This window comes from Stenella coeruleoalba (genome assembly GCF_951394435.1).
Source record: "Stenella coeruleoalba genome assembly, chromosome: 15".
Lineage (NCBI taxonomy): Eukaryota > Metazoa > Chordata > Mammalia > Artiodactyla > Delphinidae > Stenella > Stenella coeruleoalba.
This window is the reverse complement of record NC_137161.1, coordinates 10,754,628-10,896,506: the sequence shown is the minus strand read 5'-3', so window position 1 is coordinate 10,896,506 and position 141,879 is coordinate 10,754,628. Positions and strand designations below refer to the sequence as shown.

The window sequence follows — 141,879 nt, the reverse complement described above, 5'->3', positions numbered from 1 at the left end:
TTTCTAAATACAAACTTTTAATTTTGGAATTGTTTTAGATTTACAGGAAAGTTGCACAGATAGTACAGCATCACCCAGGTTCCTCTGATGCTAACATCTTATATAACCATGGTACCTTTGTCAAAACTAGAAATTAACATTGGTACATGTCTTTGTCCTCTCCAGCTGCATAACAAAACACCACAAACTAGGTGGTTTAAGCAACAGAAAGTTATTTTCTCAAAGTTTTGGAGGCTGGAAGTCCAAGACCAAGGTGCTGCTGCTGTTTCCCTGTGTTCTCACATGGCCTCTCCTTTGTGCAAGAGAGAGAGGGAGGGAAAAAGAGCTCTCTGGCATCTCTTCTTATGAGGACACTAAAGGCACGAATCTTATAGGATCAGGGCCACACCCTTATGACCTTATTTAACCCCAGTTATTTTCTTAGAGACCGCATCTCCAAATACAGGCACACTAGGGGTTAGAGCTTCAACATATGAATTTGGGAAAGGGGGAAGAAACAACTATTCAGTCTATAGCAGTACATTACTATTGACTGAACTTTAGACTTTATTTGGATTTCACCAGCTTTCCACTAATGTCTTCTTTCTGTTCCAGGATCTAGTCCAGGATACCACGTTGCATTTAATCCCCATTCACTTTTGCAGCTCCATTACATGCAACCAATTTAATATATTAAACAATCCCTTATTGCTGGACCTTTAGTTTGTATCAATTCTTTTGCCACTGCAGCTATGTGGTAATTAATAATTGTATTCATAAGTCATTTTGCACATGCTGAAATATAGTTGTAAGGTAAATACCTAGAAGAGGAATTACTGAGCAAAATGCACATGCATTTGTAATTTCAATAGAGTCTGCTGGTTTGTGTGTCAATTTGTATAATCCAGCCAACAAAGAGTGGGATTGCCCATAACCTTGCCAAACCTGTGAATTTTCACCACTCTGATGGTTGAAGAATGTATCTTATAATGAGGGAGGTCAAACATCTTTTCATATGATGATAATCTACTTGAATTAGCTTTTCTTTCAATTATTTTTGCATATACTTTGCTCATTTGATGTTTTCCTTATCATTTTCCAGAAGTCCTTTATAGTTGAAGATTACACCTTGACTTTGTATCAGCAAATATTTTTTCCCCTCTTCTCATATTGTTTTTCCTAACAAGGAACTTTATTGAGGTATAATTTATTCCAATACAATGTACTTTGAATGGACAGTTCAATGAATTTTGACAAATAGAATACATCCATATAACCACCACCACAATCAAGATATCGAACATTTCTTATATTATTTTGGAATATGCTTAGAGTAGTGTTTGCCGTGCAGAAACTTTTCATCTTTCTATAGTTGAAATTTTCTTTTATGGCTTCTGAATTTTGTATCAAAATAAGAAATGCTTTCACACTCTGAGGTTAAGTAATTATTCATTTTTGACTTCTAATATATTTGTGTCCATCAACTCAGGAATAAATAAACAAACTGTGGTCCGTCCATATAATGGAATATTTGGGGGCCACAAAAAGGAGTAAAGGTCTGATGTGTGCCACCACATGGATGGACCTTGAAGACTTCATGCTAAGTGAAAGAACTCAGATGCAAAAGGTCCCACAACATATGATTGCATTTATATGAAATGTCCAGAATAGATAAATTCATACAGACAGAAATTAGATTAGTGGTTGCCTGGGCCGGAAGTAGATGGGAGGTTTGGGGAGCAATGGCTAAGTAGTGTAGGGTTTCTTTCTTTCTTTCTTTTTTAGTGTTTCTTTTTTGGATGATAAAAATGTTCTAAAATGGACTATGGTGATGGATGCCCAACTCTGTGTATGTACTTTAGTCTATACCATTGACTGTATACTTTCAACAGGGGGACTGTATGGTATGTGAACTATATAGCTCAATAAAGTTGTTAAAAAATGATTCACAAACCCCATTCATTCAAAATATATGAACTGTGCCATGTGGACTTTGTGGCAGTTGGGGGGGTCACAGCAGTGAACAAGAGGGTGCAGTTCCTGACCTCATGGAGCTAACATCTAGTGGACCTGCTGTCACACTGTATCCTTGGAAAGAAGATACTTGAAAAAAGAAATTTCCGAGACCATCAGAAATTCTTCTGGCTTCTAATTCACAGTTCTTGAAGAATAGTGGTTTCAAGTGACTGGACAGACCAGCTGAATCAGAATCTGCATTTTACCAAAATCCCCAGGTGACGCGTCATTCACCTGGTACATTCAAGTTTAGGAACCAGTGATCTAGAGGTGAATTTTCAACCAAAGCAGAAACCCTGTCTATACTGTCCCTGTCTAGGAGGAGACGGCCCGACTCTGCTTGAATTGCCCCCGAGGTGGAGCCTCACCCCTCGGAGACCCCATCTGTTTATTCACATACAACTCACCTTCGGAAACTTCCCCCTTCACTTTAAGGTGAAGTCCGCTTCCCTTTAGTCATACCTGTGTACTTGTTTTATTTTGTTGTGTTAACAAATTCCCCCAAACTCAGAGGCTTAAAACGACACACGTTTGTTATCTCAATTTCTGTGGGTCAGGAGTCTCAGTACAGTTACCCGGCTCCATGGCTCAGGGTCTCTCTCACAAGGCTATAGTGAAGGTGCCGCTGGAGCTGTCTGAGGCTCGAGTCCACATCCAATGTCAAGCACATTCAGGTCGATTTTAGTTCCTGCATTTGTAGGTCTGAGGCCCTGGGCTCCTGGAGGCACCAGCTGTTCCTTGCTCCGCGGCCCCCAGAGGGGTGCACAACAGTGTGACTGCTTGCTTTCCTCCAGGCCAGCAGGGGTGCGCCTCCCTGACTCCTTCCAGCTCTGACCTCGAAAGCCTCTTTAAGGACTTGTCTGGTTAGGTCGGACTCACCCAAGATAATCTCCCTTTTGATTAACTCCAAGTCAACTAATCAGTAACTTCATCATGGGAATGATAACCCATCGTATCCTCTGGCTCCCCCCGTACTTGGGGATTATGTGATGTATGCCAGTGGGCTGGGATCTTAGAATTCCACACAACTCCAGGGGACGCCATGCACGCCGTTGTCTATGTGAGTGGTGTTCTGCACAGCTAGGCAGGTGGGGTTTCTCTGTTTTTTCATGTCCCTGGCTCAGTTGTCATTCTTCTCTCAGCAGCCCCACGGAATTCATCAACCCCTTCCTTGCGATCTTCCTTTAGATAATCCAAGCTTTCTCCTGGCAAAACAGCTCCTGATCCTTCAAACTGTCATTACATGTCGTAAGGTCACATGAGCATCACATGAACATAAAGTCAGTCATAAACTGACTTTATGTTCAGTTTGTCTCAACAGACATTTATCAAATGCATTCTTGGTGACCAAAACCTTGCCACCATCAGCTATATTATCTATCTGGCCATCTTCTTTGTCCTCCCTTGAAAACACTCCAGTTTGTCAATATTCCATTTATAATGTAGGATTTATTGAGCACTTACTGTATGCCAGCCAGTGTTTAAAGAAGTTTTTTGTAGATTGTCTCATTGAATCTTTTCAGCAATGCTGTGAAGTTGTATCATGCCATTTTACTGATGAGGAAACTCAGGCACAGAGAAGTTAAGTAATTCTGCCAAGGTCACACAGCTTTTAGGTGGATGGAACCCAGACAGTTTGACTCTAGAACCTGTGCTGTTAGTCACTGTGCATTGTTCCCTCCCAGAGGTACATTCTGTACCCAGCAGGAGCCCTCCAGGGGCCAGAAGACAGTCCACTTCTAGCTCTTTGTACTGCATTCTGTATTTTTTAGTTAATGCATCCTCATCCTCATTTGCTCTTTAGCAGCTGTGTTATTTCAATATCTTAAGTTAAACTCAAAATCAATTAAAAAATTCTCTGTGGTTGTCACATGAACTGCTGAAGACGAGGTTTCCCACATCCTCAATAATCCTCAAAAAAGTAAATACTTTTTTTTCTGCTAAATATCATTGTGTTTGCTGATGGCCATTGTTACAACCAGGGGCCCCTCTCAGCTTATTTGCTGCTGAGATGCCTGCAGGTTTCATATAGAGCAGGATCTCTTTTATGGAACACACCTACTGTGTACACAATGCCGTACCCTGTACTCCAAAGACACTTAAGGGCCTTTGAATCCTAGTGAATAGAGATACAGGTTCCTGAAGCAAGAAACAAATATATTCCAATGTCCCAAATAGTCTAATGAATACTGTTTTACCAGGGCACTTAACTACTTTCTAACATCTTCTGACGTATTCCGATCCATCTCAGTGTGATATAGATGAAAGAGCCATGGGCTTGAAACCCAACTCCATGCAGTTACATACATGGGCCTGGGCCACAGTTTCCTGAGCCTCAGTTTCCCCAACTGCGAAACAGAAAGTCAAGTCCATAATTCCTTTTTTTGAAATTTTGAAATCCAGGAAACTGAAAACCATTCGCTTTTTTCCCCATCGGGCCAGCAGAAATGCATTGACCAGCAGAACCTGAGCCGGACTGGCATGAGATTTATTTAAGACCCTTAATGAGCTCATATAAGGGGACTATTCATACATTCTACTGAGAAATACGAAGTCTGATAACAGGGTGCTGCCCCACTCGTCCTGGAGTTGTCACCTCGGGTGTCCTATGTGCTCCATGTTAACATTCTAAACCCAGGAGTTCTGATTCCGAAACATGTCTGGCCCCAGGGGGGTTGCATTAGGGGTGGTGGGCCTGTAACGCCCAGGACTGCCAGAGCCTGCAGGAGAATTTACAGAAGGCGCTAAGCTTCCGCCTGGGTCACCGAAGCCCGGCCACTTCACACCTTGCTGGGCAGGGTCTTTTCCCTCCAGCGTCTGTTTAAATGGAGGCAGAACAAACAGCCTGGGACCCACATTTCAGTAGCTGGAGGGGGAAGGAAATGCCTCTTTCCTCTAAACCCAGGATTCTCCCCTCACTTTCCAGGACCGGGGCAGCTCTAGCTGGAAAGCCAAACGTCGACATATAGGGAGCACTTTGAGTCTCGACGCTTGGCCTCTTGCCTCCAAAGCTACGAGCCCCTTTGTGCAGCTCTGTTGTGGAAAGAAAAGGCGCAGAGAAAAACGGATCAAATGCCTGAGGGGAATCAGAAGCTTTTCTTTTACAGGGAACGAAGGGGATGTGCTATCTCCTATTACCATAGAGAGATCATTTCAAAACTGTGATAGGAAAATGCTTTTAAAACCTGGGTTTTCACCATGCTTCTATCAAGAGGGGTGGTGTTCTAAATCATGTTGCTGGTGGCGAAACAGAGACACTAAGCAGGAAAGTGACTCCAAACTTTAGATGAATGTGTTTATTGAGGACTGACTTCTAGGTACAAAGGCAGCCACTGGACTCCTACAGCAAGCCCCCCAAAACGCCCGAGACGAGTGTTCTGTCCTCCAGGAAACTTCTGTCTGATGGTGGCCTTACTTTCAACTTAGCCGAAGGTAGAAAGTATCAGAAGGTAAGCTTAAAGGGCTCATCTCTTTGCGGGTCAGAAAAAGGGCCCTGGAAGAGCGACCTTGAAGGCTGCGTGGAAGACAGGGAGGGCAGTGGGCCCAGGGGCAGACGGAAACGCTGGACGTCCATGTGGAGCCCGGCAGACTTGGGGCATATTCAGGGGACCCTGGAAGCAACACCCAGACACTTTCACAGACCAAGAGGTCAGAGAGGGTGTGGGGAGACTGCAAACTGGGGCAGCTCCTAATTGCCGCAGGGCAGGCCCACGGTTTCCTGAGCTTCCCTTTCTTTTCGAGAGAAGCCACAGTTGAACGTGTGAACTGTAAAAGGTACCATTGAAAGATGCAGGTATTTAAGCACGACGTTGTGCAAATCTAACACACCTACAGATGCCTTCGTTTGGGCCGCGCGGTAACAAAACACCATAGCCTGCGTGGCTTACGAACAGCAGACATTCATTTCTCACAGATCGGGAGGTTGTAAGCCCAAGATCAGGGTGCCAGCAGGGTCAGGTTCTGGTGAAGGCCTGCGTCCGGATTGCAGGCGGCTGACTTCTCTGCGTGTCCTCACACGGTGGTAAGGGCAGGGGAGTTCTCCTGGGGTCTCTTAATTTTTTTTAATTTTTCTTTTATATGTATATATTTTTTATATTTATATTTTTCTTTTATATAAATATATATGTGTATATATATATTTTTTTCTGCAGAGCTCCTTTGTCTTCGAGTTAACCTTTGTGAAGGTGATGGGGGCACAGATCTTCCTGTGGACTAGACACCCCAGCCTGGTCTTCTTGGGTCACCTCTGTAAGAGCACTAATTCCATTCACAAGGCCCACCTTCTGAGACCATCACCTTGGGGTTAGGATTTCAATGTATGAACTTGGGGGAACACAAACCTTTGGTCTATAACGGCAGGCTGTGTGGCAGGGCCAGGACTCAGGTGAGGCAGGCGAGATGCCCAGGGCACACAAGGAAAGGAGACCCTCACTCCCTGGGGCCAATCCTGACCGGGAGACCCCCTTAACAGTTTGTACTCCAAGTGTCTCTCTTACCTCCTCCGGGCCCTGACTCTGCCCTGTGGGCTCCCATTTGCATCTTAGGGTTCAAAGAGAAAAGCAGTAGAAAGGGAGGCTTGGGGGGTGGAGGTGTTTGAACTTCACTTGGTGAGTACTGGGGAATTAAGAGCAGGAAGAGAGGTGGCTACAGGTGCTTTGGGAGGGCAGTGAAAAGGGGGGGCTGGCAGAGGGGCAGGGCAGCCACCAGCTTTCCCAGTGCCAGGCTTCCCTGCAACAGGCAGTGGTGTAGCGTGAGTAGCAGGTAAGGACTTGGGTTCTTCCCTTGACCGATTATAATCCCTGGCAAGTGACTTAACCTCTCCGTGTCTCAGTTTCCTCACTCTAAAAGGGGCATCAGCAGAGCCTCCCTGCCTCACAGGGTGCGGAGGAGATTCAAGGCGGGCGTCTCTGTGAAGAGTTTTGAACAGAGCCTGGCACTTAGTAAGCTTTCAGGACGTTCCCAATGAGACCAACGGGCCTTAGAAACGGCCCGCGGAGTTAAGCAGCTTTGGAGCTGCACAGATCAGAATCACCTGGGGCATCCTTTCAACCTCCCCAACCGAGGCCACGCCCCCGACCAATTAAATCCCAATCACTGGGGAGTGGTCTCGGCGTCAGTATTTTCTGGAAGTTTCCAAGGCGCAGCCGAGCTTGGGAACGATGCGCACCTAGAACCCTGTGTGCCTGAGGCCTGAGCTGGCAGAGGTGACCTTGAAAAGACACAGACAGGCAACCATTTTGTAGCTGGAGGTGAAGCCAGATGGGACGGGGGTGCGGGGGTGGAAGGATGTGTGGCCTCGGGGCCCAGCCGGGGGCCACTGCAGCTCCCGGGGGGGTCTTCGGGGCCAGGCGGCCACGGGCGCCCCGACCTCCGGCTGGGAGGGAGCCGGCTGCCTGGCCCCGCGGAGGACTCCCGAGCAGGAGGCCGCAGCAGCCGCTCTGAGCCCGTCTTGGGCGCCAGAGGGAGCTCGTGGGGACGCGCCACGGCTCCATCCCCACAGCTGGTTCAAACTGGTTTGGGCAGGGTGCGGCCCAGGCGGGCTGCATTCCAGGCCTCGGGCTTGCCGCCTGCCCCAGGGTCACCCCAAGCGCCTGTGAGCGGCCGGGGAGGCTGTTTAAAAATTCATCTTCTTTGTTTAAAATCATTAATTCGGGCTCCCACGGGGGTCCCTGGCTACAGCCAGCTGGACTAACCGGAGAGGGGCTCTTCTCAGCCTGCGGGGGGCTGCGTGCATCACAGTCCACGGCAGAGCTTTAAAAGCTGTTCCCAGCTCCCCTTCGCCCCAAAGACTGCGGTTCCGAAAGGTGGGGGTGGGCTTCCGGGCATCTGTGTTCTAAGCAAAATGTTTCTAAGGCATCATTACATTTAGAAAAAAAGACTAGAAACAAAATGACTCTTGGCTAGCCAGCGTGGCCCAGGGTATGAATCGCGGAGAGGCTGGTGAAGAGCGAAGATCTCTTTCCCAGACCCACATCTCCAGGGAAAGGGGGTCGGGGCAGCACTTTTAGCTGATATCCCAGGGTTTTGTTGGTTTTTGTTTTTTTCCCAGTGAGTCATATTGGGCATTTTAAAAGTTTAAATACTATAACAAACATCAACAGAAGAAATAAAACGTTACAAATATAATTGAAACCCCTCCTGTATCCCTCCCCCGTTTCCTCTCCCCCACCCCAGAGTAACCAGTTTCCTGAATGCGGTGTACATCACTCCCATGCCCGGCTTTACACTTTTACTCCATGTCTGTATCCATAAACAATATATAGTGCGGTTTCACATGTGTTAAAACCTTTATGTTAATGGCAGCGTGCCCTACAGAGCCTTCACGATTTGCCTTTTTTTCTTAGCATTATGTTTCTGAAATTCGTCCGTCAGGGGAAGTTTGCTGTGCTCAGGACTGTGGCTAATCTGAGGCCGGTTCTGGGCTTTTCCGAGGGAGGGCCCCAGTCAGCCGGTAAGGGTGAGGGTCGGAGCTGGGTTTCTGGGTGCGTGTGGGATACAGAAGGGCTCTGAGCATCAGACGCATCAGCATAGTAATGAATGGCCACGTGCGGGTTCAGTGAGTTCCTATTAAATCCTTTTCCTTAGCACCTGAGGCCCAAGTCTTTGCCAAGAATTTTCCAGAAAATTACTCTGGCCTGAAGGCCTGAATGTTTGGGCGGCGATGTCGAGAAATTAGCAGTGGGAAGCTGTGGAAGTGGGAACTGTACAGTGATGGATTACCCAAAAGACAGATCATGTGCTCACGCCCCCTACCTAAGGTTGTCAGATAAAATATAAATTAAGATTTAACAGGACGAGGGTGAGGGGAGTCCTGTATATTTATTTGCAGCCCTGAGCGCAGCCCGATTTTTAAAAACGAATTTAACATTTTAAAAGACATCATAGGAAAAATGAGACCGCTAGACTTCCCTATACCTCGTTACCTTTTTTAGAACTCTCCTCACTAGCATTGCTTTGGACCCCACCCTCTTCAGCCTCTAAGGGGTCTAGACTAGCCTCCTAGGGGTGCGGGGCTGTGTCCAATTTAGTGCGCTGTAGAATTCCCCGGGGAGCTTATTTTAAAAGCTGCCCCTGGGAGGAAGAGGATCGCTACGCCCGACTTCCCTAATTTTTCGGACTGTCCGCCTGGCGCAAACAAGATGCTGTCCTAGGAGAGGCCTTGTGGGCGGGGTGGTGACGGGGAGGGGTGGTCTTTAAATGAAAGGATCCTCTAAGATATCTGTTCTCTATCCTGAATGCACGCTGGAACCACCCGGGGAGCTTTACAAACAACTGATGCCCAAGCCCCACCCCCAGGGATTCCGGCTGAATCGGCCTGGGGTGAGGCCTGGCTTCCGGGCTTTTAGAAACTCCCCGGGGCATTCTAAAGTGCTGTGGGAGCTGGAACCTCTGCTCCACCGGATTCCAATGAAAAGGGGTGGTCTATACCGATGGTTCTCAAACTTGGCTCTATGTAAGAATCACCTGGCGAACATAAAAAGTACTGATGCCCAGGTTCCAACCCTAAAGGTTGTGTGTGGCCGTCAGACTTCGGAAGTTTTGAAGGAGCCCCAGGTGATTGCAATCTGAAAGCGAGTTTGAGAATCGTTTACCAGGTGGTGCGGGGGCCGGGCGTAGTGAGCGTCGCGCGCCACTGGGTGGCGCTGCCCGCTCGGCCCGGCGTTCCGGGAGGCGTGGGCCGCGGCCACTGGGTGCGCACCTGCCCCGCCTCCGCCAGGCGGGCCACGGGGCATGCAGCCGGTCGGGGGCGGGGCTCCGAGGCCAGGACGCGGCGTCGGGTTCCCGAGCAGCCGCCGCCAGCTGGACTCTGCCGCGCTCCTCATGCTGCTCGTGGACGCCGATCGGCCGGAGCCCGTGCGCAGCGGGGCGCGCGAGCTCGCGCTCTTCCTGACCCCCGAGCCCGGGGCCGAGGTAGGGGACGGGGTTGGAAGTGGGGTAGGCGGGTCTTGGGGTTGCGGGATCCAGGGCTTGCGCTCCCCCGGGGAGGAGTGGACGAATGGAGACCCCTTGCGCGATGGACCCGGACCCTCGGTTTCCCCGCAGCATTCTCTCGTACCTGGCGCTGGGGCTCCAGACCCGCGCTGGGGGTCCGAGGGGTCCCTCCTTTGCGGAGCGGTGGCTGTCTGGCGTCGCGCAGAGATGCGCGTCAGGTCGCGCCCGCCCTCTCCTCCAGCCCCGGTTCTCGGGGGCCCAGACTTGCTTCCCATCCCTACCTGAGACCGCCCCCACACCCCCAGCATCCTCCGGGATGCCAGACTGAGGCGCGCTCGGAGCTGCTGCCCTTTGCCAGCCTGGGCCCCGGGGGAGGCTGACTCCCGGTCCTGCCCCTGCCCGGGCGCTCGGCCTGCTCTGCTCTGAGCTGATGCTACATGCCGGGAGGAGGCGGGCAGGCTGCGTCTGTGCGAGGATGCTGCCGGCCTCGGTACGCTTCTGTTGCTAGGAGGGAAAATACCTCATCTCTGGCTGTACTTTCTATTTTAAAAGCACAGAACAAAAAGTAGATCTAAAACTAGCCTCTTTATCTTCCAGCTGAAGCCAGTATGTTGACAGTGCCATGAAAGTTATTTACCGAAGTTCACCAGGAGTTATGTAGGGCCAGAAAGTCAAGCCATTCTCTCTTTAAATCTCAGAAGCAGTACAGAAGTATTTAAAATAAAGGGTAAGCACCCTCTCCTTTTTCTCTCTCACCTCAATTCTAGTTCCCAGAGATAACCATCTTTCAGTTTGGTGTACATCATTCCAAACATATTAAAAATGCATTTACAAATGTAGGTATGCATATATACTAATAATTATACATAATTAGTTTTTACCCAAAAAACCCACGTGATACTAGAATAATGTTCTGTAACTTGCTTTTCTTTATTCAAAATAGCATGGACAAATGGAGAGTGACTTAATGGTAAGGTATAGGGCTTCTTTTCAGAGTGATGAAATAGTTCTGGAATTAGTGCTGATGGTTGCAAAACTTTGTGAATTCACTGAAAACCACAGAATCGTACACTTTAAAAGAGTAAATTTTATGGTATGTGAGTTATATCTCAATTTTAAAAAATAGTATGGACATATTTCCATGTCAGAATGTATCTATAAGAGCTCTCCAATTGAAATATAATTTGGGCCAAAGATGTGAGCCGTCCATGTAATTTTCTTTTTCTTTTTATTTTTTTGGCCACGCCACGTGGCATCTGGGGTCTTAGTTCCCCGACCAGGGATTGAACCCATGCCCCCTGCATTGGGAGCTTGGAGTCTTAACCACTGGACCGCCAGAGAAGTCCCCCATCCATGTAATTTTAAATGTTCTAGGAGCCATATAAAAAAGGGAAAAGAAACAGATGAAATTAGTTTCAATATATTTAATTCTTTCCAGTTTTATTGAGATTAATTGACATTAAACACTATAAGATTTAGATCTACAAGTTTCAATGTATTTAAAATAAGTGTCTCCAAAATATCCTTTCAGCATGTCATCAGCGTAAAAAAATTTAAGGAGATTTTTACATTCTTTGAAGTAAGTTTTCTTTTTTTATATAGTGATTCCTTCTTTTATATATATATAAATTTATTTATTTTTGGCTGCATTGGGTCTTTGTTGCTGCGTGCAGGCCTTTTCTAGTTATGGCGAGCGGGGGCTACTCTTCGCTGCTGTGCATGTGCGGGCTTGTCATCGCTGTGGCTTCTCTTGTTGCGGAGCACGGGCTCTAGGCACAGGGGCTTCAGTCGTTGTGGCATACGGGCTCAGTAGTTGTGGCTTGCGGGCTCTAGAGTGCAGGCTCAGTAGTTGTGGTGCACGGGCTTAGTTGCTCCGCAGCATGTGGGATCTTCCTGGACCAGGGCTCGAACCCGTGTCCCCTGTACTGGCAGGCGCATTCTTAACCACTGCACCACCAGGGAAGTCCTGAAGTAAGTTTTCAAAATCAGGCTTGGACGATTGAACTTACAGCACATCTCAGTGTGGACCAGCCACGTTTTAAGCACTTGATAGTCATGAGACGCTGGCGGCTTCTGCATCAGAGTGTGTAGGTCTTCATCATTCCTTGGCTTCTTCGTGTCCCACCATCTCAGAATAATTCCTCCTATTTTCTGAGCACATACTATGTGCCAGCAGCGTGCTGCACTCTGTCCATGGATTATGTCATTGCATCCTGGCAGTGACCCAGTGGCTAGGATGTTATGTCGACTTCATAACTGAAAACTGAGGCCCTCACCGAATAAGCAACATCCTATGAATGTCCTGTAATTTCTGAACCACACCCCCAGGGATGGGCATTTAGGTTGGGTACCTGCTTAAGGGTTTAAGTAACCTGAGCATTTTTCGTGTTCTTTCTCTCCCTTGCTCTCAGCAGCAAAGTGTCACTGTGTCCAGCGGCTCAACCCAGCCTCATCTTGTCTCGACTAGGGACAGCCTTCAGGAGAAGCTGCATGTATTAACTTCATTTGCTCACTCAGGGCTCTCTCTAACTCAGACGCAGGCTGGCTCACGCTCGTTTGTAATGGCCGTAATGAAGAGCCGAACTCCCTGTAGCTCCACGCAGCAATAAAGCCACTTAGAGCTCTTGCTGAAGTTTATTTACCCAAAGAAGCAAAAACTGCCAGGTTGGAGTCGCTTGCAGCCTCTACTTAAAGCTTAATTCATTAGCAGTCCCTCGTGCTGAAGCTGTTTGCAGATGGGCAAATGAACTGGAAAGGGAAAGTCTGGTTTGGGAACAGGTCTGGGCAGCCAGTGCCTCCTGTACCAGCCCCTGTCCTAGGGCCACTTTGGGCTTTTAAATGGAGCAGTAGGAGTCTCAGACCAGCCAGCTCCAGTCCTAGGGGTGTCCTGGGGTTCTTAGGGAAGTGGGCCTTCCTCGTTCAACACCTTGAACCCCTGCCGTGTGCGGGGAGTGAAACACACAAGGGCTCCCACTCTCATGGCCCGACTGTCAGACAGTAAACACAGAACATACAAAACCTCTAAATTGTGATGAATGCCATGGAGAACATGGGCATGGGTGATGTGATAGAGGGTGTCTTTGTGTCTGGGAGACATGGGGTGGGGAAGGCGTCTCCAAGAAAGCTTGAGACACGAGTGGTAACCCCTTAGGAATGGGCAGGGAAGAGGAAGCACAGAGGTCCAGGAGGGCGATTAGCAGAGGGACCCCACTTTGTCTGGGAGTGTTCAGGGAGGGCTTCCCTGAGGCAGCATCATTTTAGGCTGAGCTCTGAAGCATGAATAGAAGTTGACCAGGCTGAGAGGTAGGAGGAAAACATCCCAGGCAGAGGAAACAACTGGCAAAGATCCTGGGGTGGGATGAAGCAGGGTGATCACCAGGATAGAAGAGCAAGCAGCAGGGAGAAGGGGGAGCTGTGGGAGGCGGGGCTAGTGAGGGGGCAGAAACCGTGTTGGGACTTTGCACTGTCTCCCTGGATCGAGGAGCCGCTGAAGGGCAGCATGTTGAGATGAGTCGGCAGGTGAGCATTTTACTATTTCTAGTGCCTTTGGGTTTTTCTGTCCAACCAGCTTCTTGTGTTTTACTTTCTCTCTTTTTCTGGTTTGAACTTCCTCTTTTAGGGGAAGTTTCAGGCAGGATCTCCGGAAGCTGCTTCAAGATGGCAGGGAGAGAGAGAGAGAGAGAGAGAGAGAGAGAGATGTTTGCCTCTTGGGTGCCCTGTGACTTAGGAGGGAGGGGAGTTCAGGGCCCTCCCGAATGGCTGGCTCCTGATACCCACCCAAGGGTGAATTCCTGACCAGACTCTGAGAATTCCATTTGGTTCCTGTGCTGGAACACGGGACAGATTTGCCCACAGATGGGGTTAATGGCCTACATGGAAGGAAATAAAGGAAGCCAGCACTTTCTCACACCTAGGACTTTGCTTGAGTGGGCAAAGGATGATGGGGGAAAGCGCCTGTTAACCACATGTGGATTAGATAAGGGGTTGCAAACTGGTGGCCCAGAGGCTGAATCCAGTACTCTGATATGATGGGTTCAATTCACATAGGGGTTTTTAAATGGAGAATTTTCATGAAGAAAATCTGAGTTTCTTGTTTATTTAAAATATGGACAGTCTGGTAATCCTAGGTCCCTGTTTCCTAGTTGTGGTCTCCTGTTTGCCACAGTCCCCACTCCTCCTCATTGTCTCCCTCATACCGAAGTTGGTGTCAGTTACCATTTACCCTTGTGCTTGAACCTTTGAATTTTCTGTAGTCATTATAAGAGGAAAGGGAACTATTTCTCCAAACCGTGTGTCTGGACTGAAATGGGAAAACATAAATTAGCCAAAAATGCCCTTGAGTTTCAAGAAAAAATGTAGAAGAGACTGTTTCTTTGTGGAAGTAAAGAATATTTTATTGTGTCCAACCTGCAAACACCCTGTGCCTATGGGAACCCTGGCATGTGTCTTATTCTTATGACCTACTGGTCCCCTTTCGGGATTCAAATTTGGATGTTCAGATTAGAAGTCTGTGGGTGGGTGCCAGGGCACAGTCTACTCTGTCTAGAGATGTAGTTCTATATTAATTTATTCCTCAGATCTTTTTTTAAAAATAAGTTTATTTTATTTATTTATTTTTGGCTGTGTTGGGTCTTTGTTTCTGTGCGAGGGCTTTCTCTAGTTGCAGCAAGCAGGGGCCGCTCCTCATTGCGGTGTGCGGGCCTGTCACTGCTGCGGCCTCTCTCGTTGCGGAGCACAGGCTCCAGATGCGCAGGCTCAGCACTTGTGGCTCACGGGCTTAGTTGCTTCACGGCATGTGGGATCCCCCCAGATCAGGACTCGAACCTGCGTCCCCCGCATTGGCAGGCAGATTCTTTTTTTTTTTTTTTTTTTTTTTTGCGGTACGCGGGCCACTCACTGTTGTGGCCTCTCCCGTTGCGGAGCAGAGGCTCCGGACACACAGGCTCAGCGGCCATGGCTCACGGGCCCAGCCGCTCCGCGGCATGTGGGATCTTCCCGAACCGGGGCACGAACCCCTGTCCCCTGCATCGGCAGGAGGACTCTCAACCACTGCGCCACCAGGGAAGCCCCAGGTAGATTCTTAACCACTGTGCCACCGGAGAAGCCCCTTCAGATCTTTATGGAAGACCTGCTGTGTGCCAGGCACTGTGCCGGGCACCGGGGAGAGGCCAGTGAGACAGAGGCGATGCCTGCCCTCAAGGTGTGGCACTGCAGTCAGGAAGATGAGCCCACTAGGAGTTACCCAGCAGAGTAGCTAACGGTAATAAATGCCACGAGGGAGACACCTGAGGGGCTGTGATAGAGACACACAGGAAGATTGGAAGGAACCACCAGGCAAAGATCTGACATCATGTGTGTCGCTGGAGACAGGGAAAAATGAGGTCTCCAGAGGTGCCTGAGTGGGTGGACCTCAGTGATAAAGGGGAGAGGGGGCAGGGCCTGGGGTCAAGGGGAGGAGTCTGGATTCGATTCTGGGGTGTCATGGATAGAAGCTGTGAGCAGGGCCAAGCTGGGTGTGAGCAGGGGAAAGACGGGATCAGATTTGTGGACTTAGGGCTGCAGTGCTGGATCGCGTCGGAGGGGCTGGCGTGGCAGCAGGGGGACCACAGGTGTGGATGTCCCGGTGGACGTACACCGAGCTGGCCAGGCTCCCTGAATCAGAACCTTTGGGGGTGTGAGAGCCAAGGCCAAGGTGGGCGCTTGGAGAGGGGCAGCATTTCTCGGAAGAAAGTTCCTATATTTCTCCCCGCAGAACTGCCCAGCAGTGGAAGGACCTGTCCCTGGCTCTGAACAATCTCTTATCACAGGACAGCTGGGCTTTGGGGGAGGGTCACCTTGGAACCTTGGCTAGAAGTTCCCAGTCTGGCTGACTCTCAGCACGAACCGAGAAGCTTTGAAACAGGTTCCCAAAGACGGGAAGTGACCCTGGTGCCAACCAGCCCAGGCTGGTCGTGTAGCGATGCTCCCGCGCAGCGGACAGCTCGCGGCTGCAGCGAGTCAGCTCTGAACATGCCATTCCGGCACCGGGGAGAAAAGCAAGATGCACAGAGGTGTGTGCAGTGTAAATAAAAACTTTAAAGGCAAAAAACACCTATTTCATGCATCTATAAATAGGAGATCCAGTTAAATCGATCGCTGGGTGGGGTGTGGTAGGTGGAGCATAGCCAAGGTGAGAGCACTGGGGTAGGGCGTGGTCCCCAACCTTTGCCAAACATCTGCATCATCTGAGATCAACAACAAAAAGTGCTGATGCCCGGCTCCCACCCCCAGATACTCTGATTTCGTTGGTGTGGGTGCCACCTGGGCATTGGAACGCTGAAAACCCTCCAGCAAGGTTGTAAGCCTGGAGTGGCCCAGACTGATTAGTCTGTTGGACGGTCACCACGACTGCTAACTGTTGGAGGCACCCCAGGCCTGGGGATCTGGACTTGTAAGCGCCCCTCCGGAGATTTTGATGGCCAGCCTGCCGGGGGCTCACAGCTTCCGTCAGTGCTAGCGGGACTGGCCCCATGCCCAGGAATGCCTGCTTCCAGCCGCCGCAGGAGGACAGAAAACCCGTCGGTCCTGCCTGCTGCTGTGTCTACCGCACCAGCTACTGATGCCTCACGTATCAGTTGAAGAAGCATCCTTTACAGATGTGTGCCTCCCCCCAACCCGCTTGCTCCTGGTCAGGCTGAGTGGTGGGAGGACCAGCTCTGGAGCCACATGGCCTGGGTTCAGATCTCGGCTTTGCGCTCATGCTTCTCTCTGCCTTTTCCCCTCCAGTTGTGGGGTTGGATGAGATGATTCACGGGCAACACTTGGCTCAGGGTCAGGCCCACAGTAAGCGATCTGGTGCATTAGCTACAATTATTCACTTATTCATTCTATAGCTGTTTATGGAGCAGGTACCAGGTGCGGACCCCATGTCAGGAGCTGGAAAGCAAAAGTGCAGGAGAGGCCCGCCGCCCTCAGGGCTCTCAGAACAGGTGGGAGGGTAGACGTGACACACATTAATATTTCCACACAGTGTTTGCAAGAGGGCGATTTCAGCCCTTCGCTTGTGCAGAAGGTGGTGAATTTTCTCTCACTAGCACAACCTCGTGTAAGCCTGGAAGTCCAATGTTAACTTTCTGTATCTGTGTACGTGAGACCAACCATAGATTCCAGTTTTTGGTTTGCAAAGCATAGTTGCTGCATCCGCGGTCAGCATGAGCCCCCGGTTCTCTTAAGCTGTCTCGGGATCTGAATTGGTTCCTTGGTGCAAGTGTGATGGAAATTTGGCCTGTGGTTCTTTTAAGTGAATTGGAGTTGGTTTTAAAATAAGTTTGTTTTAAAAATAAAAAATATATGCACATGTTACAAAATCCAAAGGTCCCGGTGACCATGGAATGCTGAGTGAGGCCCTGCCTCTCCCGGTTCTCAGCCCCTGCTGCTCTACAGAGGCCGCTGCAGGCCATGCCTGTGTCCCCTGTCGTCCCCACCTGCCGCCTCCCCCTTCTGCATTGTGCTTTTTTCACTCACTATGTCTTAGACAGCTTTCCATATGAGTGCACAGAGAGCTGGCCAATTATTTTTTAGCTGCTAAACAGAATCTCATTGTCTGTCTGAATTATAATTTAGGTAACCATTCCTCTACTGATGGACATTTAGGTTACATGGATTCTTTAGCTGTTACAAAGTCTGTTGCGGGCTTCCCTGGTGGCGCAGTGGTTAATAATCCGCCTGCCAATGCAGGGGACATGGGTTCGAGTCCTGGTCTGGGAAGATCCCACATGCCACGGAGCAACTAAGCCCGTGCACCACAACTACTGAGCCTGCGCTCTAAAGCCCACGTGCCGCAACTACTGAGCCCACGTGCCGCAGCTACTGAGCCCACGTGCCACAACAACTGAAGCCCGCACACCTAGAGCCTGTGCTCCTCAACAAGAGAAGTCACCACAATGAGAAGCCCGTGCACCGCAACGAAGAATAGCCCCTGCTCACCACAACTAGAGAAAGCCCACCCACAGCAATGAAGACCCAACACAGCCAAAAATAAAAAAAACCAAAAAAAAAAAACCAAAACAAAGGCTGTTGCAATGAGTATCTCTGTACGTACATCATTTTGCATTTGTGCATATATGTCCGGAGGATACATACCTAGTGGGGGAATTACTGGGTCCAAGGATACATGCATATAAAATTTTGGTTGCTGTTGCCAAATTAACCTTCTTAAAAGTCAGGGTCAAGGCGAGAGTAGAGTAGTCAGCCCTTCTAGACATTCACACCTCAAGGTCGAGGGTCCCTCTGGGGGATGGGAACTCTTATTTGAGCTGCTGTAGGGGCCTGGGAGGAAGGAGTTCCCGTGTCCCCTCTTTGGGAAGTGGATCATCATCTAAAGGGCCAGGTCCTCTCAGTTTGCGATTCCAGCGCAAGGCCATTTGGAGAATCCCTTCGTTTGCTCTTTCCAGCCCTTCATTCTTGGCTTGCCCAGCTCCCAGGGTCTTTCTGCCATTGATCCTGCCCTTTCATCCTGTGCACAGAGATGAGGCTGCTTCCTCTGAAGACCTTTACTTTCCCTGTCATCTGAAGGGGCCACCATGAGCGCTTTTGGAGAAGAGGTGACATTACTAATTACATGCCCTGAATGTGGGCAGGCCTCACAGTCCTTGAGCCTGTTTCATTTTCACCCCCGTCGTGTACTCATGGACCCTGGCCCAGCCCGGCTGGAGGAAGCAGGAGCAAGGTCAGGCCATAGCGCCAGGTGTCAGGCAAAGCTACCACCACACCCGCCCCTGAACGGGCTGCATGTGGGTGTCCTCTGGCTGGCATGGTGATCTGCTTTTTAAAATGCTAAGTAGATGCCAACTTTTAAAAAGTGGGAGTTTTCACATAAAAATCCAAATGTCTGGCTTCTTGAAAAATGTTGCAGCAAAAGCTACAGGTCTTCAGTGGCCTTGTTCCTGGGCTGAGTGGACCTTGTGGTTTCTAGAAGGATTCTCCGGGGGCGGGAGAGAGAGAGGGAGGGGAAGGGGGAGGGAGAGAGAGAGAGTGTGTGTGTGTGTGTGTCTGTAAACAGCATTATTGTGATATAATTCACATGACATACAATCCACCCATTTAAATGTACAGTTGAATGGCTTTTGGTTTATTCACAGAGTTGCACAACGATCAACCACAATCAATTTTAGAACATTTTCATTACCCCCCAGAGAAACCCTGTCCCCCTGAGCTCTCCCTCCACCAAGAACCCCTAATCTACTTTCTGTCTCCAAAGATTTACCTGTTCTGGACATTTCATAGATGTTTGGGTTTGTGTGGTTTTTTGTTTGTCTGTTTTTGTTTTAATTTATTTTATTTATGTTTGGCTGCGTTGGGTCTTTGTTGCTGCACGCGGGCTTTCTCTAGTTGCGGCGAGTAGGGCTACTCTTCGTTGTGGCGCGTGTGCTTCTCATCGCAGTGGCTTCTCTTGTTGCGGAGCATGGGCTCTAGGCGCGCGGGCTTCAGTAGTTGTGGCTCGCAGGCTCAGTAGTTGTGGCTCACGGGCTCTAGAGTGCAGGCTCAGTAGTTGTGGCTCACGGGCTTAGTTGCTCCACGGCATATGGGATCTTCCAGGACCAGAGCTCTAATCCATGTCCCCTGCATTGGCAGGCGGATTCCCAACCACTGCGCCACCGGGGAAGCCCGATGTTTGCGTTTTAAAGACACCAATCGGTCAGAGGTTTGAAGGCTCTGTTCAGCCTACAGTCAGGTTTGTTTGGCCGTCAGAGTGTTTTTTAATTTTTTAGGTTAGTTTTGAACATTTTCGAATTGGAAGAGCTTTCATAAATATCTAGATCATCCTTTTGTCTTTTTTTTTTTAAGTGTTCTATTTTTTAAAATATTTATTTATTTATTTATTTTGGCTGTGCCAGGTCTTAGATGCGACACGCGGGATCTTTTAGTTGCGGCGTGCATGTGGGATCTGGTTCCCTGACCAGGAATCGAACCCATGCCCCCTGCAATGGAAGCGCAGAGTCCTAACCACTGGACCGCCAGGGAAGTTCCCAGCTGTCCTCTTTAGACGGGGCCTCCCATTTGCCACAGTCCCCACCCCTCCCTCTTGTCTCCCTGCATGGCGTCAGCTGCCATTTATGTATTTATTTATGGCTGCATTAGGTCTTAGTTACTGCACGCGGGCTTTCTCTAGTTTCGTCGAGCGGGGGCTACTCTTCGTTCCAGTGCGCGGGCTTCTCATTGTGATGGCTTCTCCTGTTGCAAGCACAGGCTCTAGGTGTGCAGGCTTCATTAGTTGTGGCATGCGAGCTCAGTAGTTGTGGCTTGTTGGCTCTAGAGCACAGCCTCAGTAGTTGTGGAGCACAAGCTTAGTTGCTCCGTGGCATGTGGGATCTTCCTGGACCAGGGCTTGAACCCGTGTCCCCTGCATTGGCAGGTGGATTCTTAACCACTGTGCCACCAGGGAAGCCCCAGCTGCCATTTATTATCCTGCTGGTGCTGCTGTGTTTCTCGGAGGAAAGTAAAACGTCTCTGTCAAAAGTGGGAAACTGAGATAAGCAATGTGAAGAAAACATTCTTAAGCGTGGCCCCCTTCCCTAGTATTCATTTCCTGCCTGGCTTCTGTCTTTTTGAGTTTGGAGACCCTGGTGGGGTCACAGCCATCTCCTGCAGGGGTAGAGCATCTCACCAAGAGTAACCTAGAGAAAGAACTTACTTGACCCTCCTCAGCTTCCATCTCCAAACACAGAGAGTCGGAGGATTCCCACCCCCCTTCACTTTCAAGTGGGGAAACCGAGGCACAGAGATGGTCAGAGGTATAGTTAAGACCACACAGCATGAATGCAAATGGGGACTAAGACGCCATTGCGGCTGCTGTTCTCAGGCTGCAGCTCTTCCAGGAGAGCACTTTTCTTCCTCCTTCCCGTGGCCCTTTTCTTTTCTCCTCCCTCCCTCCTTCCTTTCTTGCAACAAATATTCATTGAGCACTGTATTGGTTACCAATTGCCAGGTAACAAACCACTCCCAACCTTAGTGTTTAAAAACGACCCCCATTTTATAGTGCCTGATTTTGAGGTTGGTGGAGCTCCTCTGCGCCGTTCTGCTCCCGTGGTGTCGGCTGGGCTGCCTCATGAGGCTGCGTTCAGCTGGAGGGTTGGTGACAGTGGAAGGTCCAACATGGCCTCACTCATGTGTTGGGCAGTTGGTGCTCCAGCTGGGGCACCTCAGTTTTCCTGCACGACCTCTCATTCTCCAGGATCTTTTCCGCCCTGTGGCCTTTGCAGCAAACTTGCCTGCTGTTGTCTTCCAAGAGGGTGAATCAGAAGCTGCAAGGTCTCTAGACTCGGAAGTCACAGAGCGTTGCTTCCACCACATTTTACTGGTCAAAGCAAGTCACAGACTAGATTCGGGTGGAAAGGAATGATCCTACCTCTTCATGGGCAGAGTGGCAAGGTCATATTGCAAAAAGATACGTGGGATGGGAGAGAGTTGGACGGCCGTCTTAGGAAACACAGGTACCTACTATGTGCCAGGCATTATTCTAGGCCCTGGGAACACAAAGGTAAATAAAAGAAAAGAAAACCCTTGTTCATCAGGAGCTTTCATTCTGTTGGGGGAAGATGACAGGAAACAAGTAAAATATATAGTAAGTTATATGGTGATAAAGGCTAAAGAGAGAAATAAATTAGGGCAGGATGTGGCGTGGTAGGGAAGCTACAGGGTCAGGGAAGGCCTCACTAAGGAGAGTCATATGAGCAAAGGCTAGAAGGAAGTATGAGATGAGCTTTACCAGTGAAGGGAACAGCAGGTGCAAAGGCCCTGGGGTGAGGACATGGTTGGTGTGGTTGCTGGGGAGGCCTCCAGTAGGCATTTACTGATTGAGATGGAAGATGGGGGAGGACTTTTTTTTTTAATTAACATAATCCATATAACATAAAATTTACCATTTTAAAGTATAAAGTTAAGTGGTTTTTAGTATATTCTTGATGTTGTTCAGACATCACCACAACCTAATTCCAGAACATTTCCATCACCCAAAAAAGAAATCCCGTAACCATCAGCGGTTATTCCCTACTCCCCCTCCCCCCATTCCATGGGGGAGACAACTACCAAGACACTTTCTGTCTCTGTAGATTTGCCTCTTCTGGACATTTCACATAAAAGGAATCATGAAATTTGTGGCTTCTTTCACTTAGCATATATTTTCAAGGATTATCCATGGTGTAGCACGTATTAGGACTTCATTCTTTTTTATGGCCAAATGATATTCCATCACATGTACATGCCATATGTTGTTTGTCCATTCATCCGTTGATGGACATTGAGTTATTTCTACTTTTTTGGCTATTATGAATCATGTACAAGTTTTTTTGTACGAACCTCTGTTTTCAGTTCTTTTGGATACATTGCTGGGTCATGGGGTAGCTCTATGTTTAACCTTTTGAGATTGGTTTCCAGACCAGGCTGGTTTCCAAAGCAGCCGCTCAAGTTCACATTCCCACCCGCAGTGGATGAGGGTTCCAGTTGCTCCACGTCATCACCAGCTTTTGTCACTTGCCGTTTTTGTGATCGTAGCCATTCTAGTGGCTGTGACGTGGTACGGTGGAAGATTTTGAGCTGAGGAGGGCTTTGGTTTTAACAGAGTCTCTGAGGAGTAGATTGAAGGGGAGCAAAAGAGGAAGCAGGGGACCAGTGAGTAACAGGCTACTGCAGTGGCCCCAGCGAGGGAAGGCACTGCCTTGCGCCAGAGTGGTGGAGAGAAGCGGTTGGATCTGGGACATATTCTGAAGGCAGAACTGAGAGGGTTTGCATAAAGGTTGGATGGGGTTGGGGTGGGAAGGAAAGACGAGTCCAGGATCCTCCCATGTGTTTGGCCTGAGTACCTGGAAGATGAAGTTTCCCTTTGTGGAGATGGAGAAGACCACGGATGGTGGAGGATCATTTTGTGTTTCCTTGTGCCAGCTGCTGGTAGGCAGAGCCAGCCCCTTTTCGGCTTTTGACACGCCCAGCTGGGAAGCTGGGATTGGCACTTTGAGCAGATGTGGAAGACGGCGGTGAATACCATGATTCTCGCGTGTTAAAAAGATGCCTGCCTGCCGTCCCCACTGACCACGCCCTGAATGTCACTTAAAGCGAGCCACTTGCTTCCCTTCCCTCGGAGTGGGACAGTTTCTGCCCGGGGGTTGCAAAGGATGGGGAGGGCATTCATTTTGCTTATGGGCTGGTTAAAAAGGCATGTGGGCTGCAGCCTGCAGGACGCTTATTTCTGAGGCCACTTAGGGAATTACCGTGAGAGAAAATTGTCCCGTGAATGACCTGTGGGCACGGTGGGGTAGCTAATCCTTCTTGCTGGTTGGGAATGTCTTGGGACTTGTCCTTCCCTTAACTGACCAAGCAGTCAGCAAATGCTCTCTTTGCTCCCTCCCTGCTGCTTTGGGCCACCGCCCTAGGCACCAGGAGGAGGGGGTGGTGGGGAGACCATAGTTGACAGGCAGCAGTAAAGCGGGCACACTTTCCCCCTCCCCAGAGAGCACCTTGGTGGTGACAAACTTCTGAAGTCAGAGAGGTGAAATTTTCGCTTCAGCGTCTATTAGCTGTGTGACTTTGAACAAGTGACTTAAACTCTCTGATCCTCTGTTTCTCGATCCATAGAAAGGGGGAAATTATGGCACCTACAGTATAGAGTTCTCCTGAGAAGCAAATGAGATACTCCACATATGGTGATTAGCCCTTGTTTCTATTATGTAGTGAGAGAGATCCACAGAGCAACCGTTTATATGTGCCTGCTGTGTGCCTGCGCCCCGTTAAATGGCTTAGCCGTGTCTGTTATGTGAGGTTAACCTAAAATCCTGCCAGATGGATGCAGCACTTCCTGTCACAGATGAGCCTGCCCAGATGCTCAAGTTAAGCCCCCGGGCTAAGGTCATACAGCTGGCAAAAGAGAAAGATGGGGTTCGAACTCAGGACTGACTAACTTCCTTTGTGAACACGCTAGGAGAGGTCGAGAGGCTCTTCCTATGAGCAAAGAGCTGCAGTGTGTCTTGGGAAGGAGGCCGACCAGCCAGCTGGGGCGTGGTCCTTCATGTCCCTCTGGCAGGTTTAGTCTTCCCAGGTATCTTTGGACTGGGGCGTAGGTTGTCTGCACTGTGCTCCCTCATGCATCTGTGCCCGCTCCCGTCTCTCTCGCTTTCCTCTGCATCAGAAGGAACCACCAACCTTCCCCCTGCCACCTCAGTGGCCTCGCAGCTCCTTCTTTCTCCCTTAGTGCATTAAGGACACTTTTTTTTTTTTTACCATGCTTTTACTTTTTGGGGGGTGGGAGGGGGACTTCCTGTCCTCCCTCCACTGCAGTCCCCTTCCCCTGTCAAGCCTCCCCCAATCAGGCACAGAAATAGTCCCAGCTGTGAGATGAAGGTTGCAGAGTTTAAAATTGCAGCTCGGTACTATTTATACTCCAGCCGGAAAGATGTTTTTTTGTGCAACCGTTTATTTGGTTGTGGTATTGACAGCCCAGGCGGCAGGCGGCTCCTGCACTGTATAAACATTTCTCCGGGGACAAGTGGCCAGTAAGGGCAGCCTTCAGGTGAGGGGGGCAGGTGCCAGGCCTGCCCAGAAATGTCTGGGAACACCTCCCTGGAGCAGAACAATTCGGCCTGGTAAGCCAGAGAAAGCGGTTCACGTTCCAGCTGAACTTCCTTCCTAGATGCTGGTAATTAGAAAAAAAAATAACAGGTATTTTATAAATCATGAAAATAGTACATGCTCGAGGGGAAAAAGGGTTCAGACTAATTTTTACACAAGTGAGTAAAGCAGGGAGACCCTTCATGTTCTATTTTGGTTGGCCCATGGAGCGTTAAAAATTTTTTTTTGAATTTGTGCCACTACTTAAAAATTGGGACATTTCCCATAAAGTTAGAATTTCTGGCTTCTCTTGAAAATGGAAGGTTCTGGCAATGCTGGCCTTGTGTTTGCTGATGGCTGCTAGTGGCTGGCTGCTCCAGAAGTAGGCAGAGTGATTCTCGGATCACCCCAAGCCCCGGTGGCCCGCTTTGTGTTCATCTACCTTACCGCCTGGCCTTGATAACTTCTGAGGTTTGGACCTTTCACGTAACATAAAACATTCAGGGCTCCTGTGTCAGAGTGTCAGACCTCATTCCCCAGTTCCTACTCCCCAGGGCTAAGTAAGCACTATCGATAGGGTTTCCAGATAAACTACGGGACCCCCAGTCACATACGAATTTCAGATAAACAACAAATACTTTTTTAGTGTAAGTATATCCCCTAACTATTACAGTTTGGCAGTATCATCCGAGGCCTTTCTCTGTTGAAGCAGACACGTGTCACAAGGGTAGTTTTGTATTCTATCTCCTGCAGTTGACTTTGCTCCCTGTGGTCTGTCTGAAGAGGCATTTTTCAGTGTTGATAAGAGCAGGCTTTGAGGCTGGGGACTCAAACCTACAGGAGAGTCTGGGCCCCAGTGCTTGTTAGCTCTGTGACCTTGAGCAGGTTCCCTTACTTCTCTGAGCCTCAGTTTCCTCATCTAAACAATGGGGGTGATGAGGGTCGCTTTGTTATCTCCTGTTAGTATTTATTTATCTCGTCTCTTTTGAGAGATGCGTCGAGTGGATGGTCCACGGTGGCTTGAACCAGAGAGGTTAAACAGACGTGCCCACGGTTATCAAGACTGAGGCGGGCACATCCCGATTTCAAATGAGGCCAGGAGAGGTTCTGAAAAGGCAAAGTAGGTCTGGAGGGAACTGGGCAGATAATCCTAAGATTTAGTTTGCTTTAAAAAAGAAGAAAGACAATGAAGGGCGTTTGTCTCCCTGGAAACCACTTGCTAATCTCCAGGATCTTGTCTCTCTTCAGGCAGCGGAGGTGGAGGAGACCGTCGAGGGCTTGCTCCTCAGGCTGGAAGAGTTTTGCAGCCTGGCTGACATGGTGAGTGCCCGCCTGGGAGCCGTGGGTGCAGGCCCAGCCCAGACTTCAGAGCCTTCCTGGGCTTCCCTGGGGAGCCACCTCGGTGGCGTGGCGGCTTAGCCAGCGGGAGGCGTGGGCAGCGGCGTGGGGGCAGCTCACACCCTCTCCCTCTGTCCACACGAGGTTCCCTGAGGCGGCCATCTTGATAACGCCCTTCCCCGGAGATGCCTTCATTCCACCGAGGAGGCGGGAGTGGGCCACCAGGTGGCACTCTCGGGCCCGATGCGGGGAGCCGGTCGGCGGGGACGCTAAGACTATATTTAACTTTCCTTGCTCTGCACAGTTCGCCAGGCAGACGTGGAGACAGCCAGGAAATGGCTTCAGGCCTGGGAGGCCTAGGAGGAGCCTCCTGGCCGGGTCCTGGCCCTGGCGGGCTGCGGCATCGAGCGCCCTCCTCAGCACTTTGGTCCCTCCACTGTTGCCTCCCACCCTGCTTGGTGGGAGCGGCTCCTCCTGGCGGGGTGGGGAGGACCGTGGAAGATGGTGCCCTAGGCCAGGAAGGCAAGGTCCCACTCCTCCTTGTGTCTCCAGGATGGTTGCTGGACAGCTGTGGGGCCCTGAGGAGCGCTGATAGAATGTTCTGGAAGTTCCCAAGGTTATTAAAGGCACACCAGCAGCCAGGGTTCGTGGCTTCGGCCTGGAGGCCCAAAGGGTGGAGCTCCATTTGGGGACCAGGCCTGCCTCTCCCCCGGAGCACAGGAAGCCCAGCTGGGCCCAGCCGGGCAGATGTGTACCAAGCGTCTGGAGAGACGCTGGTGAGCGCCCCAGGGAGTAGCGTTTGTTGAACATCTACTTTGTGCCACACTCCGTACAGAGCGTGCTCCCTGTATCCTCCCATTCCACCTCAGAGCAACCTGCCACGATGGGTACGACTTTATCCCCATACGTTCAACAGACATCTGAGCGCCTGCCTGTGCCAGCCCCTGGGGACACTGCAGTGAACAAGACACAAACATTCCCACAAGGACCTATCTGTGTTTTTCTCTTGAGAGCCAATTTTTTAGTTCAGATGTGGGTCCAGGTGGGAGCTGGGTAACGAGACTGGCTTTGAACGCCCTGAATGGTCCTTTCTTCATCACCGAACATTGGGCACCTTCTCTGACTGGTCCCTTGGTGAGCCTGAGGATGCAAAGAGAGACAGATCTGTCTCCATCCACCCTCCCGTCCGCATCCATCCACCCTCCCCTCCTCCCATCCGCAACAGCCCCCGATCCCCCAAACCCGATCTGTGTCCCAGCCGCTGTCCTCCAGGGTTGAAGCACTGGCCTGGAGGTGTGTTCCAGGTGCAAAGCGAGGCTGCAGAGGTTTTGAAAAGGAAAAGAGGTTCTAGAAGGAACTGGGCACATAATCCCAAGACTCAGTTTGCTTTTTTTTAAAAAAACGAAGAGGTGTTAAATTCTGCCTGGGAAATCAGGAAGTCTTTGCAGAACAGGTGGTGATTAATTTGGGGTTTGAAAGAGGAACAGGAAGAATTCAATTGCTGGGGAGGCGGGCATTCAGGCAGAGGGACCGGCCCTTGGGGGTGGCATGCTGGGCACATAGGGGCAGTGTGGGCCCACACAGTGGGGCATTGGGAAGATGGTGGAGACGGCGATCCTGGGACAGTTTTGTTCTCAAATCCCAGTGCATCCTCCTCCCATGAAGGGAGATCCACCAACTACCCTCAAAGAGAACTTTGGGCAGAAGTCAGCTTGGATAGACAGTGAGGGGCCAGGCCTTACTTGCCTTAAAAACTTCAAGGCTTCCTGTTGTGGGAAGTCTGCGGAGGTGCAAGATTGTATGCAGCGTCGAGAAGATCCTCTCCAAACTCAAAGCCTAGAGATGCATTTATGCAAAGATTTTAAATACAGAGGTCACAAGATGACCCATGGGCCCAATCCTGTCTGCAGACATGTTGGATGTCTCTGGGAAAAAAAAGAAGGAGGAATGAGCTGCTGACATTTATAGAATGTCATGCAAAAAAATATGGATTCCCGGCTTCTCTTGGAAAAGCAAAGATCTGTCCTTCCCGCCACCCCCTGCCCCATGCGTGCTTGTTCTCACCTGGCAAGCATCAGCCAGAGCTGGACAGTGGCCACCCTTGTGGAGAGCACACGTGCTCTCCTGCTTGTCACCGTCCCCACTGCTCCCCATGGGAGCCTCCTTGACTCCCCGGCCACCTGCCAGGTGCATCCGTCCTGTGCTGTGTGCGTGTGTTTTATGGGAGAGAACATTTCTCTGTACTTCGGGCCCTACTGAAAGCAGGCAGGTATCCACCAGACCGAGAGAGTCCCGTGTTTTTAAGAAATGGAAGAGATTGCACTTCCCGGGAAGTGAAGACTATTTCAGTGTGTTTATATGCAAATGAGCATGTCTACATTAATAATAGAATGCGCCTGGTACGATGCTTTTGTGGCCCATGGAGGTGTTTTGTGTTCGCAGTCCCTACAGTGAGGCTCTGTGCTGATGCCGTTTCGATTATAGAAACCCTCTTGGCCCCCACAGCTGGTGCCTAGCTTACCTAGTGTGTCTGTGCCCAGGTGTCATGGGCTCCATGGTACAGAGAGAGAGCTGTCCAGCTATCAGCCCTGGCTTGGGACCTCCTTTTCTCTTTTGATCCAAGCCAGGGATGAGTGGGGACCTCTGGGAGGCAGGTGATGTCACACCATGGACCACTGTCCCCAGGGCCCTGCTTTGGCCTTTGGAAACACTGATCAAGTTAGAGGTCCCAGAACGGCCGGGCTCCCTGGTGCACAGTCCAGAGAGAAATGGTTTCTTTCTGATAAAATCAGGCTGTTAGGAGTGAGAGTCCACCTTCCTGTCTGATGTATTAAGTCCTCTGCCAGTCTGTCCCGGATCACTCTAAGTGACCAGCATTCACACCATGTGCTCATGACCTGTTCTAACCTTAGATATAACGCCTCTTGCCATCACTTCAAGCTCTGACTCTTCCCAGTGGGGCCTTGGGCACAGCATGTCACCTTTCTGTACCTTTATTTTCTCCTCTGTAAAATGGAGGTGGTGGCTTTGATTATCTACTGCAGCATCAAACTACCCCAACACTTAGTGGGGTGAAACAACCACCAGTTTATTATGTGGGCTGGGACGGGGCACAGAGTACAGCTCATCCGAGCTCCGTGGCACCTACCGGGCTGGGGACATCCAGGGGGGCTGCTTCCCTCACTTGTCTGATGTCTGGGCTGGGAGGGCTGGCTGGCTGGGGACCAGTTGGCATCACTCTCCTCCATGCGGCCTCTCCTCGTGGCCGTCTGGCCTCCCAGAGCCAGCGCTCCAACAGATGGGAAGTAGAAGCCTCTGGAGACTTAGGTATGGCAATTAGCACAGTGTCACTTCTGTCGTATCTTATTGGTCAGAGCAGCCACATGGCCCACCGGATCCAAGGGGAAAGGACATAGACCCCTCTGCAGAACTTGTGGCCATCGGTCATCCACTGCAAATGGTACCCATCTCCAAAGAGTGATCGCGAGGAAAAGACAAGGCAGGGATGTGCCTTTACATCCAGTAGAACGGCCAAAAGGAAAAAGACAGACATTAGCAAGTGTGGACGAGGATGCGGGACAGCTGAAACTCTCCTTCACTGGCTGGTGGAAACGCACAAAGGGACAGCCGTGTGGAGCAGACACTCGCACACAAATGTTCATAGCGGCTTTGTTCATCATGCCCCAAACTGCAGGCAACCCCGGTGTCTGTGGGCAGTGGAAATGGGTAAATAAACAGTTGTTTATTCATACGCTGGAACGCACAGCAGTGGAAAAGAACGACCTGCCGTACACGGCAACGTGGGTGATTCTCACGAATGTGCTGTTGAGGGACAGAAGCCAGACACACGAGTGCTTCCTGTGTGAGGCTCCACCATATGAAGTTCACACCCAGGCAAAACCAGTCCATGGGACGGAAGTCAGGTAGAGGTTAGCCTTGGGAGGGTGGTCGTGACGGGGAGGACGCCAGAAGGAGCTTTATGGGGTGAGGGGATGTTCCATGCATTGGTCTGGGTGGTGGTTCCACAGATGTGAACACATACCGATTCATCGAGCTGTCCGCTAAGGCCTGGGCTCTTCACCGTATGTCATTTACACTCAATCAAAAGTAATTGCTTAGCATGGTGCCTGCTGTGTGTTAAGTGACCCATAAATAGTAGCTACTGAGGTCATCATCGTCATCAATATTAAAGCACCAGAGGGCCGTGACGCAGACGAGTTTATCCACAGAGACTGGATTTGTGAGGCCTTTCAGCTCAGTGCCCTTGGGGCTTTGGGCAGCGTGTCTGGGCCCTCGGAAACCCTAGTAGCCTTGGGCCCACCTTCTGGCAGGGAGCGACTCTCCCATCTCTCACATAAATGGAGAACATTTCCTGTTGGCCTCTGCCCAGCAGTTGCATTTGGCGTTGGTGTGCGTTCTTGGGTCAAGTGCGTCTGGCTCTTCCTCCTGGGCCTTGCATCATCCTGGAGAGCCATGTTTGCTCTGTGATAACCCCCTGCATCCACTACCCAGGCTTCTGGGCTCCGGAGGCCAGCTCCGGGGAGCTGGGAGGACAGGCTGGGGAAGGGCCCGCCAGGCCCCCCCGGCCCATAGACCTGGCTGGAGTTTCATCCCATTAGAGGCTCAAGAAGCACTGCTTCTTCCCTGACATCTTTGTTCTTCTGAGAAGTTTGCATAAGCGTGAACGCGCATGCCTGTGATGTGATGACGTGAGGTGGGATGGGTGTGAGAAGAGAAATGTGTCCCTTTCCTTCCACTCCCCTGTAAGATGAACAGGGCATGGGGTGGCCACGGACGCCGTGCTGGGGAGACTGTAGGTAGTGGTGGAGACTCTGGTGAACCAAAGCGGGCTGTTGTCACCCAGCGCCCGCTGATTGTTGCCAGGTGGAACATGTGGCATGTCAGTGTGGCCGGGTCTTCTGATTTCTCACAAGAAGCCAGAGATCTGGGTTTCTAAGGGAAATATGCTTAATTTTAGATCTTGGCACCTCGCTTGGTGGTACTTTCGGTTTTTCAGGCTGGTTCTGCGTGAGCCTGATAGAACACGTCTGCAGACCTCTGGTGTTAGGAGGTGGCCTCAGACCCACCTGGATTAGCATCCTCCATCTCCCACTTTGTAGGTTTGCAACCTTGCCCAGCTCATTTAGTTTTTCTCAGTTTCATCACCTATAAATCAAGGTTGAAGAGAAAGCAATTCCTGTACCACAGGGTCTGTTCCCAGCACGTGATGAACGCTCCTGGGTGTTGGTACCCTGCCCGCCCCCAGCCCAAGTTAAATACCCTGGTTTTTGTCTCTCGGTTCCCAGCTCTTGGGGGAGCCAAGAGGAAGGTTTGGGGGTGTTTCAGACTCCAAGGACTACCCTCTACTTTCCCCCCAAGGACCTGCAGGCTGCCTTCTGGGCAGGCGTAGAGAGTTCGCTCTGCCCTGAGTCTCAGCCAGGGGAGGAGCCTCTGCAGAGAGGGGCCTTCCTCCTCGGCCCGCAGACCCTCTGGCCCTCCAGTTCCTGAGGATCTGAGGCGAGGCGGGCAGAGTTCCAGAATCTCATCTCCGCCGCGTTCCCTTCACCCCCGTGGGTTGCTGAGACGAGTCCCTCCTGATTCTCACTTGTGCTCCGCTGCTTGTTTCTTTAGAAATTAACAGAAAGAAAAGATCTGCCTTTGATTCCCTGTGCTCTGACCTTGTCATGAGTTTCTGTTCTTCATCGCATCATGGCAATTTCTCCCGAGTTTAGCCTTGTTGAGGGATGGGCTTCTCTCTAGAAATTTGGCCTGGGGGAAACAAGGGAGGATATCGAGCCCTTTTCCCTATCCCAGCTAACAACTGCAGGCGCCTGCAGGAGCCAGGCAGGATATGGAGGGAGTCAGGGGCTTGGGGCGAGGCGCTAGGGATGGGTGGCCACTGCAGAAACTGGGAGCGCGCGTGCCATTGGGAGGGAGCAGTTGCTACCCAGCCTAGCCTGCGGTGCCTGGGGAGACGGGCCCAGTGTCGCCAAAGCTGCTGACTTTTAAGAGAAGTTATAAATCCGCACTTAATCTGTTGAATATTTTAAAGCCATATCTATGTATTTTATTTTGGAATAATTTTAGATTTACAGAAAAATTGCAAAGAGTTCCCACACAGCCCTCATCTAGTTTCCCCCGCTGTTAACCTCACCTTCGTACCTTTGTCAAAACCAAGGAACCAGCACAGATCCTTGGCTACTCACTGAACGCCACACTTGGTTGTGATTCCCCAGCTTCCCGTTAATGTCCTCCTCCTGTTCCAGGATCCATCAGACACCACATTGCCTTAAATTGTCAGGTCTCCTTAGGCCCCTTTAGTCCGTGACAGTTTCATTCTTTCCTGACTTTCCATGACTTTGGCAGCTGTGAGGGATATTTGGTATTTTGTAGAAGGCCCCTCAGTTTGGGTTTGTCTGATGTTTTCTTGTGCTTAGACGGCGTTGTGAGCTTCTGGAGAGAATCCCCAGAGCTGAGGCGCCTTCTCATCACATCACATCAGGGGCACGTGACACCCACACGGCATCACTGGGCTGGTGGCCTGGCTCCACAGTAGCATCACCACATCCCCCTTTCTGCGACCCGTTCAGTGCCTTGTTCCTGTCACATTCGTGTGTATTTATCTTATAGTTGGGGATATCGTCCAATGTTACATTATTTTGTTGCTCAAATTGTCCCAGTTTGGGCCATGTGGCTCTTTCAGGTTGGCTTTTGTGTTCCTTTGACCTGCCCCATCCTTCTTTTCTTTTCTTTTCTTTTTTTTTTTTAACACTTTCTTACTTTCTGGCACTATGAGATGCTCCAGGCTTTTATATGTTCCCTGCCCCAACCCTAGAATCAGCCATTTCTCCTCAGAGCCCCACTTGAGTTTTAAAGTTGGAAATTAAGTCAAATTTAAACACGAAAACACTTTGTGGGCCAAATGAGCCACATATGTGGGCCACATGCAGACATGGACGATCTTGTATAATCCCTAAAGCATCCTTTCGAGAGAAGCACTAGTCTGATCCCCACTTTACAGATGAGGAAACCGAGGCACAGAGAGGTCAGGGCAGAGACTGAGGCCAGACAGCCTGGTGCCAGATGCCACCCTCTTGGGGCTGCTTTTTGGCCCCAGGGGGTCAGGGCATGGGAAAGGAGTGTGCCTCAGGACAGTGGGCTTGGAGCCAGGTGCCCAGGGAGATGGCAGTGCCCTGACCAGAGGAGGGGGACCAGGAAGGAAGGGTTTGGTTTTAGACATGCAGGTGATGGAATGGCTACCCAGGGCAAGGAGGGAAGTGTCATCCTGAACAGTGATGGGAGCGGAATGGCAGGAGAACCAGAGGTCTCATATACTTAGGCAGAAAGAGGAGGGAAAATGGGTATAGTTTTCAAAAACATTTTTAAAATTAAAATTTTTTGCTGAGTTGTCACCTTGTATTAGTTAGCTATTGCCGCATAACAAATTCCCCCCCCACCCCACCATACTTAGTGACTTAAGCAATGATCTTGATTATGTGCTAGTGTCTGTGGGTCAGGACTCTGGTACAGCCTAGCTGGGTCCTGTAGGTCAGGGTCTCTCACAGGCTGCCATCGAGATGTTGGCCAGGACTGTTGTCACCTCAGGGCTCGACTGCGGCAGGATTGCCTCCAGGCAAAGTCAGTGTTTCTGGGCAGGATCCAGCTCCTCACGATCATTGAACTGAGGCCCTCAGTTCCTCACTGGCCCTTGGCCAGAGGCGGGCTGCTCCATCACGGCAACTTGCTTCTTCACAGCTGGCAGGAGAGGACAAGTGAGAAGGAAGAGGGGGTGGGGGGAAGCATGCATGAACCAGGCGGTGGGAGAGACCGCCAGCAAGATGGAGTGACAGTCTTCTAGTCTCAGGAGGGCCATGTCTCACGTTGGCTGACTCCCCTTCTTTAGGAGCCAGTCTCTAGATCCAGGCAATGGTCTCGGGGAGGGGATCACACAAAAACATGAACACCAGGAGGTGGGGCTTGTTGAGGACCGTGTCAGAAGCTTCCCGCACACGCCATGCCAAACAGCCTGCTAAACGTTCTATCCTCACTACATTCCAAGGAAGCAAGGACTGTCTTGATTGCTTCCCTGTCCAGACAAGCAAAGGAGGGCTCAGAGAGGTGCAGTGACTTGCCCGAGGTCACACAGCTCATGGTGGGTAGAGCTGAATTCAAACTCCAGTCTGAATCCTAGTAGCCCACTGGAGTTTCTCTGACTGTCCCCGGACCACCACTCCAGCACAGCCTTGGAGCTTGGCAGAAAACAGATTGCCCGCCACCCCCACGCAAGCTAGACCAGACTTGGAGGAGCCTTCAAGTCAGCATTAACAGGCTTCCCTCCAGGGGATCCACATGCTCCCTAGAATCTGAGAGTGGTATGTATTCTGCCTCTCTGTGTGGTCAGGACATGGTAACATGGAAATGGAATCTCTCTGTCTCTCATACACACACACACACTTAAGGGTTAGGCTTGGCACTTTTGGCTCTGCAGGAAAACGGAGGCTTAAGTGTCCGATCTCAGTGATCAAGGGAAAGATGTGGCTTCCCAAAGTTCTCAGTCGCTTTTGGGGTCCTTCCAAGCAGAAGAATCTTGGAATTAAATGAGATGCATGATGCGCAGGAAATGCTTAGCACAGTGGCTCCGTGTAGGAAGCAGCATGATGACGAGACTCGTCATTAATGTTAATGATTATTGTTAACTCTTCTCATTGACATTATTAGTTCCAGTGTAACAAAAACTTGATTTACCTCGACTTCAGTTTAGAGAAGAGATTTTGATTCTTTCCATTTGGTCCAGTTCACTGGTTTACAGTATAAAGGTATTTAGTTTGGAGCTGGTGGTGTTGGGTGTTTGGTCAGGGGGAACAATTAATTTGCAGTTCAGTAAATAATACCTGGTTGGGTCTGGGTGCCGAGAGGCAGTGAGGTTGGTCCCCACCCGGGACTATGGGTCATTCCTGGGCCTGTCCCTGGGCAGGATGGCATTCGGTGTCTCGGCCATCAGCGAGGTCTCTGAAGAGCCTGGCCGCCCCCAGGGCAGCAGGAGGACGCGGGGCTGGGCCAGAGAGCCTGATGAGCTGTCTTGTTCCCTGCAGATCAGGAGCGATACCTCACAGATCTTGGAGGAAAACATCCCCCTCCTTAAGGCCAAGGTGATGGAAATGCGTGGCATCTACGCCAAAGTGGACCAGCTAGAGGTGAGTCCAGGATAATGAGCTTTCTTTGTGAGCTCCATGGACTTGTTCTGGCTCTTTCGTTGTCTCTTCCAAGATGCTGATCTGGCCTTGATAGTGTCAGGCCTTAGACCCAGTGGAGTGGGGTGGTAGCCAAAACGGGGCCTACACAGTATCTCTAAAATATGACAAATATGAATTTATATAAAGTACCCATTTAAAAATCAGGGTACTTTATACAAAAATCTGAATTTTCAGCTGCTTTTGGAAATTCAGAAGCTTTCATAACCCTAGACCCACCTTTCTTTAAATACTTTATTCTGTTTATTTTTTAAGGTATAAATACATAAAGTGCACACATAGTGAGTGTACAATTCAGTGAATTTTTACACATATAAACTCCCAGGTGAAGATGACCCAAACTGAGAAATAGAACATCTCCAACCCCTAGGCTATGTTCTGGTAGAGCTGGTGGCAGCCGCCCCTCAGACGAGACATGTGTTCTGCATTTCACCACAATCCACACCATGCCCTATTGCCTCACTGCTGACTTATTTCACCCGCCCTTTACCTGTGTGGGCACCAGGCTAAGGTGCATGGTATCTCATTTCCTCTTGGCTGCACTGCAACGTCAGTATCCTCACCGTCCCGTCTCCTAGAGGAGGAACACGAGCTCTGAGAGGGTAAGCCACTTCCCTGGGGTCACACAGCTAATTCTGTGAAGCTGGGACTGCAGCTCACATCCTCTGGAGCCCAAGCTCTTACTCAAACTGGGGCCCTTGGCTTGGGCGCCTGGCTTCTTGCACAGTGAAGGACCGGGAGGCTGGAGGAGCCTGCAATTTAATAGCTGTCACCTAGACCAAGGGGATGTGTGTCCCTCTGAGCTGTGGAGGAAAGGAGCCCGGCAGTGGGCCCTAGAGTTAACAGAGAATTAACATTCTTGTCAGCAGAGAATGAGGCAGGAATATAATTAAAACTTTGCCCTTGGAATAGCTGATTCATTTGAATTTTATTCCACATGTTTGAAAGAGGAAAGAAAATGTGAAGATTTGTAGCCCAGGTTCTTGCCTTGCTTGGGCTGGCCCAACTCTCAAGCCCAATTTTTCCCTTAGTATTCAGTCCGCTAGCATTTATTGAGGACCTACTATGCGCCGCCGCAGGGCTCTCACAGTGAGAAAGACAGAGTCCAAGGGTGTGTTCCAGCCAGGAGAAACACAGCAACAAAGCATGACCATAGCATTTCCCAGGGCTGCTGTAACAAGTTATCACAAACATAGTGGCTTAAAACAACATGAATTTAGCACCTTACAGCTCTTGAGGTCAGAAGTCCAAAATGTGTCAGCAGGAGTCAGCAGGGCTGGTTCCTTCTGGAGGCTCTGGGGGAGAGTTCACGTCCTGGCCTTTTCCAGTGTCTGGAGGCCGCCTGCGTCGCTCAGCTCATGGTGCTGTCCTCCACCTTCAGAGCCCACAGCGTAGCATCTTCCAGGCTCTGTCCTCCTCTGACTCTCCTGCCTCCATCTTATAAGGATGCCTGTGATTACCCGGATAATCCAGGACAGTCTCCCCAGCTCAGGATCCTTATTCATACCTGCCAAGTCCCTTTGGCCACAGGTTCTGGGAACGAGGATGGGATATTTTTGGGGCCCATGATTCTGCTGACCACATTCACCAAGGGTGACCTAGAGGGAGTCGAGTGCTCTGGAGGGAAGTAGCGAGCAAGGAGCGGAACCTTCTGGCCCCCGGAGGGTGAGTGGAAGGAGCTGTGCTGGGCACATGAGGGCACAGCTCGGGCAGAGGCTCAGAGGCGGGGGGCATCTGCACTCTGGGGCAGGAAGGAGACGGGGACACTGGAAGGATCCGGGGAGGGCCAGGCTACAGGGATGAGGGAGGTCATGACCTGAGCGGGGCTGGAGACATTGGGCAGCAGGAGGCCCGTTGTCTAGGCCTTCCACTCCAAGGTCAGCATGGTGGCCTTTTTCCTGAGGAGTAGGAAGCCACTGAAGACACAGGATGGCTCATTGGTTAGCAATCATTCCCCACTCCTGGCCCCTGGCAACCACTCATCTACTCTGAGTCTATGCATTTGTCTCTGGACATTTCATATCATATGTGGCCTGTGGTGTCTGGCTTAGTTTACTTTGCATAATGCTTTCAAGGTTCATGCAGGTTGGAACGTGTCAGAACTTCATTCGTTTTTATGAATGAATAGTATTCCATTGCAGGGATGGCTGTACCGCATTTTGTTTATCCATCCATCAGTTGATGGGTCCTTGGGTTGTTTCTACTTTGGGGCTGTTATGAATAAGGCTGCTATGAACATTCATGTTCAGGTTTTTGCGTGGCTATACATTTTCATTTCTCGTGGGTAAATACCTAGCACTGGAATTGCTGGGTCATGTGGTTAAGTCTTTTTAGGAACTGCCAAGATCGGTTTCCAAAGTGTTGACACCATTTTACTCTCCCACCAGCAGTTATTGTAAGCTTTAGATGGAGATTGCAAACTCAGATGCCAGCAGGATCCAGGACTGTACTGGGCAGTCAGGTATTAGAAGACCAACCCCAAGCCACAGCCCCTTACTTTCTGGGAAGAGCTGGAGCTGAGAAGCAACTCTCCCCTTCAGTGGGGTGTGAATCTCTCGGCTGCCACAGTCCCCACTCTGCCCTAGAGTCTCCCCAACATTGAGGCTAAGTGGCATTTGCCTCTTGTCAACCCCCCGGAACTGCTGCTTTCCTTAGACTAGAGATATTTCTCTGTAACTGTGTCTCCATTAAAAGGAAGAGGGCTTCCCTGGTGGCGCAGTGGTTGAGAGTCCGCCTGCCGATGCAGGGGACATGGGTTCGTGCCCCGGTCTGGGAAGATCCCACATGCTGCGGAGCGGCTGGGCCCGTGAGCCATGGCCGCCGAGCCTGCGCGTCCGGAGCCTGTGCTCCGCAACGGGAGAGGCCACAACAGTGAGAGGCCCGCGTCCGCAAAAAAAAAAAAAAAAAGGAAGAAAAAGTTAGTCCAAGAGGGTCATGGATTTCAAGGCAAATGGGAGAATATGTATTTCCCACTAAGCTGCATGTGACATGAGAACAATAAAACTTAGGACCCGATCAGACCCCAATCTGAGGCGGATGGATTCCAGAGCCAGACCACCTGGGCCTCAGATCTGCCCCTTGGGTAACTCACTCACCCTCTCAGCATCAGTTTCCTCCTCTGCAAATTGTGACCATGTCATCGTGAAGGTGTTAGTCCAGCACCTGGCATCTTGTAGATGCTCGCTGAGGACAGGCTATCGCTATGGTGGTGGCCGTTGCCCACAGGCTGAGAGCCAGAATCTGGGATGCCTGCTTAGCACTCGGCCCAGCCGACTGGGGGCTCCAGGGCCTAACATGTCAGGGGGTTCCAGGGAGCCCAAGGCCACTCAGCTCTCAAATCAGTGTGACCCATGGCAGGGGAGGCTTGGGAACCATGGGGGTGACCTTTCAGGCCAGAAAAAACTAACATTTACTGAGCACCTGCTATGAGCCAGGGACTCTTAAGTGCTTTAGTTGAAACAACTTGCTTTACCTTCACAGCAACCCCATGAGGAAGGTCCCATTATTCGTCCTATTTTGTAGAGAAAGTGGCTGAGGCACAGAAAGGCAAGGTTATTTGCCCAAGGTCACACAGCTGGGAAGTGGTGGAGCTGGGATTACAAAAGTCAGTGCTGGCGTTGGCACCCTGTCTGGACTGGGCCCTGCTCTGAAGCTGGGGGCCTTTGCCGCAAGGATTCAGATACATCATTCAGGACTCACAAATAAAATTTAAAACAATGTGACTTTCCCTTCTCTCTCATCCCTCCCCCCCTTTCCTTCTTTCCTTCCCTCCTTCCCTCCCTCCTTCCCTCCTTCCCTCCCTCCTTCCCTTCTTCCCTCCCTCCCTTCTGATAATAAAAGTGGTTCATTTTCATTGTAGAGAAAATTATATAGAAGTCACCTATAGTCCCAAGGGTGGTCCCGATGAGCGCTCACCCTCCTTCTGTCCCCTCCTCCCCTCTCTGTGTGGATGCGTGTCCGCGTCTTTCCAGTTTCCCGGGATCAGCTTTCCTGGCCAGGTTTCGGCCTCTCCCTGGCTGCGGCTTGGCCGGGCTGCCCTCTCTGGCAGGCACTTTGGAGGCGGTTCCGACCTCGTGAGCGCACATTCCTCAGCATCCCTCATACTCCCCGCCACATCGGTATTAACGGTATTAACGCAGGGAGCGTAAAATTGGAATCGGCTGGAGGAGGGACTGTAGAACTTTCTTTTGTGTCTTACAACCAGATGTGCAGGCCCAGCAAGGCCAGGGGAAGCTGCCCAGCCTGTGGCTCCGTCTCCCCGCCCCCCAACACACACACGCACACGCACGCACACACACACGCGCACACGCACACACACACACACTTGATGTGGCTTATTCAGAGCCTTTCAGCTCTGCCCCTGCCAGAGCCACAGGGCGGCGGCAGCACAGCAGTGCCACCATCTTGTGTTCATCCAATGTCTTTTTGCTAAAGATGTGGTCATGCGTGCGCGCGTGCGTGTATTCATTCCTGTGTGTGCACTGATTCCTACATGCACGCGTGCATTCCTTCACGCGTGCATTCCTTCACGCGTGCATACATTCATTCGTGCGTGCGCACTCGTTCATTCATTCATGCTTGCGTGCATTCGTGCCTCCACCATCCAGCTGAGCCCCTTCCAGCTGACCAGGCCCTGGCTGTGGCCTTGTGAACAACACTGACTCAGCATCTGCTCTTCCAGAACTCACATCTAGAGGGAGATGGACCGTGAACAAGCAGACAGGAAGTTCAGAGGGAGAGGAGAGCTAGGAAGACGGGGAAACGGGGTGGCTCCGCCGTGACGTGGGGCATGTTAGATTAGGTGGTTGGGGAAGGCCTCTCTGTCGGGGGACAGTGGATCCAGGGCCTGAGAGACAAGCAGGGTTCACCCCCTCGAGAACAGAGAAGTGCTGCCGGTCTGGAGAGAGCTGGTGCAAAGGCCCTGTGGAGGGTGAGGCTTGGCGTTTTCAAGGAACAAAAGGGCAGCCTGTGTGGCTGGTGTGTGGGACACGGGGAGAGGCAGGGCTGGGTGGTGGTGGGCCTTGCTGGATGGGCTGACCGGGGCTTTCCATCCAGTGAAGGGAGGCTCCCTCGTGGGGCCCAGCACTGAGAGGGTCTCCTGCCTCTTCCTGGTGCAAGAAAATCTCTTGCATTTTACTATTGGAACAGGGAGGTTCCGACAGTAAAAGCCTCCGCAGAGGGGGGCTTGTCTGAAATGGCACCGGAGCCGCCACCTTTGGCGGCCTTCCCGGCTGTACGTGCAGTGCTTGTACAAACACATGCACGTGCACACACCACACAGACACATGCACACAACATATGGGCACACACGCAAACATACACACAACACACACAAACACATGCACACAACACACAAACGTAGGTACCCACGGAAACACACAGGCACACCAGAAGTCACAAATGAGTCTCACCGGGCCTGCACGGTACTTTCTTAAATTGTGAAATTATTGCTAACGTTTTTAAAAACTGGACACTTTTCATAAAATCTGAATGTCCTTTTTTTCTTTTTAAATGATGTTATCTGATATTAATTGAGCTCTTAATATACCCTAAGCACTTAATTATTATTATTCCCATTTTACAGATAAGAAAATTGAGGATAATAGAAATGAAGTAAGTTGCCAAAAGGCACACAACTAGTAAGTGATAGAACCTGGATTCTAGTCCAGAGAATCTGACCCCAGCATTCTCTTTTTTTCTTTTGAAATTGGAGGTTCTGCACTAGAGACCCAGAGCTGAGTGCCCCTTGGGGGCCGGGACCCGGCGTTCCGGTTCACCCTGTCCGCACTCATCCTACTTCACCCGCTTGTCACCTGCCTGCCCCTTGGCACCTTCTGAGTTTGAGACCCCCCCAATATCCATCAAATATTAAAGTGAGCGATTTCTAAAAACTCCATTTTTCATAAAGAAGGCTGTGCAGCCTGAGTCCCCTCTCTGCCACTTCCTGGCTGTGTGACTTTAGGCAGGTGGTCCAACCTCTCTGAGCATCAGTTTACCTCCTCTGTAAAATAGAGGCTAAACAGATGGTCCCTAGGGGGAGAAGGTGAGAGGACACCAGTGGAGGCTCGGCCAGGCCAGGCCTCCAAGGGGGAGTGTCACTGTTACTGTCAGGGTTTCTGAAGGTGCCCCCAGCTGGGCAGGTGCTGCCTGAACTCTCCCGGAGTCCATGGGGCCAGGTGAGAGGGAGGCAGCCAGGAGCACACCCCAGTCTGCGCAGATGTGGCATCACTGCTTTCCCCTCTCCCACCAGGCCTTTGTCAAGATGGTCGGGCACCACGTCTCCTTCCTGGAAGCCCACGTGCTTCAGGCCGAGCGGGACCACGGGGCCCTCTCACAGGCCCTGCGGAAGTGGCTGGGCTCCTCGGGGCTCCCCGCCTTCGGGAACGTGAGTATCCCCTACCTCCCTGCCCCCTCCCAGACCCTGGAGCAGGGAGAGGGGCTCAGGAAACAGGAGTTCAAAGGGCACGGCTGGCTTCTGCAGACAGGAAACAGCATCTGGCCAGCCGGTGGGGAGCTGGCTAGGTGGCTGGAGTGTTGCAGTGCCTCCCTCGTGCGCCCCTGCGTGCCCTGAGCTGCGTGCTTCGGTGCCGTGACTGCCCGCCGCCTCACCCACCAGTTAGTAAGTGCTGCTGTTTGCCAAGCAGTGTGGTCCATCTGGGGTTACCATGGCGAAAAGAAGCAGCCCCTGCCCTCCTGTCCCTTCCTTCCACACCTAAGGACGTGCTCAGAGTGAGTTCCAGAATTTAGGCGGGGTCCCCCTTCCCAAGGCACAAGTTGGCCTCTAGCAGACCAGAAAACAGGGGACAGTGAGAGGGGCAGCCGGCCCGCAGCTTGCAAAGGCCTCGCTCTCCCACATCGCTGCTTTCCTGGGATCCTCCCTATAAGAAAGGAAGGGTCATTGTGTCCCTTTTACTGATGGAGAAACTGAGGCCAGACTGATCCTGCCTTGCAGAGACCTTCAGTGTTTAAGCACCTCTGTCTTTCCGGCTTACTGATTCCCTCGTCTAGGGAACATTGGGCAGTGTCTGGAGATGTTGCAATTGTCACAACTGGAGGCAAGTGGGTAGAAACCAGGGATGCTTTTAAACACCCTAGAGTGTACAGGACAGCCCCCCACACCAGAGAATTATCTAGCCCTGAACATCAGGAGTGCTGAGTTTGAGAAACCCCACTCTAAGCTGGATTTGATAATTTTATGTCAGGTCTGCTTTAAGCACTTTGTGTGCTGTTGTATATGGCATCTGGTTCTCATGCCAGTCTTTGGAGGAAGGCACTTTTGTCATTTCCCCATTTTACAGATGCGGAGACCGAGGCTCAGGGTGGTGCAGGGACTTGTCCGAAGCCACGCTGCCTCGAGTAGCAAGGCCAGGTTGGAGCCCTGGTTGACCGATCTCCAGGGTCTTGCCCCTTCCAGGAAAGGGGTCTTGCTCAGCCAGCTGCTCTGTCCTGCCCCCCAGTGGGGTCTCTCACTGTTCCTTGGGCCCTGCCTGGGGGTCCCCCTCTGCTCCTCTGTTCTCTCTGTCCCTCCTGCATGCCCCCCTTCCCTGTCTCCTCTTAGTGTTCTCACAAAGGCTCATATATCGAGCGTTTACAGTGTTCCAGGCACTGCTGAGGTATTTCATGTGCATTAATTCACTTACTTTTCCCAATCATCGTGTACGCTGGGAATGAATGTTATCCCCGTTTGACTGATGAGGAAACGGAGTAGTTGCAGTGTTGCCACTCTGGCCCCGTGTGAACTCATTCTGTTTGGCTTGGGATGCCTGCCTGGGTGTCACTCTCCAGTCCCTGTCAGGACCCCACTGCTCTGTCTTGTCTTACACCTGCCTGAGGCATGTGCTGCTTACCTGCCTGCCTCCAGGTGAGGGACTTGCCCAAGGCCAGTAGCAGCTAGACAATGGCCTCACAGATCTCATGATCTCGGAACTCCTATTGATCCTTTAGAGCCAACTTAATACCACCTCCTCTGAGAAGCCCTCTGGGATTGCCCCCTCTCCAGCCAAATGTGGTCTCTCCTGCCTTTCAGTGAAGTCAGGAGTTGTCTTCTTGGTCCCTTGAGTTATGGTGACTGTTCCGGGGTGACCAGGAGCCCCCCAGTCACACAGTGCTCTGCCCACTGATGGCTTAGAAGCACCATGGGGGAGGAAGGACAGAGGACCTTGGCTGCCCGTGGTCTGCAGCAGGAATCCTAACAGTGGGGCCTGCTGGGTCCTTGGTCTCTGTACTTTACAGTCTTTTTCTATAGCCTGCACAATTGTCCCTTTGTGGTTGGCACTAGAGTCCTCATTTAGTGGCAGAGGCCAAGGCTTGGAGGGGGAGAGTCGCGAATCCAAGGTCAGCGCCGGGGTTGGAACTCAGGCCCGTGGGGCTGTGAAGTGGGGTCCGCCGCCCACTCCTGTTGAGGATCCCATCGGGGTGTGGCTGGGCATGCGGGGATTTGCATCCTCTCATCTCTACCAGACTCGGGGCCCCCCAGCCCTACCTGCAGTGACTTGTTCCAGGAAATGCGTCCCAGCCAGGGGTGGTGAGTCATTCAGCAACCCCGGCGTGTTGATCTTGGCCCTGGGAGGGCTTTGTGTGGAGCAGGCAATGTAGGCAAGTGTGTGCACACGCGTGTGCAGACCCGAGGGTTTCCAGGGCTGCACCTGCACCCGGGGGTGCAAGCTGAAGCGGCCCTTCTAGAATAATGGTTGTCACGGCTTGTACTGGGCTCTGACCCGGCAGGCACCTCACATCCCACCCTGTGACATAGGTCTAGTCACTGTCCCTATTTTACAGATGAGGAAACTGAGGCACTAAAGGGTCGAAGTGCTTGCCCACCCAGAACGTGGTGGAGCTGGGATTTGAACCTGTGAGACCTAGGCCTGGAGCTGGAGGCTTTTTATCTGCACCACTTGGCCCTGCTGCGTCTTTCTGGGCCTGGTTCCGACCACTGGAGCTGCAGTCTGGGGGGTGGGGTCCTTGAAGAGCACCTGGACGGGTCTCCGTCTCTTCCACCTGGAAGAACCCACCAAGCCAGGATTTCACACTGTCTCCGGTCGGTTCCCCTCAGTGCCCACCCAAGGTGGACGCTTCACTGACCACTGCCCGTACCTGGGCGTCCACACCAGGCCCCCCCAGCAGTGGGAAGCCCCTCCGCACAAGCCCAGATTCTGCCTTCTTGTCTCCACCCGCCCTCCTCCGTCTCCGGGAGCTGGCGTGGGGCAGAGGCTCTTGCGCAGAAGGGTCCTGTCCCCACTCCTGTGGAAGCCCATCCCCCCAAAGGAAATAGGCCACTCACTGCTGCCCCCAGGCCCTCCCAGAATCAGGGGGATCAGTGGGGACTCCCTCACAGGGCCCAGGCAGGAGGCCCTCAGCCCTCACCCCTGGCGCCGGGCAGGGACCTTTGGGGGTGTGTTTTCCACCCTCCCTGCTGCTCCATCAGCTGGAACAGGAGTTCCTGGGGAGGGAGAGAGATGGGGAGAAAATTGGTCTGTGTGTTTTCTAACTCTGCCAGCCCCTTCTGCCCTGCTGGCCTCATTTCTCCCTCCCTCCTCTTCCTCACTTTGCAGCTGTAGTGGGGAGGCCCAGGGAGGGTGTGCAGCGCCGGGGCTAGGGTCTCCCAACACACCAGGAGTGGGGCTGGGAAGCAGTCCGCCAGCCCCCCACCCCTCCCCAGCACCGGAGGCCCAGAGCCGCCCCTGCCCACGTGACTTGGTGCTGGCCGAGGCCTGGGCCGGCCGGGAATGCCAGCCTGAGTGTACCTCCTCGTCACGAGATCCCCCGCAAAGGCCAGGCCTTTGGCCTTTGACTTGAGCTGCCGAAGAAGCGCGCAGTCAGTGCCCAGACTGGGGTGAGAGCTGGCCTGGCACCCTGGGCCCTCTGCGCCCGGACGTAAAAATGTCCATGCTTCCATGCTTCAGTTTTAATGCTAACATACGTATTTTCATGGTACAAAGGTCCATATTTCCATGCTGTACTGCAAAGAAGTTTTCAACTATACTTTTACATTGATTTTAACTCAGAACTGTGCCTCTCTTTCGCTGCGGCATTTTTTTAGCTGTGTGACTGTGGGTAAGTCTCTTAGCCTCTGCAGGCCTCAGACAGCTTAACTGTCAGTTGGCTGACACGGGCTTGACCAAGAAAGGCTCTGCTTGCTAGAAAACTGGTTTCAATTTGCTGTGAGATGAAGAGGGCCTCCTCCACTAAAGCTGTGGGGAGTAAAAGACTCCAGAACTCTCAGACGGAGGGTTCTGAGCATTGGTGGGTCTGAAAAGCCAGCTTTGCCTTTAAATAACGGTTCAAGACAGACTGCCTAATCCCTCAGCGGTGAGCAGGTATCGGTAGTGGTGACAGAGCCAGCCCTGCAGCGCCAGGTGCTGTTCTCAACCCTCAATACCCCACGGGGGAGGTGCTATTTTTATCCCTATTTTACAGGTGAGGGAACTGAGGCACAGAGAGGTTTAGTAACTTGCCCAAGGCCACACAGCTGGGCATCAGGTTATGAACCCACATTCTTAACTCTGTTGCCTTGGGAGAGAGCTGTGATCTCTTACTTCAGGAAGCATGTATCCAGCGGAAGAATAGAGGCAATGACCAAATCCTAAGAAAATTCAGTAGCTAGTCATTTCTAAAGAGGGCCCTGGCTTGCTCTGAGGGAACCAGGCATGGCCTCCGAGGAAGGGCCGTGTAGGCTGAGACCTGGATGGTGAGTGAGAACAGCCTGAAGTCAGAAGAAAGGGTGCACCCAGCAGTGGGGATGCAGGCACCGAGGCTCTGGGGTGGGACTGAGCTTGAGGAGCAGCGGGGAGTCCAGCATGGGGATTGAGCCGGGGGGGTGGAGTGTGGGAGATGAGGTTGGGGCCAGATTGGTTGGGCGGGGTCTCAGGCCACACAGGGGGACTGGACACTATTCTAAGGGCAATGGAAAGCCATGGAAGGGTTCGTAGCAGGGGAGGGACTTGGTAAATTTGCTTTGCTTGGGGAATTTCCAGGGCACATTCTCTACCCTGAGCTAAGGCTGGCATTTAGGGTCAGCGATGTCTTGTTTAGACTTGACCATGAGAGCTGAGCAGGGTGCGTAGGTGCCCTTCAAGCCTCAGAGTTCAACGGTTAGGAGTGCGTTTCCTCGGCCTGGAAACATCTCATGCTGTGCCTTGAGGTCACTGGAATCCTCGCCTTGCCGGGTCTCGGGGCCTTTGTCCAACTGGAAGAGAGAAAAGGCGCTCCAGTCAGGGCGCCCAGGTCTCCTGGCCATGTGTCTGGGTCCCAGAGACCCTGCCTGAGGAGGCAGCCCTGTCTCTGCACATAGAGGGCCCCTCTCATCTGGAGACGGTTTCAGACATATGTGGAAGCGAAAGTGAGATGGAGGTGGAGCCGTACGGGCCGCAGGCCTTGGAGGGGTGTGGAGACCATGTCAGGTGGCCCCATGTCCCCTCGGTCCGGGCCTGGTCATGGCCAAGTGGCTGCCACAGGTGTTCTGACCACGCCAGGCCCTCCGCTCGGGGCCCGCACCCAGGGGCACAGAAGAGCCGCGCTAAGTTGTTGTAGACCGCTGTTTGTTTTCCGCCGAGCCAAAACATCGTGTTGACGAGGTGTCATTTTTTCTTTTAATTAATTAATTAATTTATTTATTTTTTGGCTGCATGGGGTCTTCGTTGCTGCACATGGGCTTTCTCTAGTTGCGGCGAGCAGGGGCTACTCTTCGTTGCAGTGCGTGGGCTTCTCATCACGGTGGTTTCTCGTGTTGTGGAGCACGGGCTCTAGGCACACGGGCTCCAGTAGTTGCGGCACATGGGCTTCAGTAGTTGTGGCTCGCGGGCTCTAGAGCGCAGGCTCAGGAGCTGTGGCGCACGGGCTTAGTTGCTCCGCGGCATGTGGGATCTTCTGGGACCAGGGCTTGAACCCGTGTCCCCTGCATTGGCAGGCGGATTCTTAACCACTGTGCCACCAGGGAAGTCCCTCGAGGTGTCATTTTGATTAATTTTCCAATGGATAACAGTCAGGTGCTTTCCAAGGAAGGCTCTCTGGCTAATAGCAAAACCACTTGGGGCCAAGTCCTGACACCGCACAGAGCCAGGCTGCCGGGGTGGACTGTGGCCTTGGGCCTGCCCGGCTCACCCCGCACATACCCAGGGGGCGATCTGGTAACATAAATGAGTGTGTCTGCCAGGTGTGAGACAGTAAGGAGCGGTGGGGACTGTGGCGAGTTGCAGAGCCCCTGCCTTACTTATAGGGGTGGAGATTTCCAGAAGCAGCCTTGCAGAAATGGGATCAAGAATGGCTAGATTTTTCTATTTTGGGGAGAAAGCTAGGCATGTGGAGTTTTATATGAATCTTCTAATGTCTAAAAGTCAGCAACTAATTTTTCTAAATGTTAAACATCTTGGGGAAGAAAAGTCTGTTGCGCCTGTGGGTCACACCCAGCACACTCCCCAGCTCTGGACTTCAGGCTGATGGCCTGTATCCCACAGGCCCCACGCCTTCAGAGGCATTTGGGACCAGGGAAGAGTGGAAAGCCCATGGCGTCTTCCTTCACTTTGCACCAGCCCCAGCAGGAGCCCTCAGCTTTTGGGAGCAGCATGACGAACACATCTACTATTGCTCCAACTATGGTGGTTGTATTGAGAGCATTCATGAAGGATTTTCGGTGCCTCGTCTCGACTACCCGTAACAACCTCAGAGGTAAATGATATCATTTGAGAAAGGGACCTGAGGCTCGGAGAGGGCCGTTCACTTGCCCAGGGTCACACAGCATAGGCAGCAGAGCCAGAATCTGATCCAGCTTAGACCTCGTTCAGTGTCTCTCCCCTTCTCTGTGATCTTCCCGAGTGCAGGACCCACAACCTAGAAGGTGGAGGTTGCAGCTGGAGGTCCTTGGACCCAGTCTGCCCCACCCACATACATTCTTTGGCCAGCTTGGCATATGTTTAATATGCATGTGTTTAATTTGAATTAGTTGCCAGCATTTAGAAAAGCGAAGTTCACAGAAGAATGTACACCTCTGGCTTTCGCTTGAAAAAGCAGAGGTCTCAGCCCCTGAGCAGTGTCCCTGCTGAGCCGCCATCTGGCCTAAGACACCCATTGTCATTACCTGCCTGTGGGCATTTGAGTCTCCTAGCCGGGCTGAGCATGCAGTAGGTGTTCAATAAATACTAGTCAATGGATGCTCTGAAGGCTTCCATGGCCCTTGGAAGCCCCCGTCCCCCAGATTTCTCCGGAGGTGGTCTCCAGGCCGTGGAGAGCTGGGATGAGTGTCCATGCCTGCCTTTCTCCGCAGCGGCTTGGGGCCGCGTCCTGGGCTTTCCTGGAGGTAGCAGAGGCTGTGGGCGGAGCTGTCCTGCCCAGGCTTGGCCTGTAGGAGTCGTCAGTGCCAGGCTCGGCGCCTCCTCCCCTCCCCGCTCCGTACCCGGACCCCCCCCTCCCCTCCCCTCCCCGCCCCACCCAGGGAAGGGGGAGGCTCTGTCTGGCTGGGGCCGCCTCCCCCTCCCTCTCCCTCTCCCTCTGCCCAATCCCCCTGGAGGGGTGACTCCCGGAAGGAGGCACAGCCTGGCCGGGGCTTTATCTCAGTGGTGGAGGCCTAGCAAGGCAGCAACACAAAGAAGGCAGAGGAGATTCCATGGCGCCTTCTCCCGGCCCTGCAGCGGCCTCTCCTTCTGCTTCTGCCCCCATCATCCCTTGCGGTAAAAATGCAACATGAGCAGATGGCAAATATTAACGCAACAATGGAGGCCGAGTGGTGCTGGGTCCCCAGCCCCCCTGCCAATCCCCCACCAGCCTGGCTCTCAGGGAGTCACTCAGCGCTCACACGTTAACAGATTTGTTTGACTCCAGATATCTGGTGGCACACGTGCAGGGGAGGGACAGAGGGCCCCTGGCAGGCTGGTTTGGGGGTCAGATTTTTTTTTAAGTGTTGCATTTTTGTTAAGATTTTGAGTGGGGAGGAAGTTCCTTACAACAAGGAGGAGTTTTTATTTTGGGGGGCACTGTTGAGGCCTACGTGGGAGCACCCCAACTTCTCTGTGGTTGGAGGGACACAGTGCACCATCTCCGAGCACCGCCACTGTCAGGGACGTCCCCCGTGAGCATCCTCAAGCCCAGTCCTGCCATCCCTGGATCTGGTGGACACTGCCTATGGCCTTTGCATACGCTGGTCCCCTGCTCCCTGCCTGGCAATGTTTATTCATTGTTCAAGGCTAAATTGAATGTTACCACCACTGGGAAGCCACCTGGATTCCCCCAGGCAACGTTCCTCTGGACTCCCCAACACCCTGTTCATTCCACTGTTGGCACAGCACCTCGGGGAGTCATCTGTGTTTTCACCTGTTGTTCCCCAAGACTAAGAGTTTCTCAAGGGTAAGGACTGTATTATCTTTGACTTACTAATAGTAGTTACGACAGTAACTGGCCAGCAGCCAGTTTTCTGGGCTCTTCTTTGGGTTGACACAAGCTAGTACTTTACCTGCCCTAGCTTGGTTCATCTTCATGCACACCTGTTACATAGGTACTGTCAACATTCCCACTTTACAGATGAAGAAACTGAGGCTCAGAGGAGTTAGAACATTTTAGCCAGGCATTGGCCCCATTTGATTTCAGAGCCCCGTATTCTTCATGCCCCAGGGGTCGACTTCGAACCCTGGAATCAGGTAGGGCCCTGAGTGAGGCCCAAGGGCTGTGTGGGGACGGTGGCCAATGGGAGAGGCAGGTGCCCTCCCCTCCAGCTGGGAACAAAGGCTCAGAGTGGCCTGACCGTGCTCTTTCTTAAGGAAGGGAGGTTGGGGATGCAGGTTTTTATGTGACATCAGTTGATTTTGAAAACTTGCCTGAGAGCCTCCAAGAAGTCTCCTCAGGGGGCCTGTTGCCTCACAGGCCTCCATCTATGTCTTGGCAAAGACCTACAGTAAATTGGTGTCTACTACAGAGTCTGGAGGGTCAATGCCCCTTTACCAAGGGAGGGAGAGAGGGGGCTGATATCACAGCAGCGGGGATGGGCCTGGAGAGCTACAGGCTGTGCTGAGCAGGCAGATGTGAGGGCTACAAGGGCCCAGGGCTGGCCACGAGCTCTCTTCTCGAAAGGGGCTGGTTCTCCCCAGAGGCAGTGCCGGCAGAGGCACTCGGTGGGGCCCTCTCCAAGTACTCTCCACGGGCATCCTTATTTTCTGAGGATTTGAAATTTCCTCAGTCTTCTGTGAAGTGTTGACAAATGCAGCTCCCAATACCCACTTTCTAAGCAGAGCATCACTCTCAAGATCACCCTTCCTGGAGCGATTCTGCCCTCCCAGGTCCCAATATCATGGCGCAGGCCTCTCCCCTTTCTCCCAGTGTGTAGACCAAACTCCGGCAGCACTTGGAGAGGGCGTAGTTGAGAGCATGGACTGGACTCAAACCAGGGCTTTGCACCCTCGGCGCTGTTGACATTTGGGACCAGACCATTCTCTGGGGTGGGGTCTGTCCTGTGCATTGTACGGTGTTTAGCAGCATCCCTGGTCTCCACCCACTAGATGCCGGTAGCACCATCCCCCTGGTTGCGACAATCAAAAAGGTGTCCAGGGCTTCCCTGGTGGCGCAGTGGTTGAGAGTCCGCCTGCCGATGCAGGGGATGCGGGTTCGTGCCACGGTCCGGGAAGATCCCACATGCCGCGGAGTGGCTGGGCCCGTGAGCCATGGCCGCTGAGCCTGCACGTCCGGAGCCTCTGCTCCGCAACGGGAGAGGCCACAACAGTGAGAGGCCCGTGTACCAAAAAAAAAAAAAAGGTGTCCAGAAGTTTCCAAATGTGCCCTGGAGGCCCGGCTGCCCCGGGTTAGGCGTCACCGGCCCAGATGAATGACCGTCGTCAAAACCAGGCAGCAGCACGTGGGGCTGATCATAGCCCCCTCTTGGCTTTTGCTTGTGTTCTATGACTATGGAAAATTTCCGGAATAAAACATTTAAAAATAAATGAAACCATGGGCTCTGGAGCCCAGTGGCCCTGGGTTTGTACCTTGGCGGTGTTGCTTGCTAGCTCCGTGGCCTGGAGCAGGGTCCCCGCTTCCCCTCTGTGAAATGGGGCTCACAGGGGTTCAGGTTGAGGGTTTGGACGTGCGTGATTCCCTTTCTATTCGGTGAACTTCTGTCAGGCACCTACCGTGCCGTGAGCCCTGTTCCAGGTGCCGAGGCTTGTGGATCACAGAAGGAGGAGCCAGGTGCACGGAGAATGTCTACACAGCAATCGCCGTGCTTGAGGGCCCTGGGCCGACCTCGGTGCGCGTGACTCAGTCTCTGCTGGCTGCAGTGAGGTGGGCTGCCATCACTGGCCTCATCTTATAAAAGACAACTGAGGCAGGAAGAGGCAGAGTCACTTGCCCACTATGGGCTGGGGGAGGGAAGGGGAGCAGCCGGGATGCCCCCAGCTAACTGGCTCAGCGCCTGCATCTCCGAGCATTCCTCTGGGCACCAGAGGATGCAGAAGTGATGAGACTGGTCCCTGCCTGAGCTCTAGGTCACCCCAGAAAGTAAACACCCAGAGGCGGGCGTTGCAGCAGATAATTATGAGGTGGGCTGCATGCTTCTGACTCCTGTGCATGACAGAAAAGGGGATAAGAGTGGGACTTCCCCGGTGGTCCAATGGTTAAGACTCCGCACTTCCACTGCAGGGGACGCAGGTTCGATCCCTGGTTGGGGAACTAGGATCTTGCATGCCGCGCAGTGCACACACACACACAAAAAAGTAAAAAGGGAGAAGAGAGGCCAGGAAAGGGCTGTGGCAGGGGACAGCATGGCCCAGTGCGTGGCACCAGCTTGGCACTGGGTCGCACGGCATTCCTGAGCGAGGCAGGGCCGCGCAGAGGACAGGCAGCTCCCGTCAGCGATTGCAGGTTCCGGGTGACGTGATGAGTGGAGGGAGGTGAGTCCCTCCTTAGTGCAGAAACCTGTGTGATGCCTGCAGCTGGAGTTGCGGCATCTGGAGAAAGTGTGATGATCCCTTTAATGCCTAAGGGGCCTGGGAAGTTCTTGAACTTGGCTCCATTCATGGTCAGCTTTCTGCTGGGAAAATAAACCACGTCTCATTAAGCAGTAAATTCATCCAGGTGCGTGTTCCAGCTGATACCATCACACCTTGTCACGTTGCCAGACGGAATGTCAAGACCAAAGTTCCCATTACTTGGAGGGTCCTAATAATTCCTGGGAAATTTAGAGAGGGGGGAATCCTGGCTTTTACATGGAGTAAGAAGCCAGAGCAGGGAGGTGGTTGCTTCAGGGCCGGACATCACTGAGCACCGCTTGGGAGGTGCCCGTGGTTACCTGGGTTGGGGATCTCAGCATTGTGGCCCTGTCACTGCCCCTTCCCCTCCCGTGTCTGGCAGCTCTTTGCTGGCCTGGACCTGGTTCCGGAGGCCATGGACAGTGCCCCCAGGAGTGTGTGTGTGTGGGGGGTGTGGGCAGGAGGGGCTCAGATGGCAGCAGTCATTGCTGGGAGAGAACTCAGAGGCCACAGGCCAGGGGGCTGCTCGCAGGGCTGGTTGCCAGCATATTCGTGCCCGGTGTGGCCCCCCGTAATCTGTCACTGGCCAGCAGGCATTATTGAGCATCTGCGGCGAGCCTGGCCACCTGACTGAGGATGAGCCGTGCCTCTGAGGGGTTGAGAGATGTTCTGGATAATCTTTGAGGCTCCTTGGACTGGCTTCCGCAATTGTGATTCACTTTAAATGTTCATGTTTCGAAGCTGAATGCATTTAATACTAAAAACGCAGTGTTACAAAACTGTACACTTGGGCTGTTCACAAGCTAATGACATCGTTTAAAAGAATTCAGGGGGCCGTAATAATAATGAAATTACCCAGCGTTCATTGAGCACTTACTGTTTTCTAAGCACTTTGGGTTATTTGGGCAAAACACCCTATGAGGTAGAAACTATTATTAGCCCTGTTTCCAGATGAGAAAAATGAGGCACAGAGAGGTTAAGTGACCTGGCCAAGGTAACACAGCTAGACAGAGGAACCACTGCCGTTTACTGTGCTGGAGGAAGGGATCCTCCTCTCAGCACTGGCAGCCCCACGCAGGGCTTTGGAGGGGATGTTAAGAGTGCAAATCCAAGGTCCTCTGTGACCCCTGTCCGCACGCCCACCCTCATTCCCACAAGCAGCTTGAGCGCAGCACTTCGGCGGGAATGGCCAGGCGGTGGGAAGCCGCTGAGGCTTGGCCCCTCGGCCCCCGGAGGCCCCAGAAAGTGAGCTAGGCCTCCACCCCAACGCCTGTTTCTGGTTCTCTTGAGAGCCTGCGGGGCGGGAGTTGGGTGGACAGCGTGGCCCGGCCTGCAGGGTATTGCCCTGGCTTCTCTCCCTCCGTACCTTGGGCTTTTGCTCCTGGAGGCCTAGAGAGATCTTGTGCTTGGAGGACAGCCCCGCCCATCCCCCTCTGTACTGCGCACATACCGGCCTCTTCCTCCCCCTACGGTCCCCTTAAGTCCTTCTTGGCTGCTCGAGGAGCTGCCACGTGTGCAATCCCAGCCCTTGGGCCGGGCTTAACTCCTTTGATGCCAAATCTGCACCCACCACCCCTCTTTTCATACATGTACTCATTCATTCATTCACTCAACAAACACTTGTCATCTACCATCTATACGAGCCCGGTGCTGTTTCAGATCCTCGGAACCCAGGGAGGACAGAGAATGTTCCCGCTCTCCAGCAGCCGATAGTCTAGTGTAATACATAAAGTGTCCCGGGGAGAAAGAAAGGTGAAGGAGGGCAGGGAGAGGTGGGTCTGGGGGCAGGAGGTGGTCAGGGAAGGCTTCACTGAGAAGGTAACATGGAGCACAGCGGACGAGGTGGCTGGCGCCCTGGGGGAGGTGGGGAGGGGGCTGTACAGGTGTCTTGGGCTGGAAGGGGAGCGGTGAGGCCTGGTGGGCGGCGTGTTGGAGCTGGAGGTGCAGGTCGGGGTGGGGTGGGGAGTGGATGGAGCAGGGCGTGGAGCCCGTGCAAGGACTCGGCCCTGGAGGGTTTTGAAATGTGGAGGAAGATGCTGGCAGTGCAAGGGTGGAGGTTGGGTGGTTGCAGCTGCTGGGATGGTCCAGAGGGAGATAGATGCTGGTGGCCTGGGCTAGGGACCAGGGTGGAGGTAGGGAAACGCGTGTGTGTCTTTAATTGAAGTTCTTTACTGAGGCAATTATAGATTCACAGGCAGCTATAAGAAATAATACAGAGACAGCGGCCTCGTACGCTTGGCCCGGTTTTCCCCAATGGTAACATTTTGCAAAACCGTGGTACAACGTCACAACCCTGATATCAACCTGGTTACGATGTGTTGCTCATGCTGGGATGTCCCCAGTTTCACCTGGACTCACTTGTGTGCGTTTTAAGTTCTGTACAGTTGTATCCATTCTGTACAGTTTTATTTTATTTAGGCTCCTGTCTCCTGACTCTGGACTGTCCCAACCCCACAGGGATTTCTCAGGTCCTCTTATGACTACCTTCACCCTTCTTCCCTCAGCCCTCGCCCAACCCCTGGCAGCCACGAATCTGTCCTCCATGGATAAAATTTCGCTGTTTTCAAAATGTTCTATAAATGGAATCATACAGCCTGTAACCTTTGGGGATTGGCTTTTCTCACTCAGCGTAATTCCCCGGAGATTCATCCCAGTTGCCTTGTGAATCGAGTCCGTCTGGATGCCTTTGCAGGTGGAGCCGGGGTTGGAGTGTGGGGTTCAGGGCTGGAGGTATCCAGCATGGAGCCCGAGGCCTTAGCTCTGAGGCTGAATGGGATCACCCGGGGAGGCGGAGTGAGCACTTACCGATTAAGCGTCTGCTGTGTACCAGGTGCTGTTCTAGGCGCAGGAGATGCAGCCATGCCTGAGAGATGGGAAGAGGTGCCTGTGGGGGCCGCCAGGCTGATGCGGGGCTGGAGGCCTGGGCTGGGTGGGATGGGCGGGGGGCACCTCAGGATCTCTCTCCCTCTTTTCTCGCTTTGCAGCCAGGGAAGGTGGGGACCCCGATGAGGCCAAGAGCTCCTCCCTGGGGTGGAGGATGCAGACGAGAGGTTTCCAGGAGTCCTGAGTAAAGTGAGAAAAGAGCAAAGTGTTGCCCCTCAGGCCAGATGGAGTCCATTCAACAGAGACTGACCTGTCTTCTGAGACGGCCTTTGTCCTTTCAGAATGTTGTTATTTCTTTGACACAGGGATGGGGTTTAAGGCGGGGTGAGGGTGGGGAGTCTTTCAGTGTCCCTGCGTGCACACTGACAGGGTTCGGGGCCGGAGAAGCCCTGAACCCGTGGACCGACTCCCCAGCTCCCAACACAGTCCGCTCCCCACACCCTGGTCCCCACCGCTGCCGCTGCCTCCTGGCTGCCTCACTTTTCTGTCAGGGCTACTCATCGCTTCCCTCTCCTTTCCTCTCTTATTTCCTCATTTTTCCCTCTCTCCTCCATCTTTTTCCTCCTCCTTTTCATCCATTTTCCCTCTTTCTGAATCCCACCCCCCTTATCTGGTTTCCACATCTCTATCGATTTCAGTTCTCTCTCTTTTATATTTTTCTCTCTTGGGTTTTGTTTGTTGGTCGTTTGTTTCTGCCTCTACCTCCCTTTGTCTGTGTCTCCTTCTCCTGCTCTAATTACCTTCATCTCTGTTTCCACCAGGCTCTCTCTGTCTCTCCCTCTTTTCCTTTCTCTCGCTCTCAAACGTTATTTCCCAGACTTTGGAAACCACCCCTTTCCACGCTCAGGGGGCCCAATGGATGAAACGTCCTGGTCCGACCAGGACAGCGCATGAGGTGAGTTCCTGTGAAGGGGCTTCGTGAAATCAGTGCCCGGGCCCCTGGGGCTGCAGAGATGGGATTGGTGCAGTGACGGTAACCGTCCAAGGCTCATGGGCCACCCGGTGGCACAGGACGGGCTGGAGCTGAGACCAGGCTGGAGCTCTGAGGGCACCGGAGTCTGAGTCAAGGGTGGATTGGGAAGGGCTCCTGAGGCCACCCAGATGCCTGGAGTGGGAGAGAAGGGGCCCAGGTGACAGTCCGGGCGTTGCCTCAGAAGCAGGTCCCTGCGGTCCTGGGTGAAGAGTCTTTCTGGGCAGGGGCAAGAGGTGGGCCCGTGGGCGGCTCCTGAACGCCTGCTGGTCCCGGTGGACGCCTCTGTTTTTGCCCTGTTGGCTTGTTTATTTAATGGAGAACAGCTGCCCGTGTTTGGGATCCCGACAGAAGGGTCGATTGTGTCTGTGTTTGCTTTCTGCCTCCCAGAGCTAATCGGTGCTATTTCTAACATCCTTTTGTGGAGTCAACCACCTTCGAGGTCAGCCAACGAAACCTTGAGGATTCTCTTGATAATCAGCACCAGAGTGAGAAATGTACGGCTCCGGTGTGACAGTCGCCGGCTGCTGGGCCCTGGCCAGCTGTTGGTTGGGCTCGCGGACGTCAACGTGGAGAATCTCCGTGTGACGGGGAGGCCGCCCGGCAGAGCGTGCCACTGGGCATGGGCAGCTGGTGTGTTGTCCTGGCCTGGAAGAGGGTCTGCCTCTCCCTGCTCTAAGCCAAGAGTATGACAGTCCCAGCCCCAGCCAAAGCCATCCACTGATGTCCCCCCAAACTCTGCCGTTGATCCTGCGGCCACCCTTTGCCCCATGATGTTTTCTTAGCCAGAAGCGCTGGCTCCGCGCTGTGCATGGAGCCGATCCCGAGTGACCTTTCTGAGGATGGAGAACACCATTCCCCGTTTGGAATCCACCTCTGTCACCACGACCCGCTACAGAATTGGCGGGTGCAGAGCAAAATGAGAATCTGGGGCCCCTTTGTCAGAACTTACTAAGAATTTCAAGACGGTAACAGCAGAGCGTCAGACCAAGCCATGAGGCCGGCCCTGCCCGTCACTTGCAAGCGTCATGCTTTGAGTGGATCTTAAGCTTGCTGCGTCTTAGTCTCCACATCTGTAAAATGGGATTTACAGTCTTACCTTCTGCATAGGATTGTCATGAACAGTGACCGAGATAATGTAAGGTTTAGCTGCCATTATTATTATCAGTGACATTAGTATTATTATTTAATAGCTCATTATCTGTGTTGTTCCCTTCAGTGCTGCACATACGCTGCCGTGGATGAGTTTTATTTTCTTATTTATTATTATTATTTTTTAAATATTTATTTATTTCATCTCATGGGATCTTAGTTGTGGCTCCAGGGCTCCTTTGTTGCAGCACGGGGGCTCCTTTGTTGTGGCACGTGGGCTCATTAGTTGCGGCTCATGGAATGCATGCAGGATCTAGTTCCCTGACCAGGGATCCAACCCGGGCCCCCTGCATTGGGAGCGTGGAGTCTTATCCACTGCACCGCCAGAGAAGTCCCTATTTATTTATTTTTAAATGACCTTTTATTTTGAATACTTTTAGATTTGCAGAAAACTTGTAAAGACAGTACTACTGAGGGCTTCCGTGCCCCCCTCACTCCGTCTCCCATATCCTGTCATCTCGCGTCACCTGGAGAGCTGTCAAGACCAAGACCGCACATTGGTCCAGTACCGTTCACTGAACACCAGGCTTTGGATGTTACCGGATTTTTCTTCCTCGTCTGTTGTCTGTTCCAGGCTCCCGTCCAGGGCAGTGCATTGCTTTTACTGCGTGCTTTATTGATTTATTTAGGCCACGCCACATGGCGTGCGGGATCGTAGCTCCCTGACCAGGGATCGAACCTGTGCCCCTGCAGTGGAAGCGCAGAGTTCTAACCACTGGACCGCCAGGGAAGCCCCTACGTGTGCTTTTTATTTATTTATCTATTTTTAATGATTATTTAGGCTGCATCGGATCTCTGTCGCGGCACACGGGATCTTCGCTGCGGCGTGCGTGTGGGATCCAGTTCCCCGGCCAGGGATCGAACCCGGGCCCCCTGCATTGGGAGCGCAGAGTCTCACCCACTGGACCACCAGGGAAGCCCCTACGTGTGCTCTATTTTTAATGTGGGTCACAGACCTGGCCAGGGTGGGGTCCCCAGCCTTGAGCCACCCCGAGACTCCAGAATGGGTCCGACCGGGAGTCCTCAGCCGGAGATGTGATTGTCATCGTTGGTCTCAGGCTCCGGGGCCCTGACTTGGCGAAAGGCCAACCCCCAGGCCCTTCCTGCTCTGCCCGGGGTGGTGAGAAGATTCATCCGTTTCCCGTTGCCTGAGTGTCTCCTGTGCACCAGGCTCCAGCTGCTGCTGGGGCCCTGGCCCTAACGACTGGCTTGATGCCCGTCCCGACGGAGCTCGGCCTGGTGGGGAGCCGGGTGGTAACCGAGGAGAGAGGTAAACGGGCTAGGCTCCACAGTGCTGCCGTGAAGGAGGGAAGGTGACACAGATGAAACTGGGCCTCCCTTAGGAGAGTCTGAAGGAAGGAAGGAACCAGCAGAGGAAGACCTTGTGGAAAGGCCTTGAGGGGACAGCGGGTGCCAAGGTCTCCCGTCACGCAGACCCTGGTGAGATCCAGGAGCAGAAAGAAGGCCCCAGGCTGGAGGGCTGTGAGTGATGGCAGGTGACGGACGGAGTTTAGAGAATCAGGCTGGATCATGTGGGTCTGGGGTCAGATCCCCCCAGCTCCAAGGTGGCAGACAGCTAGCAGACAGGTGGCCACAGCGAGACCGCACGGGCGAGAGCACGCAGCTCCTGGAAGGAGGGGCCGCTGCTCAGTACCGGTTGCCCATCACTCTCCAGTGGCCCAGAGCTTGAGATTTTTTTAAAGGGAAGCTTGAAATCCTTTTTTTAAAGAGAAATGGCATTTCGTTCAAAAGTATGAGAACACCAACAACCAAACAGACAACAGTCCTAGTAAACTTAGCCCAGTGGAAGCCAAGCAGGACACGCCTGAGGACTGCTCATGCGTTGGGGACCACGGTGGCAGGGCCTGAAGGCCTCGTGGAGGAGTTGGATTTTATTCTAACTACAGTGCGGGACTTACTGGAGGATCAGACTTGTTTTTTACGACGGCCCCTCAGGCTGCCACGTGGAGAATGAGTTGAGGGCAAGAGCAGCGGCTGGGAGACGGGGTGGCAGTGGCGAGGGGGAGAGGGATTGGGGAAGAATTAGCAGAGGGGGTTGAGGATGGGCTGGATGTGTCGTGGGAAGTTGGGTGGCCCCCAGCTTGCCGGTTTGGGCAACCTGACTGAGGTTCCGGTTAGTGGGTGGACCCACAGTGAGTCAACTGACCCCTGAAAGCCTCAGTTTGCTCGTCTGTAAAGAGCCTTTGTGATCTTCAGATTTGAGTCTCTGGAATGTAGCAGGTGCCCAATATACATATAAGGCCATGGTAATTAGACAGTTACACTCAGTGGCCAGGTGGTGAGAAGCAAAGCCCAGGTCAGACACCTCCCTCCTCCAGGAGATGGTGCTGGGAGGGCAGAGGGCCCAGGGCGGTGGCCAGAGGGGCAAGGTTGGAGAGATCAGACTCCGGGTCAGAGACCTAGTTCTGGAGGGGTCTGTGCCATGACTCTGCCTACCTGGTGTCCTGTCTTTCCTCCTAGACCCCATATGAGTTTGAATTCAGTAGCCAGTATCTTGGCAGAACTTCTGGGGCTCCTTCTCTGCTGGTTTCCGTGTTAAAGCTTTTCGTCCAGCTAAAAGCCGAATCCACGGGGACCTGGAAGCCGTCTAGGGCTGCTGCCGGGGTCAGCACCGCCTCTAACAAGATTACACTAGCTTGTCCCTGCTGCTGGGGTCCCCCTGGGTAGGGGCTGCCCCATCTGGGAGCCCCCAGCCCTGTTCCTGTCGCCAGGGCTGCAGCAGCCTCCCGCTGCCACCAGCAGCCGAGGTGACCGGGACGGCAGAGGCAGGGGCAGGAGGGCAGCTCCTGTGCAGCCACCATGGGGCCGGCCAGCCCAGCCCTCCCGGCAGGAGCGGACACGCAGGGCTGCTTAAGAGAAATGGGAGGGGCTCTGCTCCCAGCTGTCAGGGTGGAAGCCTGGGGGCCCTGGAGCAGACACAGACATTGCAGGCAGGACGGGCAGGCGTGGTCTGAGGCGCAGAGAGCCTGTGAGGGGGGCCGAGGAGGGAGGCCAGGACCCGCGGTGAGGGCCGTGTGGGCTGGCTGAGGTGGGGGCCGGTGCCAGGAGCTCAGAGGAGCCCGCTTGACTCTGTGTGACCCTGGGCACGCGGCCTACGCTGTCCCCTCCGAGCCAGCTTTCCCCTCCACAAAACGGCCCCATTGCCATACCTGCCTCCTGGGCCCTGGAGTGCACTGGAGGGGACCTCGGGTATAGGGCAGCAGCCGCTGGTCTCGGCAGCGGCCCAGGCGGGCCGTCCCCACCCCAGGGGGCCTGGGCCATGGATGGGAAGCATCCAGCTCCTCGACAGCCCCACGGTGACGTGAGCTTGGAGCCGCTGCCGGCTCAGATGCCCGCGGGGCGCGGCAGGTGCTGCGGACAAGTGAGTCAGGCCTGGCGGGGACGGTGGCAAGCCTGACAGCACATGCCCAGTGGAGAGGGGCCAGCTGGACGCACCCCGCAGGAATATGGGCCCAGTGCGGCCAGGTAGCTACATTGTTCAAGAGAAACAGGAACTTGATTTTTAATTTAATTTTATTTATTTATTTTTTTGTGATACGCGGGCCTCTCAATGCTGTGGCCTCTCCCGTTGCGGAGCACAGGCTCCGGACGCGCAGGCTCAGCGGCCATGGCTCACGGGCCCAGCCGCTCCGCGGCATGAGGGATCTTCCCGGACCGGGGCACGAACCCGTGTCCCCTGTATCGGCAGGTGGACTCTCAACCACTGCGCCACCAGGGAAGCCCTTGATGTTTATTTGAACCATCCTGGTTCTTCCATGTTGGCAGGCAACTCTTTTTTTTTTTTTTTTCCTGGGTACCAAATTACTTTATTTGAAGGAATGGTACTAAGGAAAGGACTTGTAGGTGTTTTGGTACAACTTACAGAAAAGGTAAAGGTAACCCAGACATGCATGCACTGGCTTGGGGACCAGGGAGGCCACCCCTGTGGCTACGGGAAGCCAGCCTAAGGCTTGGCTCTCATCATCACTGTTTCCCAGGGTGTGCTTGTCTAAGAGATACTGTGCCGTGCCAGGTTCGGGGGCCCCCATCGTGCGCAAGTTGGTTACCTGGTCACCCAGTTCTTTAATGGATTTCACCTGCTCATTCAGATAATGCGTCTCAATGAAGTCACTCCAATGGGGGTCATTTTTCTCCGTGGCCAGTTGGTGCAGTTCCAGTAGTGACTGAGTCACACTTTTTTCCAAGTGTAGTGCACATTCCATTGCATTCAGCCCGTTCTCCCAGTCCTCACGGTCTGGCTTCCTGATATCCTGAAGGAAGATTCGGCCACCCCGGTGGTGCTGCAGCTTCATCAGTTTCTCAGCCTGTTCCCTCTCCTCACAAGATTGGTGAAGAAAGTATTTGGCAAAGTTCTTCAAAGCCACATCATGGCGGTGAAAATAGTACCACACAGACAGGTAGACGTAGGAGGCGTAGAGCTCCAGGTCGATCTGGCGGCTGATGGCGGCCTCCGAGCCCTGGTGGTAGTTCTGGCGCACCTGCGAGGGGGACGCGGTCGTCGTGGCGGGCGGCCGAGGTGAAGCGGTGGCGGGGACCTTGGGGCTGTCGGAGGGCGCTGTGAGGTGGTGGCGAGGGCTGGCTCTGAGCGGCCGGCCGGAGCCGGGGACGAGCGCCAGGTTCCGTCCAAGCGCTTTTGAAGCAGGACTCAGGTAACTCATTTTGAAATTTGCATAAGCCCATCCAGTCATGCCTGCGGGCCAGACGCTCCCCAAAGGCCGCCCGTTTGTGATCTCTGAATAGACTAAAGGGGGCGCTCCCGAGGGTCCCAAGGTTGGCAAGCAGACGCTGGAGGGACATCCCAGGTCCTGGGCGAGAGCTCAGCTCCCAGCCCCACTCAGCCCCAGGGCCACCTGTGTCCTGGCTCAGTGCTGGGGCAGGGTGGGCCTGGGTTTGAATTCAGCTCTGCCAGTTCCCAGTTGGGTGATCTTGGGCAAGTGTCTCTCTGAGCCTCAGTTTCCCCTTCTGGAAAATGGGAGTAGGGACACCTGCCTCTCTCAGCGGCTGTGGGCACGAATGGGCCGGGAGCCTGCAGGGCCCACCAACGGGCTGGGCACTCAGGAAGTGCTCACTACTCAGTCACTGTGGTTGAAGTGAGAGAGGCCGGGGGCTTGGTCTGTGCTGATGGACGGAGATGTTTTTTCTCTGTCTGCTTCCCTCCACGCCGCTCCCACCCAATAGAATCTTTTATTTTAGAATTAGAGACAAGTTGCTGTGATAATACAGAGAGTTCCCATACGTCCCTCACGCAGTTTTCTGTATTGTGAACATCTTGTTTTACTGTGGTACGTTGTCACAGCTAAAGGACCCACGTCGATACACGGCTATTAACTAACCTCCGCGGTTTATTCAGATTGCACTAGTTTTTCCCTAATGTCCTTTTCTGTTCCCTATTATATTCAGTCGTCACGTCTCCTTAGCCACCTCTGGTTTATGACGGCTTCTCAGACTCTCCTTGTTTTTGATGACCTTGACAGTTCTGAGGATTATTGGTTAGGTATGTTGTACACTGTCCCTCAATTAGAGCTGATCTGATGTTTTTCTCGTGGTTAGACTGGGGTGATGGGTTTGGGGGAGGAAGACCACAGAGGTGAAGTACCTTCTCATCACATCAGATCCAGGGGACATGCTGTCAGCGTGACGTAGCTCTGATGATGTTAACCATGACCCTCTGGCCGAGGCAGTGTTTGCCAGGTGTCTCCACCAGGCTGTCACTCCCGCCTCCACCCCCTCCCCCCTGCCCTACTTTGTGGAAGCAAGTCACCGCGCGGCGCCCCCTCAAGGGCAATGCATACGTCAGTTATTTGGAATTCCATTTTACCTTTTGGAACTATTGCGAGATCTACAAGTTTTCACTTTTTTGGTGATCGTTCCATTTCATCATACAAACAACCTGGGCTGAGTCCTGGCTCCACCCATTTACTACCTGTGCCACCTTGGGCAACTTGCTATGAACTGGAGTGATGGTGAGAGTAATGGCACGTGTCCATCAGGCTGTGTTCGGCGGCATAACAGAAACCTGACTGAAGTGGTTTAACCAAATAGGGTTTGTGTTTTTCCCTCATGGGACAAGAAGTCCTGAGTGGCCAGTTGATTCTCCTGGCTAAGGAGAATGCCCTACCATCCTTAGCCGGTGGCTTTTGTCCTCATGGTCCCAAGGTGGGCACAGCACCTCCAGCATCACTGCTGTGCCCCAGGCAGGACTCCATGAAGTCGACGGTATTGTCCTCATTTTACAGAGAGGAAAGTGAGGCTCAAGGGGAAGAGAAACCTCTGCCTCGAAGGAGTGCTGGAGGGTTAGAGACAATGTGTGCAACTTGGGCCACAGGAAGTGTAGTTGTTGTTTTCCCAGTAGGATGGGCCTCTCCCAAGTCCCCTGGGGCTGGAGGTGCCTGGTAACCTGGGGGATGAGGGTGAGTCTCTGGCTACCTGAGCTTCCACCCGTGGTCAGCCTGAGGCCTCAGCCTCCCAGAGGATGACCCACACTTTGGAACCTCAGAACCTGGCCCACACGTGGGACAGCGGTGTGGCCTTTCTTTTGAGGTGGAGGATGCTTAGCCAGGACAGGCTGGAGTTGCAGTGATGACCCAAGAGCAGCCAACCAAATAATACTCCAGCCTGGGGACAGTCAGCAAGGTGGGCCTGGGCCTAAATCCTGCAGCCTGTGTCTGGTGACCTATCACTTAGTGCCCACTTGCATGGGAGATACAGAGATGGGTTTGTCATTCCTGTTCTATTTAGGAAGATAGATTTAATTCTGGGGCAAACTGAAAAAAACAAGTCTGGCCTGCCCCCATCTTTGTAAATAAAGTTTTATTGGCACGCAGCCATGCCATTACTTTCCACGTTGCCTGTGGCTGCTTTGGTGCTGGGAGGGCAGAGCTGAGTAGCTGTGACAGAGACTGTGGGGCTTGCAAATGTTTACCATCTGGCCCTTTGCAGAACAAGTGTGCTGACCCTGGCCTGAACAGAAAGCAGTCCAGGGAGATTGGGATTGACATATATACACTAATATGTATAAAGTAGATAACTAATAAGATCCTGCTGTATAAAAATAAATAAGTAAAATTTAAAAAAAAAAAGAGAAAGCAGCCCAGGATCGGGAAGATGCAGCTGGGGCTTCCCAGAGGGAGATACGAGGTGGGCTAGGACTCACGAGGAGCCGTGCGGGATTTCTGGGGGCAGGAGTGGGCAGATGGCACAGGCCCTGAGGTGGGTGGGCAGACAGTGATCCGACTGGGGGGCTTCAGAGGAGAGACCCTGAAGCCAGGCTGGCCCGAGGCTCCCCCTTGCCACGTGCTTCAACAGCCCTCTGGGGGCTTTGTCAGGAAAGGAGCTGCTCGGTGGTGCAGACAGCCCAGAGGGCCAACCCCGAGGCACCCACCACCGGAAGCGGCAGGTTCCAGAAAGGTGACGTGTCCCCGTGGGCCCTGGGGCCCACAGGGGAGCACCCGTAGCTCCTCTGCCCAGCCACCGGGAGCTTCCAGATCATCTGATTTTCCAAGAGTAGCTAGCTGGCAGTCTGGTTTTCCTGAGAAATCTGCTGACTTTTTACATGTTTGCAGTTAATTCCAGTTTTTAAAAACCATGCAGCCGACCAAGCACACACATGCATCTGGTGTGTGGGCTGCAGGTTTGGGAACTCGGGGGTCTGGGGTGGAAGTGAGGAAGATGTGGGAGGCTGTGTAGACCCAGGAGAGCATGCCAGGCCCAGCGCCCCAGCTCCAGAGACCCTCCTCCAGCTGGGAGCTCGGGCTGATGGGGGCATGGGGGACTGGGAGGGAGGGCAGCGGAGCCCTGGACCTGTGGTGTCAGGTTTCTGTGCCTCCCATCCTGTCCTGCTGGTGGAACCTTCTCGCCTGCAGGCGAGAGTGGGAGCCTGGAGCAAGCGCCAGGGAGTTGGACAGTCCTCCTAGCTTACCTGGCCGCCACTGGAGCAGAATCTCAGTACCAGCTGCAGGTGAGGGGGGAGAGGGGGAGCTCTCTGAAGTCCCTTCTGAGATTCTCCAGGATTTGGGCTCGAGGCAGGAGCCCAGTAGGGCGATGGGCGGGGGCTGGACCTGGAGCCAGAGAGGCCTGAGTGGACCCCGGCTCTGTGGTTCCCTGGCCCCTGTGACCTCTGAGATGGGGACAACTCCTCCTGTTGCAGGTCATCCTGGGTGTGAGAGGGCTGGGTTTCCTTGGCGTCCGGGGTGCCTGCGACTGGGGCCTGGCCTCCGGTGTGTGGTCCTGCTTTACCCTGACAGCATCTGGGGCCTCGGGCTGCTTTTAGCCTCACACGCCGGCCCTTATCTGCCGATTCCGCCGCTGGTTTCCAAGCGCTCGTCCGCACTACTGTGGATTTACTCTTCGCTTTAGGCAGGAGGCTTGGTTGCAGGTGACAACAGCCCAGGTCACCTTGGCTTAAGCAAAGAAGAGAATCCCGTGGTCTCAAGAACAGGACAGGTCCCAAGGTGACACTAACCTCGGGCAAAATTCGATTCAGGTGCTCAAATGATACTGTCAGGACTCTGTTGCTTCCCCTCCCAACTCGGCTTCCTTGTGTTGGCTTCACTCTCAGGCAGGCCCCTCAGTGTGTCAGAAGTGACTGCCAGGCTCACGGGCGCGTCCTCACTGGGACCTGGGAAGGGGGGACAGGGGCAGGAAGCAGCCCTGTCCCAAGAGCCAGAGTCCCAAGGCTGATTCTCATTGGGTGAGCTGGGGTCACCTGCTCACTCCTGGACCAATCACGGCCCAGGTGGGTCAGGCCTCCTCTCACTCATCCTTCAGCTGTGGAGGTGGGCAGAGCAGCTCCGCTGGGGAGCTGGCAGCAGTGATTCCACAAGACGGCCAAGATGCTGATACCAGAATGGGACGTGGAGGCTGCACAGGCCGAGATAACATCCCACGCCCTTCCCATGCCCACCCACTCTCCAAGAGCAGCATTTGGGGCTGAAGTGGCCACTTTCGGAGCCCCCTTCCTGGCTGACTGCAGGCCCAGATCTCCAATGAGCTGTGAGTCACTTTCCCACAGATTTTCCACGTGCCCCAAGATGTTGGCAGGGGCTTGGTCCAGGGCCAGCATAGAGCTGCACCAGCCTCTCTGCAGCCTTCCTCGCCACCTTCCCGGCTGGGGGCCCCTTTGAAAAGGAGCAAGCTCGTTTGGAATGGCTCATTCTCCTGGGCCCCTGTGGGGTCCTGGCGAGCACGCGTAGCTGCTGTCCAATAACCACAGTGCCGCCTGGCTGGGCGCTGGCACAAGGCTCACCTCTCCCTGCGTCCCCCTTCTCCTTGCTTTCTGAGTGCGGGAAGGACGTTTCCACTCCATCACCAGCAAAGACGCCACCACTGCTTGCATTAGATCTCGCTGGAACTCAAGATACGATTATATCCAAAGCTGCTAAGGAGTCTCTTAGGATTACTTCTCCTTGGTTCCTTCGTAATTATATTGATTTTCTCCTTTTTCGGAAGGCTGTCTCCTTCAGGGAGGAGGCAGAAGCCCCATCCCTGTTGGAAGAACCATTTGACAAAGAACAGGGAGTCCAGAGGCCCAGGATCTCCAGGAGAGGGACACTGGCTCTGGCCCGGCCTGGCCACTCACCCTTGGGGCCCGTGAGGCCTTGCCTGGGTCCTGAGATCAGGAGAGAAAGGAACCTGTCTTTTCAGGATCACCAATGTGCTTTGGCCCCCAAGCCTTGTGTCAGGACAAGGGAGCTGGTCTTTGAACTGTCATTACTTGAATCTTGCATTTTCTAGATACTACAACGGCCAGTTCTCAGGAGGAACTGGGTGAGGATATTCTAAAACGATGGCTTATCCACAGACTGCATCCCTCAGGCTGTGAGATGCATCTTGGGGCTCGTTTCCCCGTTGTGCTTTGGTCACAGCGCTGTCAGAGGACTCAAGTCCAGCCCACAGGGGTGGGTGGCAGCCCCGGGAAGGTGCTGGGAGAAGGGGGGACAAACGCGTCCCAAGTATCCCCCAAGCGGGCTGAGCCGAGTGGCTGACCCGGGGCCGACTGGTTCAATGTTCCCTGTGCCCTTTTGGGAGGCAGACCCTTGGCCAAGGTGAATTGTTCGTCCTGGCCTTCCAGATGTGCGTGGAGACTCAGGGAGGTAAGCGGTCCCCAGGCACCTGAGGGCCCGAGTGTGGTCCACCTTATCTGAAGCCCTTTTGTGGTTTCCTTCTGCAGCAGAGAGAGGGCTGGGGGGTGCGGTAGCTCAGGGCTTCGGGGCTCAGACATTAGAATCTGTTCACTCTCACCCCAAATCCAGCCACTCTCACCTTGAAGGGATGCCTACCTGCAACAGCTTCCACTCTGGTCCCGTTTCCCCTACAGTCTAGTCTCTGCTCTTTCTAAAACACTTATCACACACACACACACACACACACACACACACTCTCCCTCCCTCCCTCTCTCCCTCTCTCTCTCTCTCTCTCTCTCTCTCTCTCTCTCTCTCTCTCTCTCCCCCCCCCCCTCCCTCCCTCCCTTCCTCCCTCTCTCCCTCTCTCCCTCTCTCCCTGTCCCTGGTCTCTTAGGATAAAGTTCTTAGCTCAGCCTCCAGGAGCCCACATCATCCGGCCCTGCTTTGCAGCAGCATCCCTGTCTACACTCTGACCCGGCCTGACTCCAGACTGAGCTGCCTCAGTGCCCGCGGCCCACCACACCACTCCGCACTGTGCACAGGGTGTCCACAGCCTGGACCACCGCACCTCCGGCTACCCCTCCACGCAGCCCCTCCGGCCGGGGGTTGGGGTCCTAGGTGCTCACCCTCTGAATACCTCCTGATCCCTCCGGGATGAGATGGGCCTCCTCTGGGTTCCAGGGGCCTTGGTGCTTCAGCGCACGCTGGTGGTGTTTTCCTGTTGGTTCCTTTGTCTCCAGATAGAGAGGGAGGCCCCTGATGGCTGGGGATGCGTCTACTTCACAGCTGTGCCCTCGGCCGGCCCTGGGCATTCAATGAGGTAGTGGTTGAGTGGACAGATACTCGGACAGGTGGGAGGTGGGTAAGGCACCTCCCGGCGTGTAGTCTCCCCCGACCACCCACGAAAGGGGGGATGGTCACGGTGTCACCGTGGGGAAGAAGCATGGGAGTGGGTAAGTACACACCCAGTGCAGCGCAGAGCTCGTGGACGGGCTGGGCTTTGGGGGAGCTGTTATTAACTACGGGCTGGAGCCACACACCTGTGCGCTGGCACCTGTGACTGCAGCTGAAGGCTGGGGCAGAGCTTGCTCTGGGCTGAGCGGGCAGAGGTGGCCGGGAGACCAAACAGTAGACGGAGCTGCGGGGGGAGGGCGGAAGGGTGGTGAGAGGGACCCCAGGTGGAGACGTGCAGAGCCCTCCTCCCTCTGCACCCCTGGAGCCCCACACTCCTGCCCATCTCCCTGCTGTTCCGCCCCGGAGCCTAGCAGACCCTCCCTCCTCTGAGCAGGTCACAGTTATTGGGATCGGCCCTGGCTCTACGTGAGAATCACCTGAGAGCTTTGAAATACCCCGATGCCCAGGCCACACCCCAGACCAACGACATCAGACTCTGGGGGCGGAGCCTGGGCATAAGCATTCCATAAGTCTCCCAGGAGGTTCCCTGTGCAGTCACATTTGAGAAGCACTGTTTGAGGCCATCCTCTGTAAAACTGGTTTGACCTTGAGATGCCTGGGTAACCCGCAGGGTTACTAGAGCTTGAGGAGGGTTGCTTGATGCAAAATCTCCCCTCCCTAACCTCCCTGCAGCAAAAATCCACACCAGAAATAAGTAAGCACTTCTTAAAATGGTTCAATTAAAAAAAACAAAGTAACACATGCGTGTGGCCCAGCCTTCGGGCAGCACAGATGGGCGCACATTCAAAGAAGCATCGGCCCGACCCCAGCTTTCCCAGGGCCTGGCCCACGGTGCTGTCTCGGCTCGAGGCCCTTCCTGGCACGCGGTGGCACGAGGTACACCTGGCTTTCTCAGTCATCCCTCCTCAGAGCCCGGTTCTCTCTAATGCTGCGGAGGGCCCCGTGGACACGGACAGCCCTGCCGACCTAGCTCCCCACCACGTTCCAAATGGGCCGGCTTTGGCTGCCACAGGCAGTGTCACCAAAGAATCATGGAGTCTTTGGTCAACTGGGCTATTCTCCCTGCAGGATGAACTCCTGCAAGTGGAGTTCTTGGGTCTCAGAACAAGTGGCTTCACGAGGCTGATGGGGCACCTGGTTTTCTGTCATTCCAGAAGCTGTGGACGCCGGCGGCCCCGACCTTCGAGCTGCCCGCGTTGTACAGAACCGAGGACTATTTTCCTGTGGACGCCGGGGAGGCAACGCGCCGAGCCCCCAGCTGCCAAAGGCGTCTGTGAGCCCTGCGGTCCTGCCGTCAGGGACATCGGGAAGTGAAATCTGTGTGCCGCGCAGATTGTTCGTTTTGTTTTGTTTTGTTTTGTTTTATTGTTGTGGATGCGTTTTCTGAATTTTCCCCCTTGCTTCACATGGGCCCACAGGGTTTGGAGAAGCATTTAGAACCCACAGGTGGGCAGTGCCTCAGAGATGAGCTGGAGAAGGCCTTCTCCACCGGCGTTTGTCCTGCCTGGTGTTCTGGACAAGGTGGTCACCCAGGGGGATGGACTGTGGGGCCTTGGGTTTCCCTTTGCCTTGGAAGGGCTTTGCACAGAGGTTGTGAGGGGCTCGCGCGGTGCCCTCAGGGTGCGTGGCTCCAGGTCCATACGTGTCGGCCGGTTTGTGTGAACCCCAGTGCCCACTGGCCCTGTGAACCGTCTGAATAAACGTGTCCAGGTCGCCTGGATGTAAATGTTTCCCTGATGGGTGCTCCTGCCGCCGGCTCAAGCCTGATGCTCAGAATCTGCTTATGATGAAGCCCCTCGCCTGAGGGGAGGGTGCAGCTGGCCTTCAGATTCCCAGCAGAATGCAGAGATCATTCAGATTCCCTGGAGTCCTCCAAGGTGTGTTTGCTTTAATTTCTTCTCATGTAGATGAGTTTCCTGCTATTGTTCTGAAATGTTGGATTCCTCACTTTGGTGATGGATATTTCTAGTTTCTGGAATCCCTCCCAGAGCCAAGAACACACACAGACACACACAGACACACACACACAGACACACACACACACACACACACACACACACACACACACACACACACACACACACACACCCCTGTATTGCAGACCAGCATTTGAATTTCAAGGAAATCTGACATCATGAATCTAGTGAGATAGTGGTAGCAAAGCAAAAAAAAGAGTTGAGTCTTGCCAATTTTAGAACAATTTTTTTAAATTTTATTTATTTTTGGCTGCTTTGGGTCTTCGTTGCTGCCCACGGGCTTTCTCTAGTTGCGGTGAGCGGGTGCTACTCTTCGTTGCGGTGCAGGGGCTTCTCATTGCGGTGGCTTCTCTTGTTGCAGAGCACGGCCTCTAGGCGTGCGGGCCTCAGTAGTTGTGGCACGCGGGCTCAGTAGTTGTGGCTCGTGGGCTCTAGAGCGCAGGCTCAGTAGTTGTGGCGCATGGGCTTAGTTGCTACACGGCATGTGGGATCTTCCCGGACCAGGGCTCGAACCCATGTCTCCTGCATTAGCAGGAGGATTCTTTTTTTTTTAATAAGCAAATCACTTGGCTTTTCTTTTTTTTTTTTTATTTTATTTATTTTATTTTTGGCTGTGTTGTGTCTTCGTTGCTGCACGTGGGCTTTTCTCTGGATGTGGCGAGCAGAGGCTACTCTTCATTGTGGTGCACAGGTTTCTCATTGTGATGGCTTCTCTTGTTGCAGAGCACGGGCTCTAACCGTGCGGGCTTCAGTAGCCGTGGCACACAGGCTCAGTAGTTGTGGCTCGCGGGCTCTAGAGCACAGGCTCAGTAGCTGTGGCGCACGGGCTTAGTTGCTCCGCAGCATGTGGGATCTTCCCGGACCAGGGCTCGAATCCGTGTCTCCTGCATTGGCGGGCGGATTCTTAACCACTGCGCCACCAGGGCAGTTCCTTAGGACAATTTTTTGAACTAAAAGATATAAGTGAACCCCTTGTTTCAAGTACAGCCAGCGTTTTGCGGAGATAATTGTTGTAAAGTAAACATAATTCTTTATTTAAAAATGTCAAGACGTTATTTTAAATTATTGAAGTAAAGTTTACAGGCGGAAAGGTGCACCTAAGTGTATGGGTCACTGAATTTTCACACACTGAACACATCTGCTTAACCCTCACCCTGATCTAGAAACACACAAGCATGATCAGCACCCAGAAGCCCCCTCGTGCTCCCTTCCAGCCAGTGCCCCACCCCCATCCAAACTAACACTACCCTGACATCTCACAGCATAGATGGTGCTGGTGTCGCCGGCTTCTGTACCTTGTAACTGGAGGCGGAGTGGCGTGTGTATACTCGGCGTGTCAGCTTTGTCCCTGGCTCCCCCGGCGGACACTGAGCCTGTGGCAGCATCCCAGTGGCTACTGACCGTTCATTGTCGTGGCCGTGATGTATTGATAGGGACTGTTTTTAACGAAGGAAGCTTAGATCTTCCCCGTGCCCTGGTCTGCTCAGGGAGAGCAGAGATTCAATGGAAAGTTCCTTTTTCAGACAGGTGGTGAGGACAGCAGTTTCTGGAAAACCGGGTATATGTTGATTGCTGAAGATGCCCAGGCTTCTTTCTCCTTCCAGAGGCCGAACCAAGGGTCTGGGAGAGGTGAAGGGGAATGTCACAGGATTAAGCCACAGCAACAGAGGTGTCCTAAAATAGAGACCCACAGGACCGTGACTAAGAGCTTATAGGCTGTGAGGTCAGCCTGCCTGGGCAGCGCCATCATCTCCTGCACATCTCAGCTGTGTGGCCCTGGGTTAGTTGCTTACCTTCTCTGAGACTAGCCTCAGTAAGATCTTCCACAGTAAGAGACAGAGAATAATGGCACCTGCCTGTTGGGGTGTACTGAGGAGGAAATGAGATGACCTGTGTCAGGGCCCGGCGAAGGGCACTGGGTAACAGGTGGCTGTGATGGTGACCAGGCTGGGTGGGGGAAAGGCCCACTGTCCTGAGTTTCTCAGTTGGCTCGTGGCATCCAAGAGCCTCAGCAGGGAGTGGCTTCAGAACTGCCTTACATTTCAGAGTAAGAACGAGTCACGGGAGAGTGAGAGCTGCCAGAGTCCAACTCGCACCCTCTGGTTTTGCTGTCCTGGGACTCTTTTGGGGATACCCCCCCACAAGGCAGTGAGGAGGGGTAAGGTTGTATGACAGTATCTATGGGGAAAAGGTGACTAATGAGCTAGAACTGGCCTTTCCAAGTTTCCTGGAGTTGCAGTGCCAAACAATGAACTTTCAGGGACACTTGGAGACACTTAAGGGGAGGGAAAGCCAGGACACAGAGCCTGCCAGGAATTCCTGACCTCAGTCCTCTGAGCTGCTGGTGCTCTGTCCTGGTGCCAGGTGACCTGATGGGTGTCCCCCGTTAGAGCAAGTGTCGGATGTGTCTCCTAGCAAATCAGCGAAAGCCTTGACGCTGACTTGAGAGGGTCAAACCCAAAGCCCACGGCAAGGGTCACTTTGCAGCCTACGAAAGGGTGATCGTTTTCTTTCTCTTTTTCTTTCATTGGTGGCTGTTTTTGGACAGGGGCACCAGGGTATAGGCCATTGCAAGTCTTCATAAGAGCAAGGCCCTTTGGTCGATCATTCCCACTTGCCCCGTGGATGTGAACTTCACGTCTGTTCAAAGTAAGAGGTTTCAAGACGGTGGCCCACAGGCTGGCAGAACTGTATGGTTTGCCCTGAACTGTTTTAAAATGATTTTCATGTTGAGACAACTGGGTAACCATCTGGAAAAAATAAAGCGAGTTCCATACCTCATTCTGTACACCAGGAACGGTTCCAAAATTCCAAATGGATTAAGGAGGAGTTAAATGTGTAAAATGAATTTATAGAATAAGGAGGCAGAAACATTGGAGAGTCATAAAAAAAAAATCCAGAAGCCATAAAAGATGAAGAATTGGATTATATTAAAAAATTTAAAATCCTCTGCATGGCAAAAACAAACAGAAAATTCAACCAAAAAAAAATCTTAAAACAGAACGACAAAATCCTAAGCAAATTCAAAAGACAAATGACCAAAAAGACAAAGGACAAACTGGGAAAATATATTTGCAGCTTGTATTACAAAGGGGTAATCTCCCTAATATATAAACATCTCTTACAAATAAATAAGAGGAAAACCCCCAGAAAAATGGCAAAGGTTAGGAATAGGTATTTCACAGAAAAGAAAATGCAAAAGTCATTTTAAAGATATGAAAAGATACTCAACCTCAATCTGTAAGTATAAAGAATATTGAAATTAGTTTTCACTTATGCAGGCAAAAATAAAACGTTTTTGATGACACTGTTGGTGAAATTTTGAAGAAATGTGCATTCTCATACGTTGGTGGTGGGACATGATTCTCATGGAGGTCCATGGGCAGTACCTATCAAAATTAGAAATGTATATACCCTTAGACCCCTAGGGCCCAATTCCGCCCCTAGGGATCTAGCCTCCCAATATATATACACACACAAGAGAAACAATAAATGCAAAAGTTTATTCACTGCTCATTGAAATAGCAAAAGATTGGAAAGAACCTAAGTATCCATCAGTTAGGGATTGGTTCAGTTACAGTACCTCCACACATGCATGCATGGGTGGAATCCTATGAAGATGTAAAAATGGATTGAGAGTTCTTTGTGACTTGGTATGGAGATATCACAAAAGCCAAAGTGGAGGAAAAGGTACCTAATATGCTACCATCTGTGTGAGAAAGAAAAGCATTCAACTTCTCTGGGAGGATAAACAAATATTTGAGAATGGTGAATATCTACTGTGGGTGAGAAGTGGACTTTCCATTTTATTTTAAACTTTTGGTATTTTGGTGTTTCCCTATTCAAAAAATTCAATTAAAATCAGTTGCCAGCAATTAAAAATCAGGGCAGTTCACATTAAGAACTGGATTTCCAGCTTCTCTTCAAAAACGAAAATAAGGCAATATGGGGCTCATATTCTTGCAAGAACGAGCCACAGCTGAGTCCCTTTAGCAGGGCCGCACCCTCCGGGTCTCTCTTGTATCTAAGTTATCTCACTGATTTCTTTATTGCCTGGCCCCACAGGTATTTGCATTTGCAGAAGTCCTCAACAAAATAGCAGCAGACTGAATCCAGAAATATATAAAAAGGATTACACACCATGGCCAAGTGGGCTCTCTCCTAGGAACGCAAGGTTGGTTTAACACCTTAAAATCAATCAGTGCAACACACTTGGATTAATAAAAGGAAAAAACCCACATGGTCATCTCAAGAGATGCAGAAGAAAGCACTTGACAAAATCCAACATCCCTTCATGATAAAAGCTCTCCTTGGGGTGGAAAGGGGAGTTCTCAGAGAAGAGGTTAGAAGCTAGGCAGACACCCCCAAAGCGGTCTTGTTCCAGGATTACCGGTTCTCTCGAGATGACCTGTTGACCCAGGCACCTGGAGGCATCAAGGCATTTCCTTCCCATCTTAAAGCAAAATCCTGCTTTGTCTTTTTTTAAAAAATAAATTTATTTATTTTATTTATTTTTATTTTTGGCTGTGTTGGGTCTCCGTCGCTGCGCACGGGCTTTCTCAGGTTGTGGCGAGCGGGGACTCCTCTTCCATGCGGTGTGCGGGCTTCTCATTGCGGTGGCTTCTCTTGTCACGGAGCACGGGCTCTAGGTGCGTGGGCTTCAGTAGTGGCAGCACGCAGGCTCAGTAGTTGTGGCTCGCAGGCTCTAGAGCGCAGGCTCAGTAGTTGTGGCGCACGGGCTTAGTTGCTCCGTGGCATGTGAGATCTTCCCTGAGCAGGGTTCGAACCCGTGTCCCCTGCATTGGCAGGTGGATTCTTAACCACTGCACCACCAGGGAAGCCCCCCGCTTTGTCTTATGGTCAAGAGCACAACCATCTTTGGGTTTGAAAGAATTCAAAGCAATTCTGACTCGGAGCAGCTGTCACAGAATTTCCTCTGTGAGGCCTGTGTGCTCGCTGTAGATTTAAAGCATCAGAATTCTCATCGGTAAGCACCAGCTGGATGCACTTTAGGCTTGCAAGCCGCTGGGGAGGGGCAGCGGTCTGAGGCTTATTTCTGCCTTCTTTGCGGGGACTTCTGGGGAGTGTGCTTTGCTGGCTGCCTGGGCTGCTGAGGTGGAGGAAGGAGTATGGAGCCGACTGCAGTGGGCAGGTGTACTTGCTCTGGATAATCACATGATTCCCTCAGAGAACCAAACCAGGCAAGCCTGACTCTGCTGGAGGTCGGCCCCTCAACCGGAAGGACTTTCTCATTGGGTCTTCCAGGGAGCAGTTCCGTCATAAATGTAGCATTCAGCGTTTCGCCAGCAAGGCTCTTCTGGGGGAGCTGCGCCCGAGGCGCAGGAGAGGGAGGAGACCTGCGGGAGCGCCCTGGACGATGAGGTTTGTGCTTTTCCTTTGTTGGCACCAGGACTGGGACTGTTTGCAGCGGTGACCCCGCCAGGGCGACCCGTATAGGCCCGCGGTCTCATCATTGCTCCTGGGGAACCGGCGAGACCTCAGGGCATTAGCTTACACGTGTAACATTGTTTTCTACACACAAGTTGCATCTCTGGGTGTAGAGATGGGGGTTCTTAGGCTGTCCGGCAAGTGCGTGTTTGTTGAATGGAGAGAAATAGAATAAATGGTCTTAAACGGGAGACCACTGGTAGCAAATACATGAATCAGGGGAAGGCTCACGCTGTAGCCTTGGTCCTTGTGTCTTTAGAACGATGGTTCTCAAGTTTGCCTGGGAACCACATTGGAGTCACCTGGGCCACAGCTCAGGCCAATTGCATCAGAATCTCTGGGGGAGGGTCCCCAGCCTCTTTAAGTGTTAAAAATCCACAGGTGATTTCAAGATGCAGCCAGGTCTGGGAATCCGTGCTTTGGAAGAATAGCAGTTAAGAGACTTTTCAAGGAGGTTTCCTTTGAAGAGTGTAGAGGCCCCAGTATCCGTCTCACACCCTCCGGAGTGTAGTGGGTAGAATCGGGCTTGAGGTGGCTTCTGGTTTGGGTTGAATTGATTGCACCCCAGCTCCAGAGATGGGTATTGCCTGATCTAAGCCCATCGAGGTAATCCTAGCTCACAGTGACTCACCGAGGCTTAGGTCTGGCCTAAGCCTACCAGCCACAGAAGCTAGTTCTGGAGTGGTCCAATTAGCTCCAAGTTCAGGACTCTCCCTCTGTGGTAAGGGAGGGGAAACCCTCTCTCAGGGCAGGTGAATGGGAAGCAACACGAACACCAGGGTCCCTCCTTAGGATGGTGACCGTGTGGGTGGCAGGACGGAAGCACGGACCTGACACCCTGCTGACATCACTGAGCAGCCTGCCCTCCTCAGCCACAGCTGTTACCTGTGTCCCCTTTATTAAGCCCAATCTGAGTTGGAGTTCCCGTTACTGCCAGTGAGAGCCCTATTTCATAAAAAGGAGTGTAAAGCCAGGTAAGAAGAGCTGGGTAATGACTGGGCAAAGGCTTCCCTGGGAAGCACTCTGAACCGGAGCCATCTCTTGACAAATGGTTTGGTGCCACCTGGCATGCATCAGGTAACACGAGTCCATGGAGACACATCCAATTCTTCCAGTCTCGTCTGGGCCAAGGAAAAAGTCTCATCTTGGTGCTAGTGTGCCCTGGGCCCTTCTGATTTTCCTTTTTAACAAACAGAGCAAGTCTCAGGCTCACAGCCCTCAGCAAGCAATGACAGGTGGCACATTTTTAGTCTAACGTTTTGTATGTGTTTTTAGGGATGCCTTCATTAATGGCAGATTATGCTGGTGGTTCTTTTTTTGTAGAGATGGTTTTCCCTTTCACAAAGGGGAGTTGAAACGTACTAAGTATGTAAAGCAGCTGTTAGGCAGATGTGGCAAAAGTGACAAAGATGGCAATGTGAACAAGTATAGTTTGGGAAACGCTGTGCCAGGGAAACTATGATGTGTTGGTTTAGAAACCAAGGCTCACATGTCTTTGCATTCATAGCAGGGAAAGCCTTTCTTAAGAGGATAGTCTTCAGCCAAGATCAAGGCTGGATGGTGCGGCTGGGAATTCCAGGGGCTGTGGACTCAGATATCCTGAGTCCAAGTCAGCATCTCCCCTCTGCCAGCTGGAATCTTGGGACAAGTTGGCTTCTCTGAAACTTCATGTCCTGAAACCCAAAACCTAGTACTAATACTCCCTTTAGAGGACTTTTTTTTGTGTTGGGGGGTGGTTTAGGGAATTGGGGCAGGACTGTTTTGAGGACTCAAATTATCTTGGAATCTAATGCCCTACAACTAGTCCCAGGAACACTTCTGTGATGTTTGGAAAGTCCTTGAGTAAATATGTACTCAGGATGTGTGCTGAGCCCCAGGCATTTTCAGGAACAGTGCTGAACTAGGAAAGGTGTAATCTCACCCCTGGCCTGGAGGTCCCCTCCTTGGAGGGCTCTGTGTTTAAGCCTCTCTCGGAGTCCTCTTCCCGGGGAAGCCCGTAGAGCTGTGTGCCAGCAGTTGCAGCCACCAGCAAGTCATGCAGTGATCTTTTCGCCAATGGTCCCCAAGGCAAGGTCTTTTAATTTTTAGATTCCCAGATGGCTGCCCCATGTACGCAGCTGTCACATTCTGCTCCATTCTAGATGGCAGCCAGTATGGCGCTGACATCGAATGCATTGGAAAAGCCCTTTTATTTCTAGCCTCTTGCTCTATCAGTTCCCAAAAGTTGAACAATTTGCTTATTAGGCTATCCATTTTGCTTCACTTGGTAATAAGACATTCATAAAGGTACAGCAAGATTTTTATTGCAAAAACCAGTTTAGGTTTAAATGGCCTCACACCTTTCTAAGGTATACTGATAACACTGTACATAGCTGGAAAAAACCAGAGAATGTGTCCTGGAAATGACTATGGACCTTCCCTCCTGTGTCCTCCTGGCTGGAGCACTGTGAAATCATGACTTACGGATTTTCAGGATACATGCAGTTTTTGCCTTATATGCCAATTTTTGAACACAACTCCATTAAGCTGTAATTCCACTAGGATTTGTTATAGTGAATGTTAAGTTAACTTTTTAAAGTGGAGTAAGTTGATGGGAAGTAGCAGGATGCAAAAAATTACCAAACGGTGATCCAAGTTTGGATCCGTTTTTGAGCTAGCCTTCTAGTAGTAGTTGGCAGAAAACACCTTTTTTTCTAACTTGACTGTCTAGTTTCTCTCAGCTGAGTCTTTCCCTAGACCACGTACATCATGGTGGCCAGTTAATAACTGGTATGTTGGAATGCATTTCAGAATGGTGAGAGCAGCCTCTTCCTTTTGTTTTCAGTCCTCTGGGGGTTTAGGAGTTTGAAATGTTCCTACATGACACTTTGGTGAAACCTGCCTGCTACTGGTGCCGGGCCAGTGAGCTACAGGGTGGGTTGGCAGTTAAGGGTCACAATGGCTTGAAAAGATCATTGCCTAAGGGAGGGGCAGAAGGCTGACCGGCTGCTCTGTGGAATCCAGATTCAGTATGCTCTACCTAGTCTCGCTGGTGAAAAGTAGATTTTTCCATCACTCAAGCTAAGTGGTTCTCCAGCTCGCGTGGCACAGAATCACCTAGAGGTGATTTGGGATTCCCATCTCAAGGTTGGGTGCTGGTAGCCCACAATGTGGGGAACCACGCCTCTATGTGGCAGTACTCACTTGGCAAAAGCAAGCTGGATGGCTCCCGGGGAAGTGTTTCGGGCGGGGCACGCCCAGTCTTGATGGAGCATTTTCGAGTCAGGCACTTACTTTGACCCCTCCTGAAGTACTGTGCGTCTTCGCAAGTGGGTAGGCATTTCGAGCAGACAGAAACACAGCCACAGGGGAGAAAAGGAGGCAGATCCTTTTTTACTTGGAATTTAAGAGGGGACAGAGAGCTGTTTGCTGAAGACCCTGTACTGCTCAATGACAGGGAACCAAAGATGGGACAAGAAAATGCTTCAAGGTGCTGAAAAGGGAGAGAAACCATAGTGCTACTCAATCTGAGTCTGAAACTCATGGCCACAGGAAACTGAAAGGGCAAAAAGTTCTCTGGAATTTTGTTTTTCCTTGTTAAAAAGCAAATCTACAGGATTATTCAATCTACAGTTATAGACCTTCTCTAATTAGAAGATGGCAGAATGCCAGTTTTTATTTCCAGATTATTCCAAAAGCAAACAGTAGCAACAGCATTTTTTAAAAATGGCTTTTATTGAGACACTTTTAGGGCTTCTGCAACATTTCTACTTGGAAATCTTCTTTATTTCCAGTTCTTAGGTGGCTAAACTCTTCTCATATGCCAACAAGGCCCATTCACACCACCTCAGGAAGGAAGCATACTCATCTATCTTTGTTCAAATGTCCAACCTGGAACGTCCCCCCACCCCGCCCCACTATTTTGCACAAGTCTCACTAGCACTCCATGTAGGCCTCATAAGCCCAGGCTAAATTCTTCCTTTTAATTAGGCAGTCTAATTTCAAAACAAATGTGAGATGGCTTAAATGCAGCTGGTATTACTGTCCTCAAGGGAAAGAGACCTTCTCAATGCCGGTTTTTCTGATTGGGTATCTGTAGCCTCTTAACTTGGGGACATCCTGTCCTAAATGCTAGCTGGTGTCCACAGAATTTATAATCTGTATAATGGAGTTAAAGCAGCTCCGCGCCAGCCCCGCACACCCTAAAGGTTCTAGTCTATTTTTGTGCTTTCTCCTGTATTGTTTTTTGAGAGGCACGACTTTACATCTTAGGGGAACGTCGGTCAAACCTTTATTCCTGTGTAGCAAAAGCATTAACAAGATGAACCTTCTGGGAAGAGTCTCAGAAATCATGGAAACTAGCCACTTCAGAACTCTTTAGGCCAATGTCCCTGAGAGGTGACTGACCAGCCTCTGCATGGATTGGAGCATCCATCCCATCACTGTCCTAACTGCCAAAAACATCGGCCTGATTCTGCCTCTTTGTAACTTTCTGTTTAGTACGGGGTTGGCTCTTGGGAATCCATGCATAGTAGACGCATCATACCAGCTCCTTGTATCTTGACAGCCCTCCAAACGTGTGATCTCCAAAGCCTTTTTCATAACAGCAAGATGGTCCAGAGAGTTATAACAAAAGCAGAGAATAGCTGACTGTTTAGTACAATTGTTCCCATTATAAGGTGAAAACTAACATTTACTTCATTTAGACAAAAGAACACCAGGGCATTAAGATTCTGCTTGCAAATGAATGCTAACTTGTTTACATCCTTTTATCGATACATTTACATATATAAGCAGGCTCTGCTCCTTAACAAAAGGGGAACTGAAAAAACTCGAGGATGTTTATTTTAGCAAGTAAAAAGGGAAAAAGACAAAAACCAAACCAAAGAATTTGCAACAGGTGCCTTGAGAGAAAGCATTCTTTATGCCAACGGCAGCAAATCTTGGTCTTCCACAAGTTTCCTCAGTGGCTGTACCTCCATCTCTGATGAGAGAGAGCCATGGCATCAACTGGCACAAGACATAATGGACACACAGGACTGTAATGTGTAATAAAGCAAATATTTACATTAAGCACAATACAGCAATTTATTTAGATGCTTAAAATGAATACAAAGGGAAATAAAGATCACAAAATTATACATACTACAACAGTGTGTCATATATTAGATGGTATAAATGACTACACCAGGGTGGTGTTTAACTAAAGAGAAAACTAAATATCCAAAAGGCAGCAGTCATTGGTTTGCTGCTTCAACACAACACACTTTCATACAGATCTAAAAGGTGTCAAAATTAGTAGCTGCAAAGTCAATTCTTGCATGTGATTTTAGCTTAAAAGATTTCAGGAAACATCTGAAATACCAGTTTTTGTTTTTGTCAGCTGTAATGTCAAGGATATTCAGAACAAGAAAAATTCTATAATACAAGAGAGTCCAGATATATATCTTATGTGGCTGGCCTCTGTTGCGAGATTGTACAAGGTTATGTGCAAAAACTAAGTCTGTCCCGAAGTCCACACTAGCGTAGTTTCAGGCTTTTGCTAGGTCAACTAGATACAGCGCTTATTAACACAGCAAGGGCAACACTAAAAAAAGAAACAAATCTATGATGGGTACACAATAACAATATCAGAAGCATCACTTGAATAGGTCTAAAAGACTGTACAAATATACATTTCAACTATTCAGAATGAATACATGAAAAAAAAATCAATTTCCCCAAAGTCTACTATACACATTGGACTGGTAGCTTGTATGTTGGCCCTACACTACCGTTTGAATCAAGAGAACGCTTCTCAAGGACATCCAACCAAACATTTTACAGAGGGAAAGAAATGTTGAGAAGGCAGATAAAATAAACCTCTGCTTTTTCTCGTGTGCGTTCATGAGCCCCCAACTTACTGGTTTTTCACATTTAGTTACTGTGCCTGTCACAGCACGTTCTAAAGCAAGATCAGCCAATCATGTGTCATAGACTTAGAAATAACCACGTGGATCGGAGTGGCCACATGTCCCCACAGCCTGATGACCCAGCACTCAAAAGGCGGTACCAGTTAGAATACAGCTTTGCAGTCATACTGAAAGGAGCACAGAGTTCCAGGCTGCAGCATCTGTCACCAATGGCAGAGAAGCTGGCCCTTACGCCTGCTGGCTGCTCAGTTTAACTCCGGTCAAGCTGCCGTGCATGGGCTCGGCTACTCCATCAGTCATGTTGTCAAACTGCTCCCCGTCCTCACTGTCAATTGTGCTATTCTGCCACTCAATCTGTGGGCTGGATAAGCGCTCATCATTTTCAGTTGCATTCTTCCATTGTGACTGGTCCTTGGACCAAAACCCTTCAACTTTTCCATAGGAACTATTCTTCCATTTCAACTGCTCTCTGTCACCTTGCATGGTAGCCTTTTTTTTGGCAGCTGGCTTACTGCTCCTTGCATCTTCACTCTGGGAAGACTCATCGGACCAGGTTCCTGTTTTCATCTCGCATGTGTTGTCCTCGAAGTCTGACACCTGTTGGGAACCAGGGCCGCTCTCAGATGGAGAAGCAGCATCTTTCCACTCAACAACGTCATCTTGGTCCACCTCACTATCAGAGGCGTCATGCATTAGTTTGGTTGGTTCCTCAGTCAAATGAATAGTTTCATATTTTGAACCATCCTCCTCTTTTTGGTCTAGCTTCTCAGACTCTAAAGCATCCTCAGAAATTACCTTCTGTATGTGTTCCTCTGGGTTATCATTAGGGATTTTAGGCTCAACTTCAAAAACAGGGTCAAAAGGGCTATCACTTCCATTGGATTCTTCTTCCAAATTTTCAAAACTGTCTGAGGAACTGTCATCTTCCTTCCCAAGGTTGAGCTTTTTGTCAGCAGTTTTACTAGCATTGACTCTGGAATCCTTCTCATCATGATTTTCAAATAGCCACTCAGCATCAAAATCCATCTCATGCTTAACTTTGTTTAATTCTTTCATGTTGAAGCCCAGTAACACACCAGGCTTATACTTTTCACAGTCTCGGACACACTTCTTCCTCTTGTTACTAAAATGGGAAGCAATGTCACTCTTCCACAACCATAAACTGGCCGCCAGCTTCTCAATTTCTCTCCTGGTGGGATAGGGCTGCTTGTTGAAATATTTTGTTAGGAAGCTTTTCCTGGCTTCATAGGAATCATCTTCATGACCCTTGGGGTCCAAAGCTAAAACAACAGGCTCCTCAGGCTTCTCTTCAAAGAAGCTGGGCGAATCGCTGTCATCATCTAACTTTCGCTTTTTCAGCAAGGGAAATTCCATTTGCTCATAAGTGCGCTTCACAGGTGCCAGGCCTGGTGACTGGTTAAGCCGAGAGGGTGCATTTGTCTTATCTTGGCCATTCTGGGTCTTTCCAACACCCCTGCAGTGGACCAGATGCAGAGTGATAGTCGAGGCGGTCATGTTGCTGGTATACACGCCAAGGCAGTGGATGCATTTGTAGGTAAGCTTTTTCTCCACTGGGTGAACCGTCTGAATAACCTGGTGCCTCTCTCTTAAGTGATGTGCAAGTGCATCAGATATGGGTCCTTTTAGGATTGAAAAGCAAAGAGGGCAAAGGGTTTTCCCGACATCCTTTTTATAGGGCACTGCAGCTTGAGGTGAACTTTTAACAGGAACATCTGCCTTTTCCTGAACTTTTGGCTGAGGCTTTGGGGGGACTGGAGGGTTATTCTGGGCATGGTAAGCAACAGATTCAGCAGGGGCATCTCTCAGGTTGTACGTAGTTACAAGGAGATGGATGTTAGTGTGACTGCCCTGCTGCAATGTCAAATCAAAACTCAGAGTAGAGTCTGTTTTAGGTCCCATCTCTTCGTCAATGTGAACCATCCGCATGTGTGCTGCCATCTTTTCCACATCGTTGAAAGTTGAACGGCAATATGGACAAGACAGACCATGAATTAGCATGTGGTTGAGCAGCGTGTCTGTGGGCAAATAGCGATTACAGTAGAGGCATTTGCTAGTAAAATTGTGTATTTTCATAATGTAGTTGGCTACTGCTGGGACTTTCTCAGCTTTATGTTCTTTTTCGAAGTGCACACTATAGACATTTTCAGGAAAAAGCTCATTACAGATTGTACATATTTTCCACTTCTGAGTTGAGGAAGTATTGGGTGGGGGAGGGCCAGTGGCAGCTGCAGTAGGTTTGGAACTGGACTGACCTAATACTCTGGATGCCTGTGACTGGGAGAGGGAAGGAGACTTTAACTGGCCCGATGAGAGAGACGAAGCATTTGGAGACTGCAGCGAGTATCTTGCTGGTGCCTGGGTCCTCTGCTCTGACCCAAGTCCGTAAGATCTTCCATTTCCACTTGGAAGTAACTGCTTCACAGACTGAGACTGTTGAGGGATGGAAACTGGTGCGTTGCCACCTAGACCCAGTCTCATTGACTGACCAACGCCATAGCCCTGGCCTACAGATTTGACTCCGTAGTTGTTCTGCTGTAGGTGAACATTGGACATCATGTTGACTCCTGTAGAATTTAAGTTAGGCTTTGGTATTGAGAGTCGATTCACCATCTGCTGTGATGGTAAAGACCGGACGTTTCCAGAAGCGAGGGAACCAATTCTTGATTGGAGTCCCATGCCCTTCTTGTCTTGAGGTTTGGGAGCAATCAGCATCAAGGGTTTGGATCGGGGAACCACCACATTTGTGTGCCCAATCATGGCAGTGACCTGATAGCCTATGCGTTCATGGTCTTCAATGACATGCTGTACCAAAGCTTCGTAGGACTTTGGCATGAAAAGGCATCGCTTGCAGTGAATACTACTTTCTTCCCGGGCGTTTGTGCCTAAGGGGACTGCACCATTGAGTGATTTTTCTCCTGCCTTTGCTATGTAAGGTGCTGCCACATGCTGAAAATGTTCCCTGTAAATGTGCTTCCTCACTATTTCATAAAGAGGATCTCGGTAAGTGCACTTCTTACAGTAATAAACAGCTTGCTCTACACTGTCAGCCTGCTTAGGTTTAAGGCCATCGCTTTTGCTTTTATCTTTGAAAGTGCTGAGGCTGCTACTTGGTGCGCTGGCGTTTGGAGCATGAAATATTTTAATGTGTGTTTCCAAAGTCTTTTTGTCTGCATTGAAGGTACAGTAGGGGCAATTAAGGAGAATCCTATTTTCAAAGTCTTCACTATGGACATTCCGGAAATGACTTTTGTAGGCAGAGAAAAATTTTGAAGAAAATGGGCAAGCACTGCAGCAAAAAGGTTTTGTCCGATAGTCCTAAAGAAAAGACAAAAACTGGAATCAGAATGCCACTTCAGATAAGCAGTAACAGGTTTTAGGCTATTTTCCCCCAGACAGTCTTTTTTGTTTTTTTTTTTTTGCGGTACGTGGGCCTCTGACCATTGTGGCCTCTCCCGCTGCAGAGCACAGGCTCCGGACACGCAGGCCCAGCGGCCATGGCTCACGGGCCCAGCCGCTCCACAGCATGTGGGATCCTCCCGGACCAGGGCACGAACCCGCGTCCCCTGCATCGGCAGGCGGACTCTCAACCACTGCACCACCAGGGAAGCCCCCCACCGACAGTCTTTAAGAGACATAATGCTATTTTTAGAACTGAAACTCTATAATGCACTGAGATTTGAGTATCATTTTTTCCTTTTGCAAAATGCAAAATAAATTTATAAAATATTCAAATGAGAAAGCTGTTTTAAACGAAACACTTGTTTTGGCATCACAGTGTAAATAAAAACTCCATTCAAAGTTCTTCCTCAGTGTTTTCAGAAAAGACCAGTCACATTTGCTCATTAGTTTTAGAGAAACCAAAGACAAACGGCTTCAAGATAAACATTTTAGTTAGAAAGGATAAGAATAAGCTAGGTGAAATCACTACAATTACTCTGTGAACTGATAAGTTGCTGAAGGCTTCAGATTCACTATATAGTAAAACTCAGGGCCCAGAGTGCTGTAGTGCAATTAGCCATATGATATAAAGACACACCTTTGATCCTCCCCATCATGGAAAAATTTTCATAGAGAAAAAGGCTCATCTTCAAAAATCTCAAAACATTTCCCCCCTCCGATCAAAGTATAGTATTCAGTTTTCACTGAGATCAAAAAACTAATGATTTGAAAAGTCGGCTTTCTTCTACAAGCCATGCTGTTCCTTCTTAAGAGCAGCTTCAAAAGAAGTAATGAAGTGACAGCTGCTTTGATTCAAATTAAGAAATTAAATAAAAATTTCCTACGGACTGTGAGGAAAGCAAGGTGTTAAAAAGCCAATAAAAAAGTAAAGCATTGCAGAATATAGTGGTATCAAAGAGCAACTTACAGAACCATGCTCATTAACATCTGTGCAGTTGGTCCTTTGAAGATAGGTGAAACACAAGTTTGGTGAGAGGTGATCTTTTTTCCCCTAGAAACCTAAGAAACCTACCTTGTTTCAGATACCAATTCAAACCAAAATGAAGTACTCTGGTTTTCCTTTAAGCTCAACCCTTTTTTAGTATTTGTAAAACTGAATTAACTAAGTGATGTGTCCCACTGGAAAGCTTTCATATTTTAAGACTGCTGGTTAATACCCTTTCTTGGGGTATTTCTAAGAAAGAAACACATGACTATATTATCAAATTTCTGAGGTGGATTTTAAAAGTACTGATTCCCTGCCAAGTATGTTCCAACAGATGAACAGATCAATAATCCAGAATTACTACAATCACTTGAAATAAACAGTGGTACAGTTTGAATTGATAATCACTTCTCCCTGTGGAAAAAAAATCACCTATAACTTCATTTTTGTTATATCATCACCTATTGATATTTGCCGGCATAGCTGGTGCCCTTGATTACCTAATACTGTTTTTAATTCCAATTTGTAAAAATTAAGCTGCACCACTCTGCCATCCTACAGAGCCATCTGTCCCATCCCCCATGTGCTGGCTTAGGCTACCCAGAGAGGTTGGGTGACAACACAGATGAGTAAGAAAACGTAAATGGAGGCAAGAGCCCTGTCTTCTCTTCTCTAGAAAAAACAAGGATTGCAACACAGAAAAATGATGGATACCCTAGGTGAACAGAATGCTGGAGGGAACATTTTAGAATTAGAACCAAAAAACTTTTGACAGGGGTTAGGGGAGGAGAGGGGAATGCTGGTATATAGTGGGCTTCACAACTTTTAAGTAACAAACTTTCCTATTCTTCTTACACTTGAAGTTTCAGTACAATGACCAAAAAAAGACCAAAAGTTCTTCCTAATTTTCCCTACCTCTTAGGAATATATGAAACAATCAGTTTCAACACTTCCCACGTTAGGTTGTTGCCTACAACAATGCAGTACCATGAAAAATAGAACTGAATAGAACTGGGGAAGTCTCCTGTGCCACTTACCTGGTTTTTTGTAAGTGAAGGGTCCCACAGTCCTACATCCTCCCATGTAGTGTTTTTCAAATAAAAGTCATTAGGTTCAAACTGTTTAAAATCCTAGAAAACAGTGAAAGAAGTTTCAAAAACATTGTATCAACTCTAGCTCAACTTTACATATAAATCCTATCTCTAACTAGGGTTGGGGAGATGCATAGGAAAATCGACACCACCGAGAACTCAACTAGGATCTAGGATCGATAAAGCTCTAGGAAATACAAAAGGGCATATGGATGTTACACTGAACTTTTTATATCAACTAAACATTCCCCTGATGGTCACCAGGTTTCCAAAGAAACCACTGGAAGTTCTAACTAAGTAAGTAAAAAATTCAGCCACATATTAATACCAAAGCACCCTTCGTAAGAGTACTATATAACTCATCAGTTGTAATATTAGAATGGAGTGTAAGAGAGCAACATTCACTTATAGTGCTACAGATGAGATATTCTGGTTCTGTGCAAGAAAAGTCTTTTGTGGGAGATGGGGGTGGGGTGGGATTGGACTGAAACGAAAACTCAGGATTTCTGAACCCCAAAAGGAGGAAAGCTATTCAAAGAAAGCAAGTAGTATTATGTTAAATTTACACTCTTGTGTAAAAATTTGATCCCCTCCACCCTGAGACAGGAACATAAAGAGTTTTATGGTAAAATTCCTCTTGTTCCTAAAAGGGTCACAGTTCAGTGTGGAAAATCAAGTACACATATATTCCAGAGTATGTAGTGGGCGCAATAATGGGAGGAACAAATCAAATGCAGGATAGAAAAGGTACCTTTAACATTTGCATTATTTATTCTTGTGAAGATTACCCCACTGCATGGGAAGTAAATGGACTGTTTCATCAGGCAGATCTACCTGAAACTGAGGGACTGAACTGCCACACCAGGGACAACATAACTAGAGAAATCCAATTTTGAGAAGCTTCAGTCTTCATGATATACCCCTAAAGTAGGATTAATAGGAAGAAAACCTGTTGCATGAAGGAAATTGCTTTTTTACTTTCAATTCCATCCAAACATTTACTGAGTGCCTATTACGTGCCCAGCACTGTGCTAAGTGCTGAGGATACAAAGATGGACAAGGTAGTTAAGGTCCCTGGCCAGCTGGAACTTAAAAGGCTAGTGGGGAAAATAGCTTTAAACATTTCTTTCCAATCAGAGGTTGTTGATCAACTAACCACAAGACCTGGAGTAATGAGATCTAGAAGAGGAGACCACTACACTGGCTATCCCACAGGGCTGTTAATAAAGCTCATAGAATAAAAAGGCTAGAAAAACAGTTTGTGAAGTCCAAACTGTTACCTAGGGGAAGATAATAGTCTACGATGGGTCAAAAGGGCCAACAAATGCTCAAATCCCAAGGAAAGAGACAACAAGCACCCAAACCACCACGCCTCAACAATCAGAAGGTCAATCAGAACATTCAGGCATATCAGAATGAGAACAGGCTCTGGAGTCTCACAGACAGACCCTGCCACATGCTCAGCTGTGAGGTGGACCTATTTCTTTACTGGTTCTTCATCTGTAAATTGGAGATAAGAATTCCTATATCCCCTAGGGGTTGTTTTAAGGATTTGAATTTAGAGACCATTTTAAAGCACCTAGTAAAAAATGACTGATGTGGTACGTCCTCAGTGGTAACTGCTTTTGCTCCAGGAGGCAAAGATGAAAAAGCCCATTTTAGGGAGAAGGGAACAAGTTAGGCTACTTGAGAAAGCTCAGGCAAAGCTAACGCTGCAGTTAAAATACAGAATCACCCCAAAGAATTAACGATCCTGGCCACTGACACAAAGTAATGGATCAGAAGCTGAGTCATGTTAAAATTAAAAAAATGACATGCTACTTACTTCTATGTGTTCTTTACAGTATTCCAACCCAATGTCACTAAGTATTTTTTTCACAGTTTTCCGGGCTTTTCTTAAACTGCCAAGATTGTTGACAGGAAGTTGGAACATAGTTTCTATTGGAAAAAAAAATTTAAGTCAAGTCAAAACATGTACAACTTGTGATATTTACTAATTCCACTGATGGTAGGATCACAAACCCTGGCCCAGTCTGACAAAAAAGGTGAATAGATATCCTTATCCAGCATGTTCTGAATACTTAGAGCAGGCAGGCAAAATAAGTACTCTCTGATCTTTTCTATTTTTAACAGGACATTTTATATCACAGGTAACATGAATCTAATGTGGCACAATTCTGATTAGACTTTTAAAAAACTAGTTTGGTGATGAGCTTATTTAAAGTTGAGAATGAGGTTTATATACCAACCGATTACTTCAAAATCAAGTGTGAGTGCTTTTCTCCTTGTGATGCTGAACCTCTGAGAACAGAAAAATGTTCACCATTTCAGCATCATTACCACATAATTTTGAGTGCCAGGGGAAATAAGTTTCTGTTGTCTGGGAGCTACCCTTCGTATTGCTGTGGTAACCGTAAGTTTCTGCACACCACCCAAACGAAAGACAAGAATGGCTGTGTAACTTGCCCCCCAGCCAGCACCACACCTGGACAAAGGCACTCACTAATGCCACGGAATGAATGCTGAGACGGGGAAAGCTGGGCACTCAGCACCAGAGCAAATAATAACTGTTACAGACTTTGGGGGGGGTCCCTTTTGAAAAATGAAAAGCTTATGTGTGTATGAGGGAATTGAAAAATTATTTAAATGACCCAATACATTAAAGAAGAAATTTAGACCCACTTTCCCAAGTTCCTTAGAAACAAAGGTTAAGAAAATAAAGTTAATAAAACTTGGGCAGCTGAGAATTTGTATGGCTTCCAATGTGACCATAAATGTTTCCTACAAAATAGTGTAAGAACTAATCATCGACTTAATAATCCAAATAAATTTTGCAAGATATAAAGTAGTTCTAAAAATCAAAAACAGGCAGAAACAAAAGCCAATGCATCTGGATTTAAAATTTAGTATTCAATACATGAAAATCTGGTTTTCTAATTAATCAAGGCTGTCACTCTATAATACCACTACCATCTGTAAACCACAATCATAAAGTCAACTAATACACATGTAATAAGATATCATGTTACCTCACTTATTATTCAAATCCAAACATCAATATTAACTATGAAAAATGGGAAAAAAAATGAAGCCTACCAAAATGTCCCAGCAACTTCTAGAAATTCTAAATCTCAATATGTTACCAGAACTTCGTATACCTGAGGCCAAAAGATGAATGCAGTTCACTGCAAAACACACCCTCAGGATGGAACTCCTAGTTATGAAGCATGACTATGGTATCCTCTGCACTCTGCCATCTAATAATCTGTGTATCATTTAGCTAACAGACTTAGAAGTCAGTTCTGATACAAATTAGTGTGCGTTCAAGGCCAAATCCATTATTCCTTGTGGAAATTTTATTCCTAAATTGTTCTGAACCATCTTTTTGATGGTTTAAAAAAAAATCAGTTGCTTAATAAACTGATTAAAAAGAAAAATCTAGGTTCGCACAAACTAGGTCATTTAGAGAGAACCACCTGATAGAAAAATGTTTCAGAAATACAAGAAAAGTGTTCCAGAAATACAGGAAGTGTTACAGGCTAATTCTGAAGAGACCAGGCATCAAAATGAATGTCCATAAACACCCAATTCTGAAAAGAGACATTTTGTTTCTCCATTCATTTTATCAACTCTCCACGGGCCAAAATCCAGTTCTTCTGGAACATCCCATGTGAATCCTGTTTCACTTCAGAGCACAGACGTACCCCAGAGGCAGCCCTTTCTGGCTTTCCCTGCCTCCTGGATAAGCACAGCAAAACACACACACACAGATTTGGAAATGCCGCCCCTCCCCCCCCAGCCCTACAGAAAACATCCTAGGGAGCCAAACTGCAGCTCAGGCTAAAGGAAAACCCAGTTTCCTATGGAAAATACCAGGTGTTCTAAGTGCCCACCCACAGCTAACAAAGTTGTTTCAAGACCTCCAAGTGAAGCACCTCGCTGCTTCGTTGTACCCAATTTATCCACCTACGGTTCTGAAAAAGTAAGAATATGCTCTAAGGGAGCTTAGTTACAAAAAACTTATTTATAGACAGTGATATTTCAGCAATAGAATAAATCTTAAGTTTACTTATTTGAGTTGAATTAAACAGGTTTATAAATAAAAGTTACATTGCTTATTGGAAAATGCTACAAAAAAGTTATTTGTTCTATGATTAGCTAGGAGGAATCCAAGTTAAAGTTTACATCAGGACTTCCCTGGCAGTCCAGTAGTTAAGAATCCACGTTTCTGCTGCAGGGGGGTGCGGGTTCGATCCCTCGTTGGGGAACTAAGATCCCGCATGCCGTGCAGTGCGGCCAAGAAAAAAAAAGAGAGAAAAAGTTTACATTGAAAAATGTAGAATATTCTGAGTTAAGGTTATAACTGTCTTCATAAGCAGATTTCTGACATTTCTAATGACCTTGGGAATTCTATCATCTGCCCCTTTCCCCAGATGGAGGTACCCTCTGCGGAGGCCATTTCCAAGATTTTGTCCATCTGGAGCTAGAATAACACATTCATATGTGTTGGCATCCTCAAAAGCACTTAGAGATTCTTCTGGTTTTTCGCTTATTAAATAAAACACTTCTCTCAGTATATAAAGCAGGTATGTAGTATAGGAATATAATAAGCAAAGAAGGCTCCCTCCTACTCCCATCCTCCATTTCCTGTGTCTATTTCTTAAGCTTTTCTATGCCTGTAACAAGCCAAACGTTCCTTGTAAGAAAGTCTCCAACAAATTCTTACCAGTTAATGTTAGAATCATGGGTGATAAGAAAAAGAACTCAAGGGCCCTATGTTGTTGTTGTTGTTGTTGTTTTTCAGCCCATCACCTGCTGTTAAGAAACAACTTCAAATCAACAGCTGCCTTCAGGGTTCATTGATGTTATCTATCTGATTCTTGGGGCCCATACCTTTCTATTTACTCTGTTAACTGAGGGGTAAGGACAGAGTAAATAGGAAGTTGACTGCCTGAGATTAAGGGGTGTTCCTCACTTTTGAATAGGAAGAGATGAAAACAAATTCTTACAATCCTTACTCTTAGGGAGGAAGATGTCTTACAATAATGTCAAAAACTGTCTAGAGATGGGCATTGAAAGGAATGCAGAAGGGTGGGATTACTTTCCACATTTGTCCCCAGTGGCTAAACCTTTCTCTTGAGCCTCCCTGGCTATCAGGATGGCCATTTTGACGAGGTCAGCACCATTTCCCAATACCAAGGAGAGCTCCCTTCAGCCAAACCATAAATTTCTCAGCTCATGGCATAAAAAAGGGAAAAACATCCAAATTAATAGAACGAAACCACTGTTCATCAATCATTTTTGGAGCACCCTGCCCATTAATGTGCTAGAAACAGAAAGCTGAACAGGACACAGCTCTTCCCCTTCAACAGTCCATCGCTTCTGGGGTATACAGCAGGCACTGGGTCACTGGAGTAAAGATGCTTGCTTCTCCCTGCCCAACTTCCTCTTGGAGCCACTCCTGCCGCAGTGGAGGTGCTGTCAGTTAAGAGGCCCTTCCTCCACCGTGCATACGACACAGGTTAACCAATTAGTGTTCTATCTCTGCAGACACTGGTTAGTACAAACCTGGACATGTGCCCCAAACAGGGCGGACAGTGACGATGCGAAAAGCACAGAAAGGGAAACACTCCTGTTGATACTGCTTAAGGTCCTCAATCTAGCTGTGCCTGAAAGATAGCCCCCTTGAACCATCCCTCCCCCAAACTTTTCATGAACAAGAACAAAAACACATGATCAATTTTGCTTAAGTTTTGGTTCATGTTACTTGCAACCAAAAGTTCTGGTAGACCCACTGGGTAGTGGGACAGAGAAGAAGTGAAGTGAATAAGTAAGGGAAGATGGGGAATTTTATGCAAAATAATTATTCTTGTGAACTGGGACTAATAGGAAGAATAGGAATTTGTCAGGGAGATACAGTTATTCTGAAAGAGGCGTTGGCCCATCGTTTCATTAATCAAAAACACTGTATGGAAAGAGTAAAACATTTTGTAAATTCTAAAAGATTTTGGGGAAAGCTCAAACCCATTAATAATGGAGTTAACGTCTGCGATTTATTAACTGAAGTTAAGTAACTTTTGGTTAAGCATATGATGAACTAGACTTAAATTATTTATTTTTGAGAATGATTTAAATTCACTGTTGAATAATTCAGCCACACTCCTTATCAATCTGCAAATTATACCCACACCTACTAATTAGGGCCAAAACATTAAAGTTTTACCAATAATCCCGGCCAAATTCCCACTCAGAAAGCAATTCCTTCCTCAGAAAGCAAGAGTCAGATGGCTGAAATGAAAATCTGAGATCTGTAGCCATGATGACTTAAAACCATATAAATTATAACAATACGTAAGACTGATCAAATACATGTACCTCTTTTCTCACCAAATACGAAAAGCAAAAGTACTCCTTTACACCAAGTACAAAGAGGGTAAATAAAGGCCGAGAGAACCTATCTCACGAGGAAATATCTACAGGCCAACTCTGTATAAGAGGACTGTACAAGGATGATGATACAACATCAATGACTGTGAACTTCATTTAGGCAAAGAGGTCATTAACTGAGAAACGTAATTATAATCATTTATGAAACCAGAGCTCTGCCAAAAGGCTTGGATCTAGTCAGGGGCTGTACTCAGGCTCATCTGGGTCAGGAAGATGGAGGGGAACCCAACAGATGAGAGGACTAGTTTAGCAGGCTTAAGGCAAGATTTGCAGGACCTAATGTACCAATAGTCAATGGGGCTTGTCTGTGTATCGCAGTTCCTCTGCAAAGCCACCATATCAAGGATGGCATCATTTAGTCCCTGTTTTTAGGGGCAGAAGTATTTATAACTGTGCCATCAGAAAGTAAAAACAAAACAACAAAAATAACCCCCATAAAACCCAATCTTAAACCTTTGACTAGGCACAGATAATCAAGCCAGGAGAAAAAAAAAAAGCCTCCAAATCAAACTTCTACAGATTATATTTTAAACGACTCCAAGTATGGATCTAGCGTGGCATTTTCCAGTATACAAATTCTTCATATTTTTACGTGCATTCTTGTATGTTTCAAGTTCCTAATAAGAACATATGGTGCTAATTTAACATGCCAGTAAATATGATGGTGTGTCCTAGTTTCCATCACCTGCAGGCATAACCCTGCTACTTGGGAACTGAAATTTGAACATATACCAGAATGACAACTACTGCATCAGTTATACTGTGAATGCAAATCTAGAATTTTCATAGAAAAAAACATTTCTAACACTGTACTGAGAGCTAGACCAGGATAGATACTTCTTCCTGCTAAAACCTAAACACAAGTTACTTAGACTAAACCAGTGGTTTCCACCACCCCACCTGACCTTAAAAGGGGTGAAATCCTTGTTTTTAAAGAAATCTTAGTTGAAATATAAAAAAGATAAAAAGTGGAGGGAGGGGGTCAGGTTGATGGAAAGAGGAAGAAGGAAAAGTTCTCCGTTTCCAAGTATCTCCTTGAAATAGTTACTTGTCTAAACTAAGCTCATAATACAAATTTATGCCAAGGTGGCAGACTACTGAAATGTAGAATCTGGACCTAGCGGACAGTCAACCAAAGCATGACGTTTGATGGCTACAGCAGAATTCCAACAGTTCACTGAAAATCTCCCCTAAATTACAGTTTGATCAGAATATGGTTATAGGAAGCCCACAGTAAGCCTAAGGATTAGAACGTAGTTTATACTCTGTTGTTTTTTTAAACATTTCTACATTAAAGCTGTGAAGAAAGATACAGCCTCTCTGGAAATACCTTTTTGGTAGGGGGCGGGGGGGAATCAAAGGCTGGAAATGATGCCATTACTAGTGAAGAAAAAAGGCAGCAATATTTTCTAAGTTAATAAATTAGGAAGACTTTCAAACTACTACAATATAAACAATTTCATTTTTGGTACATCATCAACCCAAATTAATATGTAAGAAATTCAGATCCTAAATCCTTAAAACAATACTCCACTTAATGCTGGTGCACATATTTATATAATCCACACTGGGGTTTAAGAGTCAGATATTTGAAGTTTCTATAAACCACTGATCTAACTAAAAATATTAAGTTATGCTATTTTCTAAGAGACACAGGCATTTTAAGAAGATTCTCACGAAGAGAATCAAAGCATCAGTTACTTCATTGCTACCCATGATGGCACTTAAAAAAATCTGTGATATCTCTGTGGATTTTGAACCCATTAAGTTAAAAACTATTTAGGCAGAAGGAAAAAAATCATTCCCATATTTCTGCTGTTTTCTCCTCCTGCTACCCCCTCAACAACATATTTAATACCTGTCAATATCACTCACTGAGTAAAAAAAAAGTGTGGTCACTGTAAAACACTTTCTTTTTATAACCAGCAAGTGTTTATCTTTCCTGACTATTCTGGGATCCAAAGTGGTGAACACAGACACCTTATTTGCTTTTCAGGATGTCACTAGCCCTACATTTAAATTAAACCAGATGTAAAAAGCTTTATGTAATATTTGTATTTGAAAAAAAATGAACCTTGTAAAGTCTTTCTAGAACCACCCTCCGATGAGTGAACACATCGAGACCCTAGAGCCTACATTCAGTCTGGAAGCAATCACCCTACTCAATCTTTTTCTAAAACACAGTCCTGAACAGAAGCAGCTTATCTTTCAATTTCCTATAAGGTTTGGCAAAAGACCTTCTGGATGCCACAGGCTCGGCTCTTCACATAAAGGCAGCTCGGTCTCCTCCTTTTCCTCTCTTCCTCAATCCCAAATACCACGAAACAAGGAACTGTCTGACCATCCAGGGGCAGAATGCTCTTCTGGATTAGCAGATAAAACTGTGCAGCATGACAGAGGTAAAAAAGCAAAGTTTTAGTCTTCCCTCTCTTCCATCTCACCAGAAAATGTTCAGTAGTGTTGAGGCTAAAAAAGGGAGTATTTGGAAAGCCGAGAAGGATTAGAAAGAGAAACTACTTTGCCAATGAAGACATACTTGCACCAAAAGCTAAATTTAAATGATGAACATCAATTATGTTGCTTAGGATAATCATATTAGAACACTGTTAATAAAGGTAAGAAGCAGGCAGGAAATGTAACTAATTTTTCTTCTGTTCTTAACTACTAACTGCATTAATTTTTTACTATTCTTTCAGTTTGGTAATAAAAGAAACCCAATTAACTGAGTAAGCGTCAAATATAAAACTGCCTCCACTTCAGAAAAAAAAGGTTTTCTTCAAGTGTTTAACCAAATCAATTATTAAATTCCTTAAAATTAAGTTTTCGTAGGGTGGGATACGGAGGGTGGGAGGGAGGGAGAGGCAAGAGGGAAGAGATATGGGAACATATGTATCACTGATTCACTTTGTTATAAAGCAGAAACTAACATACCATTGTAAAGCAATATACTCCAATAAAGATGTAAAAGAAAAGAAAAGAAAAAGAAAAAAGTTTTCGTAACTATTTCTTTGGTAGGTAGACTATATTTACGCAAGGCAAAATGAGTGTATTCATCTAAATACAGCATCCTGTACAAAAATGTTTTATCACAGTAATACTTTTGGCCACTTTCTATGAACAATGTGTGAATCCTTTCCACAAACAACCCTGCTCTAAGAGACTCTCTGCCTGATTACTTTGTGAGGGAAGCACAAACCCCACCAGGCATCTTGTCCCACACTGGACAGCTCTGTTCACAAGTTTACTCTTTACAATGCTCTGTAACCTGCCCACAACTCTCAGTTCAGCTACAGACGTCTAATTACATAGCCACCTAACAGCCTCTCAAGTTTTTAAGACACTTCCTCCTTCCCTCTCAAGACTTCCCCTTCTCCAAGTTAACCATGCTCAGTTCCTTTCACCATTCCTTCTGTTATCGCCTACGCCAGTCTCCAATGAACAGACTCCAGTTGGTCAATCTCTGTGGTGCCCTGAATAAACTGTTATTCCAGATGTGACATAATCAGGTCAAGTGGGACAACACTTCTCTAATTCTGGATATTATTTTTAAATTAATGCTCCTAAAAGGTGCATTTGTGTTGGTGGCAGCCACTTTACACATATAACTACAGTGAATCCTTTTTTTTTTTTTTTGCATATGTGCTGCCTTTTTCAGCATTAGCTGGTTTAGCTGATGAGAAAGATATGCTATTCTGAATCCATGTCTGATTAGAAGAGAAAGAACTATCAACAGTCTTTAAGTATCTTCTCAATTGAAGGGGCATGAACATTCTAATTCCAAAATGAAGAACAAAGTACACGCCTTAGAAGACAAGAGATTGAGATTCATATTCCAACTAAAATCAGTTATGAAAAAGCAGCACTTTGAATCACTGAAAAGAACCTAGGGTTTTGCCTAATCTAAACTCTTCTCATTTTACAGATTAGCAACTGAGGTGAAGCAACTGGCTTAAGGGTGATGAGCGTGTCAATGACAGAGCTGGGTCTCAAGGTCATCTTCAGACCTAGAATGCAGTGTTCTTCCCATTACCCATGCAGATGAAGCTCTGATCTCTGACATTAATTAAAAGTAAACAACAGCATGTTATATACACACATCTGAAAGTGCCAGAACTTTAATACCCAAGGTTGAAATAACCATAAATAATTCAGCCAAACCAGCTCAAGTGGAGATACGGAGATTAAGAATACACACACAGGGCTTCCCTGGTGGCACAGTGATTGGGGGTCTGCCTGCCGATGCAGGGGACACGGGTTTGTGCCCCGGTCCGGGAGGATCCCGCATGCCATGGAGCGGCTGGGCCCGTGGGCCATGGCCGCTGAGCCTGCGCATCCGGAGCCTGTGCTCTGCAGCGGGGGAGGCCACAGCAATGAGAGGCCCGCATACCGGAAGAAAAAAAAAAAGAATACACACACATATCTCAGGTCAGATGGTCCCATCACATCCAAAGAAGTGAAACATGAACTCAGCTCTGAGACCACTTGCCCTAAAGCGCTTTTAACATCACCGTGGATGCCAACAGTCACTAGATGGTCACATCTGACGGATATCTTTCTATCCAAACTGTAATGGTAATATATATATATTTTTTTAATTAAAAAAAAATTTTTTTTTAAATTTTTTTGCTACACCGTGCGGGTATGTGGGATCTTAGTTCCCCAACCAGGGATCAAACCCATGCCCCCTGTAGCAGAAGCAAGGAGTCTTAACCACTGGACGGCCAGGGAAGTCCCTGTAATGGTAATATCTTGCAAAATGAAAACCACAATTTTAGAATCCTTCAATAAAACAACACCTTTTCAAAAACCAGATATATCCTGTCTCTCCTATTGATAATGGACCAGTTATCCATTATCAATACTCAAAGCACAGTCTTCTGAAAATTGCTTGGGAAAAGCAGAGGCTTTCGTCATCTTTTTTCCTTTTCTAAAGGGCAGGGGTAGGCAGGAGACTAGTCGGCTCTCAACTAACTACCTCTTAGTCTCCTTTCCCCTGCCAAATTCCGTTCATTCTTGTTACAAAAGCAATTGAGAAATGAAAACATATGCCCACACAAAAGCTTGTACACGTATGTTCTCAGCAGTCTTCATAATATCCGAGAAGGAAAATCAACCCAAATCTCCATCAACTAATAAATGGTTAAGTAAAACATGGTATTGATACAATGGGATATGATTCAGCCATAAAAAGGAGTGAAATACCGATATATGCTCCAACATGATGAACCCTGAAAATATTATGCCAAGTGAAAAAAGTCAGTCACAAAAGGCTACTTATTGTATGATTCCATTTATATGAAATATCTAGAATAGGCAAATCTCAGAGACAGAAAGGAGATTAAAGTTGCCCAGGGCTGGTGGAAATAGGCGGGGGGAATAGAGGGTGATTGCCAAGGGGTACTGGGTTCTTTGTGAAGAAAATATTCTAAAATTAATTGTGGTGATAGGTGCACAACCCTGAATATATTAGAAAACATTGAATTATACACTTTAAATGGGTGAATTGTATGGTATACGAAAGATATCTTAAGCTGTTAAAAAAAAAAAGCAATTAGGCCTAGTATAAGATTACAAGATGTAGATAAGGCAAAGAACACAAATAATTTTACCCAAAGACAATAGTAAATACTGGGGTATACTTATCCTTCCAGATTTTATGCATGCATAATTTTTCTCAAACAACAAAAGGAATAGATGTATTTCAGTATTTACTCAAGCAGCAAGAAAACCAACGTTGCTTGAAAATTTTATAAATTCATTTTTAAGAACTATGCTTTCCAATACGGCAGATACTAGCCACAAATGGCTATTAGGCCCTTAAAATGTGGCTAGTCTGAACTGAATTGAGGTGCTTTAACCTTTTATTGTGCTACCCTCACCGCCATCCATCTCCACAACTCTTTTCACCTTGCAAAACTGAAACTTTATCTCCATTAAACAGTAACTCCCCATTTCTCCCCACCCATCTGCACCTGGCAACCACCACTCCGTTTTGCCTCTATGATTCTGACTACTCTAAGTACTTCACATAAGTGGAATCAAAGTATCTGTCCTTTTGTGACTACTTATTTTACCTAGCAATGCCTTCAAGGTTTATCCAGTTGGAGCATCATGTCAGATTTCCCTTCCTTGTACGGCTGAATAATATTCCATGCTATGTATGTATCACATTTATCAGGTCACCTGTTGGACACTTGTTCCGCCTTCAGCTATTGTGAATAATACTGCTATGACCATGGGTGTACAAGTATCTCTTCAAGACACTGCTGCTGGATCACATGGTAATTCTGTGGTTCTACCATTTACACTCCCAACGGTGTACAGTTCCAGTTTCTTCACACCCTCACCAACACTTTTTTTTTTTAACAGTAACCATCTTAATGGGTGTGAGATATATTTTCATTGTAGTTTTAGTTAGCATTTCCCTAATGACTAGTGATGTTGAGCATCTTTTCATGTGCTTTTGGGCCATTTATACATCTTCTTTGCCCATCTGAGATATGCTTTTTTTTTTTTCCATCTGAGATATGCTTTTAAGCATAAAATATACTTGGGATTTCCAAGACTTAGTATGATAAAAATGCAAAATATCTCATAAATACCCTTCCAAAAATAGACTACATGTTAAAATGACAATACTTTGGATATACTGGATTAAAAATTAAAATTAATTTTATTTTTAAAAACGTAGCTACTGAAAACATGGATAAACCTCAAAGATATTATGCTAAGCAAAATAAACCAGTCACAAAAAGACAAATATTACATGATTACACTCATACGAGATACTTAAAGTAGTGAAATTCAGAGAGACAGAAAGTAGAAGGGTGGTTGCCAAGGGCTGGTGGGGAGGGGAGAATGGGGATTTACTGTTTAATGGGGAGAGTGTTTCTGTTCTGCAAGATGAAGAAAGTTCTGGAGATGGATAGTGGTAACTGCTGCACAACAATGTGAATATACTTAATGTCACAGAACTGTATACTTAAAAGTGGTTGGTTAACACGATAAATTAATTTTATATTATGTATATTTTACCACAATTAAAAATAAAGTTAGAAAAAAAAGTGGCTACTAGAAAACATAAGACAAGAGTAGTGAATATGGAACCAGATAAGGCTGCTTGTAATTTTATCAGCAGGGCAATCTGGGTTCAAAATCAGAGACATTTATCACTGATGGGTCTCTTTGCCAAAACTATGAATATTAAGCATCTGTTAAGACTGTTTAAGATTCCTTTGAACAGGATAGATCCTCTAGAGCAAGTCCTGGATGTAACAGAACAACTTTGAAGGCCTTTACAAATTTCCAGACCATTTTGGACAATTTTAAACGAGTGACTCTATGGTAATATATCAACAGCCCCCAAACTGTTAAGCACTTAAAAAAAAAAAAAAAAATCTTAGTAGAGAATTCACCTTCCTGGCAAATCTGCTCCACTCCAAGAGGCCAGGAACAGAGGAATATATCACTTTTGTCAACGTCAAAGGCCCAAATTCACTCTGCCTCAATTAATAGTTTAATCCAGCTAGAGTTACTTTAATGAATTCAATTATTTTTAATTTTGCAAAACTGAAATGATTCTAGAGCATGAAGCAGCAGTACAGAAATGATTTTCACAGAATTTCCATGTATTAAATTTTCAAATCACCTTAAGTTTCTTTCAAACAGTTACAGGATAGAACTGTAAAAGGGGAGAGGTCCCAGGAAAAATAAAACAGGAAGCCTTTTCAAAGGTAACAGAAAGAGGAAAAATTTAATTTTAGTCCTTTACGCAAGTTTTATTTTCTTTCATATTGGTGTGGCTCATTAATAACAAACCAAGAATCTAATGGGAAATAAAAAGCCTGGTTCACCACGTTATCAATCACCAAAATTACAATGACTCTGTGACTTAAAAGTTTTAATTTATTTTAAATGCTCATCACAGGTGATCTCAAGAGATTTAGTAAAATATGACCTGAAAGTATAATTCATACAACTGGTAAAGAGATATTTATGTCTTTAAATTAGAATCACTATGAATCATTTTTCGGCGCAGATTGTCCTTATCTCAACTGATAGGCTAAATAGAACTCTTAAAATATGCAGGAGGACAAGGATGCCATCTCACTATTCAAGGCAAAGAATGTCCATTACAAGGACCCTTACTGGTTTTTTTCCCCTGCTATATTCTCTAACACGTTCTTCATTGGCTGGCACATAGCAGGCACTCAGTAAGTGTAGAATGAATGAACAGTCCCTGCCTACAAAGGTCTTATAGAGATGACACCCCATAAATATATACAGGAAAAGATGCAATATGTCAGATGTGTCACAAACTAGATGCTCTGAGGCTTTGTAAGAGGGACAGTTCACTCTCAGCAGGGGCAGTCAGGAGAGGGCGGAAGTAGCTGTTGAGCTGCGGCCACTATGTTAGGTTGGAGAATCTGCACTCACTGCAAAAAAAAAAGTCTCACTGGCACACTTCCAGAGGTGGAAAAGCAAGGAGTTTTAGGAACTACTGCAGAGAGTCAGAATGGCTGCTGTGTCAAGCTTCTGAGTAGTAATAAATGACAAGGCTGGAAAGGCAGGATGGGGATAGAATGGAGGCCTTGAGTGTGAAGCTAGAGCCTGCTGCCATGTCTAGCAGGCACTGAGGAGATGCTGCAGTTACTGGAGTAGAGAAGTGATACAATTTTAATGGCGCTTTGAGAGAATTAATCTGGTTGTGTTTGGCAGGTCCCATTAAAAAAGGTCTGGAGTAAGTAGATTAAGTAGAAGAGTGGATACCAGACCTAGCCATTGTGACAATCACCTGAGGGAGCTCACACCCATTCCAGACCTACCTACTCAATCTGAAACATCTGCAAAATAGCCAGAACTTTAGGTATAAGGTAACAAGATACTGAAATGACAGCACAAGGACGGGGAGAAAAAGTTTAAGTATAAAGCCTATAGCCAACATCAAAATTTGTGTTTTCCAGTAGGACTACACTGGTTTCATGAACAAATATTTAGGTTACCTCTCAGCCACGTGTAAAGATTTTTTCCCTCATAACTTTAAACTTCTATAATAAGTAGGGTGACATAGTACAGTAAAGCTTTCCCCTGCTAGAAAAGATGGTACAATGTAGTAAGAAAGAATACAGCTCTAGAGCTGGACAGATCTGTGTTTAAATCCTTGCTCTGCCACTTACTAGCTTTGTGACTCTAAAAATCTTACTTTACTTCTGGAGGTCTGTTTCCTATGGTATAACCAGTATAACACCATTCTACTGTTCAAATGTCAGAAGGATTAAATAAGATGATGCCAATTAATACTTAAAGCAGTTATTATTATTATTACCTTAAACCAGGTCAGATACTGGAGCAATCACTCTGAAATCTATGAGTTCATACCAGGATATAATCTCTTAAAAAGCACAGACTATCATTATTCCTGAGAATCAGATGTGGTTGCCACACATCTGTTCCTGTACACATGACAATGTGCATTTATACTTACACGTAAGAGTGTTTTTTATATATTTGTGAGCCATTCATGTTAGAGTTAGCATACTAACTTTACAAGCTCTGTGGCACTTATAACGGTTATGCAATAGAACATTCGCAAGTACCCAAAATAAACCTAGGTGACTTAGAAATATAAAGGTGTGACCTAGAGTCTGCTCATTAAATATATATATATTTATATAATATAAAATTTGGGTTACTCCTCTTTTAAGGCTTTCAGACTAAAAAACTAGTGCCTACAACTGGGAACTGTTATTATGGCTGCTGCTTATCCTGTTGCTTTTGAGTATTTAGATTTCAGACAAGAACCCTAGCTGTGACCACCAGAACTTCTAGAACACTAATGGAACCAACGGTTTTCAGGGTGTACTTCTCAGAGTGTGCTGAGAGACTGTAAGAGATATATACAGATGGAGGGGAAGTTGACATTTAAGGGACAATGTGAAAGCTGCCCCTTTAATCAGTTTTATATACTAGAGTTCACATAAAATTTTATTTGAAAGGGGGAAAGATACCTCACTACTTAAAAAAGGACAAAAAGGATTGAGAGCATCTCTAACATCCCAATCTAGCTTCAGGGAGACTGTGAGATGGGAAGCATTTCCCAATTTACTCCATTTTAAATAGGCATTCCAGCAAGACATACTGTGGGAGTGATTCCAACACCATGCTGCCTACATAAGAACTCCATAGGCTTAGTGCTGCTTGCTGTCAATACAGGTGAACAACCTGGCTTAAGAGAAGTGTGAAAAAGGGAAATCAATTAACGAGCAGGCCTAAGAGAACATCCAGATATGTCCATTTATAATCATTCCAGAAGCATGCTACTGGTCTTCATCTAAATGGCCTAAGACAAAAAGTAGGTTATTTTCAATCCCTTAATAAGTGTTCCATGCTGTCTCAAAACTACTCAAAATAATTTTCCCATAGTAATGGGAAATATATTTTTCTCACCATTCTTGAGCAACAAAATATATAATTTATTTGAATCACCTTCTCACGTTTTTCTAAGCTATCTCCTAGAGTCAAGGCTTAAGCGAAAGCATTATTCTTAGAGCAGGTTTTGCCACTTGATGGCTCAATCCTTACTTTCCACAGAAGTTTTATTTATATTTTTCTGATCTCAAACCAGGATTCTAAGCACTCCCTGCATTAGGACACACCCAGTCTCAGTTCATATCTTTCACAAGAGCAAGAATTCTAATTGTTGACTTAAACGTACATTTAATAAATTCCACCACATTTCCACTAGATAGAAGTTTCTTCAGATATATCAAGTTTCAAGAGACCACTCATATAGGTCCTCAATTGTTGCCAGCTCCCATCAGAAAAGGAAAGCCTTACAGATTTTCAAGAGAAGCACAGGTTGCACAAGCTCTTAAATGGAGCATAGAGGGTTCAGAAAAAGAAAAGGCAGAGGGCAAAAGCCAGCAATTATCTGTCTAAGCAAAAATAACTGCTCAGAGGAGAGAAGGAACAAGACTGCCCTAAACCAAAACACTGGGAAAAGCAATGGACCATAAACAAACTTTCTTTTTAGATCCTTATACAGGCAACTTCAAACCTTATACAGTTGCTACTTCAACTAACTACCACCAGCACAATTCACTGGTAAAGAAGCTAGTGAAGCTAACTGCTTTAACTGCGGAGCCCACTTGGGATCCTTGGCTGTTAGCTAACATCCAAGCACAAAACATCACTAAGAAGTTATGAAGCACTCATGTGGGTCTTCATTAGCCAAACAGCTCACAGGGGCCCTATAAAAGCCTGTGTTCCAAACACAGACCTGGGAACCAGCCCAGACATATTCCATGGCTCACTTCATCACTGCACATGGTAGTGCCTTGATTTCCCTACTTGTGAAATCATTCCTGAGAGAACTGAGAATGGTTTATGAAGTGCTTAGAAAAATGACACCAGTATTATTAATATTATAATACCATAAAGGTCAGCAAGGGGGCCTGTACACTTATAGTTCATCCTTATTAAAGACATCAACCAAGTCATATGAGAAGTAACAAACACAAACAACCCAAAGCTAAGTGACTCAAGTACAAATCTATACCCTTACTGGAAAAGAAATTAGGATGTGGAGGGATTTATTTTTAATTCTAAGAGATGGTCAATGCAGGAGTCTCTTACAGATCACGTGCATGTTTTTGAATGATAACTCAATCTTAAACTGTGGCATATGTTCAGGGCAGCCTTCCCTTGGTAATTCTATTCAAAGTCTTTTATGCTCTTCTCTTAATTTCCAAACCTTTATTTCTGGAACACTGCTAAAATTCTTGAGATATCAGGATTTCTCTCGCTGCTGTCCTGGAACTAAGCTAGGGATCAATAAAACCAAAGAGGACTGTGAGTGCATCTCAAAGAAGTCCCAAAGGCAAAGGACAGGAACACATACATGGAGATGAGAGAACCAAGCACGGAAACAGTGAAAAGAATTTTGCATTTTACACGTATTAGAACAAAAATGTGCACCCCTAAATCAAAACTCACTTTACATAGTTGGCTCACATTTTATCCTTGACTTCCTATATATACACGCATATCCCCATATAATCAAGTTGATATATATATATCCCAATCTAAGAGGCCTATTAATATGTAGAGAGCCTTCTCTTTCCAGGGAGGCAGAATGTGGATTCTCATTTAAGCCGACCTCGAAACTGGCAGATATCAAAGGTAGGTCATGACCAAAACAAAGGTATAAGGGGTACTAAGACCGTAAGAGGCTGAGGGAGCATCCTTCTCCTCACTTTCTAATGGACAAGATCAGGCAAACAAACAACAACAACAAAAATGCAGTCACATGGAACTGTGGCCACTCATGCTGGGCAAAACATGGGTGGCTGTTCTTATAAAGTGTCTCAACGATCAAGGTGGAAAGTGCCAACATGTAAACAAGAAACAGCCTCTACATTCAAGATACCAATTCAGTTAATTAGTGTGGGGCTTTGGTTCATACCAGTTTCAAATGCCAAGTTTCCAAACTAACAACATAAAATGTATATGCACATCAGCCAAACATGGCATTTGCTCCAGACTTAATACCACAAGTTCTCACAAAACTAGGGGAGGAAAAAATTTTGTAAGTTCATGTGATGCTAATAACACATCAAGCTCTGTGAATCTAACTAAAATTATTTACATAGGTGAGCAACATTTTTCTTAATGTTCATGCCTCTTAGGCAAGTAGACGAAAGTTACACTCTTGTGGAAAATATTTTACCTTCTGGAAGACATAACAGACTTTATGACATTCTTTAAAAGTGAAAGTCCTTTGGAAGTCTAGGTTGAACAAGTAGCTCATTACACAACAGTACTGGGCACCTTGATGTAAACTACAAATTAGGTTCTAATAAGAATTTCAAAAAAACTTTTGTAGTTTCACATCATTTTTAAAAAGTTTATCTAAGATTTAAACAGAGTAAAAAAAACTCCGACATTTGATTTTTTCTCTGCACAAATGTATTGTTTCCAAACATTATCGCCAATATTTGCACCTTTTATTTGTATTTAATGTCATTTCAACACTAAAAAAGTGAACTGTATTTTATGTATACACCCACCCAGCCATTAACAAAATCAAGGTCTACTACAACTTATGCAATTTGTTATTTATGCATGGTTCTCAAAAGAAAAAATACTACTTAAATTCTGAAGTTTTTCTTTTTTTCCCCTAAGGTAGGGATCCCTACTTGCTCCTTTATAACAAAATAGCTCTATGTTCCTTGTTAAACTGAAATTTTCACAATTAAATGTGAAGTCACAAAACGTGTACATCACCTTAAATATATTAACCACCAGATTGCTAAATATTTAACACTTCACAATTCTAAAAATTATTTTTAACATTTTCCAAAATTTATAAGCAGTTACTTTAATATATAATGTACCTAATATAATTATGCTTTCAGCAATCAAATATAAATAATAAATGTAGGCATGTATGTTAATAATAAAAATAAAAATACATTTTTACTTGATAAAAGCCTACTGATTATTTGGGAGCAAGTACATGTTCATGGAAAGGTTTGTTCTGATCAGAGAATGTTCAAGGTTTTTAGAAGCTTAGCAACTCTTGAGACTGGGTCATCAAAATAACAATAATCAAGAACTTACTTGACACTTAGTCTGTTCAACATGGTGGCGTTTTATTTTTAATATAAATAGTATTAGAACTTTTCCTGCACTCTGGTTTAAGGAAAAAAAGAGAAATTTAAGCAAAACAAATTCACAGTGGATATGTTTAAAATCAATGACTTTCAGAATAAACAGGAACAAGGGTCTTTAGAGATTCATAGCCCAATCTCCTCTATTTCCTACACAGAGACTATAAGAGCCAAAAAGCAAAGATTTAGTTAGTTCGAAGTATAGCAGCCTCTAATAAGGCAGTGTTAGGAAATTTTCAACAAGGGCCAAGACAAAGAAGGAACTTCTACTTAAAGTTCAATTAAATAGAATACCCACCCCACCCTCTAGTTAATTGAGGCTTTTTAATGAACCCTCACAGTTTACCTAAATTCCAGCCTTCAAGTCCAATTGTTCGACCTTTTTTCTTTTCTTTTTTTTTGGTGGGGGGCAGAGGGAATGACAAAATCAGGGAACATTTGAAAGTGCAGAATATATGCTTTTTAAGAGCTCACAGTAAGTTTTCCCGTAGGGGGAAAATGGCTATTACCACTAAGGACATCGGTTAACATATCTTACGTATAATTTGCTAAATCAAACGAAAGCACCTTCACAAACTTCACCTCCAACACACCCTCAAAGAAATGCTATTCATATTACTCATTTAAAAAGTCGTATAATTCTATATCAAACACAAATTCAAGTCAAAATTATATCTACTTAATACTAAAAAGCATTTAAAGATTACAATACCCTTTAAATTATATATCTGATTCTTCTGATTACTAAACAAATTGTAAAAGCAATTAGTTAAGTCTCTAGTGGAATACCTGAACCAAGCTGCCTCCTTTTCACTCACCAAAATGTTACTTGGTAGCAAATGTCCAATGCAAATTCTCCCCTAAGGACCAACTGGTTATGTATCAAAGAATACACCAGTTCATTTTCCCATAAATTTATCTTGGTGTATCTTTATAAAATACCTGCAACAAAGTCTTAAAAGTACCCTTAAGTATCAACAACCACTATCCATCTTTGGTAGCAAGTACCTGTTCATGGAAAGGCCTGTTCTGATCAGAGAATCTTTAAGGTTTCTAAATGCTTAGCAACTCTTGAGATTGGGTCATCAAAACAGCAGTAATTGAATACTTAACATATTTTATACACAAGAGTGCAGAATACAAACGATTAAAACAATATTAGCAACTTCAAAATTTTCTCTTAAACAAGGCACAAGTCATTTCTCTGTTCAGAACCCACATCTGCAACCAGCTCTAACCCGTTCCTTGAGGAATGTGGCTAGGCTGAAATTTTGGAAGTGCTGGCTTTGGTGGTGACCAAGGAGGAAGAAGTCTCTGGCTTCCCTGTTGCTGCAGTGCCCACCCTCCAAAATGAATATACCCACCGGTGTGAATTGACAATGTGGTCCAAAGAGCAAGGCAGGAACGGAGTCCAGATCCTCAAAATGGTAGTACAGGGCATAACCACTAGGCCACCTATCAGTTCAGTACAAAAAGTACAACCCTGTGCATCATGGTGCAAAAGCTGGGGCCTAGGTTTCGCATTGTGCATCTCACACCTATGGAAATAACAAGAGGAGTAAAATCTATAGAAATCAACACACCCTATGAAAGTGGGTGCTCACAGAAGACTGGTGTCAACACTTTTGCAAAGGCGGTTGGCTACTGAGATAATGAACAGCAACCGCAAGTCCAAAGTTGGAAAGAAAGAAAACTTTACAATCAACTCTGTTGAGTCTGACAATGAAGAACTCAACATGGGCTTGATGTTTACCAACAAGGCTTTGCAAATCATGACACCCATCTACATACTTATGAAAATTGCTACCCCACTAAAATCTAACATCCCTCAAGGATTTTCAACTCTCAAAGAGCTGAAAAGGTTGGGGCCATGAAGAAGGGAAGTAATCAGCAATTCCCCCAAACCTGTTACTCTGAGGTTTTAAACTTTTCCCTTTACCATCTGACCTTGGGAAGATATGGTGACACACTCAAAGCTTAAGGTGGAAGAATTCCAGAGAAGGGGCTTTCTGTGTACCAAGGATGTGCCAAGATGATTCCTAAAGAACAAATGTGGGTTGTCTAAGGGTCAACAGTTTTGAAAAAGTAAGAAGAGAGAACTTCTAAAACGCAAGGTAAATTCTTTAAAAGAAATAAAATCACTGCTCTTGACTCACTTGATCCTTCACCATGTTGCTGTCAGCTCACCAACTAAGAGTGTGTGAGTGTGTCTTGCTGGGTCCATTTTCCCATGGTCTGTAGAAGGCGCTGTGAAGCACATCCTGTTCTAGCTCTGGGGCCCTTCCCCCCTCTGCAGCCTTACCCAGTGCAGGGAATGCGCCCCCTACTGACTCCAACACTCATCGCCTTTAGCCGACTTGGCTGCGGTGCATTTTGGGTGGGGGCTGGTATTTTCTTCAAGGCCATAAACCAGAAGCAACAATGCGGATTTATAAGGAAACTGTATCAAGCTACCCAGGAGTTCTTTTGTTTTTGTTTTTTCCCCATTCTGAAGGTTCAAGACACTGGCACAGAAGCATCAGGGAAAGAGATTGGGTGTGTGGGGATGGACAGCATCAAAATGGCAAACACAGGAAACAGTTTGGTTCTTTTCCCTCCTAAGCCTTTGTCTGAGAAATGGGGTTATGGCAAGAACTGTCCAGAGGAATTGGGAAGGCAAGAACATCAAGAAGACTCAGTGTGGGTATGTGTGTGGCTGAAAAGACTATTAGACCTTAGCGCCTGGTCTTGGGCAGAAGAGGAAGAGAAGCAATCGCGCCTTTTCCAGCAGACAGGCATCCAGGTTTGGGGGGAGGGGAAGGCAGGCAGGCAGCCCAGAGGAAAGAAGAGGTGAATAAAAGGGTGCTCAAAGAACTACTCCCCATTCATTGCACACACACACACAAAAAGAAAAAAGAAAAAAATCTTTCGCAGCTTTCTGGATTTCCATTTTTTACCATCTTACTGCAAAGTTGGGGCTCAGAATGCTCGCAAGAGGTCGTGCTGACCAGGCAGCTGCGATTGAGAAAAGGGGGTGGTGGAGGACTCCGTGGTCAGGATAGGAGGGGAGCTGGCTTGTTGGGGAGGAAGGATTGCACAGGGGAGGCAAAGACTTTCACTCCGTGCCATGCATGCTCCCCGCCCCCCAATCTATTCCCCCCCTCCCCCGACTAAAGGTGGGTAGACCTGGCAGAAGGCTCGTCCCAGGGATTGGGGGTGTGCGTGGGGGGCTCATTTTGGGCGGGGGGCGGGAGTAGTTCCAGGGATGGAAGAAGCTCGATTCTTGCTGGGGGCGGGGTGGAGAGAGATGCCACTAGCCGCAAAAGCTCCGGCGGCCAGGGCGGCTGCTGGCCTCCGCGGGCTCACGGGGCGGGGAAGGGGGGTCGGGCTGCAGGAGGAGGCGCCCGGACCGCGGAGCAAGAGCCCGGGTAGCGGTCCGCGCCGGGGCGGGCGCTCCGTCAGCACCGGAGTATGCAAAGGAGCGTGTGCGGCCGGAGGGCTGGCGGTTTCAACAATAATGCGCCCGCGGGGCCGGCCGTGGGTCCGCGCGCGGCGGTCGCCGGGCTTACCTTGACTCGGCCTCGAGGCGCGCGCGGGGCCGGCGTGCTCGGGGGCCGGGCGGCGGCGGCGGCGGCGGGCGGATGGCGGCGGCACGGCGCTGGCGGCGGCGAGGGCGCGCCCGGGGCCTCGTCGCGCTCCGGCTCGGCGGCCTCGGCGGGGTCCGGCTCGCGCCGCGGCCGCGGCTGCTGCCGGGGGGCGCGGCGGGCGCAGCAGAGCGGCGGGCGGCGGCGGCGGCGCGAGCGGCTCCCTCCAGTCCCCGCGCGGGCGGCGGCGGCAGCGTCGTCGAGCGGTGCAGACAAAGGAGGGGCGGAGGGAGGAGACGGAGGGTGTGGGAGAGGCGGCTTCACCGGCGCGGGCAGGCGGGCGGCGACGGCCGCGCTCCTCTCACTCCTCAGCAGCGGGGACCGAGAGAGGGAGCTGTGTCTGAGGAGACGCCAAAATCCCCCTTAGCGCTGCCCGCGGGAGGGGGAGGGGGCACAAGATGGCGGCGGCCGGGGGGGCGGGAGTTCAGTTCATGGATCCCGGCGGGCGGCGGAGGGGAGACCGGGCCGGCGGAGGCGGCGGCAGCAACGGGCGGGGGAGGGGGGGCTGATCCCGCGTCTCCCCTCAGCAGACAATACAAGCGCCTCGGAGCGAGTCCCCGAACCTGCCCTAGCCAAAATGGCGGCCGAGAAAGAGCGGAAGTGACGTAAGTATCTCATTAGCATAAGAGGACTCATTGTCCAGCTAACTAAGGGGGGCAGTGGGGGACAGTACCCTTCCCCCCCCATAGACAACTCTTACTCCCACCTGTGTTTGCTCCTAACTTTTTCTGAGGGAGGGTGGCATCAGCACCCCCACCCCCACCTAAGGGACATTATATAATCCCCACTGAGGGGGAGCTCTCGCGAGAACCAAGAGGATTTACCATTGACCCACTAGGAGGCGCCGCGGATAATGGCCGCAGTGCGCCTCCATGGCCCGTGTGCACGGCGGGCGCCTTCCTCTGGCCACAGCGCCGGCGGCGGAGGCACAAGCAGAGGGCCGCAGCACGCGCTGCACTCAGTCAGGTGGCCGCGCCGGGGATCCTTGCGCGGGCCCAGCTGGGCCTGGACTACATCTGGTGGGAGGGGGCGTGCGCGCAGCCCCGCGGCTCCACGTGCTGGGAAGCCCGCGCTCTCGGGCTGGGCAGCAGCCGGAAGGGCAGACACACCTGGCCGGTCATGCCCGACACCTCCTGCTTTAAATGAGGTGTGAGCGCCTCGTGCTTCACACACCCACTTGAGATGAGACCCAACCCCATGGATGCTTGACCCCTTGCGGGTGAGGTGCGCTATTCAGTGGACAGGCCTGCGTTTTACAGAAGGCCGGCTGTTGCCCTGGGACTGGACATTCTTCCGAATCAGTGATGGACTCTTCTCTTTGGCCTGAAGAAAACAAGTGGGATCCCTAGCGTTTGAGGCCACTGGGCTGGTGAAGCCCAAGGATGTGAAATGATGTTGCCAGTGGGCCTCCACAAGATCCTTAAAAACCAGACTGTAGTCCCAAGCCTTTTAGTGCTCCCACAATTTGCACAGCATAGGACACAACGTGGGCCTTTGTAAATTTAGGTCAACCCCAACCAACACATTGTGTTCTCAACATTCTTGAATCCACCTTTTATAGTTGAGTGCATATGAGTGTCTATCACTGGCTAGACATACTTAAAAGTAATAAATGTCAATTGTGAAGGATTAACCAAACCTGTTAAGATGTGCTCTGTACATCTTACACTTATCTTTTGCTGTTTCTCTAAATTTCATGTTAAAATAGTTTCAAACCATACGTAACATCCACAAAGAATCTGACTTTACTGAAAACAGAACAAATTGTGGTTACATATAGCTCAATGTCTAAGGCTTCAGTTAGCAGGTTTAACAAGCTGTTTCCTCCAACACAGTATTCCGTTAATTTCTGAAATTGAGATAAACTATATCTTTAAAAGCCAAATCAGTATTTCAAGGGAAAACAGCTGAAAAAAGTTGTAAAAAGGAGGAAGGGACCCAAAACATTCAATTTAGAGAAACAAAGATGAAGAAGCTAATTCCATGTTGCAGAAGACAGGCAAGAACTAATATGAAATAAGCAAAATAATTTTAAATTTAGTTTTCCTTAGATATACTTAGATTTCATACAGAGATAATACCAATACAAAGGGAGAACATCTGGATTTCATCCTTGGCCCCATTTACAAAGTAAAAAGGGATGCTGGATTCACATGTAAATGTTTAAAAAGATTTTACAGTGTTTAAGTCACCAGATTTACTACAAAAATCTATCTAAATAGTCCAGATTCTTTTCTAAATAACTTCCAAATGGTGAAAGTTTTCACTGCTCAAATAATTTACTGTAAATAATGATAGTGTTGTAACGATTGTGGGAATAAGAACCAAAAGACTAAACAAAGGCAAAAGGTACCTACCCTAGTGAGGTCTGAGAAGACAGTATTTTATAGTGGGCTCTCTGAGGTGGTTATTTAATCTCTGCTCCACAGAGTTGACAATGAAAATTTAACTTTGGGCTCAGACGAGAAAGAATCTAAACACTCAAAAAAAATTATTTTACATCAGTGGTAATAAATTTTCTAGTTGTTAGTAGTGATGAGAGAAGTCACTTCCCCAAGGAAGAGGGGTCCATGGTGGGCCAGCTGTTCAGCTCTGCATAAAAGGGAAACAGAACAGTAGAGGCCCTTATTGGAATGTGTCCTATGGATTCAACTATGAGAATTGGTAATGTTCAAAACGATACCAAAGGTTTTATACTCTGGTATTCATTTCTGGTAGGATCTGTTAGAAATGCAAATGGAAAAATCAGACTTGAAGTTTCTTCAGCAGCCAAATTAAGCCAGGAAAATGCAGTAGTAGGAATACTGTTCACTGAATCTGCTTATTAAATGACTTAGAGACGCCCCTTCCTTTTACTTGCTAAGGAAAGTCAATTTGATCTTAAGCTTATTTGCTCAAAGTATGCCTTACTCAAAATTTTAAAAGACACTGCGTGATCTAAAAGCTATGCTATACTTGGAAATTAATCTTTTTTGCAATACCCACTTAAGGTGGGTAAATAGAATATTTCTGAGGGCTTTACTGAACATTTCAACTGGCAGAACAGTTTTCTCAACAGAGAGCTACAGGGGATTTAGTCACGTTACTAAAGATGTATGCTTTGTTAAGGGTCCTGAAATAACATGAAAAATATTTTGAGGAAAAAAACATAGTTGTTTAAAAATTACTACAGCTGGGAATTCCCTGGCGGTCCGGTGGTTAGGACTCGGCGCTTTTACTGCCGGGGGCCCCGGTTCAACCCTAGTTGGGGAACTAGGATCCCACAAGCTGCACAGCACAGCCAAAAAAAAAACCAAAAAGGTGGGGGGGGCCAGAGGTGTGTATTTCTTTTTTAGTTCATATAGAAACAGCCATGTATCATATGTGTATTTCATGAATATAATTAGCACTCCTCTTACTTCTGACATGTATTAGGTATGAATCCAGAGCTATGAATACAGTTTTTGTTTGTTTGTTTGGTTTTTTTTGCGGTATGCGGGCCTCTCACTGTTGTGGCCTCTCACTGTTGTGGCCTCTCCCGTTGCGGAGCACAGGCTCCGGACACGCAGGCTCAGCAGCCATGGCTCACGGGCCTAGCCGCTCCGCGGCACGTGGGATCTTCCCGGACCAGGGCACGAACCCGTGTCCCCTAGCATCGACAGGCGGACTCTCAACCACTGCGCCACCAGGGAAGCCCCTGAATACAGTTTTTATAAAGAATATTTCAAAATCTTCCCCATGTAAGAAATCCTGCATTTGCATACGCTAATGAAAGCATTTTTATGCAAAAATTTCATATACATTTATTTATAGGTCTTAGTACAGCAAAATGTAAACGAAAATTGAGAACGCTGCTCATTTTTCTAATTTGACATATAAAATGGAGTTTCCCAGGAAAAAAGATTTGCATGAAATTTACCTTACCTTATGATTTATGTTCTAAGAGTACATTTTATAAAAATCAGCAACCAGGCTTCTTTTATGTTTAAATTGAACATGATTAAGTATAAATGAATAACTTTCTTTTATGTAGTAGCAAAGAGGGTCAATAGTCCTTTCAAGAAAGAGACTATTTCATTTCCTCCCAACTTGGATTCACCATAAACACGATCCACAAATGATATTGGAACCTAGTTAAAAAAATATATGTTAAGTGAGTCTTCAAAAATATTAGAAAGGAAGCATAGCAGGCATACAACAATTACTCATACAACAGAAACAAGATTAGTCCGCTGATAGCAAGTCCTTCAAGGTAAATCCGAATTATGGGATTCTTACAGCAACTGTGTGCACCTCCAAGTCTTCAAAATTAAACATGCATTTTACTCTCTAAAAATAGGTCATCCAGCCAAAGCTACAAGTGTTTTGAAAAGCATTGATCCTGAATATTAAGTTGGTTTACTCAAGCTTCCAAGAAAAATTATATGCCCGAAGTAAAATGGCCTTTCACCTAATTTTTTTCAGTAGTCCATCAAATTTAGCTGTCACTGTTTTAGCACTAAGTTAACAATCTTATAACTTCCACAACAGTAGTAACATTCTAGTTAGCTATTTTCTTGCTCTGAATAAAAATATTATTGTTAAACAAGGAGAGTGTTCCCTAAGAACTTACTAGCCGGCTGGAAATATTACAAATCCCCTCTGCTCCCCCAATTCTTGCCCTTTTCATTTACTCATAGGCAACGGGCAAAAGGGATTCACCACTCATTTTTAAGTAGGGTGGCTGATGGCTGAGACAAGGGGAAAAGCAGCAGACTCATCCCATAATGCTGAGTGGTCAGAAGAAAGGGAAAGGAGAAAGAAGATACCGGTAACTTTTATTTATTTAAAAGGGAATGCTGCCTTCTGTTATGCTTTAAATCTTGGTAAGTCAAATATATTAATTTTAAAGAAATGTGAATTTTCACCCTTTTGCATGGACACCTGGAAGCCTTCCACATTTTTTTAGTAGTTTATGAAAATTAACCTTTTTATGATAAAGAGTATAACCCTATTGTTTCTTTATGAGGAGTATAACACTATTTACCATACCTCGCCAACAGTATAATTCAGCTGTCTCGCCCGAACAATCATCTCCATCTGGAAGACGTAGCCCTTAGAAACACATTTTTCTATTAATTTCTGTAAAACTTCTTTTCGGTATAACCTGTAAGAAATTAAAATGTATATGAACACCTGGATAAATATACATGCCTACATGTATCCTGACCTTACAAAAAGTTCACTGGTATTTATAAAACCTTAAACTTTCACCAGCCATTTGTATATAGAAAAGTTCTCACAGTTGATGATTATGATACATTTGTCCTGAACTGGAAAGGCCATAAAAATATTTGGTAAATAATTTGGGCCGATTTTGAAAATGAATTCTTAGTATCTTTTAGAGAATTATCTTCCTATCACACTATCAGAAATTATAAAAATATGGTGATAAAGTGAATCATGTGGAGCAGAACCCCCCCATCGTTTGTAGTTTTTATTTTCTTAATTTATTTGTAAAGCTGAAAGGGGAGAAACGGTTTCAAATACTGGAACAACAGACTTGACAGATGATGAAGCAACAATATAAACTAGGTAACAAGAAATAAGTAGTTAACAGACATTTCCTCATACATGTCTATGAAGTTCCTATTTCCTGAGATCTAAATAAATTCCTGAGATAAACTAAGTCCCTCTAGGATGAGCTTGGTTAAGCTAGGTTAAGACAGGAAGTAGGGATCACAGGATGAGGCAATCCTGGTGGGAATCAGATATCAGCAACTGAGGTCACAGTTAGACACTTAAACTGGGCGAATGCACACCCTAACTTTAGATGGACTGCAGGCCAAAGGCAGAGCTCATCAGATTTACAAAGAAAGACAGGAGCTGGGAAGTCCTATGGGTGAACTCAGTCACGTTCTTCAGGAGCTCCCTATTTTCAGAGTCACTGAGGTTAAAAAACAAAAAAAACCCTGAGCCTCAGTGAGTAGAAAGGCAGCAATTTCTACCTCTTTCTTCTTGCTGTTTTTGTTTCTGAGAAAGCTAGGTGAGGCAGTAACTTCGTTCTCTTGGCAGTTAAAGCCACCTGGATCTATAATGCCAGAGGGCTTTATACCTGGAACTCACATATTTTCTCAGGCTTCCCTTCAGGCTACCCCACCTTTTGGTTTTCACGCTTTTAGGTGGCTATCAGGCTGAAGCACAGCCCTTAGAGGCACCTGAGGGGGATTAGTGGTGTGCACTCCTTTACCCACACAGTCTCCATCAGAACTCAGAAGAGTAAGTCTGGAATAAATGTGAAGAAAGCAGATTCTGATGGTAGTAATAGTCATTCAATAACAAATGTTTATTGAGGAACCTACTGTGTTTCAGGCACCTTTTCATGTTTTGGGATTTTAGCAGTAGAAACTAAAGATATATGTCAAATGATGTTAAGTAGGGGAGGGAGGTCTGGGATTATGGGAAGAACTATGATGGTGGGATAATGGAATAACGTTTCAGCAGTACCTTTAAAACTAGGATTAGGCTACGAATTCTTTCCCTGTAAGAGTCACTTTATTCCCGTAAGAGTCACTTTGTAAGATTTATTTCTCTTCATTGCCACCCCTGCCTCCTCCACCACAATATCTTTTTTTTTTAATTACAATCTTTTTTTTTCCTCTGGAAATCAGAGATCTTTATAACACATTATTCATTTGCCTCAAAGTGTAGAACTGAAGAGATGTATTTATGGGGTCCCTATCTTTTATACACCAAATTGTGCTTTCAAAATAATTTACATTTTAATTCTAGAGAGGTTTCATTTTCATTATCTGACCTCTAATTTGCGATGGCTCCTCTCTTCACTTTTGACTCTGTCTTACTATCTCTGAACTGCTATCCAACAGACTTGCAGCTGCACTAGTGGTACTAGTTAACCTTCAACAACCAGCTCCTAAATTTGTGTGTTTGTATGTTCTAATGAAGTATGGAAGAATCAACATTATTTAATGGATAGAAGCAAATGCCAAGTAATAGAAAGTATTAACCAATGCATGGGTCTCAGCCTTAAAGCAGATGAACAGAAATTTTATAGTTTCAGAGATAATACACACACCCCCAGAAACAAACAAAAATAAAAAACCCCCAAGGACCTAGCAGGAGGCTTCGCTCCATTTAAACAAGAATTTTTTTTTTTTAATAAAAAACATGGAGAATAAGGAAACTGAAAAAGCTCTATATAAATATTAAAGATTTTAAACTTTTCTGTGGACAATGCTATAAGCTGCAGAAAATTACTGGAAGAGGCACTGTTTTTGAAGCCCATCTCAGTAATATCCTGAATGAGCAGTCCATGGTCACCTCAGGCCCCTCAAGGGCTGAGCAGCGATACTACTGTTAACAAGCACACGAACCTGTCATCCATACTCTTTAAAAAGTACAATACTTTCCCTTAAGATGCTTACGCTTCATTAGCAGCTTCTAACCAACTTCAGTCTGTCTTTTTTAGCGTTCCAGAACAAAAATGGGATAGAAACGAAAAGTATTTCTTTAAGTCATTATAAAGCAAGATATTTAGGCAAGAAATTGTAAATAGTAGAATACACACAATCACAGGTTTTCACTGTACCTGAAACTTCCTGTTAAATCAGACGCTCCTGGTCTCAGCAAGATCTGAGTTATAAAATTGGCCCCACGGCTGCCAAATAAAAGATTTTCTTTATAAAGTACAATTTCTAAACAAAAGAAATACACCCAAGTGTAGAGTGCTAAAAATGCTACACTGACTTCATAAATGCAACACTATTTCACAAAAATGTTAATTCTATGGAACAAACAGAAATCAGTGAAAGGAGATCTGGTAGTTCTCATTTTTCAGAAAATAGGGATTTTTATTCTTGGAATGTGACATGTAGAGGCGACCATAAAACACTCATTCTTCCAAACTCTAGGTGAGAATGGTAATAGATTTTTTAACTCAACTCGCATATTTGCCAACAGTCATGATTTAGAATTACAAACATCTGTCAAGACAGCAAAAGTGATCTATCAGGGATCTGGAGTTTCTTTTTCAGATTCAGATCACCAAGTGATGGCAGTTTCCAACTGGGTAATAGGTCAGTTTGCATTAAAATGGCTTTTTAAAAAATTTTTTTAAAAAGGTGTGCAGGTGGGAGAAGGTTTTGGTTTTTGGCAATCTCTGGAAATTGACCAAAAGTTCCATTCTGAGACTTTCTTAGTCTGCTTGGGCTTCTATAACAAAATACCGTAGACTGGGTGGCTTAAACAACAGATATTCAATTCTCACAGTTCTGGAGGCTGAAAAGTGCAAGATCAAGGTGCTGTAGACTTGGTTCCTGGTGAGGATCCTGTTCCTAGCCTACACATGGTACCTTCTTGCTGTGTGCTCAAGTGGAGGGGGGCAGAGGGGCTGAGGGTGGGGGTAGGAGGAGAAAGGCCAAGCTTTCTTGGTTTCTTCTTGAAAGGGCACTAATCCCACCAAAAGTGCCCCACACTCAGGACCTCATCTAAACCTAATTACCTCCTCAAAACCCCACTTCCAAATACCAACATTCCCTGCATAAGGTACTTTAACACATGAATTCTAGCAGAAACATTCAGTCCATAACAATGACTTTAGGATCTGTGCTTCAAACACAACTAGGTATCAATCAACTATAATCTATTACTGACTAATAGCTATTATTAACATTTCAAAAAGATGTGAAGTACACTTGGAAAAAATGACTTTGGTACTGCAGCTATATTTTAGTGGGCTCAGATTATTTTAGAGTGTTCAGATTCAGAAAAAAGGTGTTTTTTTTTTTTTGGCGGGGGTGTGGAGGGCAGCAGGGGAAGCAGCCTGGAGAAAACAGTTTCTCTGCAAAGCCAGGGTAACCATCAAGGGAATCCTTAGGAGTGTTTCTTTCTTTCTTCCTTCCTTCTCCTTCCCCCCTTCCTTCCTTCTTCTCCTTCCCCTCCCTCCCTTCCTCCCCCGACCCCCTCGTGCCCCACAGCACGTGGGATCTTAGTTCCCAGACCAGGGATTAAACCCAAGCCCCCTGCATTGGAAGTGCGGAGTCTTGACCACTAGACTGCCAGGGAAGTCCCAGGAGTGTCTATTTCATATAAATAACATGGTTAGGGATATAGTTGGCATAATGGCTAACAGAAACATTTTCCTTCAAATAGCTACAAAAAAATTCCAGGACATGGTTTACCCACCAAAATGGGTGTAATCAAAGGAATGTGAGTGTATATGTATTTATGTGTATGTGTGCGTGTCTGTATGTATATATTTGTACATCTATTTAAGATAATGCATTTTAAAATTGGGGTCTTTTAATTAAAATGCAGCAAGAGTCAGACAGACTTGGGTTCAATTCTGGTTCTGGACCATACAAATGAGACCTTGAGCAAGTGATACAGACTCTTTCTCAGGAGTTTATACTATAAAGTCAGTGCAGACATTAACAACTAATGACAGATACAACTCAATACAACTAAATGATCCAACTAAACGTTGTAAATTGTCTCTGACTGGGACTCCCTGATTTTAAATAGTAGCTTTAATGAACAATTCAGAGAGGCCTGAGAGATCACTGATTTGTTGCTCTCAACCTTGGCTGCACAACAGAATCATCTGGGAGCCTGTGAAAAATACTGATGCTCTTGCACCACCTCTGGAGATCCACTCAAATGGTCTGCAGTATGTGTGTGCACAAGAAAGGGAGGACAAACAGGGAGCAGTTGTGTATAATTTTCCCCCTACATGACTTCAGTGCTCAGGAGGATTGAAAACCACTGAGTCATCCGACCCCTTCATTTCACTGAAGACTGAGGCTCTTACATGTTTGAAATACTTGCCCAAGGTTTAACAGTTAAGAGGCAAAAGTGACATTAACCTAACAGAACCTTCAATAGGAATGAAGTGGGTGATAAAAAATACTATCAGTAAGAATTTATATAAAGTTATGTTGTTACACAAAAAGCAATAAGCTATATAGATCCTTTAGAGATAGAAACACATCTTCCCAACAACCTAGGTGCCATAGATTAAATATGGTCAAATATTCTTTGTGGGTCTTCCCATCAAGAGGTGGATTCTATTTCCCCACCCCTTGATTATGGGCTTGCTTTGACCAAAAATTAATTTGGTGTTAGCCCCAGAGCTTAGGACTCAAGAGTCCTTGCAGCTGCAGCCTTGGTACTTTTGGGTGCTGCCCTTAGGATGCCATGTAAAGAAGCTGATCTAGCTTCCCAGGTAAGCGGCCACATGCAGGAGAACTGAGATGGCCCAGCCAACAACCAGTACCAACTGCCAAACATATGAATAAGGCCATCTTGGAGCCTCCAGCTGAAGGAAACTGCATGAGTGAGCCCAGGTGAAGTCAGCAGAGGAACCAGTAGCCAAACCACAGAATTGTGAGAAACAATAAATTGTTGCTGTAAGTCACTCAGTTTTGGGATGGTTTGTTACACTGTAATAGAAAACTGAAACAGTTTGTTTTATTTCCATCTTATCATGAGGAAAGTAAGCCTAGAAAAGGTAAAATATGCAAGGGGACACAAGTAATTAAAAGACACAATCAGGACTTTAACCCAGGTCTGCCTCCAAAGCCTCACTACTTTATGCTGCTTAGTAAAAGCTGAAATCATGAAGTGTCTTAAATTATTGAAAAATATATATGGAAAAAATTACATATTTAGTCCAAAAATATAGATGAATAGTTCACTTAAATCAAAGCTGAAGGTCCAGCAGAACAAACTGTGCTGAATTAGACCATTTCTACGAAAGGTTCAAAGGTTTATGCAAATTTTTCCCAAGTGAAAACCATCCAAAATACAATACTCTAACACAGGAAAAACTGTGGGTAAGAAGCTATCTGGGAATACTTTCTGGAAGTTACAATCTGATCCCACAAACTCCAAGGCAGCATGGTAATTTAATCCAAATACCTGTTAAAAACGTATTTCTAGTAGTTACACTAAAAAAAAATTAGAGAAATCATGAGCACATACATATATACCTGATTATTTTCCTTTTCAAATCCCAGCCATATACACCTCCATTTCCTTTGTAGCGAGTTCCAGAGACAATGTCAAAATTACCCTCCTTTTGCTTCCTGCAGAAAAAAATAAATTAGCTGGCAATTAGAAAAAGCCGTTGAGCTTTCAACAGAATTGCTAAAGCAAAGCTTATGAGTATTTTTAATTCGAACAGATATCACCAGAAATTACTTTCCAAAAAGGCTGTAGTAACTCATACTTCCTCCAGCAATATCCATGTTCATCTTCTATCATCTTATTGGTGCTGGATGTATTGTTCTATATGTCTTTAATTTTGAAAAACTAATAGTAACACACGGTTATTTTAATTGCATTTCCCTGACTACATCCCAGGGTGAATATCTTCTCTTAGGTTTATTAGCCATTTGGACTTCTTCTACACATGGCCTGCTTGTATCTTTCACCCATTTTCTACTCCACTGGTTCTACTGCCTTATCAGGTCAAAGGAGCTTTTGTGTATTGGTGATCTAAGCAGAGAAGGTATTTCTGAGGTGACTTTTATGCAGAGATCAAACAAGGAGTAGTTGGCCATTAAGGAGCAGTGAAAGAGCACTTCAGGCAAGGGGGAGGGGCATAAGATGAGTTCAGAATGCAAGGCAGGGGCCACATCACGAGTGGTTTGAGGGGCAAGTAAAGGAGTGTGGATTTTTCCCCATGTGTTCACAGGAACTCCTGGAAGTGTTCTAAATAGGTGAGTGACCTGATCTGATTCTGTTTTTGTGTATTTAGCTTACATTCAGAACAGCTTCCAAATTCTTATTCTGAGAGGTGTCATGGTCTCTTGGGTTTTCTAAAAATATAGTTACATTACCTGCAAATAAATGTAATTTTGTATCCTTTACCAATATATACTAAACTCTTATGTTACAACATTACTTAAAATCTCCATGTTTAATGATAGGTGGTACGCCTATAATCATTGATGAGTTTATTGGAAATGACTCAACATTTTACCATTTAATAAGACCTTTGTGGGGAAATTCCTTGGTGGTCCAGTGCTTAGGACTCTGCTGAGGGCCTGGACTAAAACCCTGGTCGGGAAACTAAGATCCTGCAAGCCACGCAGTGTGGCCAAAAAAAAACCAAAAACAAAAACAAAAAGTAAGACCTTTGTATTAGGACCAGGTTGTCTTCAGTATGTTTTCCTTCAGTATGGTTTCCTTCTATTTCTACATTAAAAGTTTAATTAGCAATGGCTAGTGAATTTTACCAAATACGCTTTACCATCTATAGACTTAATCACGCTTCTTTTCTTTTCTTTTTAAAAAATATTTATTTATTTATTTGGCTGTGCCAGGTCCTAGTTGCAGCACACAGGCTCCTTAGTTGCGGCCAGCAGGCTCCTTAGTTGTGGCATGCAAACGCTAAGTTGCAGCATGCATGTGGGATCTAGTTCCCTGACCAGGGATCCAACCTGGGCCCCCTGTATTGGGAGTGTGGGGTCTTAGCCACTGGACCACCAGGGAAGTCCCCAGTCATGCTGCTTTCTTTGTTAATGTGATAAATGAATTTTTTTGACCGATTCCTGATTTTGGCATTCCTGGAATAAACCCCAGGTATTCACAGTGTTCTACTCTTACGATGCAGGGCTTAATTCCATTTAACAGGGAAGCTGCTTTTCATATTTTTCTGTAGTCTGTAAGAATTAGGTAACAAAGGAATTATCTGTTGATTACTCCTCTCAGGGCTCCTAAAAGATATCATTTAGTCACATAACTAAATATTTACATGACTCAAAGCTATACCTTGGTTTCATTTTTGATAGCAAACTTAAAATAGCATGAGTATTTTTAATGAATGAAAAATGAAAATAAGTACAAAATCAATATAAGGTGAATGATTTGAATAATTCTTTCAAATATTAGAAATACCTACCTAATGAATTCAGGAATAAATTTTGGCTGAAATTTAGAAAGAATAAAGAGTAGGTCAGTAAAACAGGCTAAGACTATCATAAATAGCCTCTAAAGAAATATACCACTCACATGGTGTGAGAGATCAGCATCCATGATGACTACGTAGTTTCCTGTGGCATGTTTCACCCCATGAATATATGCAGTTCCTAAAAATGAAAATATTTATCTCCATTAAAGGAAATCACCAGAAATGCTCAGGTATATATCTGAACAGGGAAGAAATTGCTAAGCACCTCTGAAAAGCATACATTAGTCCTCTAACATCCTATTTGTTATTCTCCATCAAAAACATCTTTCGGGCTTCCCTGGTGGCGCAGTGGTTGAGAATCTGCCTGCTAATGCAGGGGACACGGGTTCGAGCCCTGGTCTGGGAAGATCCCACATGCTGCGGAGCAACTAAGCCCGTGAGCCACAACTACTGAGACTGTGTGTCTAGAGCCTGTGCTCCGCAACAAGAGAGGCCGCGATAGTGAAAGGCCCGCGCACCGCGATGAAGAGCGGCCCCCGCTTGCCACAACTAGAGAAAGCCCTCGCACAGAAATGAAGACCCAACACAACCAAAAATAAATAAATAAATAAATAAAAGGGCCAAGCATTTGAAGCCCTTAAAAAAAACAAAACTCTCAATTTCATTCTTTCGTCTCCAATTTCACTTTAGTCCCGGGCACCATCTTCTGATGCGTGGATCCCTACCTAACCAGTCTCTCTGCTTCTGCTCAGCCTATCACCCCTGTCCCACAAAAGCTACGCAGTGAGTGTATTCTACACTGGAAGCCTGGTACACTAGAGCCCTGTATCTGGGGCCAAAGGTGCAACTAGCAATTACTTAGCCACCCTCATGCTTAAATATTCCTCGGGGACTTGGCAGGTAAGGGTGACTGGTCAGGAACAGGATGTGGGAATTCCTGCATTCTCTAGCCCCAAATCACTACAGTATCTTATTAGAAAGGCAGAACTCTTCTGACTTCTTTTGTTAAGAAGTGATTATCCAGGGACTTCCCTGGTGGCACAGTGGTTAAGACTCCACGCTCCCAACACATGGGGCCCAGGTACGATTCCTGGTCAGGGAACTAGATACCACACGCATGCCGCAACGAAGGAGCCTGCAAACCGCAACTAAGGAGCTGGTGAGCCACAACTAAGGAGCCCACCTGCTGCAACTAAGAGCCAACCAGATTAATTAATTAATTAATTTTTAAAAAACATGACTACCCACAGCTTTTTGGATTTCCACTGACGGGTTAGTAATTCTTGGTGGCTTTCATGGCAGTTTCAAAATTATTTCAATCCCAAAGAACCTTCTGGATTCAGATATTCAGAACATTTGATCATGCCATGAAACTGAGGGTCTTCAGGACAGCAGATACTCAATTTTCAAGAACTGTGCTTCCTCCATGCTCCCCCAATTTTTCAGTAAAATTATACCACTTTTCAACATAAAGCAGCTGTGACCAACAATAGAAATAAAGGCATTCAAGATTTTCATCTTAGAATGACTGACCTCATCTGAGCTTTTCTATAACCCCTTACATTTTAAAGCTGGAAAAGCTTCCTTTTAAAAAAATAAACACCTTTTAAAAACTTGTAACTTCAAGAACTGTTCAAAAGACTTACAGCTAAGGCAGTGTGCTGGTCTAAATGTTTGCCCTTAGATCCCTTCTCTGCTCTTCGCAGGGGACTATATTTGTTTTCTTGTCAACTGGTTTCCAAGCAGCTTTGGGAGGCACAGGAAGAAGGAAGATCTCAAGGAGAAGGGGAAAAGTCCAAGTGTCCTCCCCTTTACTCTGCCTCCCAGCATGGACCAGATTCCATCCATGGCTCCCACTTCTGCCAAGCATCCCTGACTCCACCATTCTAGCTCCTCTGGGCAGCCCGGGTTCCCCGCTCTAAAAACACCATCTCCTCCATTGTTGCTCCAGCCCAGGAGCGGTAGTGAGCTCCAGCTGCTACTAATCTCTGAGTAGCCCCACTGTTCCATTTGGCTTCTCAGCAATTCCTTCACCTGTGTAACCAGATTCTCTGTATTAAATTCCCTATATTGAAAGAATTACAGTGGTTTCTGTTTTCCTAAGTGGGCTTTGCCTCATACAGGCAATTCAAGTTAAACCATCTGAATATCATTAAGATCATTAAAAACCATCACAGGAGGTGACTGTATTTTGGCCCTGTTCCAAACTGGGGAAATACACACTGGATAATCTTACCAAGGCAAGGAGCAGGCATGAGGGGTGAGAGGTTCTACTTACCTAGTCCTAACTTTTGCTCCCGTGGTCTTAGAAGCTGTAAGAATAAGAAATGGCATTTTAACACAAATAATCGAAAATCTGACTAATAAAAACTCTTTTTTAATAAGTGCTCACTATAACAGAAATACAGCTGCATTTATTAGACCTTAAAGCAGAGTATGCTTAACATTTTTTGCCAAAATAAAAAAAGCATTTAGTAACAAATCAAATAATTTAATAGCTTTCAAGGAAAAGTAACATTCTTTCACCCAAACCCCACAGACCAAATCTTAAACTCCGCCCCCTGCCGCACCCCAGAGCTATCCACCAAAAAAACATTTTTTTATGTCTATTACTTGATTTATCATTTTAAGCAATATCTATTGATTCCTTCCTAGGAAAACTGAGTATTTAACTCACTTATTCTATACCTTTTTGGAATATTTGATAGCCATGCTTGTTTTCTCAATTCCCTTTGTGATTTTAAATGTTGATACTCCATCCACTTATCTTGACTCTATGCTTGGATGACCTCATCTTATTCTCTATTGGTCCAATGACATGATTTCAGGTTATATTCCTAAGATTAAATTCTTTCTCCTTACAGTTTGTCAATTAGTCTTTCTACACTTCTTGCTTCATATATAAACACTGACTTAGTTGTTATTTCCCTTTTTCTCGAAATTTCTGGAAAAGTAGAATGCCAAGGTTTTAGTGCTAAGTTTCTGAGGTAGGGGGCTCAAGTAGACTAACTACTGAGCATTTCTTATCCTCCTCCCTCCCCCGCCCCCCGGCACTTGCCAGTGGGTAAGCAGGTTGCCTCAGACTGCAATCTCCAAAGTATTTGCAGTTTAATTTAAACAGGATAGATTTTCTCTTTTTTTTAAAAACTACACGCAAGCTGCTATAGGTCTAGGGGAGGAACAAAGATGATAAAATACATTCCTACCCCATGAGTTTTTATATAGAGGAGAACTAGACATTCAATCAATCATCTATAATAATTACTATTCACTGAACAAAATCAAACCAGACATGTCAGGTTTTATTTGATTTTGTGCTTGACTGTTACTGACAAAATACTGACCTCATCTGGTATTTGCCCTGAAAAAGCAAATCCTTTAAAGTTCATCTTAGATTTTCTATAACCGTATGTTTTAGCTAAAAATCTTTTTTTCAAACAAAGGATAATTTTGTTATTTATAATTTTCAGAACGTTCAAAAGTTTATATAAAATAGAAACCACGTTACATAGATAGGGTACCATGGAGCAGTTAAAAGAATGAGGTAATCTGGTGACAAAAGACGACCAAGGTATAATTAAAGAGGGCTTCCCTGGTGGCGCAGTGGTTGAGAGTCCGCCTGCCGATGCAGGTGACATGGGTTCGTGCCCCGGTCCGGGAAGATCCCACATGCCGCGGAGCAGCTAGGCCCATGAGCCATGGCCGCTGAGCCTGCGCGTCTGGAGCCTGTGCTCCGCAACGGGAGAGGCCACAACAGTGAGAGGCCCGCGTACCGCAAAAAAAAAAACAAAAACAAAAGAGTAACAGAATGACACAGGAAGACTGCATTTCTGTTCAAAAACAAAAACACACATGTAAAACCACATTACCTGGTTCTATAGATGTAGACACACACACACGTGCACAAAAAGGTCTGGGGTAACATATACCAAAATGTGGACCGGGGTTCTCCCCCTGGAGAAGGGACTGGGATGCAGATCAAGAAATGCTCATCAGAGGCCTATTCAGTTTTACTGGTAATATTTACATTTGACAAGAATATACTTGTTGGGCTTCCCTGGTGGCACAGTGGTTGAGGGTCCGCCTGCCGATGTGGGGGACGCGGGTTTGTGCCCCAGTCCGGGAGGATCCCACGTGCCACAGAGCGGCTGGGCCCGTGAGCCATGGCCGCTGAACCTGTGCGTCCAGAGCCTGTGCTCCGCAACGGGAGAGGCCACAACAGTGAGAGGCCCACGTACCACAAAAAAAAAAAAAAAAAAAAAAAGAATATACTTGTTTACTTCTTATGTAATAAAAAGTTCAAATTGTTTCATCTCCTGTGCTTTACTTTCAGACTGCTAATTCCACCCCTCTCCTTTTTTTCCCTCCTCACATCAGTATGATTGCTTTTTCTTACACGAGGCAGGATGGCTTAGTAGATGACTATGGAACCCCCCTGCTAATTTGCTGTGTGACCCCGGGGCAGTAATGGGCACACAGAGCTCACCTCACTCAGCCGTCATCAGAAGAAGCTGTGAATTCACAGGAAGTGTGTGTAAGGGTACAGGGCACATACCCTGAAGAATGCTTACCACAACTGCTTAGAAAATACCATACGACACTATGATTTGTTTGACTAAAAAACTTACTTTGTAAAAATCTTTATCGTAGAAAATCTTGGTGACGCTTCAGAAAACGATATCAATTTCCACTAGGATCAACACCATTTGAGTGGATCTGTTTTACTGTACTCTCGAAAACGGGTTGGGAGAAAGAATAAAAATAAATCTGCAGCTAAGAAAAGGCTAATCGTACTCTATTTTGCAATTCTTATCAGTGAGGCTCATATTTTTTTCACTTTTGACCATCTGTAGTTCTTTTTTTTTTGCATCGGCAGGCGGACTCTCAACCACTGCACCACCAGGGAAGCCCTGTAGTTCTTGTTTTCATGAATATTTATTTCTGTACATTTGATTAGGATACTGATCTCTTTGTCAGAGAAAATATGTTGGTATTTGGGGATGAACCAAATATTTTTAAGTAGTCAAATCTCTCAATCCTATAGTTATGCTTGACATTTAAAAAGTAATGAATGTGTGTTACACTTCATTATCAAAACAATTTTTAAAAATACTAAACTATAAATAATGACAAAATATAGATGAGTCTATCTGATCTCAAGTTGGGGGATGAAACAAGCCATGTACATCAAACATAATAGAAGCCCTCCAAATCTCATATCTCCCTGCCCTGTGATCACTGTTAACAGTTCAGAATATGTGCCTCCAATTCTTCTATGGTCCCACTCCTGCCATTTATTAATTACCTATGTACCCTTGGAAAGTCACTTAACCTCTAGTCTGTTTCCTCACCTCAAGAGTTAAATTTTTTTTTCTTTAGCTTTTTTTCTAAAATATTCATTTCAGCCAGTTTGAAAGGCTAACAAAGCATCTGTGAATATTTTATCTGAGGTATTGTAAAGTGGTTCCTAATTTTTCCCCCAACTAAATATATATATGTCACCTAAAAAGCAAGCAAGTGCCCTCCCTGGCATAGCTTGTTATTGGCGCGTGCGCACGCGCACACACGTAATGTTCTAGTTTAAATGACCTAAAAGTGATAAAATAATGAATGAATAGGGAATTTCCCTGGTACCACACGGAAATCATGATAGTAAATGATATTTTTTCCTCATTTTAAATTTTGTTGGATTGATGGGAAAAGTGGAACCCTTTGAAGACCATGTTGTTTTAGAATTTGAGATCAATTCATCAGGCATTCCTTAAGATCAATCAATCACACCTCAAGGCTGAGGTTCTTTGACAAAAGTATTCAAAACACTGTTAGGTTGATGTTCCCAGATTAAATGGAAGTGCATAATGAAAGTATTCTATACATTATGTGAATCAGTAGCCCTGGCCCAGAACTTAATAAAAACTGAGGAACTGTTGGCCAAAAATATGAACCTAGCATTACTGGAAGTCACTGCTAGAAGGATGAAAATCTCAGTTTTTATCTCCTCTGTACACTTGTACATCTGCAGACATTCAGAGAGGACTGAGGTGTGCTAGTTCTGTGAATTGCTCGTCTGTGAGATGGAAAGAACCTCTAGTACAGGATAGATTTACCATGTATATAAGAGTAACACATTTCTTTAAATGCTTCTCACCAACTAAGATCTCCTCCAACTGCATAGAAATTATTTCATTATTGGGACTAATCAAGAATATCTGGACCCAGAGCCTATTCTTTTTTTTTTAAATTTTATTTACGTATGTATGTATGTATGTATTTATGGCTATGTTGGGTCTTCGTTTCTGTGCGAGGGCTCTCTCTAGTTGCAGCAAGTGGGGGCCACTCTTCATCGCGGTGCGTGGGCCTCTCACTATCGCGGGCTCTCTTGTTGCGGAGCACAGGCTCCAGACGAGCAGTCTCAGTAATTGTGGCTCATGGGCCTAGTTGCTCCGCGGCATGTGGGATCTTCCCAGAGGAGGGCTCGAACCTGTGTCCCCTGCATTGGCAGGCAGATTCTCAACCACTGCGCCCCCAGGGAAGCCCAAGCCTATTCTTTATGATGCTTAATTGCCACTTCTTGAAATGCAAATATCAATAAAGGTTCTCCAAGAGACTTCTTCGTTCCTTTTTATGGCTGAGCAATATTCCATTGTATATATATGTACCACATCTTCTTTATCCATTCCTCTGTTGATTGACATTTAGGTTGCTTCCAGGTCCTGGCTATTCCAAGAGACTTCTTTATTCCTATATCAATCGTTCTCTGTTGGGAAGAGGGACAATTCTGCCCACAAAGGGAGGGACACTCGATGTTATCCAGAGGTATTTTTGGTTGCCACACTGAGGAGGGGGGCTGCTGCTGCATCTCGTGGGTAGAGTCCAGGGATGATCCTAACATCCTACAACATACACGACAGTCCCTCACAGCAAAGACCTATCAGGTCCCAAGGTCAGTAGTGCTGAGATTGAGAAATTCTGGTCTATACAAATTACAAAATACCCCAAGCCTAGAATGTGTTTTCTAATTAAACCTGGATTTAATGTATGCTTTTGGCCCAAGAATTAGCTGAAGTGATCTCACAAGTATGCTCCAACGTTTATAAAGCCAAAACACTGATCAAAAATAAAAATTACAAAGCTATTACAAAATGAACTCTACATCTGCCTAAGTTACTCCTGTAGAAGAACAACAGGCTTTAAGGCACAGTGGGAATATCTAAAGTTTAAGACTCAGAAAGTCAATCCAAATACTTCCACAAAACTGTTCTACAGATAAAAATAAAAATGCCAAGTTCCCTGAAAAATCATGTTTCACATGAAAACAATCAGTCACCTTTCCCAGCTACAAGCTAGCTGTAGGCAGGATTCTCTACTGACAGTATGAGAATACCTAGAGAAAGGGAGTGCTAAAGAACAAGACACATTACTAACTGCAACCTAGCTCTACCAATATTCCTTCTCATTTCAGTTTCATGCTTTAATTCTGCCCTTCAAGGAAACTGATCTGCAGAGTCAGACATAAAAACAGAGTTCATCCGAAGGCTCACTATCTTGCTGTAAACCTACCACTGGCTCAACATATCAAAGACATGTAAAATCTCAAGCACAATGAAAATGCATCTAAACCCCAGGTGTGTAAGTTGCTCTTTAACTTTTTCAGTTTCTAGACAGACTGAATTTAAGCACTGTTCATCCATCATCTTTCCCCAATATAAACATAACTGATATGATAGAAAAATGACTTACAATTTTGTCTGACCCATAGATCTTCTCCAACTGTTCAGCAACATCCCTTGTTCCATCTGGGCTTCCATCATCTATGATTATAATTTCATAGTTGAAGCCACTAAAATAAAAAAAATTAAATTTTTTTAAATTTAAACTACTGCTTAGAGACAGTAGTCTCAAATGAAAAAATGATTTTAAAATCACTAATTCCTCCCCAGTATAAGTGGAAATTTATTGCCATGTTAAGCACCAAGGAAAACTTTAATTATCAAATGACATAAATGTCAAATATTTACTATGTCACCTCCCAACTACGTACGTTGCTGGAAAATGCTATACAGTCCTGATATGTTAAAATTCTCACAGAAAACATACTCTTTCGTTAAAAAAATTATAGTGATCATATATATTATATACGATAGGATATCATATAAAATTTTATACCTACTTGGGAAATGGAATTGTGGAACTTTAATATCAAGTCTTAGTTACATAAAATATTTCAAAAATATATTTAAAGATATCAAGTCAGCTGAATAGCTCTGGGTGATTATTCTTTTTAATTTAATCCATGAATAGATAAATCTGATTTAATTTCACCCTTAAAATACCCACTTGAGAATGGTGACAGTCTTTTACATCACTATTTCAAACAGTTATACCCATTATCCCACACTATCAAAACAAACAAACAAAAAAACCCAACACCCCCAGAGCATAGAATGACAAAAGATGTCAGTGCTTCAAAATTAACATCTTTTCGTTGTTCCCATTAACTTCATGTGACAGTTTTTATTCTAAAAACAAGCCAGCACAATACTTGGATGTACCTGTGATCACCATCATATCTCTCCCCACCTCCCTTTAAAGAAAACATTCTTTTTGTTAACTTTATTGGGAAACTTAAGGGGAAAGAAAAGGAGATACAGACAAACCCCCAAAACCCAACATTCTGCTTCCTCTGGTCCTGCTTGAAGAAACAAATGCGAGGAAATCAACCAGAAAACACATTCTATTGTTAAAAGCTTTAAAAAGTCGGCCCCAGCAAACTTGGAAGAAAGCAAAACACATCCTATCTTCTAAGAGTACATAAGATGACTTCAGTTTCCAACAGTGCATTAAATTTGGCTCGTAAAGCCAAAAAAAGTTAAGATGTTGGACTTCCCTGGTGGTCCAATGGTTAGGACTTTGCCTTCCAGTGCAGGGGGTGCAGGTTCCATTCCTGGTCAGGGAGCTAGGATCCCACATGCCTCGTGGCCAAAAAAACCAAAACATGAAACAGAAGCAATATTGTAACACATTCAATAAACACTTAAAAAAAAAGTTAAAATGTTAATTCTAGTTGTTGTTCTGAAAGAGATATACTTCATAAACAAATGGAGTCATTCATAAGCAAAATTACTGCCCTCTCCACTTCAAAGCACCCACACCACCTGAGGGTGAGGTAGTTAAAGGAAACAAGCTGAGCACACTTTAGATTACCTGACTGCCGTCTGAAAAGAAAATAGCTGTTTCCGTCATTAAACTTCATTTTGATTAAAAAAAATCCACCCAGAAACTACTGAAAGGTAAACTGCACTACATAAAAAAATTAAAGAATAGAGCAAAAAATATTGTATAATCAGAAGACAAGCTTCAACAAGATCAGCTACATGACAATTTCTCTCATCTGGAAAGAGCTTGAGAAATCAAAATATAACTTAAAGAAAAAAGGGTTAAAAGCTACGGATAAAAAAACTTTGAAAAGCCGTGAATGTGAGGATAGTTTTTTCATTCAAAGAATTATAATCAAAACAGCAGTATCTTTCACCAATTAACATTTCCAACAATGTAGGTTTAATAAAACTGGCTGGTTGGTGGGGCAACAGGCCCTCTCTGATGAATGTTGGAGAGTCCTAAGCCGGTACTATCTTTTTTGAGAGCAATTTATCATTAAGTATCAATCTAAGCACATCTCTGTCGACTCAGCAATTACAGCACAAAGACTTTATCCACGGTATACTAGTAAAAGTAAGAATGTGTAAGGAGCACTTCTTACATGTCAAGCACTTTTCTCAATGCTGTTAAATACGTTGTGCACAAAGTCCCTATTCTCATTTGTAAAGTTAAAGTCAAAAGAGAAAAACAGAAAAACTCTGGAAATAATCCGTGTTCATTGATATGACCCGGTTAGAAAAATTATAACACAGCCATATGATATTACCCAATTTTCACAATAATTTGCGAAGTTTGTATGTGCTGATATGGAAAGATCTTCAAAGATTTACACATGATCCCATTGGTGCAACCGTAAAACAAGTTACTTCGTACTGATACCACGATTTTCTGAAGTTTAAAAAAAACTGTATAACTCTTTCAAATTCAACTCCAAAATCTCTGTTTCTAACAATCACATCAAACATCCACCAGCGAATCTGCCCTTCTGCCCTCTCCAGAAAGGATGTCCAGCCCAGCAGCAGCTCCCTAACCCACAGAGCCCAAACCTCATGCTTACATAAGCCCTCAGCACCCGGGCGGGAGTGAGCGGCCTCACTGAGAGTCCTGGCTCCTGCCGCAGATCCTAACCACCTAGATAGAGGGAGGAGTGAGGTCAGGCTTTCGGCCTCGCAGTAATTAAAAGGGTGGCTAGGGACTTCCCTGGCGGTCCGGTGGTTAAGATTCTGAGCTCCCAACGCAGGGAACATGGGTTCGATCCCTGGTCCGGGAACTAAGATCCCACATGCTGCGGGCGCATGCCAAATATAAAATAAAACAATAAAAGCAAACAAGTAAAAGGGGGTCAGCCCTTCTAAGAAAAAAGCGGGGTGAGGTATAAGGGAGTGTATAATAAAGGAGTGTGTCACAAAACCCAAGGGCAGAGATAAGAACCCGAGACACAGAGAGAACCCGGGAAGTATCCGCCTCCTTCCTCGTAGGGTGGCTTCCTCCCCAAGGCTTCCAGCGGGAGACAGAAGAGAAGCCAGGCAGGGGGCCGCCTCTCGCAGCCAACTGCCGACACCCAGGCCGGGAAAGCCAGCTCATCTCATTCCTCTAGGAGGGCGGCCGGGCGCGCTACCTCTCGGAGAAGCTCTTCACCAGCAGCCACACAATGAGCGGTAGGTTCTCGCGCTCGTTGTAGGTGGGCAAAAGCACCGAATACTTGTCTTGTCGCGGGGTGCGCGGCTCTGGCTCCCGCGGAGACCTAATAGACGGTCCACTCGCTTCCCCGGAGGCCATGGCAGAGCTGCACCAGGCGCCGGAAGCGGAATGACGTCAACACGGCGCGGGAAGAGGACGCGTCGGAACGTACTAAAGCCGGGAGGAGGGGGATGGTCCGGGTGGCGAGTTCTAGACCTCCTAAGGCTCTCTGCGTAGTTCCATTGGAAACAGTCAGGACTTGTGACTTTCAAGTTGAATCTGACGGTTGCTTCAGAAAAATACATATCTGTTAATCACCTTTCCCCAAGCTCCATAGAGTTGTTTAGTTTATTCCAGTCGCAAGACGAGGGAAAGCCGGAAACGGAAATGCCTTTGACAACCTCCCAAAGAGGCTGCCATGGCGGCCAGGGAGGAGGTGCTTACTTTGCAGGCTGAAGTTGCCCAGCGTGAGGAGGAGCTGAGTTCCCTGAAGCGGAGGCTGGCGGCGGCTCTTCTGGCCGAGCAGGAGTCAGAGCGGTTGGTTCCAGTGTCTCCCCTGCCGCCGAAGGCCGCCCTGTCCCGAGATGAGATTCTGCGCTACAGCCGGCAGCTCGTGCTGCCTGAGCTGGGCGTGCAGGGACAGCTGCGCCTGGCGACCGCGTCCGTGCTGGTCGTGGGCTGCGGGGGGCTCGGCTGCCCACTGGCGCAGTACCTGGCAGCGGCCGGCGTCGGCCGCCTGGGCCTTGTGGACTACGACGTAGTAGAAGTGAGCAACCTGGCCCGCCAGGTGCTGCACGGCGAGGCACTGGCCGGCCAGGCCAAGGTCTTTTCGGCTGCCGCTACACTGCGCCGTCTCAATTCGGCGGTGGAGTGCGTGCCCTACGCCCAGGCGCTTACGCCAGCCACGGCGCTAGACCTGGTTGGCCGCTATGACGTGGTGGCTGATTGCTCCGACAACGTGCCCACTCGCTACCTGGTTAACGACGCCTGTGTGCTAACCGGCCGGCCCCTGGTGTCGGCCAGCGCCCTGCGCTTCGAGGGCCAACTCACAGTCTACCACTACGGCGGTGGGCCTTGCTATCGCTGCGTGTTTCCGCAACCACCTCCGGCGGAGACGGTGACCAGCTGCGCGGATGGCGGGGTGCTTGGTGTGGTTACCGGGGTCCTGGGCTGCCTGCAGGCGCTGGAAGTGTTGAAGATCGCTGCAGGTCTGGGCCCCTCTTACAGTGGCAGCCTGTTGCTCTTTGATGCCCTCGGAGGTCATTTCCGCTGTATTCGGCTGCGGAGGCGCAGGCCCGACTGTGCAGCTTGCGGGGAGCGGCCCACTGTGACTGATCTGCAGGACTACGAAAGCTTCTGTGGCTCCTCGGCCACCGATAAGTGCCGCTCCCTACAGTTACTGAAACCAGAGGAGCGAATTTCTGTCGTCGACTATAAGCGACTTCTGGATTCCGGGTCACCCCACGTGTTGCTGGACGTCAGGCCTCCAGTGGAGGTGGACCTGTGTCGGTTGCCTCACTCCCTACACATCCCTTTGAAACATTTGGAACGGAGGAATGCGGAGAGCCTGAAACTCTTGGGAGAAGCAATCCGGGAAGGGAAGCAGGGCACACAGGAAGGGGTATCTCTCCCCATTTATGTGATCTGCAAACTGGGCAATGACTCCCAGAAAGCCGTGAAGATCCTGCAGTCCTGGACAGACTTAGACTCTTTAACAGTTCGGGATGTTGTGGGAGGCCTCATGGCCTGGGCTGCCAAAATCGATGGAACATTTCCGCGATACTGAGATGGCCGGTAGAGTCTGACCAGCGAAAGATGTGGGTTGTCATGTTACCTAAAGTTTTTTTGCCTTTATGAATGTATTTGCATTTTTTTCAGTAATGTACGGAACAGCCTGGGATTCTCCAATATCTGCGGATAGGTGGACTTCTTTTTATAAGGAGCTTTTTAATTGTAACTTACTGGGTGATGTAGCAATTAAGGGGTTATAACACTGTTCCTCTGAACTGTCTTGTGTTTGCAGCACTTGGATGGTGTGTTGAACAGGTGGGATAGAATGTAAGTGACAGGACTTTGTGTTTTGAACTGCAGGTCATTTGCGTGTCCTGCCTTTTTTAAAGCTCTTTAAAGTTGTCCATTTTATTGCTTGGAAAGGTGTAATATAGTTACTGAATTGATCATGGATGATATAGTTAAGATAAGTTTATTGTTTACTAAGACATTCTTTGGGTGTTATTTCTAATTCAAATGATGGAACATGCCCTAGAGAATTCAGTGTTTAAAATGTAAATTGTTAAAACATTAAAATGAAAATTAGCTGGGAAGTGGTCATTCGATTAAATATTTTCAGTTAATAGCCAAGTAAGATATTTACAGTCTAGCAAGATAGAAACCACCTTTGTAGCATGTCAGTTTCTTTTATAAATTGCTGTTGTTTTCTTAGACTTAACTTCAGGGTCCACCTTATGTGGACACAAATAGAAATTTCTAAACTGTGTGGTTTGGCTTGCTTTGGAATCTTCAAGTCCCAAGTCCCAGCCTTCTGCCCTCCCCTGTCCTTTTGTCCCTGTCCAACCTGTTATTTTTATTTTTGTCTTTACTGTATGGCCAGAATGCCAAATATAATATTGAATTAAAGTGAAATAATGAACATTCTTCTCTCCTTTGCAGTTTCAGGTGAAGAACTTTGAATATTTAACCAATATTACTTGTTATTGCTTTACTGTAGATAAATACCTCCTATCAGATTAAATAAAATTCTGTATAGTTCTGCATTTTTATGTGCTTTTTTCTTCTGTTAATGTTGTGAATTACATTTTTTTTTATTGTGGCAAAAATACCCCCACATAACTTAAAATTCACCCTCCTGACAGTCGCCACATGTACAATACAATATTGTCAACTCTGTGCACATGCTGGGCACCAGATTCCAGAAGCCTCCATCCTGCGTGACTGAGACTTTATACCCACTGAACAGCTCCCCGCCTCTCCCCTTTAATTTACCTTTTCTATTTTGATTTAATCTATTCCAGTGTTTTATAGCAGTATAAAATGTTGGTGTTTTTATGTTTGTGTACTTATTAAATAGCTTTTTCATGAAATGGCAGGTAGTTTGCCCAACTTCCAACGTATTATGCAACAAAATTAAAAGCAAAAATTGGGTATGTGAGTATATAGTAGAGGCAAATTGAACAATCCATGATATATCAAAAGGGGGCCTCTATTCTCTAACTGATTGTTGTGTGGCAGGCTATAATCATCAGAAATCACAGATGTAAATGTAAAATGTTTGTATCTCTGAGTACAATTTTTTTTTTTTTTTTTTGCGGTACACGGGCCTCTCACTGTTGTGGCCTCTCCTGTTGCGGAGCACAGGCTCCGGACGCGCAGGCTCAGCGGCCATGGCTCACGGGCCTAGCCGCTCCGCGGCATGTGGGATCTTCCCGGACCAGGGCACAAACCCACGTCCCCTGCATCGGCAGGCGGACTCTCAACCACTGCGCCACCGGGGAAGCCCTCTGAGTACAATTTTTAAAGATTAAAAGCGTTGTGGGCCAGACAAAACCCTCTGCAGGTCAGAATTTCTCACCAGTTTGCAACCTCTGACACAGACTCTTGTTTTATGATAAAAGGATGGTATTGTTTAATAATCAAATTCAAAATTAGACATCACTTTTTGAGTGTGAGACATATTATAGCTCATTTTGGAATAGGCATGCTTAAAGTATGATAGGCCTTTGTTATAAAGACAAAGCAGGTTTCTTATGACTGTTTCTTCCAAGGAGAGGTGGAAATAAATGACAGACCTGGAGAGGAGAACAAAGATGGCTGGCCTCTGTCACACTTCTTACTCCTGGGAAGTGAGCTAATTCTGATATATATCAGGAAACAATCAGGTGGACAGAGGAGGAACTAGTTCATACTGTAAAGACAGATGTCCTAAAGTTAGGCAGCTTTGCTAGTTCCTGCAAACCTGGTTGTCAGTGGGACAGGCAACAGAAGTTGACCCTGACTGATTGAGAGAAGGGCTTATTAAAGTGATCTGAGGGCTTCCCTGGTGGCGCAGTGGTTAAGAATCCGCCTGCCAATGCAGGGGACATGGGTTTGAGCCCTGGCCCGGGAAGATCCCACATGCCGCAGAGCAACTAAGCCCGTGTGCCACAACTACTGAGCCTGCGCTCTAGAGCCCGCGAGCCACAACTACTGAGCCCGCGTGCCACAACTACTGAAGCCCGCGAGCCACAACTACTGAGCCCGCGTGCCACAACTACTGAAGCCCGCGCGCCTAGAGCCCGTGCTCTGCAACAAGAGAAGCCACCGCAATGAGAAGCCCGTGCGCCAAACGAAGAGTAGCCTCCGCTCACTGCAACTAGAGAAAGCCCATGCACAGCAATGAAGACCCAACATAGCCCAAAATAAATAAAATGTAAAAAAATTTTTTTAAAAAAGCTTTAAAGTGATCTGAGGTGTTTTTGAGAATTTGGGGGAAGACTCGAAACTGTACTTCCAGGAACGATGCCCAAGACCATGCACAGAACTGACCTGAGAACTCTATGCTGTGCTGTTCCATCTAGTACTAGAGGAAGCTGGCAGCACAGCCTCGCCAAACTCACTTGACTTGGCTCCATGCTCTTCCAGAAAGCCCAACACCTCAGCCACAGCCTAGGGGCCAGAGAGCAGAGTTTCTTTCCACCACTCTTTACTGAGTCGGTCTTATGAGGGTGTGTCTGGTAAGTAGAGCCTGGTCCCATGCCTTCATCCTAGCTGCAAGAGCCGCTGGGAATTTGAGTTCCGACATCTACAGTAGGGAGGCTGAACTCATGACCTGGGATTTTTCTCAGATTAGGGAATGATTTTTCAGAAGATTGGCTGTTAAGAATATGACAAGTATCCATTACAGGATCCAGATCTTTTTATTCTTTGAAATTCTCTTTTCTCTTGTAGCTAGCATTTTACAATCAGATGGGATTTGAACCAGATAACTTTTTTCCTTTTCATTGAACCTCAAGTGTACCAGTTACCATTCTAAGCTCTGGGATAAAGAAAGATGAACAAGAGGGAATTCCCTGGTGGTCCAGTGGTTAGGACTCTGCGCTTCCCCTGCTGGGGGCCCAGGTTCAATCCCTGGTCAGGGAACTAACATCCCACAAGTTGTGAGGTGCAGCCAGAAAAAAAAAAAAAAAAAGAGATTTCCTATTGCTATGGAGTTTACATTTAAATGGACAGGGGGAGACAAGTCAACAAGTAGGTTAGTGATAAGTGCTATAAAAGACAAAACTATGTGATGTATTGGAGTGGGGAGGGGAAGCTATTTTGGATAGATTCAGAGAAGGGTTGACATGAAACACAAAGCCTGAGTGGTGAGAAGAAGCCAGTTAGGTCTGGGAGAACATCCCATACTGGAAGGAATACAAGTGGGAAGACCCTGAGACAAATAAACCTGTAATGTTCGAGAAACTTGAAGAGGCATGTGAGGCTGTGAACGGCTGGGGAGAGTAGAACAAGGTGAGGTTTAGGGAGATAGGGAACGTACCATGTAGGTTGTAGACCATAATAAGGGTTTTTTATTTTAAGTAAAATAACAACTAACATTTATTGAGCACTTACTGGTGATTTGGGATTTGAACCCAGGTGGTCTGGCTGGAGAGCCTGTGCCCTAAGCAGTATGCTATGCTGACTCTCAGTGAGAACTTTGTAATTGTTGTATATGTTTTCATTTTTGAAAAACAACCTATGCCCTGATAATCGCAGAATGGAAAGAGCTTGTATTTCAGATGCAACACAATTGTACTCTGAAGCACTTGGTTTGCAGACCTCTCTCTAGGGAAGGAACCCCAGAGTGAAATCCCTGGGAGCCCTCTGACACACCTAGGCAGTAATATCCAGTTAATCAGGAGCCACTTTGGTCAGGGAGGGTGAGAAATAAAGTCTCAGCGTAAGGAGTCACAGCTAGTAAATAGAACGGTGGCCAAGGAGGGGGGTCAAAAAAGGGCAGTAAGTCGCCTGAGAATGTTCCCATGGGAGATGAGGTGGTTTTTTTTTTTTTTTTTTTTTTTTTTTGTTTAAGCTTGTTTATGTTTAATTAGCTGCTCCCCCCCACAGAAGCAGAGGGTCCCCTGGGAGCCTGAGGTCAGGTATGTGGTCCAGTTTGTTCTACCCAGGAGATTTCTTTATTTTCATAGGTGTATTTTCTCAGGGTTCCATATGTAACATGAGGTAGACCTGTCCAGGTAAGAGTAAAATCTCATCACTAGAAATCATGCACCTGCTGAAGATTCAAGATAATTCTGGAGTTGGTTGGGAATATTAGGAAGACTACTATGGTGCAGGAGTGGGAAAATATTTTGCAATAAAACAGTAAAAGGGGTTAATTCATACCTTTGATGAAATATAATTTCCAAAGCACTCAGGATGTGGGAGAAAGCTAATCAAATCAGCCCAGAATTTGGGTGATAAATAGTATATATACAGTTTACTATAATTCACTATGAAGTCCTATATATTGACACTGATTCTGGTTTCTAATCTTTAGTCCAATTATTCAGAATTTAAAAAACAATAAATTGTGACTTATCCAGGTGTTTTTTTCCTGACTATTAACGCCATCTGTTGGACACGTTGCTGAAGAAAAGGAAAGAGAAAAGGCTTATATTTTAAAAGTTCCCCTCTTGGTGGCACCTTGGTTTAAAAGGTGTCAGAGTAGGGTGACATTGATGGAAGATGTGTGGGGCATTATTTTTAATTAACAGTATTTTCCTTACCCAGTGCTTCCAGATGAGGGAGGCCTGAAACCAATTGGAATTGAACAGACCAAAGTTCGGGTGAGTTGAAACAGTTGACCCTCAAGTAGAAGAAATCTCCCAGGCAAGGCTTGCTATGTGTAAGAGCAAAGGGAAGCAGTGCCTTTACAATCTTGACTTGGTCATCCGCCGTAAGCTCTGAGTTGTCTACCCAACAGCCTTCCCACTCCCACCTCCTTTTTCCTGGCAGTGCTGAAAATGTCAGACTCCTTTCCCAGCCTCCCGTGCAGTTTTGGAAGAACCTGCACTTCTAAACAATTTATTCCATCACATACAGTTCAAATCTGTCTACTTCTCACTGTCTCTGCTGCTGCCACCCTAATCAAGCCATCTCTCCATCAAATGTATCACTTTTTAGGGACACACGCAGCATCAATCGCACCGTGGAGCACCAAGAACCAAGTATCGCTCTTAGGTCTTAAGATAACGAAAGAGGTACCTGTGTACAGCAGGGACTGCCGGCCTCATAAATGTCTTTTTGGTAATCTTGAGACCTGTGAAGGAAAACAGGACTTTTAGATCACGTTTCTCTTAGTGACGTAATGAACAAGACTTATCTACTTTGTACAGAGCTCAAAGGGATTTGCAAACTCAGTAACTCCAGGGGCTAGGCAAGTAAAGAAATGAGTAAAGGTGGTCAGCTAGGGACCATGGTGAAGCAGAAACACAGGTCCCATCGAAAGCCACTATACAGCTAGCTCA

General features: G+C 47.4%; 5 protein-coding genes across 9 annotated transcripts; 2 read left to right on the top strand and 3 right to left on the bottom strand.

Moving 5' to 3' along the window:
* The first annotated feature begins 9,527 nt into the window (after positions 1 to 9,527).
* On the top strand, positions 9,528 to 69,791 carry BCAS4 (breast carcinoma amplified sequence 4). 2 transcript variants are annotated; one of them, XM_079943724.1, is made up of 5 exons: positions 9,528 to 9,906; positions 25,753 to 25,824; positions 34,935 to 35,036; positions 41,344 to 41,478; positions 69,253 to 69,791. In XM_079943724.1, exons 1-5 carry the CDS (start codon positions 9,727 to 9,729, stop codon positions 69,370 to 69,372), a joined length of 609 nt encoding a protein of 202 aa, XP_079799850.1. In that variant the 5' UTR covers positions 9,528 to 9,726; the 3' UTR covers positions 69,373 to 69,791. The 2 variants fall into 2 exon arrangements, with proteins under 2 accessions (XP_079799850.1, XP_079799849.1); XM_079943723.1 differs by having other exon boundaries at positions 69,250 to 69,791.
* LOC307198860 (ferritin heavy chain-like) lies at positions 46,171 to 61,747 on the bottom strand (the record flags this gene model as incomplete). Its single annotated transcript, XM_079946158.1, has 2 exons — positions 46,171 to 46,278; positions 60,992 to 61,747. The coding sequence occupies 2 exons, from the start codon at positions 61,745 to 61,747 to the stop codon at positions 46,171 to 46,173; spliced, it is 864 nt and encodes a 287-aa protein (XP_079802284.1).
* A 9,513-nt stretch (positions 69,792 to 79,304) lies between the features above and the next one.
* ADNP (activity dependent neuroprotector homeobox) lies at positions 79,305 to 110,911 on the bottom strand. Of its 4 annotated transcripts, none has more exons than XM_079944734.1 (4): positions 110,572 to 110,911; positions 88,732 to 88,844; positions 86,853 to 86,945; positions 79,305 to 84,746 (listed from the first exon to the last, which is right to left on the bottom strand). In XM_079944734.1, the coding sequence occupies exons 2-4, from the start codon at positions 88,837 to 88,839 to the stop codon at positions 81,639 to 81,641; spliced, it is 3,309 nt and encodes a 1,102-aa protein (XP_079800860.1). In that variant the 5' UTR covers positions 88,840 to 88,844; positions 110,572 to 110,911; the 3' UTR covers positions 79,305 to 81,638. The 4 variants fall into 4 exon arrangements, with proteins under 4 accessions (XP_079800860.1, XP_079800858.1, XP_079800857.1 ...); XM_079944732.1 differs by lacking the exon at positions 110,572 to 110,911 and adding an exon at positions 108,388 to 108,549; XM_079944731.1 differs by lacking the exon at positions 110,572 to 110,911 and adding an exon at positions 95,591 to 108,227.
* A 795-nt stretch (positions 110,912 to 111,706) lies between these two features.
* DPM1 (dolichyl-phosphate mannosyltransferase subunit 1, catalytic) lies at positions 111,707 to 134,608 on the bottom strand. The gene is made up of 9 exons (XM_079944736.1): positions 134,316 to 134,608; positions 131,279 to 131,378; positions 125,817 to 125,850; positions 123,640 to 123,716; positions 123,530 to 123,555; positions 121,614 to 121,709; positions 118,214 to 118,282; positions 115,657 to 115,771; positions 111,707 to 114,755 (listed from the first exon to the last, which is right to left on the bottom strand). Exons 1-9 carry the CDS (start codon positions 134,474 to 134,476, stop codon positions 114,651 to 114,653), a joined length of 783 nt encoding a protein of 260 aa, XP_079800862.1. The 5' UTR covers positions 134,477 to 134,608; the 3' UTR covers positions 111,707 to 114,650.
* A 74-nt stretch (positions 134,609 to 134,682) lies between these two features.
* Positions 134,683 to 137,113, top strand: MOCS3 (molybdenum cofactor synthesis 3). Its single transcript, XM_079944735.1, has one exon. It carries the CDS (start codon positions 134,796 to 134,798, stop codon positions 136,161 to 136,163), a length of 1,368 nt encoding a protein of 455 aa, XP_079800861.1. The 5' UTR covers positions 134,683 to 134,795; the 3' UTR covers positions 136,164 to 137,113.
* Positions 137,114 to 141,879: the final 4,766 nt, after the last annotated feature.

What these genes read in the sequence shown, in the direction of transcription:
- DPM1 (XM_079944736.1), bottom strand. Translation starts at nt 134,476, where the DNA reads ATGGCCTCCGGGGAAGCGAGTGGACCGTCTATTAGGTCTCCGCGGGAG. An exon ending in GTGAAGAGCTTCTCCGAGAG is followed by an intron (nt 131,379 to 134,315) that starts GTAGCGCGCCCG and finishes TTTTTATTTTAG; the next exon opens with TGGCTTCAACTATGAAATTA. An exon ending in TCTATGGGTCAGACAAAATT is followed by an intron (nt 125,851 to 131,278) that starts GTAAGTCATTTT and finishes TTATTCTTACAG; the next exon opens with CTTCTAAGACCACGGGAGCA.
- MOCS3 (XM_079944735.1), top strand. Translation starts at nt 134,796, where the DNA reads ATGGCGGCCAGGGAGGAGGTGCTTACTTTGCAGGCTGAAGTTGCCCAG.
- BCAS4 (XM_079943723.1), top strand. Translation starts at nt 9,727, where the DNA reads ATGCAGCCGGTCGGGGGCGGGGCTCCGAGGCCAGGACGCGGCGTCGGG. An exon ending in TTTGCAGCCTGGCTGACATG is followed by an intron (nt 25,825 to 34,934) that starts GTGAGTGCCCGC and finishes TGTTCCCTGCAG; the next exon opens with ATCAGGAGCGATACCTCACA. An exon ending in GGCTCCCCGCCTTCGGGAAC is followed by an intron (nt 41,479 to 69,249) that starts GTGAGTATCCCC and finishes CTGTCATTCCAG; the next exon opens with AAGCTGTGGACGCCGGCGGC.
- ADNP (XM_079944734.1), bottom strand. Translation starts at nt 88,839, where the DNA reads ATGTTCCAACTTCCTGTCAACAATCTTGGCAGTTTAAGAAAAGCCCGG. An exon ending in ACTGTAAAGAACACATAGAA is followed by an intron (nt 86,946 to 88,731) that starts GTAAGTAGCATG and finishes ACTGTTTTCTAG; the next exon opens with GATTTTAAACAGTTTGAACC. An exon ending in CTTCACTTACAAAAAACCAG is followed by an intron (nt 84,747 to 86,852) that starts GTAAGTGGCACA and finishes TCTTTTCTTTAG; the next exon opens with GACTATCGGACAAAACCTTT.